The sequence below is a fragment of the Cervus canadensis genome, chromosome 18, assembly GCF_019320065.1.
Source record: "Cervus canadensis isolate Bull #8, Minnesota chromosome 18, ASM1932006v1, whole genome shotgun sequence".
Classification (NCBI taxonomy): Eukaryota; Metazoa; Chordata; class Mammalia; order Artiodactyla; family Cervidae; genus Cervus; species Cervus canadensis.
In genome coordinates, this window is record NC_057403.1 from 58,119,735 (window position 1) to 58,263,913 (window position 144,179).

Genomic DNA, 144,179 nt, shown 5'->3' on the forward strand with positions numbered 1-144,179 from the left:
CATGTGCCCTCCTACAAAGTGAAATACATTAAGAAGAATTAGAGATGTGTCCAGATTTGGCTTCTCATATCTCTTCCAAAACTGAGCCCAAACACCTCCTCTGTCTGCTTAGACTTTCTTGATTCATTTTGACAAACTTGAATCATTTCATCACTACACAACTCCCATGATCCTTTAACTTAGAAGGATAATTCAATCAACAAACCTTTATTGAGCATTCACAGTGCTCCAAGAACTGACATGTGCTTTAGGGATACAGAAATAGATCTAAAAGGATTCTCAATCTAGACTCTAGAGCAACAGAGAGAAAATGAAATAAATACAGTAATATAAAAATAAATGTCTGCCTCTTTTCCTTTTTACTTGATAGTCTCATGACAACAGAGAGTAGGTTCACTTATAATAAAAATACAGGACTTTTTTTTTTTGGTATTTTGGCCTAGAGGTTGCCTCCCTAATATCATACCCACATCATCCTTCTGAATTGACTTGACTCTTTCAAATCAATGATGTTAAACCACAAAGTCCACCAACATCTCAAGTGTGTTATGGAGAATAGCAGCTGCCAAGCAGCAAGTTGCAAGTCTGGGCTAATCCCTTTTACTTCGATGGATTGAGCTTTCTATAGTCTCTGTCCCTGCTGGGCTTTATGCGCCAAGGAAGGCCACAGGATTGATCTTTGTACCGTGGGCAAGATTCTCACTAAAATAATATTCAAGTGCTCTCTGAAGACTCTTTTATCACTGAGAAGCAAAATATTTTAACAACCAAAAGTCCATCCTGTTCTTTGGAATTCTCTACTTCTGTGTTCCTTGCCTAGGTTATTCTTACAGAAGCAATATCTCAATTTTCATGCTCCTGTTGCAGATTTCAGGTCTTTATTTTTACTCCCAGCTTCAGTCTGCTTTATGATCTAGGTATTGGGACATATGCTCCCAACAACTCCTCTTGGATTGTCTACAAGTGTTTGAAATGAACAAAGCTGAGGGAGCCGCTTGTCTGACATCTAGAAGTTGCAGACCTGTGTCCCAGCTCTAGGCTGGGTGTTTACAACTGGGTGTATGAAATTGGGAAGGACCTGTGTTGTTGATTTAATTAGCGTAGGGCGAGGCTGGCTATGTGTTCCTTTATATGTTTCCTAGGTGATTTTAATACAGTGGATCTCAACCTTGTCTGTTTCAAATATCCCAATGTGCAACCTGCGCCCCACTTTAATTAAATTGGCACCTCTGGGAGTGGAACCCAAGCACCAATATTTTTGAAAGCTCCCAAATGATTTCACTGAGCAGTCCAAATGGAAACCAGTGCCCCAGCCCTGCTGGTTATTAGCCATGTAATCTTAGTCAATAGCTTAACCTGACTAAGCCTCAGTCTACTAATCTGTTAATTGAGGATAATTATCATGCCTGTTTCAGAGGGTGTTATAAAGATTATGTGACATGATTTGTGGAAAGAACTTCACAGTGTTTAGCACATAATAAATACTCGATAAATAAAACTATCACCATCTTAGTCAGCTTGGGCTGTCATAACAAAATACCACGGACTGGATGGCTGAAACAACAGAATCCTATTTTCTCACAGTCCTGGAGGCTGGCAGTGCAAGATCCAGATTGGGTTCTGGAGAGGGCTCTCTTCTTGGCTTATAGACGGGGTCCTTCTTGCTGTGTCCTCACATGGCAGAGCTCTGTCTCCCTCCCACGTCCTCTGAGGCCACAGTCCCATCAAATTAAGACCTTACCCTTAGGACTTCATTTAACTTTATCTCCTAAAGACCTCAGCCTCAGATAAGTCACACTGGAGGTTGAGGCTTCAACATATGAGCTTTGAAGGGGGATACTGTTCAGTCCATAGCAATCCAATTATCCATTTCCAAAATTTTACCACTCAGGTGACTAAATGTCCAGATTCGCCCAGGGTGTTCCTGGTTTCAGTGTTTAAAATCCTTTATCCCAGGAAACCTCTGTTGCAGTGTACCCCATATCTAAGACAGAATCCATTGCTAACCTGGAATCTTCTCTTGCGTCTGCTTCCTATCTCTGATCATCAAATCTAAGCAATTCTAACTTTTAAAAACATAGGTTAGTTTTGCCTCCATATTCCCACTTTTATTGCTACCTTCATTATCTCCCACCCAGAGCATTTCAGGATTCCTCCCCGCCCTTCACTCTAAACCAAACCCAAGCATAAGTCGGAATCCCCTGAGGTCTTGTTAAAGCAGAGATCGCCGTCTCTCTTTTCTTCCCTGAGGTCTGACTGGGTAGGTCTGGAGCACTCAGAATTTGCACTTCTCCCAGGTGATGCTGATGCTTTTGCTCCCCAACTTTTGGGTCCTGAACTGAGAGCCTGGGTGGTTTCTGCTCTGCCCGTCCACAGCCGTTGGAGAGATGGAGCCCGCTGGAGATTCCAGAAGCGTGTGGGTCGTGCAGCAGCAGCGTTCCCATCCAGGGCCCCTTTGTGGGTTGCAGAATTCCATGTCAGCAGGAAAGCCCTGGCACCGAACAAGCCTATTATCAAGTGACCTGCTCAGCTGTGAACTCTCTTTATCCCATCCTCAATCCTGTTACCAACAGTTACTCCTCACTTAAAATGCTGAGTCAGCTGCTCTTCACAAACGATTTAGGTTGGGACACCCCTGACTTGTGAATTGGACCGTGTTGTCGTTCACCATGCTCAAGGCCTCAAGATGTTCCAGACTCCTCACCAGCTCAAGGTAGAGTCGATGTCTCTGAACAACTGGGAAATTGCTTCTCCTGAAAAATCTTCATCCGGTCTAAATATATTTATTAACATATTCATGCAGTCAGGATAAATTGTACATTCTCTGTGTCCATTCATTCATCCTTTCTTTCATTTATTCAGTAAGTATTTGTTGTGCCTGCTATGTACCAGGATCAGCCATGTAGCAGTAATGAGATCATTCAGAGATTCTTCCAAATCCCATGATGTTTGGAGTCTAGGGAAATAAGTTCCTTGATGTCTGAAACAAGCAGAAACTCAACTGCCCTGATTCTGGTATTCTCTTATATAAAAAGCAAAACTTTTCCCCCCTCTGCTCTTTGACCTCAGCATAAACAATCTGAGCAACCCCTAAAGTTTCTACCAGCTGCCATGTTCTTAAGATATGGATACACATACTCCCCACATGCATGTATCTTCCATGTCTTATTAATCACCACTTCTTTGGTGAACCTTCCATCAGCTTGTTGTATTGGATATTGTTACTTAATAAATTGTCCCTCACCTTCTCAGCTTAAAGCAGCACATATATCTCCAAGTTTCTCTGAAGTAAGAATCTCGGTGCAGCCTAGCTGGGCCTCTGCTTCCTGGTCTCACGTGGCTGCCGTCAGGGTGTCAGTTGAGGGTCTATAGTCTAATCTGAAGACGCAGCTGGAAGAGGATTCGTTCAAAACCTGCTGGCTGGGTGTTGGCAGTGTTCAGTGCCCCGTGGGCCGTTGGACTGAAGACCCCAGTTCTCCTCTGAGTGATGAGTGCCGGCCATGCCCTGTTCCTTGTCCTTGTCCTGTGGTTTCTCCCACATGGCAGCTTGCTTCACCAAGAAGGCAGTAGAGAGAGTCTGCTAGCAAGATGGAAGTCACAGCTTTTCTAATGAAGTCCCAGGGATGACATCCCATCACCTCCGATCTGTTTTCTTCGTTTGAAATAAATCGGTAAGTCCAGTCCACATTCAAGGGAGAGAAGTGTGAATGTAAGGAGGCAGGGCTCCTAGTAGGAAGTCCGCCTGCCACACCCACAGACGATCCTTCTCTTACATGCTCTTGCAGCGCCCCCGTCCTTGACAGCGGTAAGCTCTGTGTTATCATGTGCCACGTGCTCAGTTGTGGCCAACTCTTTGCAGCCCCTTGGACTGTAGCCCACCAGGCTCCTCTGTCCATCGAATTTTCCAGCCAAGACTACTGGAGTGGGTTGCCATTTCCTCCTCCAGGGGATCTTCCCCAGCCAGGGATTGAACCTTCATCTCCTGTGTCTCCTCCATTGCAGGCAGATTCTTCACCTGCTGAGCCATTGGAGAAGCCCTGTGCTTTATATGTCAGCAGGACTAAGTGTTAGACGTCAGCCGGGCTAAGTCATGATGCTTGGGCAAACACCAACCCAAATGTCACTGTGTAGGTTTATTTTCTATGAGATCGATATTTAAATCAGTGATAATTTAATAATAATAATTAACATAGGTGACCCTAATGCAATCAGTTAAAGACCTGAAGAAATCAAAGCCTGAGGTCCCTCAAGGAAAAGGTTTTTGCTTTCAGATGACTTTTGTATTAAAGCTGCAACAGCAACTCTTTCCTGGGTCTCCAGAGTATCAGCCTGCTCTGTAGATTTTGTGCTTGTCAGCCCCACAATCTCAAGAGCTGAGCTCTTAGAGTAAATCTCAATCTCCCTCCTTCTCCCCCAAGATAGGTAGATAGATAGATAGATTGATCTACACACACACACACACACACACCCCATACACACAACCTTACTGATTCTGTTCGTCTGGAGTAGTATGACTAATAAAGCCTCTAACCGTATTGAATCAGTTATTTATTTCTATATTTGTTTTCCCCACATGCCTCAATGTTCCTTGAGCCTCTTTCTGTGTCTGTCTTGTTTCCTACCACGTTCCCTGTGGCCAGAGTGGACTTGACACTAAAAATGTAGTCAATGAAGGTAGAAATCACATATACACATGTATAGTCTGCAGGGTTCACTAAACATTTGAAACCTTAAGTGGCATTCATTTTGTACCAGTTAATTCCACTGGAAGTCACACTGTATATTTTAGCCCTGTATATATAGGTGTCATTAGTCTTTTCAAATTCTAGGAGACAGGGAGTGAGCCTGCCTAGACCCAGGAAGCTGCCTGTCACCTCCGGGGAAAAGTGAGACAAGCGAGAAGACACATCTGTTACATTAGATAGTAATCCACTTCATCACTTCTTTGAAAACCCAAGGTTTGAGAGCGGATTCTTCTTACGGTAACGACTTCAAGCGTATTTCCAAGAGAGGAGTATGAAAGCCAGCTATAATTAACTTGGGGTGTAGCTTGGCAAGCGCTGGCTAATCGGCATGAGGGCCCCCTCGCTGTCCCGATGAGTCAGCAGATGGCAGACTGCCGGGCGGGCAGGCAGCCACCGCTCGGGACAGGCCTGGAGAGCGCTGCTGTCCGAGACTGCCCTGTCTCAGCTGCTACCCCCTCGGAACCCGCTCCCCGACAAGGGTCCTCGCAGCATGACGGGCCAGAGACGGGAGTCCGAGCACCAGACGCACCTGTTAATATCTCCGCTGACCTGTCACCGCGGCAGGCGTGTGACTCGCGATGCTCAGGCCCGCTGTGGGCTTTAAGGTGTGAGGCTGAGCGGCGGGGACGCAGTGACCCGTGAGGCTGGGTGATTAGTGGCTTACTTAATGGGATAACAGCAACCTGAGGGCGCTTCCTAGGATCTATTCCCACTGATAAGGGCGTATCCGTGCGTGTATTGATTGGAGAGTTATCTGTACCATCTGTGGCTCTGGAAACGAATGGCTGGGCCTGTGTTTCCTCCAGAGTGAAATGCTAAGCGGCATTGAGTGGCCGTGTGGGAAGCCTGCGCTGATAACTTTGTGTACCCCAGCCAGTACTGCAGTGTCTTCTTGGGTAGTCCTGGGACTGCCGGCCAAAAACGTGCAGGGACAGCTCATCCCAGAACCAGAAAATGTGGTCTCTTAGCCCAAAGCTCCACATGGTCCCCACGGTAGTGAGATTTCAAGGAAGAGTTCAAGGCCCATACCTTCAGCACAAAAAGGGCCTAAAATGCTGACTGTTAGCCACGTGTATCTGGCCAAAGATCTGTTTATGACCTGAGGGTGTTTCTGGGACAGTCGTGGAAGCAGGGGACCTCTGCCTGGAACCTTCTATAAGGACAGTGTCAGTGCCCCACGCAAACCATCCATGAGCTGAGTACACAGGGGCCTTAGAACAGCCGAGTGGGTGTACCCAAGGATGAGGCGAAGAGAATGGAGACTCACAAGTTTTATGATGCTTGACAAAGGTCCCGGCTGGTGAGACAGCTACAGGAGGGCTGCATGGGGCCACGTGAGCCCAGCGTGGACGGGACACGCTGTAGATGCCGTAAACCACAAATTGTGATTTCTGATACAGGGTCAAAGCAGTGAGAGGTGGGGCAAAGTAAATACAAATCTTACCACTAATATACTAAAAATGCATGTAAATCATCGGGAACTTACTTTAGGGTCAGGGTTTGTGCTAATGAACATCATTCATGCAGCGTGTGTCCACCCTGGCACCATGCCAATTAAGTATTGGTTCCTCTCCCTAGTTTAGTAAGCAAACCAAGTCTTGAGGTACTTGAGAAAAATGTTCAGGATTAAACATGTACTCCATGGGAAACTTGGGATTGAACTCAGATTATTTCATAATAGGGTTCAAGCTTTATCACGCCATCGAGCTATATAATGTTCTGGAGATGGGCAGCATTTTGTTCGTTGAGCTTCAACAGAAGTTTTTAGACATCATTTCTGTTAGAGCCTTACTCATTTTTTGTTTGAATATTCTAGGAATAGGAAGCTCAGTAATTCCTAGTAATTGAGCTCAGTAGCTGAGCGAAGGTAAGGCTCAATTTACTGGGGAATGGAAGAAAATATTTTAAGTTCTTCTCCATGTTTTTATATATAAGCTACATTTTCTTCTCACTTCTTTCCATCCCACAGTTTCCATCAGAAATCTATAATGCTTTTTTAAAAATGCAGATATGCATCCCTTTAGGAACTCAGATGTCTGTTTTGCGAAAAATTGCCCTGAAAGGATTCTGAAGCATAACCCTACTTAAGAACTTCTTTATACCAGCGGGTTGGCAAGCAAAATCTGGCTTCTTTTTCCTCTTTTTTTTTTTTTGTTGTTGAATCTGTTTTTGTAAATAAATCTTTATTGGCCCATAGCCATGCCTGCTCACTGATGTCTTGTCTATGGCTTTAAAGGTACGATGGGCAGAATTGAGCAGTCCTGACAAAGACTAACTGGCCCACAGAAACAAAAATATCTACTATTTGGTTCTTTCCAGAACAAGCTTGCTGCCCTTTGTTCTGAAACATGAGTACCCATTAAAAAAAAAAATCACCTGGAAAAATTGTTAAAAATGTTCAGTGAGCTGGGAGAAGAAATTTCAATGGCTTTGGCATAGCAGGTACGATGTGCGAAGGCAGGAAAGAGCCTGGTACATTCATGAGACCGAAAGGCGTTCTGCGTTTCTGGAGCGAAGAGACGAGGGGAGGACGGGGGACACGTCACACAGGATCTGGGAGGCTTTGGAAGATGTCTGGACTATTTCCCATGTATTAGAACAGATGAAGGGCTTAAAGTAAGGGAAGTAATATGAACCTAGTTATATTTTAAAAGGATTACACCAGCTGCATGAAGTAGGGAGACTAGATTGGGGAGGGGCAGGAAAGGACACAGGATGACCAGTGCAGACCTCTGTCACCCAGCTGAATAACAATGGTGACTCGGACTAGGCTGTCCCAAGCCATATATCCTGACGAGAAGTTCAACTGCATTTGATGGAAAGAATGGCACAACGTGACCTCTGGGCAGCAAGGAAATCTTCATAGAAGGCATTGAGAGAGAGCTTAAAAGATGGCAGGAGACCCAAGAAAAGTCAAGTGGTCTCTCTCTCTCTCACCACATTCTATTATAATTTAGGAAATGGTCTTTAAAAAGGAAACCATGGGGAATAGGCAATAATGCTTTGTAAAAATTCCAGAATTGATATTTCCTTTTCTTGGCAAAATAGCCACCATCGTATCAGAGTTGCACTTGTACAGAGTTCAGCACTTTTTTTTTCCTCCAGCAACTTTGAGTTTTACTTTAGGAGTCTGCCATGTTGACTGTTTCATATTAATCCATCTCCAATAACAATTACAGATGGAATGTTTACTTTGCTTGATAACATTTATAGTTCTGGTTGGCTAATATTTGTTATTCTTTTTTTTTTTAAAGCCCTATTATTAGGAAATGCTTGCAGCGTTGAACTTTTGAGCATTTCATCTGATTCTGAAGCACGTTACGCTTCGTACCGTGGACCACAGGTGCCTACATGTGACCAATGTGTGTACATACACACATTCAGGAAAAGAGAATCTTTTCTGACAAAAGAAATAGGAGGACTAGCCTCCATTCAACACCAGCAAATGCATTTTGTAGCTGTGGTTACTGAACCTCTTGGGGGTTAGCTCTTTGTCATGTGACACAGGGACATTCATGACCAAAGCGTTGAGTATGCCAGTGAGACTTACTTTGCTCTTCTCTCTTCTTCCCCACTGTCTGGGATCAGCTACCACCTCTGATGGTTTGATCCTGTATTCTAAACAGATGGCCAGGTAAGATACATGAAGGTCTTGTGTAAAGGAAATGTCATCCGTGACATAGTCTGAGCCCCATGAGTGATCAGTTTCAAGGGAGACGAGAGATACCATACCGGATGCTTTATTGATGTTCCACATCAATAAAATTGGGGTGGGGGGGGAGTAAAGTCTCTATGCATGGCAGAGCACCCGAAGAGTAATCCGTACATGGAGAAGGAGAAGTGACAGGGTGGGGACGATAGGTGAGGCTGTTCGCTGACCTGGCTGGGCTCTGGGGAGTGGGGGCTCCCTGTTGAGCAGACCCCTGCATTGAAATGGGTGGAGGCCACTCAGAACCCCTCTTGGCAGCCATGGTGAGAAAGGAAAAGAAGGTTGAGGAAGGCCACGCTGGAAGGTACTCATTCCCTGTGAGAAAATGGTGACTGGAAATAGCTCTTGTCCTGGCCAAAGGACGCACCAGAAGACAGCGGTGAGTGTCATAGCTATGGCCAGGAAACATCTGGTTCAGTCAGGAAGCGGATGGGGTTTGGACATAGGCGCATCTGTGGTGATAGTAGGGTGGGATCCAAGAATATGAAGAAACTTCAACTTTGGGGAGAAGAGATATAATTGAAAAAGTAAGAAGAGAAAAATACTTAATAACCCTTGTTCTTCTCCACCCACCCACTCACCCCCACCCCGCAATTCTTAACAAAGTCTTATTTTTTAATCATAGTTGGATAGGGTTTACACTGGGTATGTTAAGAACGCCGATTTAGAAGACTCAGGAGAACACATTTCCAGAGAGAAAAATTCAAGAAAGAAGCCAACCAAAGTCTTTTTGGAAGAGATATCTCAAACTCAGTTTTTCTGCAAAACTATTATCAGGGCCCACTTGGGAAATGGTAGATTAGATGCCTAATTAACACATGGCCCTGTGGTTATACGCAATGGCTACTCTCCAGTAGGAAAGAAAACATCTTCCAAATATTTTAAAGATTGCTGAGTCAGATAAGACTTTAAAAAAAGGATTAAACAACTCAAAGTCAGAGAAGCAAAATGGAAATTAACGATGAGGCGATTTGGACGCTTTCAAGTGCAGAGGAAGCAGCAAGATATCAAGGAGGCATCAGGGGCAATTTAATAAGTTAGGAGCCAGAAGCCCCCATCTGGGGAGGTTTGCAACTCCCACTAATTTGATTCACCCCTGACTGCACATCTCCCTATCTTACTCCTCCCACCCACCCCCCAAAACCCCCCACTTGTATTAGTGTTAGCCCTCAGGGCTAAGGAATGGACTAGGGAAGAAATAAAGTGATGAAGGGTCTGAGCAATCAGTAAAAGGAAGGCTTCACATGTAGTAACAGCAGCTTCTTGGAAACTTACATCTTTTGTAAGATTCAGGTGTGAATTTTGCTCAAGCTTGGGGGCAGAATGGTCCAAAACATCAACCATTACATGGAAACAACCCCAGGCCGCTAGTGGAGACATGGGAGAGAACTTCATGGGAATGAAATTGACCCAAACAGGACTTTGCCATTGGAGGAGAAAAGGAGAGAAAGTTGAGACAGGACCCTTTTCCACTCTGAACTCAGAGAGGATCCAGTGAGGACAGGTTCTAGCACTTCCCTAGAAGCTAGCATGTCTCTGGATCAGCATCTCCCAGAGTTGGAACTGGATGTTTTGTTTTGGAGGCGATGGACAGTGTCATAGGTGAAAGTAAAATCCAGCCAGGACTGAGAACTCTTTTTTAAGTCATGAGCTCCTTGGTGAGAGGGCCTCTCTGGTTTTAATCTGAATCCTGCTGACTCAATTTAGTGCTCAGTCACTACTGGTTGCCCTGAGTACCCCTTGTAGAGCCTTGCACACAGCCCAGCAGACACTTTACTGTGGCCATCTCTGGGAGGGACGCAGAAGGACATGCCCTGTCCTCACCTCCTGTGGGTCTTACGTCAACTGGAGGGGACATGCCCCCCTGGGAAGACGCTCCTGAGTCAGAAGACTTAGCTTGGGTCAGATGGCAACAGTTCTCTTAGCCCTTTTCTTTTTCAGTCTCCCTCAGTTCAGGGTCTGCTGGAAAAAAAAGTGTCTCCTGGTGCAGAATCAGCTTGATTTGTGTGGGAAAAGCCAAACGTAAGGGCCTCGGGTGAGGTCCAGATTGTCACATCAGATCCATCTGTCCCTCTTCACCAAGGCTGCATCCTGTGGGTACCACGGCCCGGGGCCTGGGAGGATGCTCGGGGGGCCGGGTGCCAAAGAGGCCAATAATTCTGTCAAGGGGTGGAGGAGATACAATGGGGCCCGAGGGCAAGGAGCCAGCGGCAGGCCTCGCTCAGCACAGGGGCGGCCCGGCCCCGCTGGTTCTCCTGCTTCTCCTCACCAAGCCCGGGGGTCTCCCATGTTGCTGGTTTTGGTCATTCTGTTCTTTGTTTTGTGAAGTGGACACAGGAAGACTGTGCGCTCCGGGAAGGGTTTGCACTGACTGGTCTGTCTGGGCATTAACGTCTGAGCCAGCCCAGCCAGTTGGCACCCATCCAATCAGGGCTCTTTGGGAGGCAGGGTGGCAAGTGGTGAAGCCCTCAGGCTTTGAAATCGGGCTGACCCGGGTCACCACTTCCGTCCCTCCCCTGCTGGGCGGAGGGTCTAGGCGTGACCAGTCCTGACCAGCTTCCGGGAGCCGGTGCCGAGACATATCTCCCTGCTCCAGAGTTGAGTCCTGTGTCCCTGGGCTCTCCTTCCTCTGAAGGAGGCATTGAGGTTTCACACCAGCTTTGACTCCTGCCTGCTGCCCTTGCTTACTGCGTGACCTTGGGGTAAAAAAAAAAAATCCCTTCATCTCTACAGTCTCAATTTTCTCAAAGGGAACTAATATTACCTGTTGGAGGATTAAACTAGATAAAGTTAGTAAAGCATCTAGCAGGGTTTCTTCCCCAAGGTGAGCTTTTAATACATGCTAGCTGTCATCCTTTTTCTCTTAGCCGGGGCCCTCTTACCGCCAGTATACACACGGTTTGATCACTTTGTTTAGGGCTTTGATCAGAAACTACTTTTTTTGAGTGAGGTCTTCCAGGACTGGTTATAAAACACTGAGTTTCACCCTTGCCCCTTGTATTACCCCCATTCTTTCTTCTGGCTTATTTTCCTCTACTTTTCACAATATTTCACTATTCTTTCGATTTATCTGTCTATGTATCTATTTATGTATTTTGGCCATCTGATGCAAGGAGCTGACTCACTGGAAAAGATCCTGATGCTGGGAAAGATTAAAGACAGGAGGAGAAGGCAGTGACAGAGGATGAGATGGTAGGATGGCATCACCGATTCAGTGTACATGAGCAAACTCCGGGAGACAGTGAAGGACAGGGAAGCCTGGCCTTGGGGTCGCCAATAGTCAGACACGACTGAGTGACTGAACAACAATCTATCTATGTATATATCCATCCACCTATCCATCCATCCATCAGTCCATCCATCCATCTTACTTTCTAGCCGTTCATCCATCCATCATCCATCTAGCTGGCTAGCTAGTTACATCTATCTTGTCTGTATCCTCTTTCTAAAATATAAGTGCAAACATGTCAGGCATTTTCATCTATTTCTTTAAACTGCTGTAGCCACAGAATCTAGCTAGGTACCTTGCACTTAGCAGAGACGCAATAAATATTGATGGCTTAATGAATATAACTACTGTTGTTGTTATTATTTTGTAGGCTGGCACTCTGTGATAGCAACAGAAGACTTAGTTCACAGTCACTGATCTGAAAGCTAGCTGTGATAACAATGGGGTGCCATCGGACCCACCTTCTGGGTGGAAGCACGCAGGCACTCATTCCTCCAGCTGCTGGGAGCATTGTTTCCTTGAGAGTTGCCCTGGGCCTTCTTCAAAGTCATGACTTTTTCCTAAAGGCAGCTAATATCAAATGACTTGTAGATGCACTTGTATAAAGGCCTGACCCGCTTGCCCCGATTCAGGACAAGTCTCAAGGGCAGTCCCAGATCGCCGAGAGGCTGGCTGAAGCCTCCCTTACGACTGCATGCCAGCCCAGCTTCTCCCTCTGCACAGCCCTGCTTCCTTCCCTCCCAGGCATGTGTTGATCCTGAGAGTTTTCCCCCGATTAAGTTTCTGCTTTTGTAAATCTTCATCTCAGAATCTGCTCCCCACTGACCTGGGATGGTAACCTGTTTTACGATTTATGGAAAGTTAGATTCTTTGCATGTGCAAATGCCCAAAATTCTCATTACACAGAGGATCATATGCTCATCATATGCTTTCTCAAAGGCAGTGCTTCTTTCTGACATAATACATGTGATGCCCCATAACTTGTTTTACCTGAGATGAGATTATTTTGTTCACCCAGTGAATAGATGTTGAACATTTGCTGTGTGCCCAGCACCACACTAGGCTTGCTAACTGGGGAAGTTAGATCTGTTTCTAGGTGTTCCACTATGGTCCACCTTTTTCTGTGACAGGAGGGTTATATTCCATTCTCTTCATAATACTGGAAGTGGCACTCGTTAGCTATGATCCCAGAATGGGGCATAATCATCTATTCCATTTGGCTCCCTGGACCACCTTCTTCAGATCAACTCACGAGTGTGACTGTGTCTAAATGTAGACACATATGCCATCAAATCTAAAAATAAGTTGGGTTATTCTAGGCATCTTTTTCTTTTTCTCTTTGTTTGTCTAATGTATCCTTGAGATTTGTCCAAGTTCATTCATTCAGGTCTCCTGCATTCTTCTGTGAGACTCAATAGTGAAGCTGCCTAGTTTTTATTATTATTTATAACCTACACATAGTAATAATAAATAATTTATTTTATGAATAATAAATAAATAATAATTTAATTATTTAACAAATATGTATCAAGTGCTTCTAAAGCCAGTATACCTTTTGAACTCCAAAGAAGACCAACGGCATCTATAGAACCCATTTAAATGTACTATAGTACCGCCCCAAATTAAGTATTTTTCTTCCCTACTTTCTTGATTCCTAGAAGAAAGGCTTCTCTAAAGACGTCAATAACCACTTGGTGTTCAGAAATTCTCATTCATCTCAGTAGGCTCCTCGGCTGTCGGTCCAGTGTATAGGGTCTTCTTTCTTTTTGTTACTGTTAACTCTTGGTTATAGTGGGCTTCCCCAGTGGCTCAGAGGTGAAGAATCTGCCTGCAGTGCAAAAGACACAGGAGATGCAGGTTCAATCCCTGGGTCGGGAGGATCCCCTGGAGGAGGGCATAGCAACCCACTCCAGTATCATTGCTTGGAGAATCCCATGGACTGAGGAGCCTGGAAGGCTACAGTCCATAGGATCGCGAAGAGTCAGACACGACTGAAGTGACTGAGCATGCACACACGCTTGATCATATTATAACCGTTGAAAAGGGCTTAGCAATCTAGGTCCTCATTCCCCCAGTTCCATTCCTAACATTGTCCTCTGGGCACATCCCTACTTGGAACAGCATCGTGTGGACTGATGCTCTCACCTGCCCAAGTAGTAATAGATAAGCTTATTTGGTGGAGACAATAAGATAGGAAGAATGGAGATTCAGAGTCAAGCTTTTGAAATCTGTGTTTGAAATCTCCTCTTGTGTTGTCTAGACGTGTTGCCTTGGGCAAAATATTCAATACAAACACATGAGCTTTGTTTGGCTTCTCCTGATTTGCATCATGAGTCTCAGGGCCAGAATTAGGGCCCTGAGGATTAGGGTAAGGCAAGTGAGGCATCTGTTGCAGGTGCAAAACTTAAGGGGGCACTAAAGAACCCTGTGATCAATGTAAATAATATGTAAATACAATATTTAATAAAACTTAAAGGTAATGCAAAAAATCCATAAGGAAAAACAATTAAATAAAGACAGGATCTGACAGGACCAGGATTAGGGTAAGGCAAGAGAGCCTGAGTTATGCCAATACAAGGTGCCTCCTTAAATTTTGACCCTGAAGCTAATACTTCTCTCAGTCACTCCAACACAGGTCCCTAACTGGCCTAATACCATTCCTTGATAGATCTATTATGAAAGGACATCTTGATAATCAAGGTTAAGAATCTTGCACAGCAACTCTTACCACTGAAGACATTCCTCTCCCCCATTCTCCCTGTCTTTGACCCCACCCCCCCTGCCCCCAATCTGCCTCCCCCAGATGATGCAAGGTGGGGTGAGCCCTCCACTCACTGAGGACTTAACAGTGCTGTGTTCAACTCATCAACCCACCTAAGCCCCAGAACATTCGTCCAGCCAACGGTTAGATGCCTCTAAGTGCTTTTCTTGCATATGGATCTCTCTCCTTCTCTCTTAATACAATGTTGGCAGTCCATTTATTTACTCTCTGCAACAAAACCGCTGCAGTCCTAGGCTGGGACTGTCTCTGGCTCCACGAGACTTACCCAGACTTTGTCTAGATCTATGACTTGAAACCCTTCCCATCAGCCCCCCTCCCTTGCACCAACGGAGGCCTCGTGCACACTCATCACCTCCAATCCCATGCCAGGTTCTTGCTTTATGCGCACAATTTCAGATCCATTGGCCATTTGGGCAAGAAGCCTAATATAAGCTCTTAAGTATCTTCTTGGCACCACTTCCCTACCTGGTGCTGTTTCCAACCTCCTCCTCCCCCACAGCATTCTCCAGACTCACTGACATAGAAGATGAAGGTTTTCTAAGCTTTCAACAGTCTCTTAGTCTTTTTGTGTTCCTTCATCATCACACAGCACTCCCAGACCCACCGATTCCTTCCTACAGCCTCTGACCTTCCAATGCGTAATGATCTCAATGTGGGGGCACAAGGCAGCCACACCATCTTCTTAATAAGCTTATGTAACCATGTCAATCCCACCTTATAATGCTCCAGAGTTTTCCTTTGTTGGACAAGAGAGAGTAGGTTAGAGTATACCAAAATCCTGGTGCCTTAACCCAGTGGAGGTTCACTTATTGCTCACGCAAAGTCCACTGTGGGTCTAGGCAACCACTGAGGACAACTTTCCTCCAGTGTTGGTGGCCATGCCTTCCAACTGAAAGCTCCTTGGATTTTGAGGAGGAGAGGGAGAAAGGGGATTCAAGTGCACCAGTTGTTAATTTTACCTTGGGAATGACAGCCCTCACGTCTGCCTGTAGACTACTGCCCAGAGCTGGTCACAGGGATGCCCTTTGAGGCGGACGCAGAATCGAGCGTGAGTGGATAGAATGAGAAGTGACTGCCATTTTCTCTGCCACACTCTCCATCATCAGAATCAAAACAAAATTCCTCTGGCTTTCATCTGGTTATCTCCCTACTGACTTATCTCTCACCAGTTTCTACCTTCTGTTGTGAAATGCTGGTAATTCCCTAGGTGCATCATGAACTAGCATGCATTTATGCCTTTGCCAGGATCTTCCTTCTCAATGGATGCCACCTCCCTCCTTGTCCACTTGACAACCTCCTATGATTCTTTAAAGACCAGTCTCTCAGAGGGCTCTCTTTTAGGGGTGATGAACTTTCACGACATGAAGGAGATCATGTTATTTTTATGCAGAGACTCCACCGCTATCCCTCATATCCCACAGGTGGTGTTGGAGCCCAAAGTCTTCCCCATCATTAGTTTTAAGCCATACTTCACAGTGACCTTAATAAAAATTTAAAGACCATATAACATACATTATCCTGTAGGTGTGTTAATTAGTCTTATATATGACATCATCTCTGCTCCTGGGATTTTTTATGGCAGTCATATATCTCAAAGGAAAGACTTAGCCATTCTCGACATAACTACATAAAATTCTGTTTTGTTTGCCAGGCACGACAAAGGAAATATATCTTCTGAAATATCACTATGTATTTTTAATAGCACAATAATTAGAGAACAATATTTGGAGAATATTATCTCTCTCAAATAAATATATAAACTTTCAATTATTAATTTTCATAATTAAAACTGATGTGTCATCATTTTCAATGATGCTTTAGTGTGTCATTTTAAAACATTTTTAATATTTTGAAGACTCTCTAAAATGTATGTATAAGTACAACTTTAAACATACATATAATGTTGTCAATTTTTGCCTTTAACTCACTATGCCAGTCCTCTGAAAAAGTCTGCCAGTCTTCCTGTTGTTCATTTGGTATATAGATTTAAGAAATACAGCTGAATCTTTCCAGCTTCTCTTAGCATCTAGCAGTTTATGACAGCAGCCCTTACTCTTCAAACCCGATTGAATTGTCTTGAAAGGAAGGCAATACAATAATCGAAAATTTAGAATATGTTTTGAAAAATCACTCAAGCATTATTTCAGATAGTCTGAGTAGTGTCTTTAGAAATGTGTGCATTTAACAACCACAGATTTAGTGTGTACTATGTCCAAAAAATAGGGTCATGTAAAATTAAAAATATATCATATTTTTCATCTGGTTCGTATCAGTTTGATTGGTTTTTCTGTTCCTTTGTAAATTCCTCAAGGCAAAGAAAGAACTGTCTCTACCCTGTTGGTGTGAACCTTCTTGTAGCACCTTGAGTGTATTAAACCTCATGATTTCCCAAAGGCATGCGGATAATTTAACCAATAGAATAAATGTACTTCTCCTACTTTCCATTGAGAATTTTAGCATGTGGTCTTCATTATCCCAAGAGGTGATACAAACAGAATGCATAATTATATTCAAAAGGGTTTGGAGGAATGTATGGAAGTCAGAGAATGTCATATATTACCCTTAGGGATCACAGAAGTGATAGGAAGGATGGGTCGGTGATGTCTTTGTTTGAATTCCTACTAGGCTGCAAGTTTCTCGATGGCAAAGAACCTGACAATTGGCATGAGTTTATTGATCTTGAAAATATTTATGGAGTGCCCACTATATGTTCAACACTGACCTAAGTAAATAAATTCTTAATTACCATTTCTACTTCCTATAATTTATTCAAAGGAGTTAGAGTTATTTTTCTAGTGACGCTGACTACCTTGGCATGCTTTCATCTTCTCCTACCGGTGAAGTCAGTGGCACAAGACAGCAAGGAGCTAGCAGCCTGGGATGGGGATCCTGATTCTGATCCTGCCCAGGAATCAGGAGTCAGGCCGACAGCCCCAACAGGGAATGACCCTCACAAGTAGCAGCCTGTTTCATCCCATCGGATCCCCCATCCATAAACATTATCTGAAGTACATCTCTAGCAAACAGACATTGTTGACTGACCCAACGAAAAAGCATGAGCAGGTGTCAGGGTGACCTCATGTCTCCATGACAACCCCATCCAGTATGTAAGACTTGTTCATAATATAATGCCTTTGTGGTAAGATAAAGAAGCATACAACGGGTTTTGTTTTGTTTTTTTTTTTTTTTTTTTTTAGAGTATGCGCAACCACAGGGCACAGAATACTAGAAAAGGGTCTTCTTAAAATTGGTTTTGAAGTTCCAAAGAAATACACTTATCTAGGCCATGCAACTATTGCTGGGGGTGAGATTTTAGTGTACTTCCTGTTGATTGGCAGTGGGGGGTGGGAGGGGTGGGAAAGCCAAGCAGTGGAAACAAAGTGTTAGAACTTGTTAATGAATTAAACCCTATCAGTTAATGGAAGAAAAGGTTTAGATTGGAGGACTAGTAGAGAAGCCCCAAAAGGTAAAAGCCCACAGTAATTAGTTTGAACAATTTTTGTTGTTTGCGTTTTAGGTATCAGATCGATAAAGCAACATTAATAATTAAAGATCAGGATAAATATACCAATTCCAGATTAGAGCTTTGAGCTTTAAATTGCTTGTGCCAAAGGCTTTTTTTTAATAGACTCTAATCTTTCCAGATGGACTGAAGGGCTATAATGTGACTTCTTAAGCTATGGATTTGGTGAGAAATATGAGGTTCTTCTAGATGAGGGCTATGGAAAGGTCCCAAAGCAGGCATCCGGGCCAGGGTGGGGGAGCAGGGGAGTCTGTGGCAGGAAGGGGCAAGTATGTCTCATTTAAAAGAGCTGTATCTCTCTTTTGTTCTCCTTCAGATTCAGCTTAGCGGCTTGTAAAACAATGGGGAGAAATAGAACTTTCTGTTTGTGGGCAGCTAGCTGGAATTCTGTCTTGAGAAGTCAAAGATTAGAAAAGGAAGAAGGAAAGATCTGATTAAGAATTGACTAGGAAAGTGCTTCTAAGGTTTAGATTCCTCAGGGTGAATGGACATTCACCCTGTGTCCATTGGATGGACACAGGCAATGCAATGAAAAGGCAAATCCGACCAAGGACAGGTTATGACCCGCCAGGAGGGAATTAGGAAGTGGTGCTGGACATTAGGGTAGAGTGATGACTTTCCCCGAGGCTGGGGAATGGAGAATCGGAGACCAAGCGTGCCTTGCCTTTCTCGTCTCCATCCAAGGAGATGCGTGCGGATGTCATTCAGCAAGCAGCAGTGCCCCAGGGGGAAAGACGGCCGTCACTCCAAGAGGTCGGTGCACTCAGGGACAGAATCCACATTTCCTGTGAAGCCTTCTGGATGGATTTCCTGAGGCGCTCTTCCCAGCGGGAAGGAAGTTGACTATGTCCACACTGGCCTGGCCTCAGGCCAGGAACATCTCATACTTAACAATAAAAGACACACCCACATTCACCACTACTTCCTGTCCTTCCCATTCTTTCTGGCTCTCATTCTGCTGTTTAGTTCTCCTATTGTCCGGCTCTGTGTTTTGTGGTTTTTTTTTAATAAACTAATTTTTACATTTAAATTTTATTTTTAAAAGATATTTATCTTTATTGATGTGTAGTTGATTTACAATGTTAGTTTCAGGTGTATAACACAGTGATTCGATACTTTTATAGATTACACTCCATTGAAGTCATTACAAAATGATGACTATATTTCCCTGTGCTGTACAATATGTCCTTGTTGTTTATTTATTTTATGCAGTATAGTTTGTATATCTTAGTCTCATACCCCAAGATTACCCTTCCCCCTTTCCCTCTCACCACCGGCAGCCATTAGTTTGTTTCTGTCTGGTTATATACATTCATTTATTCTTTATTTTTTAGATTCCACATGTAAGTGATAACATGGAGTATTTGTGTTTGTCTGACTTATTTCACTAAGCATGATGCTCTCTGGATTCATCCATGATGTTGTAATAGTAGGATTTCATTCTTTTTATGGCAGAGTAATATTCCATTACATGTATACATGTTCCATTACATGTATAACATTCCATTACATGTGTATAATTACATGTATGCATGTAATATTCCATTACATGTATAATATTCCATTACATATGTATACATATATGTATAGATAGATAGATATATGCCTCATCTTCTTTATCCATTCATCTGTTGATGGGCACTTAGGTTGGCTGTTGTAAATAAACCTGCTGTGAACATTGGGGTGCATGTTATCTTTTTGAATTAGGCACACGAAAAAAATGCTCAGCATCAGAGAAATGTAATCAAAACCACAATAGGTATCACCTCACACCTGTCATAATGGCTATCACCAAAAAGTTTACAAATAATGAGTGTTGGTGAGCATGTGGAATAATAGGAACCCTCCTACACTGAAGGTTAGAATGTAAACTGGTGCAGCCACTATAGAAAATCATATGGAGGTTCTTAAAAAACTACCATATGATCCAGAAATTCCTCTGCTGGGAGAATATATCTGAAGAGAACAAAGTCACTAATTCAAAATGTTACTCTGCCATAAAAAGAATGAAATCCTACCGTTACAACATCATGGATGAATCCAGAGAGTACCATGCTTAGTGAATATCACATGAACATGGGGGATATCATATGAGAATGGGGGGTGTTGACTTAACCTAACACCTTTATTCTTTCTACAGCATTCCTGGTGTATCATTGTCCACCGCCGTTTTGATGCCTCAAGTGATGCAGAGCTCGCTACCTCTCAAGACAGTAATTCCATTGCCAAAAATAGCCACTAGCATCTTTTCACCAATGTTGCCACCTTCGATTTTAATTGTGTTGCTTACTGTAGATACAGTTTCAGGATAGTGCTTATGTCTTCCTTCAACCTTTAGTTCCTTCAACTGTTCTCTTTCCTATCATGGACTATCTTCCCTTTTCTGAATGTGATTCCCTCTTTTTCCTGAAACCCATTTAGGAACGTTTTTCTACACATTCTCCAGCATGTTGAAACACTCCGGAAAATGTAAAAGGCAAGCTGAGTTCTTGATCAACGCCTATTTCTGGAGTTTCCTCAGTTCAAACACAAGGATTTGTTCATTTCAGTCACATTTTCAGATCTTGAGAAACTAATTTCGACTGTATTCATTGATCAGCAAAGGGAGCTTTTCTTCCTGTATATGTCACACCCTCTAATTTTTCTTGCAGAGAAATCCAAGCCCATCTTTTAAAAAAACACATGTTTCAGACTGCTAGTAAGTCTATTAAATTACACTATCATCCACCCTACATACCTGGTTCAAAATTGGTTTAATAATACATCATGTTTATTTTTCCCTCTAACCTTTATACAATTTGCTGTTAGGAAAATCATCTATTAACTATTCTTTTTTACTGCATAGGAGGAACCCACCTCCCCCTTACAAAAATCTCTCATGTAAGTGTTCATTCTAGGAGCTTCTATATTTATAAACAGATTCCCACTCCACAGGTATTTAATTCACCCATACAGTTCCCCCTCTTTGCTCAGTCTTATTTTTTGGAACTGAACCTACCCTGAGATTTTCAGTTCTGAAAGTATCATAGGTTACACCCTGCTTGTGATAATTATACTGACATATTGATTAAATGCTATCACAGGCAAGAAACACTTGGCTGAGTGTTTTACATATGCTGTTTTATTTTCTCATGATAACAACTCTAAAAGGAAAATATCATTTCCCTCATTTGAAAGATAAGAAAAATGAGGATTATCAGGCTATGTAAACTTGTACATAAAGTGAAAGTGAAGAAAGTGAAAGTGAAAGTCACTCAGTTGTGTCCGACTCTTTGCAACCCCATGGACTCTACAGTCCATGGAATTCTCCAGGCCAGAATATTGGAGGGGGTAGCCTTTCCCTTCTCCAGGGGATCTTCCCAACCCAGGGATCAAACCCAGGTTTCCTGCATTGCAGGCAGATTCTTTACCAGCTGAGCCACATGGGAAGCCCATGGTCCCCCTTATACATAAACCTAGAGTTGGACTGAACCAGCCCAATTCTAATTGTAGAATTGTAGTGACAAATCTAGCTTGCTCAACTGTACTTTCTTTAGGAGACTTCACTCCTGTCTGCAATGAACTCTTCCCACCCTCCCCCCTTCTCCCTCTCCTTCTTCCTTTCTTCCCCCTTCCCTCTCTTGATCCCTTCCTCCGGCCGCCCTCTCTTTCATTCATCCCTCCTCTCCTCGCCCTCTTCCTTTCTTTCTCACCGTTTCTCTTATAATGCTACTCATTTTATTCAAGTTTTCCCTCCCCTTTTCATTTCTCCTCTTTAAACTATACATGTGCCTTTTCCAACAATGCTGACAGGGACCCAGCATTTCCAACAAGGCTGAAAGGGACTCAGAAATAGCTGTGCTAATCTACTTTCACCCCAGGTTCTTAACTTGCTCACCGTCTTCCTAGAAGGAGTTTGACCGACCACAAATGTGTATTATTTTCCAGGCACAGGAGGTATAAAAAAACTAAAACACGGCTGCTATGTATTGAGCTATACTATTTGCCTAGTTCTGTGCCAACCACTTTCCAAGCCTTTCCTCATGTTATGCTTTATTTTCAGTAATAATCCACCTAGATAGAGTGTTTTTTTCCCATTTAACAAAGCAAGCAAGCTGTGGTCGTAGGCTCCATATCCACATTTAGTAAATGGTGGAGCTGGGACTCTGACCCAGGCTCCATGTTCCAAATCCCCATTCTGCAAACCACTGCACCACTGTGGACCCCACAAAACTGCGATATCAAGAGGTGTTATGCATAATTTGGGAACATTCTGAGTTAAATAAAATTTGGTTAGAATGCACTGGTAGTAAGTGGCGATTCACAGTTCAAGCCAGGAACCTTGTCTCCACTCTGGTTTTCATCCTATAATACCTCTTCTGTGGTTTCTGGGGAAAAACTTGAAAATATATTTGAGCTTAAAAGTACACCATATGTAAGACTGTGTAGAACCCAAAGGCATTAATAACAATGCATACTTATGCTAAATGACATTGCAAATGTAAATGTCATGTGTCCATATTTCTTCTAAGGATAATTCATAACCAAACAGCGGGTACATGCTTCAGTGGTGACGACAGCAGAACAATTCTTTACAACCAATTGCCGCCTTTTTTAGTAATTAACATGCTCCATATAGATTGAAAGGTCATTTCTTATCCTCTTTCTCTAACAGTCTTTAATATTTACCAAATAGTGTTGCATTGTTGGAAATGTCACGGGCTCTACAGCACAGGGGTGATTCCACACAGTGATTCATGATGACTTAGTTCATTAAGAAAATTACAACTCATTTATTTGGTCACTATATCTCTTCTGCTCTCAAAGAATTCTCTTTGATTAAAAAAGTGAATTATGTTGACTTGTTTCTGTATTGTAGGTGGCTTTAATTAAAATAAAAAGATAATGTGTCTTAGCCTTAAGTATTTCCTTTTCAATGGCCATTAGAAGTTTCAGTAGAGGAATTGTGATGGCAAATGCAAAGCAATTCAGAGATGAATTCACTTTCCTTTTTTCCAACTACTAGAATCTCATTACATGTCATATCCCTTAAACCTGTTTGTCTAACCTGGGAGCTGGGAGCCATCTGAGAAACCCACCTCTCTCTTCCCCACGGTTAACTCATCACAGTTTAAATCTGTCCCTTCTTTCCACTTTCATGACTACTACTGTAGCCCATGTCCCTGCCACCAACTTAAGTCTCCCAACTCTTCCCTTTCTTCCAAACCCCTCCTTCTTCCTGGTTTGCACAGTAATCAGAGAAGTGTTTTACACTATCTATGGTAAAGGCTAGATATTTTTTCCCCAATTCATCATGGACCAGCATTCTTGTAAAATAGTAAAAAAAAAAACACAAAAAAACCCAACAATTAAAATGTGCTTAGATGTTGCAGCAGTCAAAAACACTATGAAAGTTTCTAAATGTTTATGTTCTATTTCTGCACACATTTTATTGTGGTCTGGTAACAAATTTTTGCAGTCTGACACTGATCTGAGGTTCACATTTCGAGTGTCACTGAACTAAAGAGATTTAAAAAACATATAAATGAGACCACACACACTCCTCCCTATTTCTGATTTCTTTTAAAAATTCAAAGTAAAAGAGTTAACATCACCTACATGGCTCAGGCCACTAGGCCCTTGTGCTTCCTCCTGATATGTCCTCCAGGCTTGCCATCCTCAGCCACATACTCCTTTCTGCCTGAAATGCTTTCCCCTCACTGCTCAATCTGTCTGTCTCTTACATTCTTCAGGTCTCATCTTAAATATTTCTTATGCAGAAAGATGCTACCTCCTCCTACTACCCTTACCATTGCTAATTAAATTATCTGTTACTCCTTCCATTGAAAGGTGGGGTCTATATCTACTCCCTTGGATCTGGGCAGGCTCTGTGACCGCTTATCCAATAGAATATGGTAGAAGGGATACTATGCCAGTTTCCAAGCTCAACATCTAACATGAACCACTTGCACTAGATGTCTCTTGGATTGGATGGTAGAAGAACGCATTCACCTTGTAAAAAGTCTGACTGCCCAGAAACCTCCATGCTATGAGGAAGCCCAAGCTAGCCATATAAAGAAGCTTTGTTTAGAGACAGATGTCCATTAACACATTGGGGTGAAGAGTGAAGAAGCCTTCGGTCGACTCTAATCTCAGCTGACCTCTTCCTGTATCCATAGAAGGGATCCCAGGTGAGAACCTATCAACTGAATTTGTCCACCCTAGATCCAGAATAGATAATAATGTACTATTATTATTATTAGACACTAAGTTTTGCTCGTTATGTAATAATAGACAGATGGAGGAGTTTCCCTGCTGTGTTATTTGTTGGTATCTTGTTAGTTTTTCATTCATAGAATATACATGGTGAATACTGATATGAGTTTGTCTTCGTTTAGATTTCCCTTGGAAACAGAACCTGAAGCAATTATTTCATTGCAGGTGATTCCTAGGTCAAATAAAAAGCGACTATTTCCTGGATGAAGTATCTATTTCTTTTCTTCTGCCCAATAAAATTGTCAGTACAAAATTGTCATGGTACTCGAAGAGCAGAGCAGTTTGTAGTTGCATTTTCCTTGTTTTTGTCCTTATCGCCAGGGAGATGATCCCAGGAGGCCAGATGAACAGAACAATGATGGATCCTCTGGGGTCCACTGAGTTTCCATCCTGCTGGGGACCCTCTGGAGACTGTTGGAACTTGGCACACAACTGTCCCACTGCCAGTAGGAGGGTTGCAAGAAAGCTGGGAGATGGATCAGCCAACTCTCACCATCCTTGGTTAAGAGTTGCTTTTAGCATGTTAGTTCTCTGGCACATTAGCCTATAAGTAAGGGATTCAGCAAATTCCTGAAGCTGGAGAATGGCCTCAGGGTGAGAGATGCAGGATATGCATTCAGAAAGCTCTGCAGAAGTCTGTGCAGTGGAAGGGGGGATGGGCAGGAGGCCGGTCTATTTCATCCCCTGCTGTGCAGGTAGGGCCTGGTGCCTACAGGGCACGTGGCAGATATTTGGTGAATAAGTAAAGGAGTGGTAAAGGCCTTTCATTTTAGAAAGATTGTAGAATAATTTATACTCTAGACAGGTCAGATTTTGCTGTTGACCGTGGCAAGCCCACTCCTCTCTCTGGGCCTTCTTCCTCTGCATTTGTGATAAAGGGTTTGGGAGTCATCATTTCATGAGCCCTTCCAGCTACAGTGTCCTATGGCTCATGACTAGAATATATGTAGCCTCATTAGGCCAAGAGCTCATATTCCAAGTTGAAGAAATTAGTTGGGTTTTTTCCCCTAGAAGTGGAGTGAATATTTAAACAAGAAAGTGTAATTAATGGAATAATGAGAATTGCATTGTGATCTTCTGTCCCTCTAAAATGGAAGGTTAATTATTGCATAAATTGGGCTACATATACACAATAGAATTATTTAACAGCCATTAAAAAACCAAATTTATGAGGGCTGATTTATAATATAGAAATGTAAGCATATATGTATAAAACATGTGTGTGTGTGTGTGTGTGTGAATATATATCTGGACAAAAAAAAGATCTGAGTTATCATTTTAGGTTGGTGGGCTAATGTGTGATTTTTATTTTCAGATTTAAACTTATTTATACCTTCCAAATTGTGAGAGATAGGTATGCATTATTTTTATGATCAGAATTTATATAACAAATGTGCATGTAAATGTGTTTAAATGGTACAAAAAAAAGGGGAAGGAAATGTAGTCAGGGAAGTATTAGAGGCCCCTCTGACATCCCTCACTCAGGGGAAGACTGAAGCCTCGTGTAAACCTTGAAGTTACTTACACACGATGAATGAAGAGTCTGCATATAATATAATCCTAGTTACACATTTAGGCATTTTCATGAGACCTATATCTCTGTAAAACTCTTATATCCTCAGTATCTATCTATATAATGGGTCTACCTATATTGAATTTGCATGATTATTGTAAACATTAAAGAATTTTAATAATAAAAATATGGGTACATTTAAGGACAATTATGGTTTCATGAAAGGTAATGAGAAGAAGGAAATAGAAAACTATTATTAATGGCAGAATACTTTACAGCACTTTCCTGGTGGCTCAGGCAGTAAAGAATCTGCCTACAATGCAGGAATCCCAGGTTCGATCTCTAGGTGGGGAAGATCCCCTGGAGAAAGGAATGGCTACTTTAAATAGGGAATTAAGTTAAAAATGAGACTGTTAGGGTAGCCTGAGCTGACTAAGACAGATAACATTAACTGATTGATTAATTTGCATTGTCAACACTTATATAGGCCAACACTTATATAGATCTACAGGGACAAGACATAGTAGAGTGTATCTTTGTCAGCTTTGGATGCTGTTACAAAATACAATACATGTGGCTTAAACATGTATTGACTTAAACAGCAAACTTTTCTTCCTCATAGTTCTGAGGCTGTCAGACCAAGATCAAAGTTTTGGCACATTCAGTCATGGTTGAGGGCTCTCTTCCTGGCTTGCAGACAGCCTCCTTCTCACTTCTCACAGCCTCCTTTCTCGGTTCCTGTTTTTATAAGACTAATCCCATTGCTAAAGACCCATCCTCACGACCTCATCCAAACCTAATTAATTCCTGAGTCCCCACCCCCAAATGCCACCAGTTTGGGGTTTGGGGCTTCAATGTACGCATTTTGGGCAAACACATTCCATCTATAACAAGGCACTAGGAATGGATCATGAAAAAGCCAGAGGAGGTTAGATTTTGGTTCTCCCTGGAAAGCAGTATGGGCTCAGAACAAAACGGGAGTGCCTGCGCATGAATGCATTTACCTAGTACCCGCTTCACCCCAGACCCTGTCTGGATTGTTCCCTGCCCTGGATAGACCAAACAGAGGCAGGAAATCCACTTCTAACATCAGAGCAATGAGTTTATGTTAGAAAATATTTTCAGAGATGGTCACGTAAATCTCATGTGCTTTTCTTACCATGCACTGCTGACATGTTCTGTCTAGAAGTGGGGTCTATATTTCTTCCCCTGAGTCTCAGAGAGCCTACATGTGAAGCTTCATGATATCCGATAGTAGGGAAGTGAAATAGAAGATGGGGTTCACCTGGGACTCTCTCTTGGGACATGCCCCTTGGGCGCCCTGAGCCAACACACATACGGGCCAGCTCCCCTGAACTCACTGTGCCAGGCAGTCTGCAGAGACTGAACAGAGATTCACGGAGATGCCCAGGGAGCCCTCGCTGCCCCAGCCCAGCACCAGACAGGAGAGTGAAGCAGCCTTTGTGATGGTCCTAATCTAGATCAGCACCCACCACAGCTGCACGGGAGACCCCAGCTAGACTGCCTTGCCTCTCCTGAATCCCTGACCCCTAGAATCCATGAGAGGAGGAAATACATGAGTATTGTAGTTTTAAGCCAGTAAGTTTTGGCATGATGCATTCCACAGCGATAGGTTAATAATCAGCATTAGACAATGGGGAAGGTGTAACTTGACATATCACCAAGCCACCTCTAATTCCAAGTCTCTGCTTGCATCATCATCACTCGTTTATTACAACCAACATAGTACAACCGAAGGTCTCTCCGCAGGCAGGCAGGGTTCGGGGAGGAAGCCAGGGTCTCAGATAATACAGCTGCCCTCTCACCTCTGATGCTGTTTAAATGATGACTTATGTATGTGTATTGTGCCTTTCATTTCATTTTGCCCTGTGTATACACATTTCTCCAACCTCATTATTAACAATGACCAAGTAGAAATTAATCAATGGAATGAGAGCCAGCTCTTTCATTGATAACTGTGAATGTGGACTTGTGACGAGGCCCCAGTAAAGCACACAGCTGCATGACACCTTTACATGTTTCTTTTGATATCTTTTCCCACCACTAATTCACAAATACAGACATACAATCTATTTAAGACAGTGCAGAAACCTCCTTTAGAGGAGGTAAACACAAACAATTGTTTGTTACTTACAATTTACTGGAACTTGAAAAAAATGTTCCTCCTTAGGACATTGGCTTCTTTTTGGATTGACTTGCCAAATTCCCTGAGTAGTTTGGCACAATGTGGGAATTAATATATTGTCTCACTAATTCTCCATTTTCATCCATAATAGCAGTTTCAGTAATTAAGAATATAGACTATTGTACTGATTTTGCCTAAACAGAAAAATCTAAGACAAATATCATAATATGATAAAGTACCTAGAACATACGTATTTGTTTGTGCATTTGTTGAGGTAGGTGATGTGTGTGTGTCTCCTACCATGTGGCAAACATTGTACTAACCACTGGAGATGCTATGGTGGGGAAAAAAAAAAAAAACAAGGCAAGGCACATGTGGTTCTCATCCTCATGAAATTTAGTCTAGCTGAAAATATAAACATTAACTGGATGAAAAATATCATAGTTGTTTTCTTGAGGCTACAGAACAGCCAGAAGTTTCTTGTATGACTGGTTGAAGAGTACATTAGAACAACCATACTTAGAAAACCCATTCAGCATTATCTACTAAAACCAGACACTCTTGGGTATATACCCTGCTAAAATGTGTACCCATTTTCACCAAGAAGAGTATATGAGGATGTTCCTAGCAGCACTACTTGCCATAGCTCCAAAATTCAAGGGACATAAAGATGTCCACCAACTGTTTTTGTTGCTGTTCAGTTGCTAAGTCATGTCTGACTTTTTGCAGCCCCAAGGACTGCAGCACACCAGACTCCTCTGTCCTCCACTATTTCCCAGAGTTTGCTCAAAATCATGTCCATTGAGCTGGTGATGCTATCTAACAACCTCATCCTCTGCTGCCCCCTTCTCCTTTTGCCTTCATTTTTTCCCAGCCTCGGGATCTTTTCCAGTGAGTTGGCTCTTTGTATCAGGTGGCCAAAGTATTGGAGCTTCAGCTTCAGTCCTTCCAATGAACATTCATTGGTTGATATCTTTTAGGATTGACTCATTTGATCTCTTTGCTGTCCAAAGGACTCTCAAGAGTATTCTTCAGCACCACAATTTGAAAGCATCAATTCTTTGGTGCTCAGTCTTCTTTTGGAGCAGGAAATGGCAACCCACTTCAGTATTCTTGCCTGGGGAATCCCATGAAACGAGGAGCCTGTGGGCTACAGTCCATGGGGTCACAGAGAGTCGGACACGGCTGACACATCTAACAAGCAGCAGCAGCAGCAGCCTTCTCTACGGTCCAGCTCTCACACCCACACACGACCACGGGAAAAATCACAGCTTTGACTAGATGGGCCTTTGTCGGCAATGTGACGTCTCTGCTTTCTAATACGCTGTCTAGGTTGGTCATAGCTTTCCTTCCAAGGAGCAGTGTCTTTTCATTTCATGGCTGCAGTCACCATCTGCAGTGATTTTGGAGCCCAAGAAAATTAAGTCTGTCACTGTTTCCATTGTTTCCCCATCTATTTGCCATGAAGTGATGGGACTGGGTACCATGAATGTTGAGTTTTAAGCCAGCTTTTTCACGCTCCTCTTTCACCCTCATCAAGATGCTCTTTAGTTCCTCTTCACCTTCTGGCATTAGAATGGTATCATCTGCATAGCTGAGGTAGAATGCAACAGTAGAATGCTTTAAAATTATGGTACATGCATATAATTGAATGCCATATAGCAATGAAAAAAATGGCCTGCAAACTATGCAGAACCATATGATTAATCTAATTGAGTAAAAACTCCTTCTGTATCATTCTTATTTATATGAAGTAGAAAACTGAAAAGCTAATCTTTCCTGCTGGAAATAAGAATAGTGGTTCTGCTTGGTGAGGAAGTGACTGGAAATGGGTTTGGTGAGAGGCGGAGGGGGACAGGGACTTCTTGGTGCTATTCATGTTCTAATTTTTTGTCTAGGGGTTGTAACATGCATGGACTCATTTTTCTGTATGTATGTTATATAGTGTTGAAGAAAAGTAGAACGATCAATGATTCCCTATTGTTGGCAAGGATAATCCTAAGGCCTTGTGAAGGAAGTGTCAAACGCTTCATGGTCAAATTCTAGTTTACCCCTACAGCCCCTCTTCCTTCCCCTCCCTGCCAGCAGTTACCCAGCTGAACTAGCCCCCAGTTCTCAAGTGCAGCATGCCATCATCTACTTTCTCTCTTCTATAAATGGGTTTTTCTTGCCTGGAATTCTCCATTTCTCTTCCCCACCTGTAGCGTCCCTTCTCATTGAATGCCCAGGCTCAGCTGCAGCATTAAGTTGATCAGGAAATCAACCCAAATTGCTCTCTCCACTCTTATATTCCACCTCAGCTGTGGTTCAGTTCCTGTGTTATATTTCTTATTTTCTTGTATTTGGAATCATCTATTTACATGTGTGATCACTCACCTCTCAACCCCTGCAAACCCTAGACTGGAGTGACTTTGGAGCAGCTATCTTGTTTGACCCTTCATTAACTCCCAGAAGCCTGCTGGAGTAACTGGTGCACCATATGTGCTCATAGATGCTTGAATAACAGATGCATGAGTGGGTCCTGGAATGGAACTGATGTGAGTCATGTGTACAACTCTGTTTCCCAATAAAGACAGGAACCTGGTGACCTGTCACTGGTAGAAAGAGCAATCCTATCATTGGTTATAGAGTCAGCCCTACCAGGAGATGGGATTTCTGGAGCATTCCAGAGGAATGGTGTCACCAGGTGGAATAATGATTGGGGGAGGTTGGAGTTTTGAATAAAGAAATCTTTGAGCACACACCAAAAAAGGCTTTTAAGGAAATGAATGTTAAAGGCAGTTTCCACACAATGTAAAAATACAATTATCTCCCTCATAGCTGTTAAATTCATTTCAGTTCATTCATTCATTCACAGCTCTTTGTTGAGCAGGACTATATTCCAGGTTCTCTACTAGGTGCTAGAGCTCACAAGTTATCTCAGTCACTGCCTATAAAGGGAGGGAAAACCTTCAAACCTACTAAGAAGTTGATCCAACTTGATTATTGAGAATCAAGAAATGTCCGTACCATTTCACCTACTCTTGGTGTCTTTGGTATCAGGATTTTGTTTATGTGAAACGTTTCTAAATAGTCTGCAAATCTCTGCCAAATTTCTTCCTGTATGTATTCCATCAAATTTGTAAGCTGTTAATTAAAACAACCAAGAAAAAAGAAAAAGAGAGAGATTTTAATTAAAAGTTACTCTCCATCCAAGAAGACAAAATATTTTGATTCTCTCCAGAAAAGGCTTTTAGCTTGCTACTGGGAAATGTTAATGTTGAGACTCTTGGTTCACATTCTCTCTGCCTGGCTGATAAATAGGGAATCATGAGGGAAGTGTTGTGGTGAGAAAATGTGGTCTGTTTTATAACTTTAGTGTCTGTTACTGTCAAAAGTTCCTCTGCCACTTTGGGGACCTATTTTCTTTGAGTATTTAAATATCCTAGAAACCAGAATTCACCAAACAAGCTTCCGTTTACTTGCTTTTCCACTTTCCTAAGTGTTAACCACAACCATTCTGGTTGACTATGGTCCCGGGGAGAATTGGCATCTCCCTGCCGTGTGCGCTGGCCTTGCGTACGTCACTGTACACGAGCCTCTCTCTATATTTGACCGTGCGTGACGTTCATCTCCTTGCGTTGAGTCATCAAGTTGTGCATCCATCTGTCTTCCTTGACTATGAACTTTTGGAGTGCAGAAAGGACGCCCGTTCATCTTTGCATCCCTGACTCCTCATTCCCTGAATAGCACATTTTGAAGATTTTACGTTTATGAAATTAACAAATGAATGAGTGTCTTGTCTTTGGCTATTTTTCAAATTATTTTTCTAAATGTATGCATATGCTTTAACTAATCTGCATCATGCTTTCCCTTGATTTTGTTCCTACTGAATTCTTTGATTCTAAATGGGCTTAGAGGTGTTTGGAAGCACTGGGTTGATAAAACATCCACACAGATTCTGGATGTTGATGCTGTAATTGTGTGAGGAGAGACACCCTAACAAGAGCTGACACAGCCTCCCCCTGCCCACCCCCAAACAGAGAGCAGGAGGAAATGTGTGATGTCACCTCCTGGGAGCCCCACCACCCGATCAAGGAGGAAGTCTGTCTTTGAAAACTGGTGTGACTCTTGAATGATCAGCTGTCAGTTTTTCTCACATTTATTCTGAATGAGCACAATCCATCCATCAGTGCTTAAAGAGTTTTCCAACAGTACATTGACCTTGAATGCGGCACATTGATTTTCAGTAACGTGCTGCAAATAGGGTCGTTACCGAGTCACCCAACAGTGGATGTGATTGGGAACAGATTTCTGAAATTCCAATAGGGTGCCACCTGCCCTGGATGATGGATCAGCCTACTGTAAACCATCAATCCTTGCCAGGGTCTCGAAAAGGGTGACACCTGTGTGAAATTTATCATTATGTACACCACTGGGCCAAGCTTACGACCATAAGTGGGCTTTGCCACGACGATGGGGCCTCTCGGGGAAACGGCCTGTTTTGTTTGCAGCGGCGTTATTTACTGAAATGCCTTCCTAAGAAGGAACCACTGGTGATGGTGACAAAGATGTAAGCACTATGGGGAATTACATCTGCAGCAAAGATTGAGCGATAGATAAAAAGCCTGTGTCTTAAGCTGTTAGAGGTTAACGCCCGATCAATTAAGGTGATTGTTTCTTAGATTGCATTGGACAAATGTACACGCACAAAGGGGACATTAGCACAGCCAGAAGAGAAGAACAAAGAGAAATTAACTGGCGCCAAACTCCAAATCAAACTGGAAAATGATTTCATGTTCTTTTGAAATGCTAAATTATCTTAATGAAGAGTTTTCTTCCAAAATGAAACTCCTATATCCTTTTTTTTTTTTTAACTTCAGTGTAAGAAACCTTAACATAAAAATAAAAGGTTTTATCAAGAACTGGATAATTGTAGGGGCTATGCTAATTTTACAGAAATACAGATTTTGGAATCTATGCTTATTTTTTTGAGAAGTGACAGCGTGTTTTATTACTCTAAGTAAGGCTGGTTGTTATTTATTATCTGCTATGTGTAGCTACCACCCCAGGTACACCACAGGCATTACACTAACTTCCCAATAACCTCCCCATGTAGATTTGATCTTCTCCCCAGTTTACAGATGAGGAAACAGAGGCCTTGAGGAAATGTTCAGGGTTATCCAGTTAATGGCAGAACTAAGATTGGAGGTCTGGTTTTCCTCCTGACTTCAGCCTCCACATCCTCTCCACAGCGGCCTGCTGTCACTCACGCAGCATGAGAAACCAAGGCATGGGCATTCAAACGTATCCCCCTGTTGTAATACTGCCCGTCTTAAGAGCAGCAAGTGACAGCAGATTGCATCCTGACTCTTTGTACAAAAGGGTTAACAGACGTTGCTGGGTGTAGGTTGCAAAGCTGCTCCTTTGGGAGTTGCTAAGCTCCCCTAATTATCCCCTCCCTAATTATAAGCTGCTTGGGAGAGGGCAAGTGTTTGGAGGGTCTGAATATTATAATTGATGCTTGTTAACCCAGCAGTCCTGTCTCCCTGGTTCAGATGCACTGGGTGGACATGTCTCCCCCCAGGCCCAGGGGCTGAGGGCCAACTAGGCAAGCCGGCGGTGATGATGGGTGAGGGCTGCCACGGGCCGGGACTCAGCCCAGGCCTCACAGAAAGGTTTGGAAAGTGCTCACCTGGCTTCTTTGGATAATTAGGTCCTGTGCTGGTCGGGGATTCAGCGTCTGCAACCGGAGTGAGCTTGGGGAGACTCTACTTGTCCCTGAGTATCTTCTCTGCCTGGCTTACTTTCTGAAGCAGGCACAGAAGTCTGGTTCCAAAATGTAGCACCCTTCATTCATTCATTCATTCATTCACCTCAGTCCTCTCCTCCTTTCCACAATCGAGTTTGGGTCTCCAGAGCACCCTGCATGCCTCTGGGTTATGAGGTTTTGTGCACGTGACGTCTTCTTCGTCTTTTTCTCTTGAACATTTAGTATTGAGCTTTGTGTATATAAATGACCCTTGATGCATGTTCATCGGAAGACAGAGAAAGTGGCAGAGATAACCACCGTGGTCTAGAGCATTTCCTGCTCCCATGCTTTGACCTCGGCTTCCTAGGTGGCTCGGTGGTAAAAGAATCTGCCTGCCAAGGCAGGAGACGCAAGAGATGTGGGTTCAATTCCTGGGTCAGGAAGATCCCCTGGAGAAGGAAACGGCAACCCACTCCAGCATTCTTGCCTGGGAAATTCCATGGACCGAGGAGCCTGGCGAGCTACAGTCCATGGGGTCACAAAGAGTCGGACACGACTGAGTGACTGAGCGTGCATGCTCCTACCTGAGGGACATATGCGAGACCACGTGTCATCATCAAGGGAAGGCAAATCGCTTCTCCGTGATGGTGACGTGAAGACGAGGAGGACATTCCTGGGTTTCTAGGCTCGTGTGGAGCACAGCGCAGCTGCCAAGATGGTTCATCTCTGCGCATACAGTAGAAATTAAACAAGTATCCACTGAAAAGCACAATTGTTTGTCAAATAAATGGATGAATAAACATCTATTGAATGAATAAACTATCTGAGAGTGAAGGCGTACTGTAAATAACTAAATATTTGCTGAATGAACAGACAACAGCTCTTCGGTGAATGATACGACTTGGCTGGGCGAAGTTTCCCACAGCGCTAAGAATTCAAGCTGAAATCACACAGCAGACGACTTTGAATCTCAACTCGTCAAGGCACTGTGTTCAAAGTGGCCAGAGAGCTAAACTCCCCAGCCACACAGTTGATTGAACCGCCTGTATAGAAATCTGTCCTCAAAATTCCTAAAACTTCCTGACAATTCTAGTTTCTGGGTCTAAAGATAAACCTCCTACTCATTTTTGTGATTCATTTTCTCATTTTTGAATGATAGAGAAATGGTATCCTGAGTGGCGGGCATACTGCGTATGTGTCCAGGGAATGAATAGGACCTCATAAACTTCTATTCCGGGAGCTATCAGTATTCACCAAGGAAACCAAGCACATGACAAATGTGATTAGAAACGACTGTCGAATAATGACAAATAAGTTCTAATAAAAACAGACACAATCCTAACAATTACTTGAAATGCAGATATTTATCAAACAGAGTGAGATTAAAAATGACCATATTGCATTAAAGAAATCGAACTGATGGAATTTTAAATATGCAGCTTGGCCCTTTCCCTCTGCTCACGCCTTCCTCCTCACCAGGCTCCTTGCAGTGAAATGGGGTGGGAGTGAATTCAAACAAAGAGCGCTCTAATGTGCAGTGAAGTATTCGCATTTTTGACCAGTGTTATCTAAAGCATTCAACACTGCAGAAAAATGAGACCACAGTATGGAGGAGAGCGGGGCAGATGACAGCCTCTCACCCCCCGATTGTGAGACACAATGGAGAGACCCACAGACAGCTGGGCATGCTCTGTGTGGTGAGAGGTGCCAGCCGGGCCCTTGGAAACACGTCCAAGGGGCGTGCATGACTAAGGAAAATGTCCGGATAGATTGATCGATACAAACAGAACTAACCAGACACTGATGATTAGCAATGCTTTCTCTTTCTCCCCCTACCAATGTATTGATTATCTATCTTCATTTTAGGGATGTTAGAGAAATTCTGTGACTCTGGAGACAAGAATATTCAATAAAAAAATTCACCAATTATTTAGCTCCCTGTACAAGCAATGATCATCATATTTTAAAATATTGTCACTAATAATAATAAGAAGAAGCAGGATATGTATTCTTTTATTTTAATTGCCACTATGAGGTCTAACTTAATAATATGAAAAAAAAATCTTAAAGAGCTCTAAGATAATTAAACGGAATTGCTATCAAGTACCATGTAGTGAATTATGTCTACATACCAGGTCCTTAGCTGAATACTTTCTGGATCCTGAAGCTTAAATAAGTTAGGGACTTCCTTTTAAAAAAAAAATGTTAAAAATACAAATTAAGTATGAGTGTAAGTATTTAGAATGAAAAGATTATAAATCACAGATTTTAAGACATTTAAAAATACTACCATGAACTTCCAGATGTTCAAGCTGGTTTTAGAAAAGGCAGAGGAACCAGAGATCAAATTGCCAACATCGTTGGATTATCAAAAAAAGCAAGAGAGTTCCAAAAAAAACATCTATTTCTGCTTTATTGACTATGCCAAAGCCTTTGACTGTGTGGATCACCACAAACTGTGGAAAATTCTGAAAGAGATGGGAATACCAGACCACCTGACCTGCCTCTTGAGAAACCTGTATGCAGGTCATGAAGCAACAGGTAGAACTGGACATGGGACAACAGACTGGTTCCAAATAGGGAAAGGAGTACGTCAAGGCTGTATATTGTCACTCTGTTTATTTAACTTCTATGCATAGTACATCATAAGAAATGCTGGGCTGGATGAAGCACAAGCTGGAATCAAGATTACCGGGAGAAATATCAATAACCTCAGATATGTAGATAACACCACCCTTATGGCAGAAAGCAAAGAAGATCTAAAGAGCCTCTTGATGAAAGTGAAAGAGGAGAGTGAAAAAGTTGGCTACAGCTCAACATTCAGAAAACTAAGATCACGGCATCCGGTCCCATCAGTTGATGGCAAATAGATGAGGAAACAGTGGAAACAGTGACAGTTTATCTGGGGGGACTCCAAAATCACTGCACAGATGGTGACTGCAGCCATGAAATTAAAAGAGGCTTACTCCTTGGAAGAAAAGTTATGAGCAACCTAGACAGCATATTAAAAAGCAGAGATGGTAGTTTGCAACAAAGATCTGTCTAGTCAAGGCTATGGTTTTTCCAGTAGTCAGGTATGGATGTGAGAGTTGGACTATAAAGAAAGCTGAGCGCCATAGAATTGATGCTTTTGAGCTGTGCTGTTGGAGAAGACTCTTGAGAATCCCTTGGACTGCAAGGAGATCCAGCCAGTCCATCCTAAAAGAGATCAGTCCTGAGTGTTCATTTGAAGGACTGATGCTGAAGCTGAAACTCCCAATACTTTGGCCACCTGATGGGAAGAGCTGACTCATTTGAAAAGACCCTGATGCTGGGAAAGATTGAAGGCGGGAGGAGAAGGGGATGACAGAGGATGGTTTGGATGGCATCACTGACTCAATGGACATGAGTTTGAGTAAACTCCGGGAGTTGGTGATGGACAGGGGGGCCTGGCGTGCTGCAGTCCATGGCGTCACAAAGAGTCAGACACAACTGAGTGACTGAACTGAACTGAGCTGAATTGAAAATACTACAAACATTCATTACTCCCAGGGTCTTGGAAGGGGCCTGTGCGAAAGAAAAGCCTTGAGACTTAGGCATCATTAGCTTCAACAGGTACTTGTGACACTACTTGGGATCATGTTATTTAATCCATTTCACAGTCCTACATAAGAGATGTAACAGTTTTTGTCATGCTAGAGGTTAAGAGGCTATGACCCAAAAAGTTTAAGGCTCTGGACCAAGGACAGAGTCAGGATTTGAAATGGGCTCTGAGACCAGTGGTGATGCTCCTCATCGGTATGTAATCCTGCCTCTGCCCAAGTCTGTGTCTCTGTGACCCCTCTAGTTGAAAGACAAAAAATACATTCTAGGAATTTCAGGACTTGGGTACATGGTGGTCAGTATCACGACAGATCTCATACCCAGTTAAAAGTATGAGCACAAGGAAGAAAGGTACGGTCAGAAGGACAAAAGAAAGGAGGGGGAGTAAGGGAGGGAGGAAGACAGCCAGGCCAGCCCCCTGCTTTGATTATTAGGCTCTGTCAGGTAACAATGTACTAAAGTAGACTCGTGATTGCCTCTTCTTTTCTTCTCAGTCCATCTTGAACCCATTATAACTAAGTGTTCCTGACCCCACATTTCAGTCCAGCTGTGGTTGTGGCAACCCATGGACTCCATATTGCCCAATCCATGGACCATCTCCATTCCCCATCTCACTTGACCTACACCTATAATTTACAGTTGATTATTTCTTTCTTTGTCACTTGACCTCAGAAGTTCTCTCTTAGACCCTCCTCCTACTTCACTAGTTTCTCAGCCTCAGTATCCTTTGCTGGATTTTTCTGGTCTCGATCATCTCTAAGCATCAGAATTACCCAGGGCTCAGTTATCAGTTCAGCTCAGTCATCAGACCTCATTTATGCTCCATCTACCCCTCCTTCCCGGGTCATGGTTCTGTGGCTGGGAGGGTCTCTAGCCTGAGCATCTAGTCTGAGTCCCCAATCCTCAGTCTCAAATTCAAGTACATTTTCAGCATCCTGAGGTGTCTAATAAACATCACACACACAATACCTTTCAAAAAAAGCCAAGGTCACCCATCCAAACCTGCTCCTGCCTTATTCTCCTTCATTTCAAGAAATGATCATTTTATTTTCCAATTGTTTAGGTTAGGAAGTTAAGAGTCTTCTTTAGTTCCTTTCTTTTCCCACATCCATATTCAATCCATCAACAAACTTTGTTAGTTCTTCCTCCCCATCCCAATAGAATATAAGCTTTTTGTCAGCAGGGCTTTTACTTTGTTCTGTCTTCCCTCTAGTGCTTTGAATGGTGCGTACCGCAGAAGTTTTCAATCGTAGTGGCTGAATGGAAGTTGAAAGAAGGTGTGCTCCCCTAGACTGCAGCACCCCAACATCTGTGCTTGGCCTGATCATGTAGTTTCTTCTAGTACAACAGGATAGTGTCTGCTTTTACCCTCCTTAAAACAACAGATTATTATTTATTGTGCTTTTCCTGCTTAATGATGTCCTTTCCATGTGAGATAAGACTCATGAGAATAGTGTGTGTGCCTTTTTGCTCACAATTTTACCCCCAGAGCCTCGTGGAGAGCCTGACGCATATCCAGTATAGTCCTTCATTCACTCAAAGTGAGTTTGTTAAGCATCTATTTTGTTTGTGGCTCTCTGAAAAGCACGTAACTCAGAGATAAGAATTTATTTTCCTAAGAAGATATTTTATTCTATCAACAGAAGAATGATTGAAACAAAAAGTTGCATATGCATCAATGCAAGTGTGTAAAACACTGCATTTGTAGCCAAATAATTTAGGAGAGAGATACACACACGTCCCATAGGACCAGAGAAATCAGAAAGTTTCACTTAGGAAATGGCATAGGATGTAGGCCTTGAGACATGAGGATCTGGATCGCATGAGTTCCTCAAGAGGATGGTGAGAAGGGGAAAAGAGGCACAAGCCATTCAGGGAACTACGATGATACACAAAGGCTAGGAGTCACGCTGGCTGTGGCAGTTTGGTGTTGCAGGAGCCAGAGTGAGTGACGGGCATTGGCAGGAAGCTGGAGGTTAGTTTTCAAAGTGGCCCAGGTAGAAACTCATGAGAATTCCAGCATCTTCTCGACAGTCCCTCTCCAAAGCAAGTCATTCATTAGTTAACACGTTTTGCCTGGGCTGCCACCCTCCCAAGCTTCAGTCACAGCACAGGGGACCAGGGATCCTCATAACATCAGTGCCGAACACATTGCTGTACATTTTAAGGCCTTTGCGTCTTTTCCAACAATGATGAGAATAAAATTCTAACTTTTCCCTTGTACAGCAAGGTATGGTCTGGCCTGGCAAACTCTTTAATCTCATCTTATACCACTTTCCACTATTCCTGATGCTCAGATGCCTGGATTTTCTCAGCTCCTGAGACTTCTCCACCTCTTTCCAGCATGAAGGCTTTGCCCACGCCGGGAAAGTGCTTCAACTGGCTCCTCCACGGATGGCATAGCTCATCTCAAGTCTTGAATCCTGAGAGCTCTTTCCAGATCTCTGACTGGCTCCACCCCTTTCTTGTCTTTCTTTAATCCTCATTGTTTCCTTCTTAGCTTTTGCCAGTTTATGAGTACCTTGTTGTTTTTCTGGACTAGAAAGTAAACATCATGAGGTGAAGGATAGTTTCAGGGGTAAAACTCTCTCTTGTTCAACATGAGAGCCTTGTCATGAGTTGTCTTTACTACTTACTTATTGAAGAGATGATTGTTTAACTGAATGTATAAATGGGTAAATCCACCAGTAGTTTTGCCTCTCAGGTGCATAATAAAGTGTCACAGAATTAGGGATGGACAGTGATGGCCTTTTTTTTTTTTCATGGATGAACAGGATATGCCTGTTCAACTGCAGGAGACAGGAGTCAAGGGGCAAAGAAGACTCTGGCAACAAGGATTTTGAGTGAGTGAAAGATGTATTACTCCCCATCGTCTTTGATCCATGTGTCTGTGTGACCCCAGCCCATGGTTCTCTTGCTGGTCATCCAAGTGGCAGCGTAATCCTACCTGGAAATGTCATTGCATAGATTGTCTCAGGTGTGGAACTGCTCACTCAGGAGATGTGGGGAGGATGGCTGAGGCCAAGGTCAGCAGACAAGCTGCCTGGCTAGCTGGCTGCTTTGTGTGAGCTTCCTGTTTACCCTGAAGCTCTGTGTCCAGCCATTGTCCTTGCCCACTGGGTGGACTTCCATCTCCCTGCAGAAGAACACGGAAAAGGGGGAAAGTAAAAAACACATTGTCCAAGCTTTGATGGCTGGAAGCAGCGTGGAGACTTAGAAGGAGTACAGGCCTTGGGGAATCAGAGAGAAACGGCATGAGTTTTAGCCCTGCTGTTCATCAGGTGAGGTCTTGAGATTTTCCTTTGAGCTTCCATTTACTCATCCATCAGAGGAGAACAATAGAAATACTCCAGAACTTATATAATCTTAAATGAAAAATACATGTGAAGGGTTTAGGTACTTGGTACCTAGTAAGCATGATAGCTTCTAGAAGTAGTAGCAGGAGGAGGTTCAGTTCAGTCGCTCAGTTGTGCCCAACTTTTTGTGACCCCATGGACTGCACACACCAGGCTTCCCTGTCTAGAACCAACTCCCAGAGCTTGCTTAAACCCATGTCCATTGAGTTGGTAATGCCATCCAACCATCTCATCCTCTGTCATCTCCTTCTCCTCCCGCCTTCAATCTTTCCCAGCATCAGGGTCTTTTCCAATGAGTCAGTTCCTTGCATCAGGTGGCCAAAGTATTGGAGCTTCAGCTTCAGCACCAGTCCTTCCAATGAATATTCAGGACTGATTTCCTTTAGGATGGACTGATAGCATGTTAGTGGTGGTAGTTGTATTGACAGGAGGAGGAGAAGTTCTAACTGGATGGTGGTAGACATTGTAACATTAGGAGTAGTAAGAGGAGGAGGAACTATTATAGGATGGTGTAGATGGTAGTTATTATAGCAGGCGTGTGCATGCTTGCATGCCTGGTTGCTCAGTAATGTCTGACTCTTTGCGACCCCATGGACTATAGTCCATCAGGCTCCTCTGTCCATGGGATTTCCCAGGCAAAAGTACTGGAGCAGGTTGCTATTTCCTCCTCCAGGGGATCTTCACAACCCAGGGATCGAACCCAAGTTTCCTGCATTGCAGGCAGCTTCTTCACCATCTGAGCCACCAGACCTGCCCCATTTACCCAGGTTCAAAAGGGAGAGATCATTCTCATATGATCAATGAGGAAACAAAGGTTCTAGGATATGCGAAAACTCGATCAAGGTCACACAGCCAGGACCAGCAGAGCTGGAATTGCAATCCAGGCGCGTCTATCTCACCAGGGACTGTCAGATTCTCCAGCTGTCACATCTCCCTCTTCTGAGGGTTGTGCTGGGTTTCTGAGCACAGAAGTCTCTGTATTCACTGTTCTCTTACTAACTCATGGGCAGTCCTTTGTTCTCTGCTAGACTATAAACTCCTCAAGAGAAACCAGAGGATTTTCTTTGTGTCAAATATGGTGCCCATTAAAAAATAAATAAATAAAAAGTAAAATACTTTGCCGCTCAACTATCTTGCACATAGCAGACTTACCATGAAGTCATCTGTACAAATAACCACAGGGAAATGGAGCCAGTGTTTGGACACATTTTTTTGCTAGAATGAAAACATACAGAGGGAAAACAGAGGTGAGTTCAGATTAAGTTCCACCTCATCTCATCCGAGAAACGAGACTAGCAAATTACATTGCCTCCCAGAGCCTCAGTTTCCATGTCCCTAAAACAGCTAAACTTCTCTCCCCACATTTAGGTCATAGGAAATAACTTCAGTCTAAGGCAAACCTGGGTGCCTGGCAGTTGGTAAGTGTCAGCGATGTCTCTGATGGCTCAGACGGTAAAGAATCTGCCCGCAATGCAGGAGACCTGGGTTCGATCCCTGAGTCGGGAAGATGCCCTGGAGAAGGAAACGGTAACCCACTCCAGTATTCTGGCCTGGAGAATTCCGTGGACAGAAGGGTCTGGCAGGCTAGCCACAAGCGAGTCAGACACAACTAACCAACAAACACACACACAGGCAAGGGAGGATGCCGGAGCTCTGGTCCCGCTGCGTGCTACTGTGTGAGCTCTGGCAGGCTCTGGACCACATTGCCTCAGTTTCCTCAGCTGCCAGGATGACGAGACAGGACCTCAGAGGTGGAGGCCTTCCTGAATGGATTTCATACTTGTGGTGGGAGGGGGTGTCCGAGACACAACTAGTGCTTAATAACTTTTAGGAATTAGTGGCAATGATTGTCCATATTATGTAAGATGGTGTGACAAAGAATGAGACAGGGCAATATGATATACAAAAGAGAGGATATTTGAGGTGGAAAAGAAGACTGAGCGCTGAAGAATTGATGCTTTCAAATCATGGTGCTGGAGAAGACTCTTGAGAGTCCCTTGGACTGCAAGGAGATCAAGCAAGTCAATCCTAAAGGAGATCAGTCCTGAATATTCATTGGATGTTAAGGCCGAAGCACCAATCCTTTGGCCACCTGATGTGAAGAGCTGACTCTTTGGAAAAGACCCGGATGCTGGGAAAGATTGAAGACAAAAGGAGAAGGAGGCTGCAGAGGATGAGACGGTTAGAGCATCCCTGATTGAATGGACATAAATTTGAGCAAGCTCCAGAAGATAGGGAAGGACAGAGGAGCCTGGCCTGCTGCAATCCATGGGGTAAGCAAAGAACCAGACAGGACTTAGCAACTGAACAACAACAACTTGAAGCAGAGGCTGTTTTTCTGGAAGGCCTGGGGGTACCAAGATTCCAGGAGTAAGCATAAACTGAATAACCATAGCGGTGAAGAGAGGGGAGAGTGTGCTTTTGTAGCATGCTGGGGACAAATATATTGACAATGCTGTCTGTCCACCTCAGAAAGCTGGAAGGAGAGGGGTGGGGCAGAAGCTGAAGGCCACTTTTCTGATGCATCTGGGGTGACCAACCCCACATTCTGACATTGGCAGGTTCTCACATTTATATTCCACTTACTCTCCACATATTTTACTCTGCACACTGTGTACTGATTTGTCACTTTTTTAGGGTAAGATTATGTCTCTGAGTAAGCTGATTAGTGTTAGACTGATTGTTTTAAAATAACTCGAGCGGCATCTGAATTTATTTACATACATGATATTGCCTTCTATAAACACAGCTGTATGCAGAAAGAAAATTCAACGGTATTTTAGGAAGTTAAGCCAACAGTTTAGCTGTAATAAAGGCAGCCTTCTCGTTCTGGTTTCTCTTTATTTGTTTCTTTCTGGATTAAGTTTTTCCATGAGGGTTGGGCCTGAGCACTTCTGCCCAGAGGGGTCTTGGCTACTGAGGCAGTTTTGGCTCTGGTGGCCATGGGGGACATAACTCACCAGCAAGGAGTGAGCATGTTTGAAGACCTGACTCTGCAGAAGAAAATGAGTTGATGGGTAGGCCTGGCACAGAGGGCTCCAGTGCCAACGTGGAAAGCTTCATGAGACATCGTAAGTTTCCAACTTCTGTGTAGGGAAAGGCTTTTTGGATCTTGTTGATTCCATGTGAGTTAACTAAATACCATTCTGTGTGGCCAGGCTCTATGTTAGCTCTGGAGATATTGGAATAAACAAATAAGATACAGATCCAACCCTCAGGAACCTCAAGGTCCACTGACAGAGTCAGGCAATCAGTAAGAACAATGACTTTACAGTTGCAAATATACAGCTGTACATCGGCTGTATTTTGGCTGTAGATACAGCCGAGTGCGGGAACACTTAAGGGGAGAGATGCACTTTGCTTGGATATGGGTGTGGGAAGGGGAGTGAGTGGAAAGGGAAGACTTCTTTGATGATGTGGTGTTTAATCTGAGAATTAAAGGGTAAAAATGAATCGGCTAATTGAAGTGGCAAGGAAAGAGCATCACCAGAAAGAGGAAGGAGTCTGGCGTGTCCAAAGGAGCAGAGGGGGCCCAGGTGACTGTCCGGGGGAGAGTGAGCTGAGGCTACAGATGAGCATGTCAGAAGTCGTACCTGACAGACTCATGTGGGCCACGCTATGGATTTTCACTTTATCCTCCAAACAATGGGAATCCATCAATGGGTTTCAGCCATGGTGTGACAGGGGCAGATTGGTATTTCAAAAAGATCACTTGGGCTGCCAGGTGAGGATGGATTTGTCAGAGACCCAGCAATGCTTGTGGTCTATCAGTCAACTGGCTCCTACAGAGATATAGGTTAAGAGGGGAGGATCATTAAGACTAAAGCAGAGAGAAATAAATAGTCAGATTGAGATAGAGGTTGGGAGTGTAATCAATGGGGTTCATGTTGACTGGATGCAAGAAAAGAGAAATGTCAAGTCCAATTACTTCCTTTTTTCTTTTTTTGACCATAGTTAATGGTGCTATTAAGGAGACAGAACAGACAGGAGAGGACCAGCTTGGGGTGGAATAAGGCAACAAGAGCTCTCTTTGACCGTATAAAATTTAAGATGACTGTAGACTTCTAGCAGGAAATAGTGGGAAGACAAAAGAGAGATTAGTCTGACTGTCTGAGGAAGGACTTGGGGCTAGAATAAAGTATGCAAAACCATACTAGTAGCTGAGATTACATGGGGAAAAGCAAGGAGGGAAAAGAGAGGTTTATGAAGATTGAGCTGCTTGAAAACATCTCTGTCCATTTCAGGGCACTGCAGGCAGTTAGAAGTTCTGTCTGGGGGAGCAGATTTCTGAAATAACTTTTGGGTATTGTAGGGTATGACCCAGAAAGTAAGCTGTGCACACAACGCAGGGCACCAATTCAGAAAAGAGGGTTGACAACGTCTGTCCCCCGAAGTATCAGGACACAGGAAAATGCAGCATTAAGCCTGCAAAGCGCTCATGTCAGCGCTCCAACGTGGCCCAATTTTGAAATCCAGTACAGAAGGGGTGTATGAGGCACTGAAGCTTGATCACTTTTTCTTGGAATTTTGAGTGTAACACTTTATTCTCTTGATTATTTAAGCTCTTGTTATATTTTAACCCATGGCCACAAAGTCTTCTGGGTAGAGTGGAAACTTTCGTTAGTGTCCAAGGAAAGGGAAAGAAAAGCAAGAAGGAAAAAGCCGGTGGGAGGATCATTTTCCTCCACAAATGCCTCCATGTAGAAGTTATCCTGGTGGAATTGCTAACACATTTCAAGAGGCGGTTTGGTGGAAGCGGAATGCGCCTGAATTCCAGCTCTGTCGCTCAATAGCTGTGTTACCTGGAGTGAGTCACTTAACCTCCCCGTGTCTCCCTCGTCTCATCTGTGAAACAGAAAATGATAGTACTTACTTCAAAGGTTGATGTAAAGGTTACAGAGTTAATATAAAGATTTGACTAGAAATATTTCTGACTCATATAAATACCTCCTAAGTGTTAGTTAGTATCACTTTATACAGATGGTAAGAGCCTACGACCGAAAGGAAAAAACCTTGATTGTTTTCTATAATCCATCACTGATTAATTCTGTGGCTCAGGCACATACCTTAGACCATGTCATCCTAGGGAAAAAAAAATTTATTTTATCCAAAGCCTTAATGCTTTTTTTTTGTTGCTGTTAATGGTACCATAAAATTGAAGTTATGAAATTTGGGTAAAAAACTTTTTATGTGCAAAAAATGTTTATCACACCATTTGCGATGGAGAAATATGGTAAGCAACTTAAATTTCCAATAACTAGGAAACGATTAAATAAAATTTGGCCCATAAAGTTGATGAAATATTAAATGATTAAAGTTACCTTATGTATACGGAGTTACTGTGTGCACACATGTATGTTATGTATTCAAAAATATTTTTGCTAGAAAATTCACAACTGGGTATGGAAAAGAGACAGTAATTGCACATTTTCTGCAATGCATGTGTGCATGCTCATTTCAGTCGTGTCCAACTCTTTGTGACCCCATGGCCTGTAGCCCACCAGGCTTCTCTGTCCATGGAATTTTCCAGACAAGAATACTGGAGCGAGTTGCCATTTCCTGCTCCAGGAGATCTTCTCAACCCAGGAATCAAACCCACGTGTCTTATGTGTCCTGCATTGGGAAGTGGATTCTTTGGCACTGAGCCCCTTGGGAAGCCCTTTCTGTAATGATTAAATGTTATTAGATAGTGGATTTATTTTTCATCTTTATATGTTTCTGTGTTAAATATAGCTACTATTTTATAACCAGCTATATTGAAATAAAATTTACATAAAATAAAATTTACCACTTCGGGGAGTATAATTGATGAACTCTGATAAATGTACCCAGTCATATAAAACCATTTCTACAATCAAGATACAGGACATTTCCATCCCCCAAAGCTCCCTTAGACCCATTTGCAGTCACTTCCCTCCTCCTATCCCAGACCCTAAAAACCGCAGGTTTACTTTTCATGAGTTTAATTTTTCTGTATCTATGAAAGTGAAAGTCACTCAGTCGTGTCTGACTCTTTGCAACCCCATGGACTGTAGCCTGCCAGGCTCCTCTGTCCATGCATCTATAATTTTATATAAATGGAATCCTACCATAAGGCTTCCCTGGGGGCTCAGCAGTAAAGAATCCACTGCCAATACAAGACCCTGAGTCAGGAAGATCCCCTGGAAAAGGAAATGGCAACCCACTCCAGTGTTCTTGCCTGAGAAATCCCATGGACAGAGGAACCTGGCAGGGTTACAGTCCATGGGGTGGCAACTAAACCACAACAACAGTGCTGCCATATGTAGACTTTGAGCCTCACCGCCTTCACTTAGCAAGCTTTGGAGATCCAACCACACTATTGAATGTATCAGTAATTTGTTCCTTTTTTTTTAACTAATGAGTAATAGCCCATTGCATGGATATATCACAATCTAATCTATCTATTTACTGGTAGACAATCATTTAAGTTGTTTCCAATTAGGGGTTAAGTAAAGCTGGATCACTGTAGTACCATCTTTGTATAAACATGAATTTTCATTTAACTTTGGTAAACACCTAGGAGTGGGATTCTCAGATTGTGGGGTGTATATTTCACTTTATTAAAAACTGCCAAATGGTTTTCCAAAGTAGCTGTACCATTTCACATACCCAACAGCGAATGAAAGAGCGTTCCAGTTGCTCCACATTTTCACCAACAATTGGTAGTATCTGAGTTTTACATGTCAGCCATTCTAGAGGATGTATACTTGTATCTCTTCTGGTTTTAATTTGCATTTCCCTAGGAACAAATTATATGGAGCATATTTATAATTTGTGTCTCTCTTGTTTGGAGAAGTGTCTGTTAAAATATTTGCCAGTTTTTTAATAGAGCCGGTTGTCTTATTGTTCTTCAGCAAGACTTATTTTGATACTTTGATTACAACTGTTTAATCAGATATTCATTTTACAGATGTTTTCTCTCAGTCTTACAGTTCTTCTAAATAGCAAAAATTTGATAAAGTTTAATCTATCAATATCTTTCTTTTATACTTCATGATTTTGGTATTCTTACCTATAAATTCAACTTTTTAAAAGAGATATAAGGGCACACAAGTTATCTGTTTCTTGAAGAAATTTGGTTGTTTGTGTCTTTCAAGAGATTTGCCTACTTTGTCTGTTCTCAGATGTGTTGAAATGAAGCTGTTCATAATATTCCTTTATTGTCATTTTAAGGCCTGCAGGGTCTTTTGTGACCTCTTTTTTTGGTACTTGATATTTTTAATTTGTGTCTTTTCCCTTTCTATCTCCCTCCCTCTTTCCTCCTCTGTCTCTGGCTTCTCATGTGCTTGTGAACACATGTGTGCATATGTGTGCATGTTCAGTCTATCTAAAAGTTTACTATTTGTATAGATCTTTTCAAAGGACCTGCTTTTTGTTTTGTTGATTTTCCTGCTTATTGTTCTGTTTTCACTGATGACTGTTCTTTATTTTTTCCCCTGCTTCAGCTTCCTTTGTTTTAATTTGCTTTTCTTCTAATTTATCAAAGTAGGAACTAAGACCACTGACTTAATACCTTTTTCTAGTATAAATAATAATGATATAATTTCCCCTCTAAGTGCTGCTTAAGCTACATCTCACAGATTTTGATATCCTGCATTTTCATTTATTTCAAAATTTTATCTAATTTCTCTTACAATTTCTTCTTCAGTTACTAAATTAAATAGCTTTTAGTTTAATTTCAAATGTCTGGGAATTTTCACATAGTCCTCTTTTATTGGTTGCTAATTTAATTCCATTATGCTCAAAGAATACGTTTTATATGATTTTAATAGTGTTAAATTAACTGAATCCTGTTTTATGGCCAAGAATATAATTTATCTTGGTTAATATTCAATGTGCATTTAAAAAGAATGTGTATTATGCTGTTAATGGGTATTCTATAAACGTCAAGTAGGTCAAATTGGTTGATAGTGTTGTTTGAGTCTTCTACATTCTTACTGATTTTCTGTCAACATGTTCTGTCATTTACTGAGGGAAGAGCCTAGAAGTCTCCAAATGTAACTGTGGCTTATCAATAACTCATTTCAGGTCTATCATATTTTGCTTCAGATCATTTGAAGCTCTCTATTAGGATTCTTATGTTTTCTTGGTGATTTGACTCCTCAACTGTAAGAAATATCTTCTTTATCCTTGTTAATATTTCTTTTTCTCAAGTCTACTTTTTCTGATGTTAATATAATCTCTCCAGCATTTTTTTTGGCTGGTGTTTGCTTGGTATATATTTTACCATCTTTTTACTTTAAACTATCTCTGCTTTTATATTTAGAGTTGGTTTCTTAGAGAAGCACTTAACTGAGTGTGATGGCTAACTTTATGTGTCAACTTGACTAGACTATGGTACCAGTTGTTTGGTCAAACTCCAGTCTAGATGTTGCTATGGAGGTAATTTTCAGATGAGACTAACATTTAAATTAGTAGACTTCGGTTGAAGCTGATTAACCTACTTAATGTGGGTGAGACTCATCCAGTCAGTTGAAGGACTTAGGAGCCTAAGGCCCCCAAGGAAGAATTCTGCTTCCAGATTGCCTTCAGACTCAGGATTCCAAATCATTTCTTCCTTGTGTCTCCAGCTATTGGCCTGCCCTGAACATTTTGGACTTGCCAGCTCCACAATTCTGTGAACCAATTCCTTAAAGTAAATCTCTCATGCTGCTGGTTCTGTTTCACTAAAGAACCCTGACTAATGCATTGCGCTTTGCTTTTTTTATACGATGTGATGATTTCTGATTTTAATTGAAGAGTGTGGACCATTTACATTTAATGTAATTTTTGATATGGTTGAGTTTTCTATCATCTTGCTCTTAGTTTTATAGATAATCCTTCCATCCATTCTATAATTTTTCCTTCTTTTCCTGTCTTCTTTTGAACCAAATGAGTATTTAAAATTTTTATTTTATCTCCATTATGGCTTATGATTCTATCTCTTTGCCTCTCTTTAAATAGAAATCTGTACTTACTCTTTAGTAGAGTGTGAGATCGATCTTTCTATCTATCTATCTATTTATATAAATGTTTGCAGCCTACCTTCAAATATTATGCCACTTTAGTTATAGCAGAAGACCCTTAGAATAGTATACATTTACTTCTTTTTTCCTAACTTTTATGATATTTGTGTCATATATTTTATTTTTATATTGCTGTTTTCAGTCACTCAGTCATGTCCAACTCTTTGTGACCCCATGGACTGCAGCACGCCAGGCTTCCCTGTCCTTCACTATCTCTTGGAGCTTGCTCAAACTCATTTCCATTGAGTTGGTGATGCCATCCAACCATCTAATACTCTGTTGTTCTCTTCTCTTCCTGCGTTCAATCTTTCCCAGCATTAAGGTCTTTTCTAATGAGTCGGCTCTTTGCATCAAGTGGCCAAAATATTGGGGCTTCAGCTTCAATCCTTCCAATGAATATTCAGGACTGATTTCCTTTAGAATTGACTGGTTTGATCTCCTTGCAGTCCAAGGGACTCTCAAGAGTCTACTCCAACACCACAGTTCAAAAGCATCAATTCTTCTGCACTCAGTCTTCTTTATGGTCCAACTCTCATATCCATATATGACTACTAGAAAAACCATAGCTTTGAATATACAAATCTTTGTTGGCTAAGCATTGTCTCTGCTTTTTAATATACTGTCTAGATTGGTCATAGCTTTTCTTCCAAGGAGCAAGCATCTTTTAATTTCACGGCTGCAGTCACCATCTGCAGTGATTTTAGAGCCCCAAAATAGTCTGTCACTATTTCTATTGTTTCCCCATCTATTTGCCATGAAGGAGGTCGCCATTATCGCCATTTACTTTTATAGATCTGCTAAATCCCACAATAAATTGTTGTTATTTTGCTTTAAGTAGTAAATTACTTTTGAGAGAGTTTTTATAATGAGAGGGAAAACTTATGTTTACTATATCAGCACTCTTCATTAATTTATTTAATTCCAAATTATCTCCTACCATTTTATTTTGCATAATTTTCAACAAGGAGTCTTCTGTCATTTTAATCTTTGTTCTTCTGGACATAATTTGTAATATTTCTCTGGATGATTTTAAAATTTTCTTTTTATTTCTGTGTTTCAGCAGTTTGACTTTGATGAAACTCGGTGTGGTTTTCTTTGGGTTTATTCTGCTGTGGTTTTTTGAACTTCTTAGATATGTGGGCTTATAGTTTTCATCAAGTTTGTAAAATTTTTAAACATTATTTTATGAAACATTTTTCTGTCTCCTCTACCTCCTTCCTGAAATGCAGTTATTTATATGTTAGAATGCTTTACGTTTTACCAGGGGTTACTGATCCTGCTCATTTTGCAGTATTTCTTCTCTCCTGCTTTCATTTTTACTCTTTGTTGCTGATCTGCAAGGTGCTTAATTTTTGATTCTGCAGTGTCTAATCTGTTAATCTCATTTGATGTATTTTTCAAGTAGTGTATATTTCATGTCTACACATTCCACTTGAGTCTTCTAAAAGTATATTTCATTTCTTTATCATCATGCTCATATTTTCCTTTACCTGCTTGAACATACGGGATATGTTTATAATTGTCTTATAATGACTGTTATTTCTGGTTCTGATTCTACTGATTGATTTTTCTCCTGGTATTTGGTCATATTTTCCTGCTTTTTTGTATGTCTGAAAATGTTTGACTTAATGTGGGGCATTTTTAGTATATTGTTGATTGCAGATTTTGTTATATTTGTGACTCCCAGTTATTTAGAATTAGTTGGATCCTTTTGAGGCTTGCTTTTAAGCTTTGTTATGCTGATCAGAATTTGATTTAGATCAACTTAAGGAAATAGCCTTCTGAAGATTCTACATAATGCCCCGTGTTTAGTCAAGTTTTTCTCTATGGCTAGAGGGAAGACAACTATTTTCACTCTGTCCAAGCTCTAGGAATTTTTCTGTCTACTACTCTCACAGCTAATGACCTCTCACTCATGAGCCAATTAATACTCAGCCAAAAAATCAAGGGCATCCCCATGCAGATCCCCCAAGCTCTTTCTCTTGCACCTCTCTTGCCGTCTTACTTTGCCCCACAAATCTTTGTTGCCTTGGCTTTTCTGAATTCTGGTTTCTGTCTCATAAAATAGAAATATGGACTTATTTTTTATTCCAATGTCTTTCTGGCAACTAACAGTTTAATTATAAATTACAGACATCTTACAGTATAGGGATATATGTTTTAATAGTGAAAATCAGGATATATGTGCATATGTGCATTATTGCTATCATGCCAGCTATACTAAAACATAGTATGAAATGATATCATGAGTCTTAATTGTGGTTGGCTTTAGATGCTAGGACTACACAGCATATTTTTGGTCTTCTTTTTTTTTTTTTTTAACTTTTGAGTTTTCCTAACATTGATGGCTCAGTGGTATAGAATCTGTCTGCCGATGCAGGAGATACAGGTTCAGTCCCTGGGTTGCAAAGATGCCCTGGAGAATGAAATGGTAACCCACTCCAGTATTATTGCCTGGGAAATCCGATGGACAGAGGAGCCTTGTGGGCTACAGTCCAACTGGACCTGATTTAGCGACTAAACAACAATGACAACATTTTATAATGGAAATTTAGAAATTGATTTTTTGTTAGAAAAATGGACTTTATTTTAAAATTATTTTAAATATAACTATATGCTAAGAAGGCAATTCTAGAATAGAAAGCTCTCATCTACCTAAACATTTTATGTACATGAATTTATATGCCTATGCCGATTATCTTTTTATGTGCCCCGTCTTGGACTTGGCAGTTTCCCCTTACACTTTACTTATTTCCAAAATATAATTGGGACTTATAGTAAGCACAGATGCAATCAAATAATAAAATCATCAAGATGGAGATACAAGTTCAAAATAAAGGAAAGGAAATGAAATGAGTGGCAAGTACATGGGTTGAGTTGAGAATGGTAGGAGGGGCGTGGAAAGGAAGCAAAGAAAACCTTGACTCAGGGTAGCTTTGGAAATGGAACACGAAACTTATCTGTGAGCTTACTGGCCACCAAAATAAAGAGGGGGATTTGGAGCTCTCAGAGTTAAACTAAAAGTTAATTCTCCTACAGATGCCTTTTTCAATTTGTATTTTCTAGTTCTGACTTATAAAAGATTTTCATGTAAATGAGATCAAAGAAACACTCAACAGACAGAAGTGTTGTGCTCACCTCTTTGAGGACAAAAGCAAACGCCAGGCATAGACACTTTCCTTAATGGAACTGGGATTCAAGAGGGTAGGGAAGACATATGTATAAAACTGGGATAGTTTGAGACTACCAGACAGTGTGTCATTGATCTTAACTCAAAATCAAAAACCTGCAGATTCCAGTTAAAGGTTGACCTTTGATTCTTAATGGATGGTGACGAGGGCTAAGTGCACGGGAAGGAAAAGGCATTGTAGGGGAAATGCAGAACAGAAGAAAGCCAGGAGGGAGGGGTGTGTGTGTGTGTTCTCAGTTGTGTCTGACTCTTTTGCAACCCCCATGGGCTGTAGCCTGCTAGTGGCTCCTCTGTCCATGGGATTTCCCAGGCAAGAATACTGGAGTGGGTTGCCATTTCCTTCTCCAGGGGATCTTCCCGACCCAGGGATCAAACCCATGTCTCCTGCATTGGCAGGCGTATTCTTCACCGCTGAGCCACCTAGGAAGTCCAGGAGGGAGGAGAGGGCATTGGAAATGGCCTGGAAAGGTGCTGAGTGTGACCACTGGGCTCAGGAAGGATATAGAAATAAACATACTGCCTCTCCAATGAGAGATTACTCCATTCAAGTGACACCGGTAGTCACGTGTGTTATGGTGGAGGAAGCATTGGCCGTAGAACACAAGCGCTCGGTTCGAATCCTATCTTGGCTAAATCAAAGGGATTAAAGTAAAGAAATGCAATATCACACACCTTGAGCTTCTAATAAGGCTAAATGAAGTTCCATATTTTAATAGATATTATGCACCAAGTTCCGTTGTATGTATTGAGGTAGTCTGTTCCATTTTAAAAGAATGAAATAATGCTATCTGCAGCAACATGGATGGGCAGATGGACATAGAGGTTATTGTCCTGAGTGAAGCAAGCCAGACAACGAAAGATAATAGAATATGGTATCTTTTATATGTGGAATCTAAAAAAAAAAAAAAGATACAAATGAGCTTATTTACAAAACAGAACTATACCCACAAACATAGAAAACAAACTTAGGTTACCAAACAGGAAGGTGGGGAAGGAGTAAATTAGCAGTTTGAGATTAACATAAACACACTACTATATATAAAATAGACAACCAACAAGTTTTGTTGAAAGGGCTAGGAAGACAGCAGAACAGAGGAAATTTTTATCAACAGTCTGGCCTTAATTTGAACCTGAGTTTGAGAGTCTACAGGTAGAAGATTGAGGGCCTGGAACTTTCATCTTGCTGGGGTGTGTGTGTGTGTGTGGGTGTGTGTGTGAGTGTGTGTGTGTGTGTGTGTGAGTGTGTGTGGATGTGTGTGTGTGTGTGAGTGGGTGTGGGTGTGTGTGTGAGCGTGTGTGTGTGTGTCTGTGTGTTGTTATTTCTTTTATGTCGAGTCCTCTGGATAAAGAAGCAGGCTGCTCTGGGATTGAGTAAGAGAAACCATAAACGCCTTTCAACAGCCATGACCAGTATTGACCCTCGTATTAGCCAAGGTCCAGTCAGGAAAACACAAACCACGCTGTTTCAGCTGCAATATTCGATCAAACACCTTGGTTACACAGGCACTGGAAGACTTAAAAGGCAAAAATGGAAACACTGAGGTCACATAGCAATAATCCCTGTGGGAAGTGGCTGCCATACCCAGGGCCGGGGAACAAAGGGTAGGTATCAGGATCCAGGAGCTCAGATGACAAGGGGCCTGGTGGACCAGGGACCCAGACCTCCCAGGGGCAGCTGACTCTCAGCTCTGGCTCCGGGGAGGGACCTGGGGAGCTGGGGCTCGAATGTATGAGCAAGCGGTGCTGCCCGTTGGTGCTCACATCTCTAAGAACATGCAGTGAGCCCACTTCTGGGAGTTTGCAAGATGCTAGAGACCAGAGTCAACCAACGGGGTGGTAGGGAGGAAAGACCATTGCCAAGGTGAAGGGAGGCTGAGAGGCCAGCAAGTCAAGAAGGTAGCAGGTTCCTTCCCCTGCCATCACCCTGCGGGCTGCCTCCAGCGCCACCCTGTCGGCAGATCCTAAAGCCGCAGGCCAAAGCGGTGCAGAGCGCCAGCCCTGGCTGCACGGAGCGGGATGGAGAACCGGCTGGTGTGAAGGAGACAGAGCTTCGTAACCAGGTTCCTTCTGGGATCTCACACAGGCCCGCCCATGGAGGTGCTCTCCCACTGCATGAAAACAAGAGGCAACAGGCTTTTTCTCGAGGAACGGCTATACAGGCTGTGTGCCGAGATGAACACACACACAGTTTCTTTCTTTATCTCTCCTCCCATCAACCCAAGAGATGACTGTTACTAGTTCCATCTTACAAGTAGAAGATCTGAAGCCCAAAGAGTTTATGCAACTTTCGAAGGGTCACAAAGCTAGTTGGTGGAAGGGATAAAAAGCAAACTGAAAACTCAGTGACTCCAACACAATTCCCTTTCACTCACACGAACCTGACTTAAACACCTACCACGCAATTACATCTTCCCCACTAATGAGTGCGTTCCACAAGGTCTGGGCCGCCTAAGACTTGCCTGAAGGTGCATTCATTCCAGTAACTGGCACCGGATACACAGACTTTCTCTAAGTAATCGTTGAATAAACCAATGAATATGCTTAAGTCCCTTTAACCTTCTTTTGGTGTAACAGGAAAAGGTCCAAATATAAAATTTGGTGCCCAACATAGGTTACTGATAGGTAATCCACCTGTATGTCTAAAATCTATTTTAGCGCCCCTCCAAGGACAGCAAATGCTTCTGAAGCCCAGAGGCGAACACGTGACACTAAACGCCCCTCTTTCCTTCTTTTGAGGGATGGTGTGTAGTTTTAAAAATGAGGCAAATGTGAATACATGTGCGATCCTTGAATTAACTGTCCCATTAAGCTCAGGTCCCTTCCTGCCCCTCCCCCGGCCCCTCCCCACCCCGGGCACAGCCTATCATTAGCGGCTATCTGGAATCGACAGGAGAGTAATTTGAACTCCGGTTCCCAAGGGCCTATTCTTTTACTTCCTGCTGTAGGAATACGGGGCGTATTGATTAGATATCAGACTGTAATGGGCTTCCAATCTCTCTGCCTTAAGATATATGATGGAGATGACAGGAAACAGATATCGCTACTACTTGTAAATAGTCTGGTTGAACAAGACGGTTCGTAACCATTTCGGTGCCGGTGGCTCTCACCACCGGGAAGAAGCCCCTTTAGCTCTCTTTCCACGGTAACTTCTTGGAAAGGGAAGAACCTAGAACGTCCTTGTGGGGCTAGAGCCACTGTTGTTCCAAGGTTGTCCTCGGCTCTGGAAACTCTGCAGGAAGGAAGGCCTCCCTTCAGAGTGAACGCTTGGGAGTTGTCCTGATTGAGTGGGTAACCATTCCCTTCTCCAGGGGGATCTTCCCTGACCCAGGGATCGAACCCGGGTCTCTCCTGCATTGCAGGCAGATTCTTTCCCATCTGAGCCACCAGGGAAGCCCGCTCAGATGCAAACCTATCAGCATCTCCAGCCGGCCTGCCCCCACAGCTGTGAGGGAGGAGAGTTGGAGGCTGAGCTGAGGCCAGGGCTCAGGCTCCTCCCCTTATGAGCAGGACCTGAAGGCAGTCACTTCGTGAGGCCTCAGTCTCCTTATCTGTAAAGTGGGAAACATGCCCATCCCCAGCCCTGCTGCAAAGATCAAGTACAACGGAGCCTTCAGAGGCGCTAAGACAGAGCCTGGCGCCGACTTCATTCTTCCTTCCCGCACCCCTGCCTGCCCCTGGAAATAGAAGCTTCCCCATGCCGGAATCGTGACTGTCCCTCGGGTTGGGGCGGAGGCAGCCACGCCCAGCGCATCTCCTCGTGTGGCACGTCCCCGACCCCCAAAGAGCACACAGTGGGGCCATTTGTAGGCAAAGGGACCCCAAGTCCCAAACCGGGCTGAGCTTTGTCAAGGCTGGAATAAATCCGAGTTCGACAGTGCCAACGGCAGCCTGGGCGCTGATAACTGCCTGTTTGAAGTCGACCTCGGAGCACTTTGTGGGTTCTGCCCGCTTCCTGCACTAGGCCGGTGATGTTCGAGTTCTCAGGACCCTGACTCACCGTTTGCTAGCTGCAGAGGTAGGTTCCGAGCTGAGCGCTGATATCTTCCTCCTCCCGGTGATAGCACACACTGGGGAGAAGCATCGCGCCGCCCTCCCCGATCTGGGCTTGATTTTGCACAGAAGAGGGTATCTTCTACTGGATCATCCGTTCCCTCCCCTTTTCTTATCACAGCAAAGATGACCCGAACAAATTGAATTCTGGTTCCAGGATGATTCCAAAGGATGACTGTAAATTTTTAAGGGGGAATACAATGTGAGTTTATACATTTTTAATTATGCCAGGCCTGCCGCTCATACTCATTTATTACTAGTGGTATCAGCCACTTATCAGGCTGCTTCTCTAATCTTTGCCCTGCAAACAGACATGACCTCTGGTCAAGTAAGATTAATGAAGAATTAAAAATGGCTACATGCTGGGGTCTGATGGAAAAAGAGGGAACAAAACGCCAAGAACCCCAGTGAATCCTGGATTCTACACCAGCCTTTCTGGGCTTCTGCTTCTGTGGGTGAAGATGAACTCCAGTGGACCCAACCTCCTCTCTGCTAGCATTTCCCTGATTCTCCTTCCTCCCCTGCCCCCATCAGAGTCAGGAGATCAATAAAACCAGCCTTGAGAGAGGAAGGAACCGATCTTGAGGCTGGTATCAGATACCATATCTCCGCAGCCCGTGGAGGAGGGCCAGCGAGCGTGAGTGACCTGCCTGCATGTTCCAGAAACACCGAATTCATATTATTGGCTTCATCAGCATTGTCCCTCCTAGAGGTTGCTCTTAATCAGCCCGGAGATGATTAGAGAAAAGAACTGTGACTGTTACCTTCAATACAGAGACTCTGGCCAAGAAAGAAGCAGAGAACTACAAAATGATGGGCGCCATCGACCCAGCGCTCAGTTTAGACCAGGCCCCATGCTCAGTTCCCAAGGTGCAGTATCTCATGTCAGCCTTGTAACAACTCTTTGAAGACAGTCTGATTATTCCCATTCTGCAGATGAGGATAACTGAGACTTGAGGTTGGGAAGCTTGTCCTCACTTGCACCACTGGTCATTCACACACAGACGTCTGCTTGTCCCGTCACCAGCACCCCAAACCCCAAAGTGAAGGCTGACTCTGAGTCCCCATCATGTCACACTACCTGCTCTCTAGCAGCAGGATAAAGGAGGAGGTACAAAGAGGTCATTTCATCCAGACGCTCATTTTTCAGACAAGGAGACACAGTTCAGAGATGGAAAGTGACTTGCCCAAGGTCACACGGCAGAGCCATGACTCCTGATTCTGCACGTCAGCACCAGGCTCTTGGCAAAAACACACTTGTCTGCTATGCCCACATCAGTCCCTTAGACGTTAGCAGGAGATATACAATTCCTCCATGGCATGGAACTACAAGGGTCAGAAAAATGGGAAGACAGAAGTTTGACATAATACAAATGATGTTCACAGGTCATTTTATTTATTCAACAAATTTTTATTCAGCACCTATACATATAAAGGGCTTCCCTGGTGGCTCAGTGGTGAAGAATTCACCTGCCAATGCAGGAGATGTGGGTTCAATCCCTGGGTCTGGCAGATCCCCTGGAAGAGGGCATGGCTACCCACTCCAGTATTCTTGCCTGGAAAATTTCATGGACAGAGGAGCCTGGAGGCCTACAGTCCATAGGGTCACAGTCAGACCTGACTTAGTGACTAAACAGCAACAACAAATACATATAAAGCACAATTCAGGTGTTGAAGTTTTGGCAATGAAAAATAGGTTTATACTCAAAGTTTGCTTGTGTGTTTGCTTTGTGTGTTTTCTTTCTTTCAAGTACTTATACTAGGGATGAATTTGAGCTTATAAGTAAAATGGGATAAGCAGATTTTTTAATTAATAAAAATTGCAACTACCTATAGACATGCCTGGTAAATTAAGGTATCAAAACATACATTTGCTTGAGAATTTATCTTGCTCACCCAATATACTTTTTACAGTATTGAAGTAATCAAGTTTTATTTTGAATTCACTAGTTGTGAAAGTAAATAAAAAGCAGACTAAAGGAAAAGCACTTCTAAATTGGATGTTATTACCTAGGAGTAAAATGCTGAGTATTTTAGAAAGAAGGAATAATGACACGACCCTTTGCTGAGGACTTATCCCAGACGGGAGATTCCACAGACATTACCTCATCCAATCCTCTGGAAACTCTTGCAGGGTACTATTATCTCCACTTTACAGGTGGAAAAGAGTAACAGTCTCATGAAGACCAGACAGCAAAGAAATACTCAAATTCATTGCAGAGCTGATACTTTAGGTAAGGTACCAACCCCTGCTTACTTACAAGACGATTGTTAGGGTTATATGATAATGATAACATTTCAGTGATAAAATAATAATCGTATGTTAAGCATTTGCAATATCTCAAGTATCCTGCTAAGCACATTTCAGACATTCTCCTGTTTGATCCTCACAAGCCCAGGAGGGAAGTACTACTATTATTGGCTCCATTTTACAGAAAAGAAAACTAAAGCACAGAGATGGTAGGTAACCTGTCCAGGGTCACACAGCTAGGACATGATAGAGCCAGGAATGGAATCCAGGAAGCACAGCTCCAGCCCTACACTCTTAACCATTATGCTATTACTTGTCTTTGCAGTAAGGAAAAAATACAGGGCGGCATGGATAAGTGTAGGGTCCCTAAAATTCGGTTTTAGGGGATAGATCAAAAGATTCCAGAAGGGCGGAAGAGGGAAAAAAGCTAAACATCAGAGAACAGTGAAATCAAGAATTCTATAAATATTGTATCACAATTATCACTTACTTCAATCAATGCAAATATGGTTTAAATGGGAAGCAGTTGCTTTAGGTTGCATTTTCACTTAGGAATTGGATGAACTGTTATCCTTCCACACCTATTGTGTTATGTATTTCTTTCTTTAAGACAGAACACACAGAGAGGTCTGTGCTGAGAGCTCTAATGTTCATAGAGTTGTGGACTTTTGATTTTCCCTAATGAACTTGTTTCCCAGTAAGGCCATTCCTAGGGGCGAAGGACCCTTGCTCGTTACAGTAAACTTACCTAGCTTTTTGGTGTGCATGCAGTCAGTCAGCGGTGTCCGACTCTTTGCAACCCTTGGACTGTAGCCCACCAAGAAACCAGGTCTACCTATTCAGTGGGTGAAGAATCCACCTGCAATGCAGGAGACACAGGTGACGCGGATTCAATCCTCTGGTCAGGAAGATCTCCTGGAGGAGGAAACGGCAACCCACTCCAGTATTCTTGTCTGGGAAATCCCATGGACAGAGGGGCCTGATGGGCTACACGGGTTCCAAAGAGTCGGACACGACCGAGCAACTGAACACACAGGCGTGGGATCAGCAAAGTTCCTTCTGCTGACACTGGGCATGCTTCCTTTACACTTGGAACTGCTTAATGGCTTCCCCCATCAGTCTTCCTTCATGGATTCCCAGGGGCTTCTAGAAGGCTCTGAATGCCTTACTCCACTGTTTATACTTCAGGGCACGGGAATGTGTGGTTGTAGGGATATGGGGCTTTTTCCTTTGCTGCTCTGTTCATCTGACTCATAAATAATTCTCCAGGTCACCCTTAGCCAACATGACAATCTTGTCCTCGAAACAAGCAGTTCATACAAATATCATTCCTAGCCCACGGGTGAGGGTCATCCGATAAGTACAAGGTCAGAAAAGAGCTGACAGTTATTAAACTCCTATCTGCTGCCAGGTACTTTACATACATTATCTCATTTAACTGTCATAAAAACCCTGAGAAATTGGCGTTACTTCCTCCATTTTATAGATGAGGAAACTGAGTCCTCTAATTTACCAAAAGTTGTAAAATGGGCTTAATATTAATTATTTCAGCTAGCATGCATTACTTTCTTGCTATACACCAGAAAGCACCTCTACTACTCTCCAATTTTTAGTTCATTCGGTTCCACAATAACCCTGAGAGGAAAGCAAAATTGTTATCCCTGTTTCATAGCTGAAAATACCGAAGTGCAGAGATGTCAAGCAACTTTTCTAAAGTCTCATAGCTATGAAGCAGTTTGAAACCAGGAAGTATGATTTCTGAGCCTGTGCTCTTAAGACAAAATGAACAGCTACCAACTCTCCCAAGAAATCAAAGAATGAGGTTCTGAGACCGCCATTTTAGGTACAAACATAAGGGAATAGCTCTGGGCAATTGCTAGTCATGAGATTTTTAGAGTCAGACAGTAGTAACTGGAGGCCTGGATCTGCTGCTTCCAGCAATGTGGTCTTGAGCTTAATCACACCTGCCTTCCAGGCAAAGCTGCCAGGAACAGGAGAGAGAAGTTAGGAAACAGAAAAGTGCAACTGTAACTGAGGTCCAAGTATTGGTAGAACCACAGAAAACCTATGAAGGATCCTGCTTTTAAAGAGGAATCAGCTCCTCACTGTAGGACCACAGCTTCATGGACAGGGTCTCCACTTTTAATTTCTCACCAGAGCCCCTACTTTGAAAAACAAAGAAAAAAACAAAACAAAAACAAAAAAGCCTTACCAACAATCCAGGAAATTAGCTACGCATTCTTCTTTCACTGGATTTGCTTTTTTAAAATGAAGATAGCACAGAAATGGGTAAAAGAGAAAGTTTCCACCTGCTTAGCAGAGAGATTTTTAAGGCATACGTACTGTCGTTACTGCTCTGCACTTGGTTGTCTCAGGAGCGTATCATGGACATTCTTTCATGTCAGGACGTGTGGGGCTTTTTTTTTTTTTGTAGCTACAGCAATCCTATTATGTGGAGATTTCATCACTTATTTTTTTATTCCTCTATTTATAGACATATAGTATGTTTCCTGCTAGTTTTAGTTATTACAGCTGAAAAAAGCGCTTATATTTACCTATGTATTTTTGTACAGTTGCTTTTTATCAATTGCTTAAAATGAAATAAACCACATATCTTTCATCTGACTTATAGGGAAAACAATTAAGCAATTCTATTAGGTGTATAATTTTCACAGATGGGGAAAGATTCTCTGCTTTTCTCCCTCTGCCCCGATTGACCCCTCCCCGCCCCCCAGAACTCTGTCTTTATGCAGCAGGACCACCAAGGCAATAGCCAGATCATTATATTAGCTTTGTCTTTAGAACCAGCTCTTTTGACTTGGTCTACTGTCTTACTCACAGTAAAAACTGACTTATGACCAAATTTTTTTTTTTTTTTTACTTTCTGAGTCATGGACTCTCTTTTGCCATCAGGATCATGGTGAAAATTCTACAGCATCACCTGTGTGATTTGGGTCACACAACCACATTTTCCTAATGAGAGAAACTTACAGGACAGAGATATCCCCTCCGTCACCTCCTGAAAAACCAAAGGGATGCTCAGAAAATAGTCTTTATCTCCTCACTAAAACCCAGCGTGGACGCTAGTTGCCTCTAATATCCCACAGATTTATTTCTATTTCCCTCCCTTGTTTAAGAAGAATGACTGGAACGTTGATTTCAGCCCCCAAGCCTGGATCATCAGACTGCAAAGCTCTTCTCACAGTGAACTCAATGTGAGTGTGAATGTCTTAAATCAATTCTGCTATTTCTGGTTTCTAGCCCCAACTTGTCAGATTGCTTGTGACTCTTGGGGGTGGTTTGGCATCTGTATAAATCTGGCTCTGTGCTCTGGAAGCCACTTGGCATTAACATGAAGACTACATGGAAACGAATATAATATTTATGTCAAATGGACTTCAAGTAAAAAACAGAATTGCTTATTTCCTAGAAAACTCTATCTATGTGTATGTATGTGCACATGCCTACATAAATGTAAATACGTATTTGGATTCATACTATTGTTTATTTTTTTGGTTCCTTCCCCACCTTAGCAGCCAGCCTCACGCTAGATGGGAACTGACAATTCTTTTTGGAGAACTAAGCAAATCTTTCAAAACAGTTTTCAAGTCTTGTAACAGCACGTTTGTGCTGCTACAGCTAAGGACCTGTCAGGCCTCCAGCGTGTACCTTGATTTCAGCTCAGCAAAATGGAGCAAAATATCCATTTTTTGCATGAAATTGCCTGTGTTCTGCACGGGAGTCAATACTTCTTCAGCACCCTCTGCACTTAGCAGGCTGCAGTTGGTTTTTCCTTGAGTTAGGAAATTGGGTCCAGAGGAAGAGGTGCTTTCTTGCCTGGCGCTGGAAAAGCCATCCCCGGGGAAACAGAATTCAAACTGAGAACCATGAATTCTTACTTAGGATGATTTTTTCTCGAAAAATTTCCTTGAGAGAGCCTACAGTTGGTGGGGGTACAATCAAATGTTTATGCTCAGCCAATACTCTTGAAAGTCTAAATTGCTGAGAACCCTGATGGTATGAACTTATTTCGTGCAAACAAATAAGCCAGCAAAAAGCATGACTATCAAAGAGGCCCTTTCTGTGCGATGGAATAGTATCAAGCGCCTCCAAACCCTTAATTTCACTTATTGGGATCAATCCTGAGGAAATAAGCCTTTATCTACATTTCCAAGCACATATAAGGAAATTGTCATCAAAATATTGTTGAAAAGGGTGGGAACAATTGGAAGAAAAAATATCTAATCATAGGAAAATAGCTAGATAAATATGGCCCATCAAATAAGTGGAATATTTTGCAGCTATTAACCAGAGCTTACAAAAGGAGTTTACAAAAATGTCATGGCAAACTCAGTTTTATTGAAGTATTGCAGACATACAGACAATAGCATAAATCATAAGCATACAGTTCAATGAACACACAGATACAGCTGGTTTTGTTGTTGTTCAGTTGCTAAGTCATCTCCGACTCTTTGCAACTCCATGGACTGCCTCACGCCAGGTTTCTCTGTCCTTCACTATCTCCTGGAGTTCGCTCAAATTCATGCCCACCAGCGATATGATACGCCTGGTACCTGGATGCAAAAAACATTCCTGGCACCTCAAAGCCTGCCTTGTGCCCCGATTCTGGCCGTTGCTTCCTCCCAGGGTAACCCCTTCCAACACTTCAGGTCAGTTTTGACTGGCTTTGAACTTGGTACATGGAGGCATATCTAGTGTTCTCATTTGTCCCTGGCTTCTCCCACTGAATGTTTTGTAAGATTCATCCCAGATGTTATGCAGAGTTGTAGCTTCCTCATCTCCTTCCCATTGTGTTAATATACTGCAATTACCTATCTACTCCACTGAGGGTAAATATGTGGGAGGTTTCCAGTTTTATCCACTATGTGTAGTGTGGCCGTAATTCTTGTATGGGCTCCTATTAGTGATCATATGCACACAGGTCTGTTGGGCCTGTACCTAGAAGCAGAATTGCTGAGTCATTGGCTCTATATGTTGGGTCATTGGGTCATGGATTTCCCTGGTGGCTCAAAGGTTAAAACGTCTGCCTGCAATGTGGGAGATCCGGGTTCAATCCCCGGGTTGGGAAGATCCCCTGGAGAAGGAAATGGCAACCCACGCCAGTACTCTTACCTGCAAAATTCCATGGACGGAGGAGCCTGGTAAGCTAAGTTCATGGAATCTCAAAGAGTTGAACACGACTGAGCCACTTCACTTGGCTCTATATATATTCAATTTTAGCAGAGACCACCAAACAGTTTTGCATAAGATTGCGCTAATGTGCTAATTTTATTTTCTCCAAGCAGCGTATGAAAGCTCCAGTTGCTCCAAATAGTCACCAGTTTAGTGTTATGTGCCAAATTTTTTTTTTAATTTGGAAAACACGCAGCCAAATTAAAAATACAATATAATTACAGATTTTTAAAAATATATAAATATATAAGCAGAAAAAGACCTGGAAGGAGATAATCCAACCTGTTAAGAGTCAGTAACTTTGTGCAGATGATGGGATTTTGTTTCAAATATTTCTATCATTTTTCCCTAACATTTTCTCATTCTTTGTAATGAAGAAGTACTTCCTACAGGTAGACCTCAGAGATATAGCAGGTTCATTGTCAGACCACCACAATCAAGTTGACTCACACGGAAGTCTGAGTTTCCCATTGCATTGCATATAAAACTTGTGTTTAAATGTATAGAACAAGAAATATAGCCAATATTTTGAAATAACGCTGTATGGAGTACCATCTATTAAAATATCAGATCACTATTTTACTACTGAAACTAACATAATGTTTTAAGTCGACTATACTTTCACTTAAAAACTTTTAAAAAGTTATGATTACATTATATTGTAATCTATTAAGTGTGCAGCAGCTTTATGACTAAAAGAAACAACGGACATACTTAAAAATCCTTTATTGCTAAAAAAATGCTAGCCATCATCCAAGGCTTCTGTGAGTGAATCATAATCTTTCTCTACTAATAGCATCAAAAGATCACTGATCACAGATCATCATAACAAATATAATGATAGTGAAAAGGCTTGAGATGTTGTGAGAATTGCCGAAATGTGATGGAGAGACACGTAGTGGGCAAATGCTATTGGGAAAATGGTGCCAACACAGACCCAGGAATTCATTTTTGTGAATGCGAGGAGAAACTTAAGACATTTGTTCAATCCAAGTTTTTCTTGATGCCAAGCCATCCCATTTCCATTGCCTTTCAGAAGACGAGAAAATCAGAGAATATGTCCAGAAATCAGATGCTAAGAAAACCAGCCTCTCCTCGTCCCTGCCGATACTTTTATCATAACCACAATGAAAAGTTCACAACAGCCATCACAAAAGCTTAAATGCAAGGAATAATCAATTATGACTCCATTTAGCAAGAGAAATAATAAAAGGAATAGACCCACATGCTTTTGAAACATGAGTCAGAGAGGAAGTGAAAAGGCCAATGTGTTTTTAAGAAGCTTCGGAAAGAAGGGTACATAGGAAGCACGCTCTTGCCAGAAAGAAAAATCCCTTTGAAAGTCTCTGCCTCCTGCAGGTGTCTCCTTCAAAACCACATCTGACACGGGTCTGATTTCCCTGCTCGATAGCATCATCATTAAACAGCCACACATCACAAGTAGCATGTTTATCATTTTAACATTCCTTCCAAGATTGAGTCTGCATTATGGATTGTGAAAACATAGATCTTGTTGCTTGGGAGGGGGCATGGAGGTCTATCAGTGTTCCAGAAAATGAATTTTTAATACCATTTGAAAGACAGATTACAGATACTCAGAGGTTTTAACCCTCTATGACCATTTTCATACCCAAAACAACTAAGTTTCATTAGGCAGCTCTCAGCTCTCCTTAATGATGGAAACTGAGAGAAGCCCACAGAAGTCCTTCAGAAAAGGAGCAGGTGTTTAGCTCAGGGCACTGGTCCTATGGCCAGATGACAACAGTTTCCTCCCCAAGCCTCTGCTTGACATCAGGAATCACAGAATGTATGATATTTGTCAAAACGGATGTGGGATTAAATCTGGCTGTTGCCTCCACCTAGCCATTTAATTTTGGCCAAGCTACTTACTATTTTTCTGAGCCTCGGCCATCTGGGCGATGGTAATACCATTTCTGAGTTATAGGGAATATTAAATTGAAATAATGTAGATAAAGCACCAGATACATGGTCACAACTGTTTTAATTGAGGTAGTAATATTCATAATGGTGTCTGGCCTTCGTCCCAGGATGAAGAGTTTGCTAGTGGTAGGACAGGGAGGGAGAATTTTCAAGGACAGAGGATCCTTCACTAACCTGCTAGATGACCACTTTTCTGTCTCCAAAGACCTCTGTGAAAACGCATACCAAAATGATGATGTTCAGGGTAGCCATGAGGGTGCAAAGAACTGAGGAGGGTGGTGGATCTACCAGCAGGTTGAACATTATAGTCAAAATAACCGCTTACAGTCATTAATGTAACTAACACCAACTGTATCCCAATTGACATCAAGCTACATGGTAAATACTTTTCATGTGTTACCTCATTCAGTCCTCACGGCAGACTTGGGAGACTGGTACTACTAATGTTCTTTCTGTTTCAGTACAAGGTTTTCTAACTCCAACACTGTGGACATTTGGGGCCAGATAATTCTTTGCTGGAGAGCGGTCTTGTCCATTGTAGGGTGTTTAGCAGGATCCCTGGCCTTGACCCGCTAGATGACTGTAGGACCCACCCCACCCCCGCTAGCCAATTGAAACAACCAATAATGGCCCCAGGGTGATCAGGCATCCCCTAGGGGGGCAGTCACCCTGGGCTGAGAATCGCTGGGTGAGTCAATGAATCCAATGAAGTCATGAGGTTCAGAGACTTGCCCCAGATCACCTGGCAAGCAAGTGTCAGAGCCAGGATCAGAAATCAGGCGGTGAGTTTCCTAATCCTCGCCCTTGGAGACCAGAACTGCTCTGTCTCCTAGGCCCAGAGTATAGGTAAAGAAAGCCCTGTGTCAGGGGGGGATTTGAGTGGTCGGGGGAGCCTTTGTGGCAAAGCCCCTGCTGTGACGAGTGACCATCTGACCCTCTGGCCACATCTGAGGGGACGTTTCCCTGCTGAAGCTCTGCCTGCATCTAGCATCACCACCTGTGCACAGAAGCTGAAAACTGTTTCTGGGGAATGTCTCCCTTGGCCAGTTCCTGGCATTTAAGGAAAAAAAAATGACATTTGGCCCCAAACCATTATCTCCTTATTAATATGATTTGGCAGTGAATGTCTTTTGGCTTGAAAAAAAAAAAATGAAGCCTACATTCAGAAATAGAGAGTTGCCTTTACCAAGCAATCCAAATGACTAGCCGAGGTTCAAAACGGAAATTAAATGAGAACATTTTGATGATGCTCAAATATGTGTCTGGTATCCCAAGGGGATGAATTTCACTTAAATAAGTGATCTCTGGAGTGATTTGCTAAAAACAATTCCTCTTATTCCTACAGTCTCATCTCTGTAGCTTAGCTGGGTCTATCATAGGCAAGTGACGAAGCCCATCACTGTCCTGGTGTGGGCTGTGGTCATAATCCAACTTGCTCACAGGTGCCTTTCAGCCACCACATGCATTCATGTTCATCTCAACTCCTACCTGTAGTGGCTGTTTAGATGCATTACTCCTATCCTCATTCCCATGTATGTGGAAACGGAGGCTCGGGGAGGCTGAAGCCCAGCAGTCAACACCTGGCAGAGAGTCAAGTCCTTTAATCCCAAAAGGGTAGATAGGTGATGGGTGCCTGGTTGGGAGCAGGCTTTGGGAAAGGTGCAAGTCCGGCTTTGGAGGCCAGTTCCGTCTGGGCCTGTGACCGTGGGGCCATGTGACCGGCATCGTAGCTGAGCCTCCAGAAGGGCCAGGAGCGATGGCCCAGCTAACAACACTCAAGTGGCAGGTCAGGCAGCCCCAGCCTGGACGCACCCAGTGCTACATGTGGATGTGTGGGTCTGTCTGCAATGCCCCACGGCCCAGGGCAGTGCCAACACACACGTGTGCGTGTGGGCGCATACAAAGTGTGAGAACACAGAGCACGGGGACACAAACCTCTCACGGGCCAACACAAGTCAAAGCGGGGGCAGAGAGACGGGCCCCAGGCAGGTCCCCAGCAGGCTCTACTTGTGTCTCTAACCACCGCCCCAGCCTACCTTCTGCCCCGCCTCCTCGCCGCCTCCCCTCGGCCCACAGGAGGTCAGTGGGCTCTTCTTAGGATAACTTCTTCCTGCACGACCTCTAGCTCAGAGCTTCTCCCCATCCTTTACTGCCGCAAACTCTTCTGGTCCACAGTGAATGAGACCCTGCTCCAGACACCACGGAAGAGGAGAGCCAGGAGGTCAGAGGCTGAGAGCATTTCAGACCCCAGCTGGGCCATTGGCATGTGGAAAGGGAGGGGAGAGAAAAACCAGAGGCTAAGCCACATCACCAAGGCTGACACACGACGCCTGCCACTCACAGACCACGTGACTGTGCGTGAGTCAGTTACACTGCCGTGGAACAAGTGTTTCCCAAAGACAGCCACCTCCTAAACCCCAGAGCCTGTGAATATGTGACCTTAAGTGGCAAGAGGGGACTTGGATTGCAGACTGAGTTGAGAAAGGTTGCTAACCAGCTGACCTTAAAGCAATGAGTTTATTCTGGATTATCTAGGTGGGCCTTGTGTTATCACAAAAGTCCTTAAAATTGCAGGCGAGGTAGAAAAGGAGTCAGTACCAAAGTGATGCCATATGAGAAATACTGGACCTTCTGGGGCAGGATTTGAAGAGGGAAGGAGCCAATGTCAAGAAACGCAGGTGGCCTCTGGAAGCCAGAGCGATCAAGCACGTGGACTCTTGCCTAGAGCCTCCAGAGAGGGGTGTGTCCTGCTGACACCTTGATTTTAGGCCCTGTGAGGACCCATGCCAGACATAAGATAATACCCTTGTGTTGCTTTAAACCATTAAGTTCACAGTAATTTACTACAGCAGCATTAGATGCAAATACACAGTCTAAGCCTTGATTTCACCATCTTTAAAATGGGGGCAGAAACGAATGGCACAGACCCTGCAGTGATGAGTAAACGCGATAGTACATGTGAAGCTCATGGAGGACCACCCAGCTAAAAGGGTAACTTTCAGTGCTTGTCTGATGTACAGTGGTTATTGAGCAAAGGAACAGATGAACAAAATGAATGAATGGATAAATGTGATGGAGGCAAGAAGCAAGAAAGGGGGTGTCCAGGGTGTGTGCAAGGATCAAAGTATTTGCAAATTTAAGGTTGAGTGTATAAACACTTAGGTCCTTGCTCTTTGCCATTCTCTGCAGAAGCTTCAAGACTATGGTACCCAGGCCCTTCCTGGATTTTGACCCTGACATTCTCTATTAATCTGTTTCAGGTGTGGTTGGTCAGCATTCTCTCTGCTACCCCACGGGTCCCCTCCAAAAACTGATAGATGCAAACCCCCCTGGATCTCTCAGGCAAAGAAACAGTAATAATAATAGTAATAATAATAAGGGCTTCCTAGGCAGGGCAGTGGTAAAGAATCCACCCACCAATGCAGGAGACACAGGTTCGATCCCTGGATCAGGGAGATCCCTGGAGGAGGAAATGGCTACCCACTCCAGTTTTCTTGCCTGTGAAAGCCCATTGACAGAGGAGCCTGGTGGGCTACAGTCCTTGGTGTCACAAAGAGTCAGATATGACTGAGCACACACAAAATAATAAGAAGACTAGAAGACTACAAGAATTAAAATCAACGATGATTCTGTGAGAACAGCGGATGGTGGTATTTCACAATATCAGTTTGGTCACAGCATGAAGTGATAGAACAGCCTCCTTGCCATTCCCTCAAAGTCCTGTGCTTTCCACCTTCCGCTTTTGCCTGTGGAAAACAATCCATGCTGATGAAATCTTATTTCTACCGAAATTTTTTTTTCCCTTCCTTTTTTCCCCTTGTTTCACAGTTCCCCTGTCCCAGGCCGTTAGACATTTAACCTATAACAGAACAGCCTGCTCTGTCTTCACTCCCCAGCATTTTCTAAATATTCGCATTCCTCAAATGCCAGCCCCTTCCTTATTTTCTCAATTCTGTATTTGTTTACCCTCAAAAGCGCCTTTGTAGCTGCCCACATGGATCTGGGAAAATGTGGAGGCCAGCCGTCTTCCTTGGGCGGCCCGGGGCCCACCAAGAGACCTGTGTTTCCATTTCTCCACCTCAGGGGCACTTTCCTGACAGAACCGATGGCGAGGTCCCTGTGGACCCAGCAGCTGACCCAGCCCTTCAAACGCAAATGGTCCTCTGAGGATGAGTGCAGGTTCCCCATAATCTCGGGTGGATTTTTAAACCCCTGGTTCCACGTTTTGCAAGTAGGAGCTCCACGTTTCAGCCTGATCCGCATCACACAGACCTCAGAGCCCAGGGTATTTAAAAACCAGGGCACCCTGACTGTGAACTATGCCCTTGAAGGTGGCAGCCCTTGCCCACAGATTTTAAGGTCATGAGAAAACCAGTGACCTCCCCAGGACCCCCACCTTGCCCTCCACCTGGGCTGGGGACCCCTGCAGAAGAAGAGCAGGGAGAGCACTGGAAAAGAGTGAGTTGGGGGCCCAGTGCCCCTGCCGAGTCCACCCTGGAAAAGGATTAGGAGGAAAGATGTTTCTTTGGTCAACAAGAAGCAATCCTTGTCTCCAGCATGGGCTACAGCAGGACTTGCGGTCCTGGAGTTGCCGGTCTAGAGTCACTTCTTGTTTGGGGAGAGAGCCATTTCCTTGCTTCACACTCTTTACTGCCTCCCTGATGCTTATAAAAAGCTCCAACTGCCCTTGAGAACCTTCTGGAATCCTGCTTCTGTCTGCTCCTCTGCTGCACCCACTTTGTGACACACAGTCACCTTTCAGCCATCCTGCGCTGTTAGTGAGTCCCAGCAGCTCTCCCCGCTTTCCAGACTTCAGTGCCCCTGACCAGCTCCTGTCCCCGCCTGGGTCAAGCTTAATCACCCTTCAAACCTCAACACAGGGGTCATTTCCCCAACTCCATTTGAGGTCTGTCCTAATTGATTGATAGGTAGGGCATAGGAGATCCCAGCATTTTGCACCTGCCAACTCATTTACTCTTTACCACCCCATCAAGCAGTTAGGACTATAAACCCATTTTACAGTTTGGGAAACCAACTCCAGAGAGCTTAAGTAACCGTCCATAATCACAAAGCTGACAAGAGGCAGAGCTGGGACAAGCAGCCCAGGTCTGGTGTTAGCCTGTGCTCTGTACTCAGGGAGATCTGGATTTTCACGGCTGTGTAACCTTGAACTGCTTACTTAACTGACTATAAACTTCACTTATCTCATCTAAAAAAAAATGGGATTACAAAGAGAATCTATGAAAAGATACTAATGGTCAGGATAGCTAAAAACATAATGTGTCCTAGACACCTACCATGGAGTAAACACTCAGTCAAGACCTGGCAACTTTAATGCTTCCCTCGCAGCCCTGATGGCACCAGACTGAGTCATGGCCTGAACCCCCCAAGCAGGGCAGGAACCTCAGAGGTGCCTAATTCAGAGCTCAGCAGACCTTTGGAATTTAGTAAGAGAGGAGTGAATGATTGCATCTAGCCTCACACACTTATCACACCAGGCCCATTGCGAGCACTCAATTAATATTAATCATAATTATCACCATCATAAATTAATAATAATTGTTATCCCTGCTTTCTGAGGTCGTGTAACGTAACTGCAGGTCCAGTGGTGGGACTTCCACTTTATCATCTGTAGTGAGTGAAGGACAGTCACAGTCTCCTAGCTGATTCAGAAGAAATGCTGCAAACTTGGCAGCTATACCCTTTGAAGGTGGAGAGCAGGAGTCCGAATCTTATCATACGATGAACTGAGATCCCCGTGGTTGTTCAAAACAGGCGACCAGGGGACAGTGGAAAAGTCAAACGAGGTCGAATCCAAAACAGCCCAATCATTTACCCGCGATGGGAATCACTGACCACAGGGCCGGGGTCAATATTAGGGCAAGTTACATATCAATGTGGGGTCATTAGTTTCTGTTCTTCCCAGTTCCGGGAGAGCAGATTGGCCCTGGGCCAGCCCAGGGGAGGGGGCAGCCAGCCGGGTGGACTCTAACCATGAAAAACAAGATGCTCGGAGGTTTTATGTTCCTAGAGCTTAAAGGTCAAACCGAGCTGTGGTTACAATGTCCATATGCTTTCCGGATACGCCATCCATGGGGATGAAGGATGGCCAGCTTGCGGGAAGGAGTCGGGAAGCCGAGTCCTCTGATGACCGCCGGGACAGGAGTGCTGCTCTCCGTTGTCCGGGAGGGCTCTGGGAAAATGGCAAATGCCTTGTCGAGGGGCCGAGCCAGGGCCGGAGGAATTAAGGAGGAATAGCATCCTTCTTGTTGCTAATTGTCATAGTTTACTCCTTCATGGAGCCCATCCTGGGGACTGTGCTGGGGGACTTCACATGTGCTTCACTTAGCGCTCACAAATGCCTCAGGGGCAGGGTGAGGGGGATCATTCCCACAATTACACAGATAAGCTCTGTTGGTAATGCAGGAGACCCCGGTTTGATTCCTGGGTTGGGAAGATCCCCTGGAGAAGGGAAAGGCTACCCACTCCAGTATGCTGGCCTGGAGAATTCCATGGACTGTATAGTCCGTGGGGTCGCAAAGAGTCAGACATGACTGAGCGACTTTCACATCACACAAATAAGGAAACTGGGAAGTTTGGGATTGCCCAAGCTGATCATTGAGCAAGTGGCAGGGAAGGGATTTCCAGTCCAATGCCACATGCCTCCAAACTCAGCCATTCGATGGATGTGGGAGCTGCTCACTCCAAACCCATCCCCTCCTTTGTCTTCACTTAGAGGACCCTGATTCCATCCAGAGCAACCACATGCGCCCCATACCCAGGGAGATGCTGGCTCTCCCAGAATTCCCTGCAGCTGGGATAGCCAAGGACAGGGCCGCTGGGAACGCCCCCGGGAGGGGCTTGTCCTTCTAGGCACGAGCTCACTGTACCGGAAGGAGGGGGCAGGCTCATCTCCCCCTTCTCCTCCTGCCTCATGTGGGTTCTTGAGCCTGGAGGGAAGGAGGCCTTCTTTTTACAGTTTTATTGAGGTTTAATTGACAAAAAGTGTATATATATAAGGTGTACACTTTAGGGATTTGACAGGTGTATGCATTCTCGAATGATCCCCATGACCAAGCTAACTAACACAGACACAGCTACACATAGCTACCTGTGTGTGTGTGTAAAACATTTAAGATCTATTCTTAAATTTCAAGTATTTTCAAGTACACAGTGCCGTGTTATTAACTAGAGTCGCCAGACTATGTATTAGAGCCCCAGAACTTACCTTGTAACTGAAAATTTGTACAATGGATGCTAACACACACACAGTGGACTGTTATTCAACCTTAAAAAGGACACCTTGTCATACGCAACAACGTGAATGAACCTGGAGGACCTCGGTCTCTAGGCGCGCTAAGCTGCTCCAGTCGTGTCCGACTCTGTGACTTTATGGACCACAGCCCACCAGGCTCCTCTGTCCGCGGAGATTCTCCAGGCAACGATACTGGAGTGGTTCGCCATAGTGTGAAGTGAAAAAAGCCAGACAGAGCAGGGCAAACACCGCGAGATCTCACTTGTTTGTGGAATCTGAAAAGGAGGCGGGAGCTGCCTCAAGCACAGGAGGCTTCTAGTGCTCATGAGGGAAACACAGAGACCATCTCAGCGGCCTCGGAACTGGGGTCATTTTCCAGCTGAAGTTACACCTACGGCCAGGCCCCTGGGCCTTCTCGTCACTGTAACAAGCCAAGCGGGCAGCTTGGGGCTCCCGATTCCCTCAGCAGGAGCTGACGTGCCCCAGAGGCGCGTCTCCATCACTGCCTTCAGGGAAGGGACGGAAGAAGGCAGAGAATGAATGGAAAATGGACGAAGGGTGCCCCATCTGAACAGCCGGCGCCTGGCCGGGTGACACCCACGCCCCTCGAGCCTTGTTCTGCTCCACCCTCTCTCTCCCTGGGACTGGGGACCGGGCCCTGCCCCTGTGGCCCTCGGAGCCGCCGCGAGGCCCTGCACCTGGCCCTCTAATTGCCCTTATCGTGGACTAATTAGCATTTAATAAGCAGCAGCCCGACACCCAAACTGCAACAATGAAGCAAACTCATCCCCACTTCAAAGATGAAGAAACTCAGCTGAAGATGTTACCAGTGGTGATAATGAAGGACTGCGCATGCCTCCCTGGAGCGAATGCCACAGTGAACTGGGAGCCGCCCAGCCTGGAGTCCAGTTGCAGGCCAGCCCGAGGCTTTGTAATCAGCTACCTCCTAGGCCCTCGACGTTGTCAGAATTAACACAGGCATAGTTCCTTTCAACGGAGCCAGGTGGCAAGTATCTAGATGGATGCCGTAAGGCGGCCCCAATACTCCTCTCTGCCAGGTGTGAGTTCTTGGGGTTGGGAAACTGCAAAGCGCTGGGTGGGGGCCCCCTGTGGCCTTGCCACGGGGCGCTGGACTGGGGCAGGTGGTAAACGGGCCATCACTGTCGCACAGAGCTGCCCACGCTTGGGGACCTTCCCGTGGAGAACAGCTTTGTCACCTGCATGTTTTAGGGCTCCCCACCTTCGTCCTCACCACTAATTCTGCCCTTCCTCTTCTGAGAAGCCTTCCCAGACTGCTTTCTCTACTCCACCAGCTCCAAACAGCCCATAATCTCTTATGGAAATGACCTGTTATATGTACTGTGCAGTCCACAAGGACGGGTACACACTGGCTTGTACACATTGTACATACACAATATATTCTCCTAATGTAAACTCAGTAAATATTAGGGGGGGCATTAATTTGAAGAACTTACCCAAGTCACATTTTCTTATTTTTACTCTTTACTTTCATTCCCCTCCCCATTGATTATATACAGGGGCGGGGGGGTTCATTTTTCCTGTTTGCCAGTTTAAAAAAAGGCAAAATATAAGCATCTCTTCCTTTAAAGCCTGGTTCCCTTTCCCATGTGAGAAAGTCAATGATTAATAACTAGGTTGTTGGACTTTCAGACACCATGTTGTCTCATCATTATTTTTCCCCAGGTCAGCACCTGTTCACCACACTGTCTGCTCTGGGCTAATAGAAAAAAGCTAGAGAAAAATATAAAAACAAATTTCATATACCAGTTCAGCTCTTCTGATCCTTAGAACTTGGGCCGGAACACAGACTTCAAAAATCTGTAGCAGCCCTGCTGTAGTTAGAGGCGGTTCTGCAAAATGACCCAGAGACCGCTTCCCCGAGTCAGATCTCAGATCTCAAGTCAGGGAAGGGCAGAAGTGTGTGCACTGAGATGTCTGGGGATGCTTGCTGGAGGCAGATAGTCTCACGGACAGGATAAAGGATGCTTCTTGGGGTTGGACGCTAGAGACTTCTGCTTCATTTACCCATCACCGGGGACAATGCTGGCGAGAGTCCTGCCTATAGGGATCTTTTAGTTTGGTTCAGGAAACAGGTAATTTACACCCACAAGCTTTACACAACTTGGAATATGCAGAAGAGAAACAGAAAGGGCTTGGGGATATTGAACCCAGCCAGGGCAGTCCAGACATTGCTTCCTGGAGGAAAGGACTCCCAGGTAAAGATCTGACAGCCAAGTTATCCAGGGAACAGAAGGGAGTATAAAGGGATGTGGAGTCATGGCCCTCGACAAGGGCAGACGCGAGACCCTGAGGAAGGGGTTTCTGACAGCCGGTACTTGGAGTGTGAGATGCAAAGTGGCGATTGTCTAAAGGTGTGAGTCTAAAGTCTCAGATTTGAGCTATGGAAGGCCAGTCATGAGCTGTGGAAGAGGCAGTGGCCATGTATGAAGACACTTGTCTTGCCCTCATTTAATCAATGACATTTTGGAGGGATTTGAAGGGGAAGCCCGGGAGAGGGACAAGGCAGTGAGCTGCAGGTACCCCAACTCTGCCCCATCCCTCTGCCCTGGACAGGGTAGAATTTTCCCACAACCAGGCCAAAAAAGGGAACCCACAGTCTATACACACTGTCCATTTCAGATAGAGAAAACTGCTAAGACAAATGTTGGAAGGGTCAATAACACAGTAAAGGCTGATTATCAGCCATTTAATCTGTATTAAAGGTTTTACAAGCAATTGTAGTTTCTTTAAGGAAAAATATGAAGCCACCGCCTTGTTATATGCACTAACTGTGCATTTATACACACACACACACACACACACACACACACCCTTCTGTGCCAAGCCAAATGTGTATACCAGATGGCAGTTGATTTCTAAACGCCACATGAAGATAAGCTTCGACATGCATGCGTGTGTGTATAGAAAGTTCTATGATCCTGGTTGATCTTAGATATGCACACGTTGAGAAACACACCAGAGAGTTACTAAGAAGAGCCTGATTTTAGTTAATACTCACCCTAATCCCACAAGGGCGGTGTCATTACCTCATGTGTTGTGGGGATTAGATCAGATCATACATGAGAAGCTCACTGCCTGATACATACTATACTTTCTGTAAATAATAGCTGCTAATATAATTATTACTTGTGGGCATGCTACTCCCTTTTATCTCCCTACCTCTTGGTAGCCGTGTGAACTGGGGCGGTTCTTTCTGTTTTGCTAAGTTTCAGGCCCCTCATCTGTAAAATGGAAAGAATTGATGGCTAGATTAATTCAGAGGGTTCAAAGCATTTCTCATTTTGGCTGAAGAGTCTTGTGTCCAAACAAAACTATATGTGAGGCTGATTCAAAGTGGAGTTTTTCTGGCTGTTTTGCATAAACTCTTAGATCTTTTTTTTGTTTGTGTTTTGAAATCTCAGACTGTTCTATGTCATATCTCAGAGCCTTAGTTCCTTCTGAAAAATGAAGCTGTTGATACAGCTGACCTGATGGGGTGGTAGCCACAAGGAAGTGAAATGGTGCGTGTCAAGTGTTTGAGGTCTTACAAAGTGCCCACGTCCACCTTGATTTTATTCTCCCCTTCCCATCTCTCCTGTCTGGGGAGCCCCCCCTGCTGTGATCCCAGATTCTTCTCTGAGGGAGCAGGCCCTTGGAGCCAACCCAGAGCCACTTGAGGGATGCCCTCAGTCATTTGCTCTGCCTGGGGTGGAGCAAGGGTCCTGATTGATAGCCGGGCCCCCAGCAGGCAGAGGGAAAGCACGTGCTCAGAAGTATTCCGAGCTCCTGTTGGATGGAGCGTCAGGCTCTGAGAAGCCTACGGATCAATGAGCTTCACAGTATTCCCCATCTGTTCCTACCTGAGATTGCTCCACTGTGCGAGTATTAGCAATGGCAAGATGGGGGTGCTTTCAGGGGAGTCGCCAGGGTGGAGGAGACAGAAGCTCTCAAGGTTCTTCTTATCAGCATTTTTAGAACCCGGGGGTGGGGGGGGGCCTTTTCCTGCCCCAGAAACTCAATTTATTGAGCTGAGTCAAATTACTGTACATCCTGACAGGAGCCTCATTGCCATTGATCAGTCCTGAAGCCCTCCTCCACGTTACATCGCCGTTTCAAGAAAGAGCATGTTCTCAGAAATATGTGTGATCTGGGAACGACCCCTGGGCTGCATCCTGCCCAGTGGAGAGAGAGGCATTCTGGGAGGTTGGCAGTCGACGGGCTGGAGACACACCTGGGCGCCGAGGGTGGCTCCCACCCGCTGCTCTCGCCGCGGCGCACCAGGCTCAAGGAGCCAGGTGTGGGCTTCAGTATGCCAGATGACAAGGAAGGAAGGGGTGAGGCAGAGCTCGGTCATGCGCCTCTGATTTTAAAATGGAGAACATAAATTTCTTAGCACCAGTTTGGATTTTAATACTCTGCAGGCTTAAGCCATTGTTTGATGTATGTTGAATATTGTCACTTAATGACATTTAATGGTGGGTGTGTAGTGTGTGTGTGTAGGGGTGTGTGTGTATATATTTGTGTATATCCAAATTTATGTACACAAAACCTTGTACATAAGTGTTCATAGTGGAGCAGTATTCACAATAGTCAAAAGATAGAAAAACAATCCAAATGTCCATCAGGGAAAGAATAAGCAAAATCAAATCAAATAAATGCATGCACTCCTGCCCCTTCAGTCAGTCATAGTGGACTCTTTGCGACCCTGTGAACTACAGTCTGCCAGGCTCCTCTGTCCATTGGGTTTTCCAGGCAAGAGTACTAGAGTGAGTTGCCATTTCCCATTCCAGGGGATCTTCCTGTCCCAGGGATTGAACTGCATCTCCTGTGTCTCCTTTATTAGCAGATGGATTCTTTCCGGCTGCACCACGTGGGAAGCCGCCTACGTCTTCTTAGTGGGAACAAGTGAACATACCTCAGTGTAAGGGCAGTTAATTGCATACCAAAAAGTGAAAACAAGCAAAAGACAGAAAAAGAGTATCAAAACAATCTAGAACGTCTCTGTTCTAGAGAATCCAATAATTTGCAAGCAGATTACTTTTTTGGCCCGTTAGGTTGTTGGTTGACATAATTAGTTAATTCCTGGGAAGGGTTATGTGTGTCTTCTTTATTAATTGACATTTTCCTTTAACAAGGAACATAAGGGCCAGGAAAAATTGTCATTATCCGAGAGTAATGGGTTTTCTTTTGAGAAGCCCATGTGTTTAACGAGGATAGCATCTTTCATCCTGCAGCATTCCAAAGGTATTTAGAAACTTTATGGGGCTTGAAATGGAGCCACCTCTGGCACGAAACCCAGGAACACCTCTCGCCATTTGAGGACAGGATGTGCGGAATGCCAACCGAAACTACCCAGAGCACATAATTACCAGTTGGAATTATCAATTACTGACTGGAACTGGTCCAGGCCCCAGGCTCAACTCTTGTGACAAACATCAGGGGTTATTTAAAGACCACACATGATTTGACATCTTTGCTCTGGCCTCTACACCCTCTCAGACCCCAGAGGAGAGAGTATATTAAATAGATTAAGTCTCCCCCAGTGGCTGACTCATGAGAGAGGGGCCTCAGAATTAGGCACATTTCCGTGATTTCCTGGTCTTGGTTGCAAGCAGTGAGCTTTGAAGAGTCAAGGGCTCTAAGCGTTGTTGTTGTTGTCATGTTGCTAAGTGGCGTCTGACTCTTTGTGACCCCAAGGCCTGCAGCACGCTAGAGTTCCCCATCCTTTACTATCTCCTGGAGTTTGCTCAAATTCACGTCCATTGAGTTGGTGATGCCATCCAACCATCTTATCCTCTCTTGTCCCCTTCTCCTCCTGCCCTCAATCTTTCCCAGCAGCATCAGACTCTATTCCAATGAGTTGGCTCTTCACATCAGGTGCCAAAATACTGGAGCTAAGTGCTAAGTGCAGTGTCTTTTATCTGCTCTGGTCCAGGACGCCAGCACATAACAACAGGCAGGTGCCCAGAATTATCTAGAAGTATCTTCATGTGGACAGATGTAGGGAGGCTGAAGGGTGACTTTACCAACTTGAGCGTTACAAAGTGTAAGCACGGGTGTGGAACTCAAACTTGTGGTCCACGTGTGAACATGCTCCTGAGTGTAATCAGAAATCCCCATGGCTTGGGGATGCATTTGTGAATTCATATGTGGCCGTGCAAATGTGGCTTTGAGTTTGTCAGTTTTTCCGGTTTCATTCGTTTATTCCATGACAATAAGCTATTGACAGACAGCAGCACAGACCAGAGCAAGGTAAACAAGAGTCCGTCCTCTGCAGCGTCCAGTCAATGAACAGATAAAGCAAGGAGTCAGGCAGCTATGGATCCGTGAGATGAAAGTGCAAAGCAGGTGGTTGAAAGTGAGTTGACCCGTGTGAACGCCTCTGGTTGCCTGTGCTCACATAAGGATGCGTAACTCTGCATTATGGAGTGCTGGGAAAATAGCAGAAGTTTGCCAGATGGCTGCAAGCTGGGGACACTGGGACACTCTATGGTGAAGTGAGGGTCGTCAGTGGACCCTTGGGGATGTGCCCTTGGTGATGGGAGGGGCAGAGTGACAAGCCTTGAACTGCCAGACCTGCGGCCACAGTGACTGCTCTCTGTCCCTCTCCAGCTGCACCAGCGTGACTGTGGGTCTCCTGTCAGGACAGAGGAAGGGGCGTGTTTGTTCCTGCAAGTCAGGCTATGCTATGTAAAGGGCTGGGATATTGTGTACGTGTGTATGTGTGTGTATTTCCTTGTCTGGTTCTCAGATGACATTTTGGATCTCAAAGATCGTTATAAATCCACCAGAACTGTGGGAATATAAGGTGTTTGCAGCCCATCACTGCTAGGTTGCTGTGCCTCATTCTGGTTTTTATTAAGTGGCTCATGGGGGGGAAGAGGAAAGAAGGGAAGCGAAGCACACTTATTTTATGCCACCTGCTCTCAGACTCTAAACCAAGCAGCTTTTTGTCTGGTGTCTCCTTTTGACCTGAAAACTTCCCCAAGGAGGGCTCAGGGTGCCCAGTGTCAGCGGAAGAAGCCAGGCTGGCCCGGCCACTCACGGTGAGTGCATTTGTGCCAGCTTCCTTTCTCCTCGTCACCTGGATTTCTGGTCATCATGTCTGAAGTTCAGGGCCTTTCTCACCTGGAGCTCTGAAACTGGACACACAACACAGAAGATGATTGAAGTGACTTTCTTCTCCACTCTCCCAAAATGATACCTACCTAGAACATCTCTGGGGGCTTCCCAGGTGGTGCTGGTACTAGTGGTATAATGAACCCGCCTGCCAGTGCTGGAGACATTAGAGACATGGGTTCGGTCCCTGGGTCAGGAAGATCCCCTGGAGGATGAAGTGGCAACCCACTGCAGTATTCTGGCCTGGACAATCCCACGGACAGAGGAGCTTGGCGGGCTCCATAGGGTGCCTACAGGCCATGGGGTCACAAAGAGTCAGACCTGCCTTAGCAACTGAGCACGCACGCACAGAACATCTCCAGATGCAGAGAAGCCTGTTCAATACCCAGAACCATCCTAGAGGCAGAGATGTCCATTCATCACAGTGAGTGCATGGCTTAGAGTCTAATTCCCTTGCAAAACCCCAACTTTTCCAGAGGTTTCTAGAGTCAAGTTCTCAAGCAGTGCTTCAGACAAACCCGTCTCCTTCTGAAAAGCCTTCTGTGACTCATGGACTTCCCGTGGCTATATCCTTTGGGTGTCCTACTAATGCTACATTTTCAGAGGTCCCGTCTTAAAATAGAGGTCCTTATTCCCATCAGTCTCTGCATCCTAGTTCTTTCCTTCCCAGTAGCTGTTAAAAACATTTAAAATCTTCAACTGTTTACTTGTTTATCACCAGTCTCCTCGTCCTAGTAAACTCCATGATAAAAACTCCTAGGTAAACTCCATGAGAGGCAAGGTTAATCTTTCTTATTCACATCTGAATCATCACCAGCATTTAAATCACAGTGCATAGTCTGTTCTCAATAAATACTGGTGGGGTTGATGAATTATCGATTCATATCAAGATTTACCAAGTCCTAGTTAAATAATTGAATATACACAATTAAGTGGTTTTCAATTCCATGTGTGTGCAGGCACGCACACATACACATCCCAGAAACAGCTGTTTCTTGATTTTTTTCGCTCCTTTTCGTGGACTTCCTGAACTTAGCACACCCTTCCCAAAAGGTAGGGTCATAAATATTCAACCTGGTTTATCTCTGACTGCTAAGACCACGTTAGCCTGAAGCTGCCCATGCGGTCTTGAGGGAAGGGCAGCTGTCTCCTGGATGGACAGCAGGATGCCCACAGGTGGGCGGGAAGGGATGCAGGAGCAGGCGATGGAACAGGAGACAGACACCCCCCTCCCGCCCACTCATGGTACTGAAAGAATGATGGGAGAATCTCCCGATATCGATCGCATCTGCTCAGCTAATAAAATTGACGAGTTTGTCACAGTGGTTCTGTGGCTCGGCAGGAGAAGTGAATGGGAGGATTCGGGAGGGGCACGCAGGGGCAGCTCTGGAGGGAGCGGGCTGTGGGACAGCGGGGTTTTCCAAGGCGGCGGGGCCTGTCCGGACACGCGGCTCCACGCCCCAGGCCCAGGCATGCACCTGAGCAGCCCACCGGTGATGACATTGGGCCTTGCTGAGCCCTGAGGGGCCAGAGCTGCCCCACAGGCCTAGCATCACGGGGCAGTCTGATTTCACGGTCATTCGTCAGGCGGTGGTGTTCTGATTTCAGTCAATGCTAACGCGCGTGTGCCGACAACAGCCACTTGTGAACACCTAAAAAATTACAATGTTTGTAGGGCGCACGTCTCCATTCACACACAGCACATCTGTATCTATATATCTCCTCTAACAATAACTAATTTTAAAAATAGAACTATAATACAATGCTGTGTTAGTTTCAGGTGTAGAGCAAGGTGATTCAGTTACACATACATATATGTGTGTGTGTGTATATGTATATGTTTGTATATTCTTTTTCAGATTCTTTTCCATTACAGGTTATTACACGATATTGCACATAATTTCCTGTGCTATACAGTAGTAATATATATTTTATGTATAGTAGTGTGTGCATTGTAAGCCTAAGTCCCTAACTTGTCCCTCCTTTTCTCTCCTCACTTGTTCACGTTGGCGTATTCCATTGTATTTATATACTGCATGTATATCTGTGTACTCAGTCATGTCTGACTCTTTGCAACCCTCTGGACTGTAGCCTATCAGCTCCTTTGTCCTTGGAATTTTCCAGACAAGAATACCAAAGTGGGCTGCCATTTCCTACTCCAGGGCATCTTCCTGACCCAGGGATCATACCTGCATCTCTTGCTTCTCCTGCATTTCAGGCAGATTCTTTATCACTGCGCCCGCCACCTGGGAAGCCCTCTCCTTTTAATAAAATCAATCAATTATTTTAATGGAGAGAACGTAAATAGAATGGGTTTATTCCTATTTTGGCATTGCTGTATTTTTAGTCTCTAACAATGATATGAAAAGCAAATAAAACCATGAATAGAAGGGAAGTTGGAAAGGAACACACGTATAGAACATTATGAGTATTCAACTGAGAGTAGGATAAGGAATAAGAATATTTTAACCCTGAGCAATGGCTCCAAACATATATTAATTTGAATGCCTGAAAACAATATTTACCTGGAAAAATAATAAAGTAATAAGGCATGTGTGCATGCTCAGTTACTCAGTTGTGTCTGATTCTTTGTGGCCCCATGGGTTCCTCTGTCCATAAGATTATCCAGCAAGGATACAAGAATGGCTTGCCATTTCCTACTCCAAGGGCATGGTAGATATTAAAATGTTATTTTGAATATAAATGTGTAATTTTGAATATGTTAAAATATAATTGGATCAAGTGAAAACATAAGACATGACTGCATTACAAATTTTTTATTATAAAAATACTATAAGAACATTAAAAGTCATTTTAAGAAAAAAAATACCACCAACTGGCAGTGGGGTATTCAAGAAGCTTTTGATCCACATATAAGCAATATGTTAATATCAAATGATGAGGCCATTTGGAGCCACTTATGATTATAAAAATGTATACAGTTAAGCACAGTTAACTTAAAAATATTAAAAATTATAAAGAAGACACTTTGTAACATCCACAAGCACATTACACAAAGATGATCACAATGAAGCTTTCCTTCCAGACTGGGTTTTGTGTATTTACATTGAGAGAGGTCCCAGTGATGTAAATTCTGAACCATAGGATTTGTGTAGTAAGTATTCCAGTCCCCTGCATTTGTACTATACAGTGGTAATTTTCAGTTCTTCTGATTATTTAGTTTTCATGGTTATCTATAACTTGACTGTATAGTCAAGTTTGATAGTGCACTACTATCAGAATATTGTTTTCAGACTTTTCCTGTTTGTGTATATACCGAAGCAACGAGTAGGGTTTGTATACACAGTTGGCTGTGATTACTCTCCATAGTAATGTTCTGTGAGGTCAGAACAAACACTGAATTCGCTGACACTGAACCACTGCTCCTAGGGGAAGCACAACCAACCTAGGTTGGCTAGGTTCCTACCAACCTCTGGCCATAACATTTTCATCAACTGATCAACACATGACCTTGTTTGATGTGTTTCTGGTTAAAGACAAAGACACTTTATTTAACACCTATTGTTGATTTCATTAACAATGGACTCATGCCCAACAGTACTCTATCTCATGCCTGAATGAAGCTTATCTAACGCCTCTGTTTTCTCCATAAGACCCATCACAGCGTGCTTGCTCTTAGGTACACTGCACAGAGCTTCAGCAGTGTAACTGGGGGCCCGTTTAAACAGAAAAATCACTGAGAAAAAGCACAAAAATGTGGAAGACATGGCACTAAATAGACTATGAAAAGGACACTGTCTACAGTATGAGAGGTGAAATAAGAATGTCATCTTGTCTGACCTCAGTTGGAATCACATGTATCAGGCAGTCTGACCCTTTTGCTTCTCTGCTGTCTGCCCATGAATATGCAAAAACCCTGCAAGTATTGATCTTGGAGTTACACATACATTTCAGCAAAAAGGCAAATTCACAAATACAAAATCTGAATAGCAAGGATCAATTCTACATCTTTGGGGCTATCACTGCATACATCCTTGGGTTGAACACAAAATGAAGTCCAACACTTGCTTTCTTTGGGAAGGCTGGAAAGGAAGCATTTAATAGCCATCCAACCAGATAAAGATGGAGAAGGTCTGGCCTGGGGCATTTTATCTAGAAGAGTGGATGTTAGGTTAGACCTTCCACCATGACTGTCTTCCAAGACCTCCTTAGCCATCTCCTCTGGATTCCAGGCCCACGTGTGCTGCTGCTGATTCCAGCGACTGAGTCTGTTTCTCAGGCTGAGCCTTGCTTTTTCCACCTATAGATGGGATAACCTTAGAACATACCTCAAACAGTTGTTGTAAGAAATGATTGAGATAAAGCAGGTGACAGGGTCGCTACAGGGTCCTGGTTGAATTCAATAAAACTATGGCAACAAGGGAAGGGAAAACTTCAAGGTTAATTTTCTTTTGAGTAAAACGGAGAGGTTGGAAATTCAGTTCTTCTGAAGGCTGGATTCTTGCCTGTTAGGAAAGTCCCCACATTTTATCATTCAACACAGCCCAAGGGGATCTATAATTAAGATTTCTATTTCACAATTCAGGGAGCTTTTGACCACCTGAAAAAGGACAAGAATCCATAGTTACCACATAAGGATCAAAAGTTACCAAAAGGTCCCTATTCTGGCTCAAAGTCAGTCTCATTATCAGTTGGCTTCAACATAAATGTGAGGTCTTAGATTTTTTTTTCTCAGATCGCAAAGTCATATATTCTCTTTGTCCTCAGCAATGCGTTATCTAAAAAACCAACTGAAAACAGTATTGTGATCCAGTGAAAACATGGTTGGATTCTGAGTTGTACTGACCCACATTTGGCTTCCTAGTCCTGTCTCTTACAGTGTGACTTTTAGGCAATTAAATTATCCCTCTGAGTTTTTCACTTTCCCTTCTGAAAAATAGACATGATGATGCATCATTTGTATTTTTGTTGTAGCTGTTTGTCAAGCTATTTTTAAAAAACCTAGCCTGGGTGCCTCACACCCCCTAGGCACTAAATAACCATAGTCATCATGCAATATCAGAAGTCACTCTTACTCTGATTATTATGAACACCCCTGTAGCTTTCTGTGTATCAATTCACATTTCCGTTTTGCTTCCTCTTTTTCGATCTCCCCCCTCCCCAACCCAATAGAAAAGGAGACTAACTGTATAGCAAGACAGAATCTTTACTTGGAATCTGAACCTTCAGCAAGAAGCGAAATGTATCAGTGTGTGAGTTAAGGCTTTGCATTGACCTCCACTTCCTTGAAATCTATTTCAAAAATCCTGAGGGAAGCAAGACTCTGATAGGATGACGGTGGAGGAATGACCTGGAGTGGTTATAAAATAAAGACTGTTCCAGAGCCAAGCTGGAATCTAACAGAAAGGAAGATAGAATTCCTCCCTGCTTTCTTCCCAAAGCCAAGGAAGCTGCTCAACATAATTATTTTTATAAATTCCCATTGCAAATTCTTATAACTTAATATAGTATTTCAAATACTCTGCTTAAAGCAAGGTTGAGAGGATTTTTTTTTACCTTAAAGAGATAAGAGGTTTATCTTTTGCTAGTTAATAATTTAATAATTCCAAATGTGAGTTTGATAATTTAATGTTTTAAAAATGACATATTTAAAAAAAAACATATTTATATATGTGTGTCCATGCATTTATGCACTTACATGCATATATGTGTGTGTGCACATAGACACTTTTGCTCAGAGAAACATAAAGATTCATCTGAGGGAAGTTACCAAGTTGCCATTGGCTCTAGGGCTACTTGGAGGTGATGCCAAAGGATGTTCAAAGTACTGCACAATTACACTCATCTCACATGCTAGCAAAGTAATGCTCAAAATTCTCCAAGCTAGTCTTCAACAGTACATGGAATGAGAACTTCCAGATGTTCAAACTGGATTTAGAAAAGGCAGAGGAACCAGAGATCAAATTGCCAACATCTGTTGAATCATAGAAAAAGCAAGAGAATTCCAAAAAAACATCTACCTCTGTTTTATTGACTACGCCAAAGTCTTTGACTGTCTGGATCACAACAAACTGTAGAAAATTCTCCAAGAGATGGGAATACCAGACCACCTTACCTGCCTCCTGAGAAATCTGTATGCAGGTCAAGAAGAAACAGTTAGAACCATACATGGAAGAACAGAATGGTTCCAAACTGGGGGGGAAAAGAGTACATCAAGGCTATATACTGTCACCCTGCTTATTTAATTTACATGCAGAGAACACTATGAGAAAGGTTGGGCTGATGAAGCACAAGCTGGAATCAAGATTGCTGGGAAAAATATCAATAACCTCAGATAGGCAGATGACACTACCCTTATGGCAGAAAGCAAAGAGGAACTTTGAACATCTTGATGAAAGTGAAAGAAGAGAGTGAAAAAACTGGCTTAAAACTCAACATTCAAAAATGAAGATCATGGCATCGGGTTGCATCACTTCATGGCAAATAGATGGGGAAACAATGGAAACAGTGAGAGACTTTATTTTCTTTGGCTCCAAAATCACTGCAGATGGTGACTGCAGCCATGAAATTAAAAGACGCTTGCTCCTTGGAAGAAAAGCTATGACCAACCTAGACAGTATATTAAAAAGCAGAATCATTACTTTGTCGACAAAGGTCCGTCTAGTCAAAGCTATGGTTTTCCCAGTAGTCACGTATGGATGTGAGAGTTGGATCATAAAGAAAGCTGAACACTGAAGCATTGATGCCTTTGAACTGTGGTGTTGGAGAAGACTCTTGAGAGTCCCTTGGACTGCAAGGAGATCCAACCAGTCCATCCTAAAGGAGATCAGTCCTGAACATTCATTGAAAGGACTGATGCTGAAGCTGAAACTCCAATACTTTGGCCACCTGATGTGAAGAACTGACTCACTGGAAAAGACCCTGATGCTGGGAAAGATTGAGGGCAGGAGGAGAAGGGGATGACAGAGGATGAGATGGTTGGATGGCATCACCGATTCCATGGACATGAGTTTGAGCAAGCTGAGGGAGTTGGTGATGGACAGGGAGGCCTGGTGTGCTGCAGTCCATGGGGTCACAGAGTCAGACACGACTGAGCAACTGAACTGAACTGGGGCTACTTGATGATAAAGTGATTGGTATATTTCCTTATGTGTGCAGGGTTTTGTTGTTGTTAAGAAGAATGGAAGAATTGAATCGACTGCAATTGATTCAGTTCTTACAACTGCATCTGGATTTATTGTTTTCTCAAGATAAAAAGTCAGAAAAGGGGAGAAGGGGCGGGAAAGGCAGGAGCGGAGGCAGGGAAGAGAGGAGAGTTCCAGCATCTCTGTCCTGTGATCCGGGATCCACAGCGACCACCGTCACAGTGGATTCTAATGCTCCGTCCTCGCCGTTGTTCATTCGACCACCTCTCCATGTGGGCTTCTATCTATACAAGGGCCGAGATGATATTTTATGAATCTTTGTAACCCCAGAGCCTAGGATGGTGTCTGTCACCCAGGAGGCACTAGGTGCATGTACATCAAGGGAACCAAACTCCGTCTTATGTATTTCCTCCAGTAGGTATGGCGCTACGCTCTGTTGAGATGTGAGTGTTACTGGCTTTATTTCCCCGTCTCTGGTCTCAGGGATCCTGGTCCATGGCTTGAGTGACACAGGCCCCTCAGTTGTCACCATGCAGCACAGCCACCCAGGGGCCCGGACCAGAGACGGAGGGAACAGGCAACACGTAACCTGGACACCAGCGTGTTGCCAAGGCCCAGGTGTGGTTGGTTCTAAGGCACACTCGGGGTGGAGGACCCCGGTCCAGGAAGGAGCTGGAACTCCACTCTGAGTAAATAGGATGAGTGCAGGGCTCCTTCGAAGGGCTCTGCAGACAGTCAGGCAGCAGGTGTGAGCAAGTGCGTTTGGAATGGGGTCTTAGGGGATTACCCTGGCTCGGGGGTACTGGCAGGGGCCGGGGTAGAGTCGGCGGTCAAGCCCTGGGCGGGGCGGGGGCCTGCATCCGGGCTTAGGGGAACCAGATGGCTTAGTGCAGGAGGGTCCCGATCTTCACTCCTCACCTTGCACATTGGGGAATCCTATCTGCACTATTGAGGGAGGTTCTGTCTCAGGCCGCCTGTGGCCTGGCGGGAGGCTCCAGGAGGGAGCAGAGAAGGGCTGCCTTGCTGCTGGCTGGGGCACCCCTGGGTAGGGCAGGATAGAGAGGAAAGAAGGGGAATTTTTTTTTAAGGCAAAGAGAAAAACAGAATAAGAAGGGAAAGAGTTTTGCAAGCTTAGAAGGTGAAGGGTCTGGAGCAGCTGTGGATCTGGGAGCAAGGGATGAAGGAAAAGACATCTTCTGAGGACTGCTTATTAATTAGATTCTCTCCGGTCTTCAGAAGACAAAAGGAAAGATCCTGTTTTCTTCCTTTTCAGTTTTTCTTGACTGCTGGACTAGGCTTCTTTGAAATAAGATTTCCTAAAATACTGTGCTACATGGGACCCCAGCGTGCGTGTGTGTGTCTAAGCGTGTCTCTCTGTGTGTTTTTGTGCATATCTCTTACCTGTGTGTCTGTGTCTAAGTGTGTTCGTACATGAGTGTGTCTGCTTTTATATCTATCTGGGGGTGTGTGTGTGTGTGTATGTATTGATCTAGGCAGCAAATTCAGACTGGGCTCGGTCTGGACCCACACTGCTGAGATTCACACCACAACACTGGCCCTCCCACCCCTGTGTCTTCATAGGGGTGCTCACTCCTCCTGTGACTCAGTCTACTCATCAGTAAAATGGGTTCATCAGAGTCCCTGCCTCATGGGCTTGCTGCAAGGATTAACTAGGGGACACGTAGTATTACCCGGCGCACAGCAAGCACCCACCCGTGTACATGTCAGGATGTCAGGCATTAGCACGTGCCCACAGTCAGCACCTCTGCGGCACAGATGGGGGTCTTCCCCAGCACCCTCTCCCTTTAGGGACCCTCTTTTCTGGGAACTGAGGGGCTTTCTAGGACCCAAGGTGGTTCAGTTTAAAACTGAGACAGTCCCGGGCCTACAGAAGCAAGCTGGCCACCCTATGGATCGTTGTCCATCCCGAGTCCCAATCCTATCAAGGTCTGTGTACAGCAGACTCTTGAGTGCCATTGGTTCTCTGAGCCAAGAAATGGCCCGACTCTGGGGAGGATCACTTAACTCTTCCTGGGGCTCTTGTTGTCCCAGTGTATCTGGGCCAACCCATTGCCTCATGCCTTCCCAGAAACAGGCATGGTTAGGGCGGTGGGGTGGGTGGGCTGGGAAGGGAAGAGGGGCTGGGGACCTGCAGGGGGTGGTGACTCAGTTCTGAGTCTGGGGGCTTTGTCACGACAGGCTTGGCTTTCCCAGGAACACCCCGCCCCACGCCGTGAGTCAGGATCAGGTTGGGTGAGGTGCTCCCCGACTCAGAGCTGGGCCTCCCGACACTTCCTGGGACGGCCAGCCAAGCCCCCTCCCCGTCCGGTCACCCCGCCGGGGGCCTGGGCCCCGTCATGGGCAGAAGAGCCTTTGCCCTTTCCCATGAGTCGTGGGCAGAGGGGCCGCCCTCCACTGCTTCTGTGGGGACCGTCCCAAGTTCGGTTATTTCCCAGCCAAAACTCTTCTAAGCGAAAGTGTGATTGGAAAGCTTCCAGGCTCAGCTCCCCTGGGGTAAAGAAATGATATCTTTAGAATGACTTTTATCACTGCTACCATTTCCCGTTATTTACCCATCCTTCCCCAAGGACGGGTATGCCAAGCTCTTTATATTCTTTATATCAACCCTTGAAATAGTCATAGGAGATATCTAGTATTAACAGCACCTACTATTTATATTATTAGTACATGATGGAGCTAAGAATTTGGGGAGTTCCACAACACCGGCAAACTTGCAAGGCTGTGCCTGGCAAACCCCGGTCTCCCTGTCCGTTCTCACCCCCTCCCAAGCCCGGCCCCGTCAGCCTCACCCCACCTGCAACATACGCTTGACAGATGCTGTGTCCTGGGTTTTACCCAGAAAGAGATGTGGAGAGCTGCACAAGAAATGAGATTCAGAGGCAATAGGGAAAGAAAGGAATCCAAAGGTGTAAACAATGCTTTTCAAATTTTGTCCATGAACTTGTAGTCTTTTCCCCCTTGTTCCCTCTCAGGGTTTTTTTTTTCTCACGGTGACTTAGAGACCATCTTCAGTTTAAACACCCACTTACCTCTCGACGCCCTTAGGCTCATGAGTGCTGCGAAGGGTTCCTTGAAGGCTCCCTGGAGACGTCTGCCAAATGCCACTCAACCCTTCATCTCTTTGCAACTCTGTCCATTCAGTGTTGTGACTGTATTTAAAATAATCCACATGCTTCTTGATTAAAAAGAAATCTGAATAGCACTGTATTGCACATTTTAAAAGTTTCTAAGAGAGTAGATCTCAACATTTCTCATCCTAAGGGAAAAAAATAAAAATGTTTTGGTAACGATGTGTGGTGACAGACGTTAACTAGATTTATCGTGGTGATTCTTTCACAGTGTATGCGTGCTAAGTCACTTCAGTTGTGTCTGACTCTTTGCGACCCTATAGACTGTAGCCTGGAGAAGGCGATGGCACCCCACTCCAGTACTCTTACCTCGAAATCCCATGGACGGAGGAGCCTGGTAGGCTGCAGTCCATGGGGTCGCTAAGAGTCGGACATGACTGAGCAACTTCACTTTCACTTTTCACTTTCATGCATTGGAGGAGGAAATGGCAACCCACTCCAGTGTTCTTGCCTGGAGAATCCCAGGGATGGGGGAGCCTGGTGGGCTGCCGTCTATGGGGTCGCACAGAGTTGGACACAACTGAAGCGACTTAGCAGCAGCAGCAGCAGACTGTAGCCCACCAGGCTCCTCTGTCCATGAGAGTCTCCTGGCAAGAATACCAGAGTGGATTGCCATGCCCTCTTCCAGGGGATCTTCCTGACTCAGGAATTGAACCCACATCTCTTACATCTCCTGCCTTGACAGGCAGGTTCTTTATCACTAGTGCCACCTGAGCAGCCCTATTTGCAATGTATACAAATGTCGATTATCATATCCTGTACCTGAAACTGATAAAATAGTCTGTGTCAATTATTCCTCAATTAAAAAAAAAAAATCTGGTTGTGTTACTGGTTTGCAAAACGTCTGAATTCCTTCTGCTGCCTCCCTGGGCCCCTCCTCTTTCGGGTCTCTTTGCTCACTGTTTCTGGAACTTTCCAGCACTGTCTGGTGTTTTGCCTTTCCCTCTGGCAAACCCATCTTCACCCTCCATTTCTCCCTCATTCCCCATGACCCAACTGCCTGGTCACCTCCCTTAGATGCCTTCCCCGAACCCCCCTGACCTTGGCTGTAGCTGCCCCAGCACCTTGCAGGTGTTCGCACACAGCTCCCAGCCTGCACGTCTGCTGGGGCTGCCAAATAGGAGGGCGAATTAGAGTTCTCAGAGATCCTGGAAAAAAAAAAAAGAGATTCCTAGGGCCCCCCTCTGGCCATTTGGATTCCATAAATCCAGACTGGGGGCCAAGGGTCTGTATTTTCAAACACAGGCTCCGAGAGATTCTGATGAGAGGCTTCCTGGGCCATACTTTTAAGAAACTACACGTTATTGGAATTATTTCTTTCCGTCTCCATCGGCTGCCGACCTGCACCTACCCAGCCCTGTCAGATCAAGAGCTCTCAGGAAAAAGAAAAATCTGCTTTCACCCCCGTGGTGCTGGTGTTCAGCCCAAGTATTGGGCTTCGACAGACGCTTCATAGATGTGGTGACTGATCTGTGTGGTCATTCTGTTTGTAATTGCTTTTAGGCACCTACTGTGTACACAACTTTGTTCCAGGGAAACTGGGAAAAGCAACAAGAAATCAAAAGAGATAAAAACACCTACCCTCGTGGCTGAAGCAGTGGATGTGTGAATTAGGGAGACTGGATGCTGAATTCCAGCAGGCACATATGAGAGCTGCTGTTTGCCTCTCTTTTAGCATCTTCTGGACACTGTTATCAGACCTCAGGCTAAATAAGAGATACGGAGTGCAGGAAAATAATGGCTCCTGCTTCTTTTTCTACCAAGGAGGTAACTGAAGGTCAGAGAGGTTGGGACTGCTGTGAATGACAAGACCACTTGCTGGCAGAGTCTGGCCTCAGGCTGGCCTGTTCCATTTCTAGCACCAAGATCTTGGTTGTCTCCCCGGGATTCATCTCGGCCATGGTCTTGCTGCAATGATCATTCACCTGGCAGGTGACCTTACTCAGCAGAGGCAGCAGACCTGGCTCTCAGCCTCTTGGGAGCTGAGCCAATGGGTTACCTGGGAAACTCACCTGTAGACTACCTGGGCACTGTGATTCCACTGAGCCAGCGAGTTGAGGGTGTCCTGGCACAACCCTGCTTCATGAGAGGCGGCGTGTCATCATCCTTCATGCTTTCATTAAGAGGACTGAGAGCAGAAGAGGCTGAAATGGCTTCATGTTGGCACAAAAAATCAGAGATTAACAGTAAACCTTGAAAATAGAGAAGCATCTGATTTGGGCTTTTCCATCAACAAGCCCAATAACCTAGAGGAAACTATTAACATACAAATAGACAGTCTTCCCATTAAAACAGCAGCCTACGGTTCTGGAAAAGACCTCTTCATGCAGAAAGCAATTACGACGGGAAATCGAGTCCGATTCAGGCCCATTTGCAGCAAGCTTGGAAAATCAAAACGTAACCACTTATAATCGTGTAGACAACCCTGCTGTTGGGGGAGGGGTGGCCAGTGCTTTATCATTATTGCTATTATTATTTCACTTTGAAAGAATTCAACGTTACAAGCTCCAAATCTTACTGACTTTCAACCTTGGTTCAGAGAGTGCACAGGGCAGACACGTATATCCGTATGCAGAAAAAAAAAAAATCAGCCCATGTATAAATAAATGGGTTTTTGGTCACATTACCAGAGGTTAATAGGGTTGCTTAGCTGAGATGCCACCAAGCCGAGAATTTCTAAATAAGGACATATCTGCATGGCGTGTCTGGACCGTCAGAAAGTCCCATGCTTCAACCCTAGACACCCCATCATTTTAACACTGCCAGCCCCTCAGAGGCATAGTTGAGTCCAGAGATGAGAGTCAAGACCTAAAGCAGTTGAGAAGCTCCAGGTGAGGACAAAATCATTCTAGAAAGCATGAATGTTCTCTTCTAAGCGGTTGTAGAAAAGGTAGCAGACAGGGATGCTAAAATGAGATGACAGGCCTGCCACTCGGACACCCTCTTGGAAAAAGCACGAGGTTGGTGATGTCACCCAGGGTGACCAGTCCGGAGACTTGCTCTGCCCGCTTGTATCACAGGCCATTCTTCCATGACTGCACACTTTACTCTCGTCGGGGTTCATCTCTGTGCTGGGTGTCCAGGCCACCACCTCTAGCTACCTTTCAGAGGGAAAACCGGCTCTTAGCATGTGCCCGAGGCACCCTCCAGCTGTAGGCCCTGCCTTTGTCTCTAGCAGGGTTTGAGGCTCTTACACCACCTCCCTGTGCCCCAGATAAGCTGGCCGTGGGTAGACAGACCTCCCCTTGCTCCAGGCGATGGCACAGGCCCTCCTCTGCCTGGAAAGCTCTCTGCCCCTACCTGCCCATCGCCTGCCTCCCCTACAGCATAGTTAACGCCTGGCTGTGTACACTCACGTCATCTGGTTCCTTGCCTTCAGCGCTTGTATCTACATTTATCTGCTTACTCAAGGTAATTATTTGATACATGCCAGCGACCACCCAACCCTAACTAAGATTCATTTGATGGTAGAGCTCACATCACCAGAAACCTGAGAAAATGTCTGATCTAAGAATGAACTCAGCTTAGACCATCATGGAGCTGAGCTACTAAGACCATTTTCAACATTTGGGTGGATTAGTATGTGGCAGAATTGGAATATAAAACTCACGTCCTTTCTATGTCATCCTGTTTCCTCCCTGTAGCTACGTGACAACATACAGGCTTTTTCTTTCCTCCCCCCACTGATAATTCACTTTGAAATAGATGTTTAGGCACAAAAAATGAATTTTGACCAGTCGAGGAATCGGTAATATGCTTAGCTTCTTTTTTAACATTCTTTCGTTTTTGGCTGCCCCGGGTCTTTGTGACTGTGCTCAGACTTTCTCTAGTCGTGGAACGAGGAGGCCACTCTCTAGATGCGTGGGCTTCCTATTTCAGTGGCTTCTCTTGTCTCAGGATCCAAAATGTTCCACAGCTCAGTCAACATGCCCTCCCAAGAGGACATCTCTGGTTCACAAAGGTAAAGAGAAGTTTTAATCAGCTAGTAGTAGACACTGGAAAGAAGAGGAAGCAAGGTCATGTTTTTATTGAGCTATTGAGATTTTCTACATATGAGCTTGAGTCTTTAGTATTTGTAAGGGAGCATATTTTAGGTAAGATTGTGAGGAATCATCCTGCTCTTCAAGTTAGAAGAGATCTTGTTGTCCCCAGTCCCTGAACATCTAAGTTATCCCTTGTGTAAAACACTCAATAAAGATTGTCTCATATGATTTTTAACTGTGTGCTTGTATTAACCACCCTTCCTCTCATGAATGCCAAGTTCCTAATGGCAGAGGATGACTCTCTTGGTATTCTCCAAGAATCTGGAATTTAGAAAGAGTCCTACGTGTGTTTGGATGGATATCAATGGATAGGTGGATAAGTGAATAGATAGAAGTCACCACATTTAGAAAGAGCAGAGAACAACTGACTTGGCACAAGAGAAAAGAATAAGATCATAAATATATTTCAGTCTATCCCACCTTTGGTAGTTTTGAAAATGTGTTCACGAATGCTTTGATACTCTTCCTTTCAAGCAGCAGAGCCTAGTTTTCCCTTGTGTGTGTGCTGGAGTAAGTGATTCACTTTTAATTAATAGGATGAAGTAGAAGTGATGATGGGTTTCTGCTGGGTCATAAAAGGGCACTGCAGCTTTTGTCTTGATCCCTCTCTTGGGTGACTTGCTCTCGAGGAAGCCAGCTGCCATGTTGAGAGGGCACTCAAGCAGTCCTGTGTAGAGACACTGGCGGTGAGAAACTCAGGTCTCCTTCCAACGGGTATGGGAGTGAGCTGTCTTGGAAGCAGAATCTCCAGCCCTTGCCAAGCTTCAGATGATGGCAGCCTCGCCCCGCAGCTTACCTGCAACCTCTTGAGAGATCCTGAACTAGAAGAAGCCAGCTAAGTTGTTCTCAAATTGCTTATCCACATAAACTATGTGAGAGAAAACATCTGCCATTTCAAACTACTGCCTTGGGGGTAATATGTTATTCAGCAATAGGTAACTGAGACCCTACTCCACTCTGGAGATCTTCTTCCACCAAGCTAGGCCTCTAATGACAAATTGTCCATTATTGGAATAAACCAGGTTACAGAACGCACCTAAAGTCAACCTTTTTCTATATCTCCAGCCACATCGTGTTTTTGTCAGAATTAGAGATTCAATTTGTACAGAACTCTTTTCCCTTCTTCAATTATTTTTTAATATAGAATAATAAGGCTAACTGCTCATATTTGAAGGCAAATCTAGGTGCATTTCCTTTTTTGCTACTTATTATATAGTGAGCTGTTGGGGATGTATTTATCTCTTGGCGATCAGATGCTTCACAGTGGAACAGGGAGGGTAAAAGTACTTACTGCATAGAGTTGCACAATCCAGTGGCACCAGGGTTTCATCATGCTCCATTTAGATAATGTATGCAAAACATTTAGCATAGTAGCTACTACCTATTAAGGATAGAAGTAATAGTAACTATTACATGACTGCAGCCTTGAAATTAAAAGATACTTGCTCCTTGGAAGAAAAGCAATGATAAACTTAGGCAGTGTATTAAAAAGCAGAGACATCACTTTGCCGACAAAGGTCCTTATTAGTCAAAGCTATGATTTTTTCAGTAGTCATGTACAAATGTGAGAGTTGTACCATAAAGAAGGCTGAGAACCAAAGAACTGATGATTTCAAACTGTGGTGCTGGAGAAGACTTTTGAGAGTCCCTTGGACAGTGAGGAGATCCAACCAGTCCATCCTAAAGGAAATCAACCCTGAATATTCTTTGGAAGGACTGATGCTGAAAGTGAAGCTCCAATGCTTTGGCCACCAATATGAAGAGACCAACCATTAGAAAAGACCCTGATGCTCGGAAAGATTGAGGGTAAGAAAAGAAGGGGATGAAAGAGGATGAGATGGTTGGATGGTGTCACTGACTCAATGGACATGAGTTTGAGGGAACTCTGGGAGATGGTGAAGGACAGGGAAGCCTGGTGTGCTGCAGTCCAAGGCTGCAGAGTCAGACACAACTTAGTGACTGAGCAACAACAAATCTTTAATAATAATTATCCAAAATCCTCACATGAGCAAATGGAAAATTTCTTTAATTCCAAAGGATGGTCCTTTTTGAACTTAATGCTGGGAGACAACATGTTGTAACAGTTGAGTGTTTTGAAAATGTGGTTCATGGCCTTCCTGCATCAGAATGATCTGAAGTATTTGTTAGAAATGAAGATTTTTAAAGCTAATTTCAGGTCCATTAAGTTAGTATCTCAGGGGTAGGAGTACAGTAGAGAGGAAAGAATGGGAATCTGTGTCTTTAACAAGCTCCCCCAGCTTGATTCCAGTGTTCAGGAAAGCTCTAGAATCACTGAGGAATGAAGAGTCATCTCAGAACTCGAGGACCTGGGGTGCAGGTCTGACCTCTGACATTTACCAGCCACAGTGTGTTAACCTTTGCAGTGCCCCGTTTCTTGTCTATGAAAAGGAAGTACTTATCTGCTTTCTCTGCCTTCTAGAGCAATTGTAAAGATTGGCTGAGATAACAAAAACATCAACTGACTTCTATCTCGTGTGTATACAGTTTACAAAGTGATTGCATCACCTTATCTCATTGAAACTCAGGATGGTCCCCTGAAGTTACTTTTCTTCCCCGTTGATGGAGACTGAAGCTAAGTTGAGGCTACATGGCTTGTCCAGGTTGCAGAGTTACTGCACAAACCCAGGTATGGACCACAGATACTAAAATCAAGGCTCTAGGGGAAGGTACTATTTTCAAGCATCACTTTAGCTTAGACTGTCACCTTGGTTACTTATGGTACCGAAACTAGAGAAGAGGAACTTAGTAAGAAGGCATCTACGTTCTAATTGTCCAGATTGTAATTATACATGTAAAGAGCAATAATTAGTTGAAAACAAAAACTGTGAGGTCATTGAGATACATTTCCTTAGCCACAACATTAGAGGCTGCCAGTCTTGGTGTGTCAAATATTTCTAACTCACACCACTGAATTCACTCATCTTAAATTACAAACCCGGTTAACTTGATTCATTTGCTTTTTCTGAGTCATTATTTTGTTTCTTCTGCATAGATTTAGGCAAGAGAAAAATATCTGGAAAATCACCTGTGTTCCTTTCAGGCTCTATGAATAAAAGAAAAGGATTCCATTGGATGATTTATGTAGTTCTCTTAATAAAATTAAGTGCCTGTTCAGTATACTCTGTGAAATGACTGGATAGGTTTCACTGAGTTTGGAGGGTATGTCTGGGATGGTCTAACTTAGAATATAGGATGAGCTGTGTAAAGGATCTGCCTTCAGTGCAGGAGCTGGAAGGAGACACGGGTTTGATCCCTAGATCAGAAAGATCCCCTGGAAAAGGGCATGGCAACCCACTTCAGTATTCTAGTCTGAAGAATCCCATGGACAGAGGAGCCTGGTGGGCTACAGTCCATGGGGTTGCAAAGAGTTAGTCACGACTGCAGAGACTTAGCATGCATGCGTGTGTATAAATAAATAAATCTTTGGGTGTCAGAGATGGATACCCTTCCTAAAGACATCACACATCCCCCAGAGTAGTGGAAAAAGAAGCAGTCTCTCTGTGGCCAGGAAAGGCAAACCTTATGTATTAGATTTTTTGAGCAGGGGAAAATAAAGTGCTTTCAAATTGGAGCCTAAGTCTGAAGTCACATGGTTGGACACTGAACTGTCCAATGCTGACTTCGGATGTGGTCACTTTACTGAAGCCAAATCCTTGCCTGTTCCCTCTCACCTCTAGACAAGGCTGCCATGTGTTGTATAAGAGAATATGGATATCTTGTAGTCCTAGATAAACACAACATACATTTTATGTGCATATAAACCTCATAAAGTTCACACTGGACATGGGTGGAGGTCAAAGGGGCTCTGACACCCTATCTTTGACTCCTGGCAAGGAGAATGGGTTTCCCTCACTCCCTACCTCACTCCCTTCCTTCAAGTTAACAGGATGGGCTCAACGAAGCTTCATGCAAGATATACTTATTTTCCAGGCTGGTTCACAACAAACACTATCAAAGTTTAAAAAAAAAAAAAAATAGTGGGCTTCCAACCAAGTTTGGGCTGTGTAGATGTTGATGGGATAGAAAGTATGAGATAAGCTGTTTCCTACCACAGGAAGCTTCTGCTACTCACTGTGGGCTCACGGTTGACAGAAGGAAAACTTTTTTAAAAAAATATTAAATACATAGATAGATAGGGTTTGAAATGCTACGAAACTGTGTTTTCCTAATGCAATCACACTGGAACTTGCAGGTAACCTGGTCAGAGGCAAGAAGGATGCTCCAGAGGGATTCAGTTTTTAATCTCACTAAGAGTTTCAGCCACCAGCATGCAGGCTTCATCTACTTAAAAACATGAAAGATTAGAATTTGGAAGTTAAGATTTGCCATGCAGTAAACTATATAACAACTTCTTGGTTTATCGCCTCCCCCACTCCTACCCCCACACAAGCTCCAAGGGGGCAACCAAAGCCATTTTTTCAAATGGATCAATGTCTGGAATATTGGCTCCTCTTTCTGAAGAACTCATTTTTGAGCTTGTTTGCCCAACACTGTGGTTCAAATTCATTTCACCCTTCAGGGATTTGTGGGCATGTTGACAGATTCAATGACAGAAATGGAGTTCTATTGGAAAGGGTGTTAGTCGGGAAGCAAAGGCCCCGAGGGATAGTTTGGTAATGGGCTATGAAGACTTCTTTCCTAGGTCACTGGCTCAAGCCCAGAACCTGCTTGCCAGTGATTGAAAATCGTTACCACTTGACAGCTGCCTGACAGGTGGCCGGTAACTTGCTGGTACCCTAATCCTGCAACCCCTTTTAGGCAGAACATGACAGAAGGGAAACCAGGATTACTTGAAAACCCAGGAGCTCAAGTACCAGTTTTCTTCCTCAACATCTTGTCATTTACTGGGTTAAATATTTTTATCAGTTTAACAGATTATGGCCCACCAAAAGATCCTCATGCTTACCCCTTAACAGTGTTGAAACTTGATTAAAACTGGGTTGGGGGGAATGGAATATAAGGAGCAATGATTGGTGAGAAAGTTTCTGCATCTGACCTGTATATGTATGGTTGAGTCCCTTTGCTGTTTACCTGAATCTATCACAACACTGTTAAGCAGCTGTACCCCAATACAAAATAAAAAGTTTAAAATATGGGGGGGGGGGGAGTTATTGCATCCGTTGATCAGCTGCTAATGGCTGAGCTAGACCATGTAAACACATTTACTTAAAAAAGACCAAAACATCATAAAAGGCCAGAACTAGCATCAGGAAAACAGGCAGGGACAAACCCCAAATAGAGGTTGACTGCAGGAAGAAATTTGGCAGATTTCCACCTGAAGGGCCCTTAAGAGACACGCAAGGCAGAGAGCCATGTAAGACCCACGATGGGCAGGTTGGCGCCATATTAATTTCAGCATGGCCGTTCTCAGCTGGAGCCCAGTCACAAGAGCTCATCTCGGCAGGAGTCCATCCTTAATGCAGGCTGAGCCCAAGTAATGAGAACTTGATTCTTAGTCAGGGGATTTCTTTCTTCCAGTGGGCTTAAGCCAAAACCTTTAAAATTATTTTAATGTCATTTTTCTTTTTAATGGGTCATGTAAGTACTAGGAAAATTATAGCATTAAAAGCGTGGCTTCAGACTTTCTTTTTCTCTTTGTATAATTGCCTTTTAGAGGGTAGAACTTTTAACTCATCCTGAACATTTCCCTTTGATACCATCAGAGGCAAGCCTCATATTCGGAGGCAAGTTCCTCATAGTCTCCTCTAGAAAGACCCTCAAGACACTCACTAGTTTGAGCTCAACATGTGTTCATCCCCCATAGGCGATAAGCCATGGGATTTCCAGAGAGGTGGCAAGATTTATCCACCGCTGTTGACAAAAGGAGAGAGTGTAGTACAGCCACATAAGAGATAAATGACTAAATCCCATGGCTGATTATTTTACAAGCAACACTATGAGCTGCTTGTCTAAATGAGCATCGCACCCTTCAAAGTACACCTGTATGAGATGGATGATGTGACGTGTGGTCACTGCCTGGTGTCTGGCTGCAACAATATCACACACAACTCCCCAAATATGAGTGGTTACAACTACGAGCTTGCTGTTTTTCTTGTTGCCAGGTCTGCATGTTGGCTGTGGCTCAACTGGCCTTGACCATTTTAGGACCCAGGCTGTAGAGGCAACACCTGGAGAATGTTCTTCCCATCTTGGGGGGCAGCAGCTCAAGAAAGGTGAGTGGAAACACCCAGAACCTCTTATAGCATCAGCATGAGTTGGAACATGATCATGTCTGATCTCATTCTATTTATTGGGTGAAAAGTGATCAGGGGATGATGGATCAGAGAGAGGGGACATCTGTTGATCATGAATACAATCAACCATAGTCACATAACTTAAAAATCATGACATTTAAAACAGTATGGGTGATACTGTTTTTTTGACTTAGTGCATGTTTATGGAGCATCTACTCATTACAGGAACATGTTACTGTATTGAGATGAGCACGATACATCCATTAAATCATGTCATCCTTGTAACAAAACTCTGAGGCGGGTACTTACTCCTGTTTTACAGATGAGTTGATGGTAGCCTGATGCGGTAAAGTACCGTGCCTTGGTCCTAGTACTAGAAAGTCATAGAACCAGCCCTGGAGCTCGAGTGCGCCAGCCCTGAGCCGGTGCTCTTCAGCCTGGCTCTGTGCCCAGGACCGGGGCCAAGAGAGGAGGGCAGCGGCCCCCACGTGCAGAGCGACAGTTGTCTGGGAGTGTCACCTGGACAGACAGGGTTCTCTTGCAGAAATGAGTTGAGCATATTTGGCAGGTTCTGGTGGTTGATCACATTTAATAATCCCAGTTGCAGTCTGAAGTGAGCTGGGACTTTAAGCTAGTGAGGTTGACTGTATGTGCCTTATAGGCTGGTTCAGGAGGAGATACTGAAGTGTACTTCCACTTTATCATCATCTGCCTCCAGTCGAGGCTGGGAAGACCTCTACACAGTGGCTCAGGCATTATTATGTCTAGAGAGAAACACAGTACACTATACCAACATAAAGAGTATACTGCATAATATAGTATACTATACCAACATAATGAGTACAAAGGGATGTTCACTAATATTCAATATGTCTGATAACTTTTAAGCACCTAGTAGATACTGTACTGGGCTTCCCTGGTGGCTCACTCAGTAAAGAATCCACCTGCAATGCTGGAGACCTAGGCCGGGAAGATCCCCTGAAGGAGGGCATGGCAGCCCAGTGCAGTATTCTTGCCTGGAGAATCCCCATGGACAAGAGGAGCCTGGTGGGCTACAGTCCATGGGGTCGCAAAGAGTTGGACAAGACTGAGCGACTAAGTACAAGCACAAGATACTGTACTATGTACAGGAAGTTAAAGACAAAACCAGAGATGGTCTCTGCCCTCATGGAGATTATGGTCTAGAGGACAAGACAGGCTTTTGTTAGACAGTCACGTTCATGGATGTATAATTACAAAATGGGACACTTCTATTTTTTATTTTGAAAGAAAGGGGCAAAGTTTCACGAGAGGGTAGGACAAAGATGAGGAAGGCTTCCACAAGAAGTGATGGGAATTTAAAGGAGAGAGCCTAGAGGCTAAAAATGTGTGTGTGTGTGTTAGCGGAGTGTGAGGTGGGAAGCAGTCTAGATGGAAGAAGGAGTGTGTGCCCAGACCTTGGGTGGGATGAAAGAAGGGCAATGTCACAGTCCAGTGAGGCTTCTGTAAAGGGCTTACACCTTGAATTTCCTGTTGACTGGCATGCAGCTCCCTCTGAAAGGGTCAGTGGCGTGTTAATCCCCCTCATCTACAGCCAAGTTCAAAGAGAATAGATGTCATCTCTAGTGGGATCTTCCTCAGAGCCTGGGCAGTATCTATCTTGCAAAGGGGAGCATTGTTCGTCTATGAGAAATCAACTTCCCACTGGTCCAGAGAGCCCTGAGATATAGCTGAGGATCAGAGCTTGCATAGGGTAGAAGCTGCAGTACTAAACCAGAGTTTGCCATCAACTGGGGCATCAACACATGCTTACCGAGGATTCATGATGTCACAGAAGCATAGAAGAGAGATAAGATGGACGCAACCCTTCTATTAAAGAGTGCATGGTCTGCAAGAGAACATACCCACAAGCACAGAAGTGTGAGTGATAGATGGGGATGATGATCCAGAGTGGTGGCCAGCACAGGGGAGAGGCCCCTCAGATTCTGGATGTCAGAGAGAGCTTCTGGGAGGAGTTGAGGGTTGAGAACACTCTTGGACAGTTAACAGGGGTCCACCACCCAAAGAAGGGCCACTGGTAGCTCCCTGAGAGGGAACAGTAAGTGCCAAGTCATGGGCAGGTGCAAAATACAACAACAATTCCACAGTGTTTTTTAGGGTACAGGGCTTCCCTGATAGCTCAGACAGTAAAGACTCCACCTACAATGCTGGAGACCTGGGTTTGATCCCTGGGTTGGGAAGATCCCCTGGAGAAGGAAAAGGCTACCCGCTCCAGTATTCTGGCCTGGAGAACTCCATGGTCTGTATAGTCCATGGGGTTGCAAAGAGTCGGACACGACTGAACGAATTTCACTTTAGGGTACAAGGAGCATTTAGCCTTCAGAGTCAACATCCCACCTGGAAGAAGGTCTTTGATTCAGTCTCCTCCCTGGTCCATTATAGTGTGTTTGCTTCATGGGTTTTTCCCAGCGTTATTGAGATATAATTGACATGTAAGATTGCATAGGTATACTGTGTACAAGGTGATGATTTGATGTATGTATATATTTCAAAATGTTTACCTCAATCAGATCAGTTCACATCTCCTCTCCTCACATAATTACCATTTTTGTTGTCGTTTCTGTTATGATGAGACTGTATAGTTAACTCTGGTCACCTTGCTATAATTAGATCCCCAGAACTTATTCACCTTATAGCTGAAAGTTTGTGGCCTTTGACCGACATATTCCCATTTGCCTCTATTCCCAGCCCCTGCCAGGCAGCCACATTTCTACTCTGATTCTATGAGTTTGATATTTTCAGGTTTCACATGTAAGTGAGATCATACAGTATTTGTCCTTCTCTGTCTGACTTACTTCACTTAGCCTGCTGCACCTGTGCTTTCTGCTTCCAAACTCCTCCTGTATGGCCTCCCTAGAGAGCCATGAGGATCCCTGCCAAAACTCCCATCTGGATGCTGGGCGTCTCTGGGTTTGGGGCTGCAGGCCTGGTAGGAGTTGGGGTTTCTGCAATCACTGGATGGTTTGCGGGCTGCAATGCTCCTGAGCCCCGGAGCACATGTGCACGCCACACGGCACCAAGAGACGCGACGGGGCAGGTGCTCAGGTTCCTCTTCCCAGCTCTCAGCTCACAGCTGCCTGCTCCAGGGAGACTTCAGTCATCCGGGAGCCACCTCTGCCCCCTTTGATGTTCACGACAGGCTTTTCTTCACTTTGTCTCTGTTTTACATACGTGTTCTCCTGCCAGACTGGGAAATTGTTCAGGGCTCTGTCTAGCAGATCTGGGGAACAGGATAAGGTAGTGTTTACGGGCAGAGCTTTGAAGCCAGCACACTTCTGCCACCTCTCCACAGATAGGTCGTCATACACACTGTACCCTGAGTTCCTTCTCTCAAAACATCATTTAGTCTCTGTAGGAAATGCCCTTGGAATTTTGATAGGGCTTGAATTAACTCTGTAGATCACTCTGGGTGGTAAGGGCATTGTAACAATATTGTCTTTCAGTCCATAAACAAGGAACGTCTTTCCGTTTGTGTCTGTCTTCTTTAATTTCCTTCCTCAATACTTTGTTGTTTTCAGTATATGTCTTCACTTCCTTAGCTAAGTTTATTTCTAAGTATTTTATTCTTTCTGATGCTCTGGAAATTGAGATTGTTTTCATCATTTCCTTATCAGGTAGTTTGTAATTAGCGTATAGAATCACAACTGATTTTTCAGTGGTGACTTTGTATTTGGCTTTACTGAATTGATTAGGCCTAGTAGTTTTTCTGTAGAGGCTTTAGAGTTTTGAAAAGGAGGTCTAAACTTCACACGGAACCCTAGTAATTTCTCCAAATTATCCTATACATTTAGTAAAGTGTGAATTTAAAAATCTAGAGGGGATCACCAAAGTTGAGAAAATTATTCTAAAATTTATTGGGAAAACTAAAGTACTGAGGAAGCATTTTAAATCGAGTGGAAAGGATGGATGACTCAGTAAAAGGTACTGGAATATTGACATCCAAATGGGGAGGGAGACTAATTCCAATCTCTGCTTCACATATCATTCAATTCAGTTGGATTAAATATCTTAATTTGAAATGCAAAATTTAACATGCCCTATACAAAATAGGAGACTAACTTTATGACCTAAGAGTAGGAAAAGAATTTCTTTTTTAAAAAAATGCTAGAAGTTTATCTCTACAATTTTTTACCAAGAATATTGGAAAAGACTGAAAGTATTCCTAGTCCTAAAAGCAAAGTTTTCTCAAATCTGAGGATAGCCTTTTCCTAGCTGTTTGTTTTTCAGAAGTCAAAGTTGGACTATGAATTGCTCAGAGTCCTCTTTTTTTTTCCCCATAATGAAATATAGCTGTGACACTTACTGTTAGAAATATCTTACTGGAATCAGGGATCAGTAGTCAGTGTAAGCTAACTAGGAAACAGTGGTTAGGAAGGTTTTTTGTGACTCTGTTTTCATACATTCTGGTTGTTTTTCAGAGATGCTTCAGTGAGCTGCCTATGGAGAGGTGCCTTCTTGGCGGGGGAGGCTTGAGTTGGTCTGTCTTACTCTAATGTTTCAAGGCTTCTATGCCTTGCACATAAAAGCAGGAATAGAGTGATAAGTAAACAACCAGTAAGAACCATGACAGAACAATGTTTTAAAATAAAATGCACAGTTAAAACTATTGACCCACAGAAGGTTGCAACTGCATACAGAAAATTCACATATACAGGGAAAAGATTTTTTTTTCATTTTTAAAAATTGAAGTATAATTAATTTACAATATACTGTTAGTTTCAGATGTACAGCACAGTGGTTAGTTATATATATATATATATATATATATATATATATATATATGTATACACACATACACACACACCTGAATATTCTTTGGAAGGACTGATGCTGAAGCTGAAACTCCAATACTTTGGCCACCTGATGCAAAGAACTGACTCACTGGAAAAGACCCTGATGCTGGGAGAGATTGAAGGCAGGAGGAGAAGGGGGCGACAGAGGATGAGATGGTTGGGTGGCATCACTGACTCAATGGACATGAGTTTGAGTAAACTCCGGGAGTTACTGGAGGACAGGGAGGCCTGGACTGCTGCAGTTCATAGGGTCACAAAGAGTCAGACATGACAGCAACAGAAGTGAACTGAACTGATACACATTCATACATATATATTTTTTTCTCTTTCAGATCTAGGAAAAGATTTCTTAAACAAGATGTACAAAGCAACATCCTTAAATGAAATTCTTCAAAATTGAAGACTTTTCAACAAACTGATAATTTATATAATCCACAATACTAAGAGAAATATTATTTTATATTATATATAAATATACAAATAATCCTGGCATATTAATAAATAAAAGCTGTACAATCCATTGCAGGGTTGAGGAAATGGCCAAATGATAAATAAAATCAAAGAAGAGGAAATCTAAACATTTGACAAAACATGCCATCATTTCCCTCATTAACTTACAATAACTTCTTGGTCATTTACCAAACAGTGGTGTCTGTCTCTAGACTCTTTTGTTTCTTAGGCCTACTGGCCCACCAAACAGAGTGGTTTCTGCCACTTCATCCCTATGGCTTGGTCCAAATCTGTGCTGTCCAATAGAGTAGTCATTATCACCCATCACTATTTAAATTTAAGCAAAATTCAATTCCTTGGTCACGTTAGCCACATTACCAGTGCTCAGTAGCCATATGTGGCCAATGGCTGCCACGTTGAATAGAGTAGGTATAGAATATTTCCATGATTATGAAAGCTCTGCTAGACATTGTTGCTTAAACTTATGTAAGGTTCAGTATCATTACAATAGGGTGAGTCTCCTTTCATTCTTCCTTATCTTTAAAATTGCTTTGGCTCTTACTTTTCCAAATAAATTTGAAGTCAATTAATCAAAGAAATGTAAATTAAAACAACAATGATACACCACTCCATGGCAACTTCAATCAAAGCATTACCTCTATGAAAATGGAAACTCTGAACACAGTGGAAGTACAAGAGATGAGCAGGTTGAAAAAGGAGTGTGTGTGTATGTTTGTGTGTGTGTAGGTATAATGCAATGACACAATTTAGGCAAATGTTACAAGAACCCCTCTGAATAGAATAAGCTATTCTATTTATTGTTAATTGATCATAATTATAGCTAATCTTGATTAAGCATCTATCTTTTTTCCAGACTCTGTTCCAGGCACTTTAAATCTATTAACGTTTGACGATTGCACCCAAGATTAATTTACGATCATCTCCCTTATTTGACTGAAGCACAGAAAAGTTAAGCAATTTGCCCCAGGTTACCCAGCTAGTTGGTGCAGAGTTGGAGCTCATAGCCAGGGTGTCTGGCTTCCAAGTTTGCATTCAAAACCACGGTGCTGTTCTGGAATCAGACCAAATGACACTCAGCAGACGTGTGCGGGAATGCATCCAGAGAGGGAGAGAATGGAAATGGGAGGTAGGGCTTCCTCTCCTGTATAATGTGTTAGGGAGAGAGGGGGTGGTGGGGAGAGAGATAGGAGTATGGCAGATCTGAAGGAAAGAGAAGAGAAAGCGTTAACCTCAGTCAAATTAGGTCAGTGGGTGCTCGGGTGTCATCATTTGCTTTTTGAGTGTATGTTTTTTAATTAATAAAGTAAAAAAGAAAGGGTATATTATGAGATGAAGAAAGTCTCCGAGGACTTGTTTATGAGCTGAAGTCTGCTAACTAGACTTCTCTGTTGTTAAGAGTCATCCCTTGCTGGTTTGTAGGGCGAGATGTGACAGCTGAAAGGCTTTTGAGGGGCCCCTGAGAAGGACGCAGACCCAGGGGACAGGAGTGTCAGCTGGGGGAGATTCTTGGGGCAGAGGGAGGAGGGGGGAAGGGAAGCTGGACCAACATGGACTGACCATGGTGAAAGAGAATTTCCCAGAATCCTCTGGTGCTTGATGGAATCCCCAATGCCATTTCCCCCGTAAAGCCTCAGGAAAAAAAAAAAAAATCTACATGTTCCATGTCTTTAGCTGTCACATTACTATTTTCTTTTGGAACGTGGAGGGGGCGGAGGGCGGGAGGGGGGGAACACGAAAGACTGGCCTCAGCGAGACCACGATGTGCATGCGATGATGGGCTGCCCAGGCGGGTAAAGTGATACTCCAGTTACAGACACAAAGCATCTCTCCTTGGCACCCGGTAGGCCCTGACGGCAGCCAGCGCCGTCAGCCAGCATCCCTTCCCCTGGAGGCCTCTTCTCACAGGGCTCTTTCCGTCGCCCCGCGAGTCCAGGGCCGCAGCTCCACACCCGCGTCACCTGACGCAGAGCTCCTGCCCCGGCGTCCGAGGCCCAGAGCCTCCTTGGCCGTCTCGCTGATGCCAGCTCACATGTGGGGCTTTTTTGCACAACCGCTGTCCTGGGAGCAGGCGGGGAGGAGTGGCAATATGGGGCCTAGGCGGGCAGGTCTGGGGCAGCTGCCCCGCGTGACTGCCAGACACCCGCCGAGCCGGCAGAAGGGCACGGGGCAGGGGGGTGAAGGAGGTGCTGGGGGGCGGCCTCCCCTTCACCCTTGCCCTGCGGCCGGTCTGCCCCAGCGCACCGAGCCCCCTCCACCCCATGGCTTCTTTCCAGCGAGCGCATCAGTCCTGACGGACCAGCAGGTTCTTAGGAAGCAAGTGCCCAGCGAGGCCCAGGCCGGCTCTGACCCTGCTGCGGCCCCTCCTCGGGCACAGAACGAGTTTCCCAGATCCTGGGACCGTTGCCGGCCCGCCGGCTTCCACGCCAGCAGCAGCCCTCGGGCTGCCCCGCACCGTCCAGCCGTGGGGCGGCCGGCTGTTCCCACACAGGCCGGCACACTGGTTTCGAAGCCAAAAAGCTCCAGAGGAGAACGAGACAATGCTGGGGTTTAGGGCATCTTGCAACTCAAGGAAGCCCCGTGAGCCCCGCCGATGAACGCGCACGGGTGAACACTTCCCCACTACGTGCTGGCGGGGCTCCCGGGCCAGCTGAGAGGTGAGAGGACCTGTCCCAGCTCCTCCCCACGCCTCTGCACCCCGCCTGGAGGTGCGGACTCACGGAGGGGCCGGGGTAGACCGGCGGTGAAGAAGGGCCTCCGGGGGGAACCAGGCCTGTGAGCCGCCATCTTGCCGGCAGGTCCTCGGGGGTGGTTTCCTGAGCTCCCTTGCTTTTATCAGAGTGGAAACCTCTGAGGACTTCTGAAATTAGGACTAAAAACATACTTACCTGGGTAGTTTCCCTCATTGGGTCTACTGGGGACAACGACATGCTATTTTCCTATTTCTCAAAATACTCTGCCTATTATCAATTCAGTCATGGATTGTTGACATAAGTTTGTTTTAAATATATTTACTATTAATGAAATTGTCATAGATATGTACATATATGTTTTAAAATTTTTCTCCTCAAAACTAAATGCATAAACAAGTAAATGATATATAGCTCATTTGTTTTGTTTATTAGTGCTATAGAATATATATGTGTATATATATTTGTATGCACACACACATTTGTGTGTGCGTGTATATATATATATAGGAGAAGGCAATGGCACCCCACTCCAGTACTCTTGCCTGGAAAATCCCATGGATGGAGGGGCCTGGTAGGCTGCAGTCCATGGGGTCGCCAAGAGTCAGACTGAACGACTTCACTTTCACTTTTCACTTCTTGCATTGGAGAAGGAGATGACAACCCACTCCAGTGTTCTTGCCTGGAGAATCCAAGGGATGGCGGAGCCTGGAGGGCTGCCGTCTATGGGGTCGCACAGAGTTGGACATGACTGAAGTGACTTAGCAGCAGCAGCAGTGTATATATATATATATATAAGCTCTTGATATTCCCTAACTTCTTGTTAGAGCTTGTTTCATCCTCACAGCATCCCTATGAGGTGGGAACTGGTCCGATTCCCATTTGGCAGCTGGGAAAACTGAGGCACAAAGAGAAGAGTCACTCGTGGACCTGGGATTCAGACCCAATAATCTGGGTCCAGAGATGAAGCCCTTAGAACCATTATATATATATATATATATATTATATATATATATATGCATGCTGGTGGTGGTTTAGTCGCTCAGTTGTGTCCATTTCTAACCTAGACAGCATATTAAAAAGCAGAGACATTACTTTACCAACAAGTGTCCATCTAGTCAAGGCTATGGTTTTTCCAGTAGTCATGTATGGATGTGAGTTGGACTATAAAGAACGCTGAGTGCCTAAGAACTGATGCTTTTCAACTGTGGTGTTGGAGAAGACTCTTGAGAGTCCCTTGGACTGCAAGGAGATCCAACCAGTCCATCCTAAAGGAAATCAGTCCTGAATATTCAGGGGAAGGACTGATGTTGAAGCTGAAATTCCAATACTTTGGCCACCTGATGTGAAGAACTGACTTATTGGAAAAGACCCTCATGCTGGGAAAGGTTGAAGGCGGGAGGAGAAAGGGACGACAGAGGATGAGATGGTTGGATGGCATCACCAACTTGATGAACATCAGTTTGAGCAAGGTCTGGGAGTTGGTGATGAACAGGAAAGCCTGGTGTGCTGCAGTGAATGGAGTCGCAAAGAGTCAGACGTGACTGAGCAACTGAGCTGAACTGAACTTGCGACCCCATGGACTGTGGCTCTGAACAGACAGACCTGAGTCCCACAGTTTGCTCCAAAACGTCTTAGCTCTGCGACCTTAGGCAAGTCAAGAACCTTTCTGAATTCACTTTGGCTTCATGGCGGGGGGTGGAGGGGGAACCTTATGTAGAGTGGTTCTAAGGGCTTCATCTCTGGAACCAGATTATCTGGGTCTGAATCCCAGGCCCACGAGTGACTCTTCTCTTTGTGCCTCAGTTTTCCCAGCTGCCAAATGGGAATCGGACCAGTTCCCACCTCATAGGGATGCTGTGAGGATGAAACAAGCTCTAACAAGAAGTTAGGGAATATCAAGAGCTTAAAGGGCTGCTTGAAACAGAGTTATTAAAATGACTCTAAAGCAGGAATCATAGTAAGATCCACCGTAGAGGGCTGTGTGAGGTAGAGATGGGGTACTGCATGTGAAGCAGGGATATCCCACCCTGACACCCAAGCGCTGCATTGACATGGCAGCCACGGGAGCTGGCATTTTGCCTCCAGCTGCCTGCCCACTCCCAGGGCCCAAACCCCGCTCCCCGAGGCTCCTCAGCACGGGGACCTGGGGGTATGATCCCAGACAAATGAAGAGTGGAGGCTATGCCGCAGCCTGAAGTCGCCGGGGCCGCATGCCCCACACCCCGGGAGGCCCGGCTCTGGCTGCGCCCGGGCCAGGACCGTTTTGCTGCGCCACCTCCAGCTGCCAGATGTTGTTCTAACCAGAGCTCTCTGATCTGCTGCCAGGCCTTGGGCAACGGAGGCGAGGTGTGCTGGGATCCAGGCAAGGCCCCCCCACCCGGGGTGAGGGCCTGCTGTCCCCGCAGTGGTGCCAGCCCAGAGCCAGGGGGCATGTCCCGGGGGACGGGGCCGCCTGAGCCTCGCAGCCAGGAAGGCAGAAGACACTTCACAGACATAGGGGGCTCCCCACCCAGGGGGCACTCACCCCCAACCACGGGCCCACAAGCGCACTCGGCCGACTGAGAACACTCACGGCCTCACGGTGCAGAGAAGGGAGGGCAAAGGAGAAAAAAGGAAGTCGAGGAGAAAAAGAAGAGAGGCCAAGAGACATGGGAAGAGAGGCAGGGACACATGCTGGGCAAGTGTGGGCTCGGGAGCCGGTGTCATGGCCTTTTCAAACCGGGGACCTCCCTCCAACTGGGCCCACGGGGCAGATTGTGGGAAAAGACCCACTTAGGAGCGGCTCCTTCCAGAAAAACCCAGGGTGGCAGCACTTTCCATCACGTTAAGTCTTTCTCCAAGAAATACAGGGTTTTCATCATCTCTGCCAACCCTTGCAGCCTCCAATTCCCCAGTCTGTCCCTATGAAGGGAGGGGGGCCAAGACTGTCCACCACCCTCCCCATTCCCAAGCCACTTGTGTCTCCTTGGCCTGCTCCAAGGATCCAAGGGGATGTTGCCAGATACATCCAGGGCCCAGGCCTCTTGGGGACTTCCCCTCTGCCGAGAACAGCTAACCACGGGGATGCTTGCCCAGAGCACAGGGGAGGAAAGTCGTTGGGACACACTTAAGTCAAAAAAGTACATGTTGTTTATCTGAAATTCAAATTTAACTGGGCTTTTTGTATTTTTATTGGCTAAATCTGGCCACCCCAGACGGGCAGCTCCAACCTGAGTTCAGTGGCTGAAATGGGGAGTATGTGTGTTAAATCACTTCAGTCGTGTCTGACTCTTTGCAACCCACGGACTTTGGCCGGCCAGGCTCCTCCATCCATGGGAGTTTCCAAGCAAGAATACTGGAGTGGGTTGCCATTTCCTACTCCCGGGGATCTTCCCAACCCAGGGATTGAACACGAGTCTCTTGCGTCTCCTGCATTGGCAGGCGGGTTCTTTATCAGGAGAGAACAAGTATTTCAGACTCCCACCCCATCACACGGATCATAGGAAGGTCCGCCTGCTCGGCAGAGCTGGAGTTGGACCACCCAGCCCAACAGTCGGGTGATTTTTATTCTCTGGTGAGAAAGGGACAAAGAGAGGAAATTGAGCTCTTGGTTAAGCTGATGCTAGGTCAGGCATTCGCTGAAGACCGAGTGTATCCATCCCAGATCTGTGCTGGCCATGTGCCAACATCGTTTCACTGAAGGTTGATGACCATCTAAGGAGCAGTACCTGTATTTCTGTCTCTACATGGCAGACTCCCTTCGTATCAGCACAGAAGCTGAGGCTGCCAGAGCCCTGGCCGCAGGGTGTAGGGCTAAACTTGATGCTGGCTGACTCTGCTGGGGGCTGCAAGTCCTGCCCTTCTCTCTCTGTACCTTTATACTGTCCCTGTTCCCAAAATGAGCCCCCAGTGTGCCTGCTCCCCCAGATGAGTCTGAATCCAAAGGCAAACATGGGAGGTGATAAGGGAGAAAACCTTAGTCCAAGAGGCTCAGGTGGGAAAGTGTGGGTTGGTGACACCCGGCCCTGAGTCAGAATCCCAGCTCTGTCATTGCCTATGTGATACGGCGCAAGCGATGTGCGACTGTTTGTGCTTCCGTTTCATTTGCTAAATAATTGGGATAATAATACACACAGCATCGGTAGTTAGGATTTAATGAGAGAAGGCAGGAGAAGTAGGTACCCATCAATTGAGCTATTATCTCCCTCAAAGGATGGTTGGAGAGGAATAAAAGGGATGCGAAGTGAAGAGTTGTAGTAGATGCTTCATAAACGGTAATTATGACCATTGTTACCAACCCCCTTGGGGAATGGGTTGTGCGTTTCCCAAAAGCCTCTCAAAACTCCTGTTCTTATCGCAGAGCGTTGGATAAATGACTCCTTTGATAAACTAGCTTTTCACCTGGGGAAACTGGTTTGCTTATCCTACCCAGGTTCAGATGACTGAAAATCAATGTGATTTGACAGCTGTGGAAAAAAGCGAACTGCAGGTACAGACCGATGAGCCGCAGAGCGCCTTGGTGCTGCTACAGAGCGAGCCCGCCTGAAGCAGCTGCTGTCCGTGACCCCGCCACCATCTGCCTGTTCGGGCCGCCAGCCTGGCCCCCCATCAACCGCTGGTAGGAGCGGAGGTCTCACTGCCTCCCTGATGCCGCCGCCTCCTCTGTGGCCTGCAGGAGCACCCGGGAGTCCAGGTGCTGGGGCCCTGGCCTTGCAAACTCGCGCCCACACCTGCAAGGTGAGGAGCGTTCTCTGCGGCCTCACAACAAGGTTAGCGGCTACTGGCAAGGCAGGGCCGCCGGGATCTGAGAGCTGCGGCTGCTCCTGAGATCAGGGAAGGCAAAAGGTCAGTGCATCCCCTACCTCTTCCCAGAGAACTGAGGGCTTCATTCCCGGCCCCTCCTGCCTCACTCACCACCCCAAGCCCCTACTTCCAGGTCCCCACACTATTCCTGTATTCCCGTCAGTCCGTCTGTGCAGCCCTTGGGATGACACGCCCTCGGAGGCCACAAGGCCCAGGGCAGCCACCTAGTGTGACCCAGGAGGCCCTCAGCCTCCTGGAGCCTCAGCCAAAGTCATTGTCAAGTGGGGGGAATAAACCAGCGTTAGCGCTTCCTGCTGAGAACCAAGGGGCTTTCTTTGGGGCTGGGCTTGCCTTCAGATGAAGGTTTCGGGGAATCCGCTGTGCTCTGGGACTCTGGGAATGTAAGAGTGGGGATGTTATTCACTGGTCTTCTCCTCCTTCTGGCTGTTTTTCTGTGCCTCCTGACTTTCTTCCGCTTGCTACAGGGGAGGGTAGAATTGTCACTGGGTCAGCACCACTGGAGACCATTCTCTCTGAGTTCTTAACATAAGTAACCCAGGAACCAAACTGAGGAATCCGGCTACTTAGTGTCCTCCCTACGATCTTGTTTTAAATTAGCTGCTGAGTCATCGTTAATCATTACAAAATAAATAAATCCTATGGCTGCTTTCCCCACCACACCAAGTTGCCCTAGGAAGATATAGCGTCTTCTTTAGACCATACCTGCCCCTGAAGACATCCATCTTTACTTTAATATTCTCTGTCCCACTACCCCCCTTCCCCCTGGTCTTCATATGTCTTGAACTACTTTCCTGATCAGCAAGTCACATGGCCTGTAGGTTATTATCTGTTTCAGCTGCTCTGCAAGACACTTGCCTGTTTCTCTAGCTACAGCCCACGTGGAATCCTGTCTACCACTTGGCCTTTATTTTAAGCCAGATCTAAAGACACCATTCCGGAGAAGGCAATGGCACCCCACTCCAGTATTCTTGCCTGGAAAATCCCATGGACGGAGGAGCCTGGTAGGCTGCAGTCCATGGGGTCGCAAAAAGTCGGACATGGCTGAGCGACATCACTTTCACTTTTCACTTTTCTGCATTGGAGAAGGAAATGGCAGCCCACTCCAGTGTTCTTGCCTGGAGAATCCCAGGGATGGGGTCGCACAGAGTCAGACACGACTGAAGTGACTTAGCAGTAGCAGTAGCAAAGACACCATTCAAGTTTGGTGAACATCCATCTACCCAGTTTCACCTGCACAAAAAAAAGAGGCTTGTGTTATTTCAGAGATAAATGTGACCGTCTCCTGCCTGGAGGAAAGGCTGCATCAGACAACCATGACAAGTTCCGTAACTGTGTTCCAGGAAGGTGCCAGTTACTTGCGATATATTGACAATAGGTTTCAAGCAGTGAAAACGGACTGCGTGTTAAATGTCTTACATGTTTAATCACCAATACCGCCAACAAAGGTTAGGTACGATTATCATCTCACCTTACAGATGAGGCGAGTGAGGCTAGAAGAGACAAAGTCATTGCTCAGAACCAAGGGCTAATGAGAGCCAGGATTCAAAACAAGTTCTTTAAAACACTTTCTACCAGCCCTGCTAATTAACTCACAGTGCGTTTGTGAGGACTAAAGGCCCGTGAGCTGTGTACTGGAGCTGCCCTCATTTTGCAAGGGAAGGGCAAGCTCTGGGAGCCTTAGGTATGATGAGTTGACTGAGGAGCAATGAAAGGTGTTCTCCAGCCTCATCATCCAGGAGGGGCCTGGGAGCCGCCACACCCCAGCCTCGTGGCGGTTGAAGAACACTCCACCTGTGATTGTGCCCGAGATTGTTTAATTAATTGCAAGGCTCACCTGTCACCTCATCTGCCTTCGTGAAGTGTGTCTTTCATCTTGGATCTCCAAAGTGGGTGTAAAAGCTGTAATTAGTCATAATGATTGTTGTTGTTGTTTAATAGTTACCTGCTATAATGTCCCTTTGAGAGTCTCTTGGACTGCAAGGAGATCCAACCAGTCCATCCTAAAGGAGATCAGTCCTGGGCGTTCATTGGAAGGACTGATGCTGAGGCTGAAACTCCAATACTTTGGCCACCTCATGCGACTCATTGGAAAACACCCTGATGGTGGGAGGGATTGGGGGCAGGAGGAGAAGGGGATGACAGAGGATGAGATGGCTGTATGGCATCACCGACTTGATGGACATGAGTTTGAGTAAACGCCGGGAGTTGGTGATGGACAGGGAGGCCTGGCGTGCTGCGGTTCATGGGGTCGCAAAGAGTCGGACACGACTGAGCGACTGAACTAATTAACTAATAATGTCCCTTGACAGGTGAAGGTGCTGGGGCTTTGGGTCAGAGGGAGATGCTAAACGCGGAGACCCAAGACGCGAACAAGCCAAGGTCCTCCATTCCTGGGAAGCTTTTTGGAAGGCTTAGCCATGCCTTGAAACAAAGAACTGCCCCGGCTTTACAAGCCCATCTTTTCTTGCCTTGGGGGCAGTTCACATTCCTTTCTGGATGGAGGAGAGTGGTCGCTTTCCCTGGCATTTTAAAACAGGTGTAAATAGTCCAACAAAGGTCCGTCTAGTCAAGGCTATGGTTTTTCCAGTGGTCAAGTATGGATGTGAGAGTTGGACTATAAAGAAAGCTGAGCAATGAAGAATTGATGCTTTTGAACTGTGGTGTTGGAGAAGACTCTTGAGAGTCCCTTGGACAGCAAGGAGATCCAACCAGCCCATCCTAAAGGAAATCAGTCCTGAATATTCATTGGAAGGACTGATGCTAAGCTGAAACTCCAATACTTTTGGCCACCTGATGAGAAGAGCTGACTCATTTGAAAAGACCCTGATGGTGGGAAAGATTGAGGGCAGGAGGAGAAGGGGACAACAGAGGATGAGATGGTTGGATGGCATCACCAATGCAATAGACATGGGTTTGGGTGGACTCCGGGAGTTGGTGATGGACAGGGAGGCCTGGCATGCTGCAATTCATGGGGTCACAAAGAGTTGGATACGACTGAGCGACTGAACTGAAATAGTCCATTCCATTATGAAGGCAAAGAGGGGTTAAGGTCCAGGATACTCCTGCAGCACACCCCAACCCCCGTTTGCTCACTGGTAACACAGACAGGAGTCATGATAATTCTAGGTCACTGCGGTCTTGTATCCTTGTCTGAGGTGGTCCGTCAGGTGTGAGCACTTGAGGAGACAGAGAAGCTCAGGAAAACAACAGTCATTATACCCACCGGCGCTGGAGACAGGAGGCATGGTACACGGGGCCACGTGGGAAAGACACCAGGGTGGTCAGGAGGCAGAAGCGGGGTGAACTCTGAAGCCCTGGCCTTTATTGGGGTGTCGAGGGCAGGCAGGAAAGGGCCGAGGGAACAGCCTGGGGCTGGCTCTGGGCCGATAAAGGCAGAGGAACGTTGCCTCCAGGGATGTCTGGACCAGATGGGGGGGAGGAGGTCTGGAGTTTTTAGTTTTCGTGTTAAAGGCGAACTGTGTCCTTTGCTACCTCTAAGAGTTCGCAGGTCCAGGGAGGGACAATCTCTTCCCAGCCAGAAGGGTTTTTATTAAGATTTCAAAGCATCATAATATAGGAAATTATATAATAGGACAATTTGTGTGTGTGTGTGCATGCACGCATGCCAGAAGAGGTAGATTGAGATTTGGGACGAGGGTGGCAAGAAACTTTCTCATATTTCTAAAAAAGAGGCAAAGATGAAGAGAAGATAAACTCATTTACCTCCTCTTGGAGGAGTTCATAAGATCCTCTCAGTGAGAGTTTCTTCTCTTCCTCCCTTTCCATGGCCTCCCCTGACTGTGTGTGTGAGTCTAGGACAATCTGAGATGGAGAAGCACCATGGGTCATTAGAAGATGCTTTGTTCACACGTTGAGATTCCTTGCTGTTCACCTATGTTCCTGCCCTTTCATCTCATACTGATGAGTCCAGAATGTGCCTCTAGTTCTATTTCTTTGAATGCCCTAATCCTGAAAATCTCTCTTGTAATGACCCTTTTTAGATTTTCAAGCCTAAAGTCGTCATTAGTAAATGGATGGGCCAGGTTTCAAACCAAGGGCTTCCCTCTTCTCAAACTTCCCCACTACGTCAGAATGAGAGAGACGATCCTTGGCTGAATAGCCGTTTTTCAGGAACTTCTGAAGTGCAAACTCCCCTTTGGAAAATAAATTCTGCCTAGGAAACAAGGGGGCCTCTTTGGAGCAGAATAATGAGAAGCATTTAATAATTACAAGGCTCATCATGGGATCAAATCTACAGACTCTTAGCCCCCCTCCAATTAAAAAACTCTCATTTATATGCATCAGGAAACATGTATGAGAATGTCGTTTAGTCATATTTCTTAAAAGCAAAACACCTACACCAAAACCAGCTAACTGAAAATTACCCCCTTAACCTTCAACAGGGGAATAAATAAAGGGACCAGAACACTAGACAATAGGGAAAATAAGTGCACTACATACAGGTACAGGCAACAACCTGGAAGAATCACAGAAACATAAGTTGAGAGGAAAAGCCGAGTAAGATAATACAGAACAGAGTGGCATTTTTCACAAAGCTTACAAGCACCGCACCACCCCCCGACCAACCACACACACAGTTGAGAAATATCTACACAAGTATAACTTTAAAGAAAAGTCAGAGAATGATAAACAAAATTTAGGATATGGATACTTGATAAGGGAAAGAGAGGGGCCTTGGGAAGGAAGATTCATCAGTATTGTTTTACGGTTCTTAAGACATTGCTTTACAGGCATTTTACACTCAACATCATGACTGACATATAGACGACATACATAGGTAATTCTGTATGTCCTCAAATGCGTATTTCAGGAGACAGCTTCCTAATGCAAACAGCTCAGAGGCAAACCATTTCATTCAGCGACAGTAGATAAACATGAACTTCAAGAAAAATACAAGGAATGTGGTGTGTGGGTTGTGGGAAGGGGGCCCCAGAAGGAACTCTGGAAAAGAGGAAGGTAGAGGAAAAGGCTGGAAGCAAAAGCTGGGAGAATAACGGTCTGTGCGTCCTGGTTTTATTTCTCCTCTCTCAAGATCCTCTCGGTTTCTGATTATGCCCTGGTTCTCATACCCTCTAAGATATGTTTTAAGGCCCCACAGACAAGAGATGCCCTTCCCGGAATGTACGGCTCTCCCAGTTTCACTCTGGCAAATACACAGGCTAGAGAGGGAAGAGAACTGAGATTCAAACTTCACCCCTCGCAGGGCTCACATTCACTCTAGAAGTGTGGCCAATGGAAGTCTCCAGGCCTCCCCGTGATGGGGGAGACGTGAATAAAATATAGATGAGATCACACTGCAAGCTGCAAGACGCTGGGCTTTTATCAAGGTCTCTGAGGCGGGCTGCACCCGGGGTCGGGACCAGCTTGCTCTGCCCATCAAGCGCCTGGCCTCAGTTTGCTCCCCTGTTTCACACAGACGGTCCTTGCCGTATTTAGGAATGCCTTCTCAGCCTGGGAAGTCAGAGTCTGAAAGAGTTTAAAAGAGGGAGAAGTAGTTTTATTTCCACCCCACCCCCCAAACATTACAACTGAAACTGTAACACAAAATATCCTAATGAAAAGCGAGAAGTAAATGATCTGGGTATCACAAAGACCGTCAAAGCGTTTGGATTATAGATTTAACAGATTATAGTTGATTCATAATGTCGTGTTAGTTTCAGGTAAACGGCAGTGTGATTCAGTTAAATGCGTGTGTGCTCAGTTGTTCAGTAGAGTCTGATTCTTCGCAGCCCCATAGACTATAGCCCACCAGGCTCTTCTGTTCATGGGATTTTCCAATTAAGAATACTGAAGTGGGTTGCCATTTCCTTCTCCAGAGGATCTTCCCAACTCAGGGATCGAACCTGGGTCTCCTGCATCCCCTGCATTGGCAGGTGGATTCTTTATCACTGCACCACCTCTTCATTCTTTTTTAGATTCTTTTCTCATATAGGTTATCACAGAATATTGAGTAGAGTTCCCGGCATTATACAGTGTATCATTTTTGGTTATCTATTTTATATATATTAGTGTGTGTATGTTCACCCCAAGCTCCTAATTGATCCCTCCTCTCCAGGGATTTAGTGTTATTTTGAATGTGTATAAGAATTAGACACCCAGGGAAGAACCTTAATGATAATAAGCCATTCCCTTCTCCAGGGGATCTTCCCGACTCAGGGATCGAACTTGTGTCTCCTGCTTTGCAGGCAGATTCTTTACCATCTGAGCCACAAAGGAAGCCCCAGTGATACTAATACTAAAACAATAATAGTAATACTGGCAGCCGTTTCTTGGTTACCTCGAGGATATACCGCACACACACTGGTAGCCTCCTGTCCGTCACTCTGTTTATTTCGGAGCACGAATTTGAGGTCAGCACCATCATCCACTGACAGGCACTGAAAAGGAAAGCAACTGTGCCCAAGAATATGGGACAATTAGAAAGAGTCTGTGCTGGAATTTAAACCTCAGTCAGCCTGGCTATGAAACCACTCATGGTATATCCAGATTCTGATACATTATTTTCCAAAGATTTAACAGCCAGGAGACTGTAACAGCCAAACTGGGAATAACCCTATTTTGTGAAGGGCTTCAATTTATTTAACACACTCACCTACTCAGAGCAATCCATTACCAAGCGTTTGAGAGCCGCCTGCCTCCCGCTCCAGCCTTGAAGAGGGAGGCCAATGTCTGCATCTCGGTGAAGCCAGGGGTGGGGGAGGGGGTGGAAGGAAAAAGCCAGTCCGCTCTGGTCCTGTTTGCCAAGTCGTAGGCTCCCTCCAAAACTCAGAAGTTGTCATTCTTGGCGAAGAGCATCCAAAACCCAGCGGTGCTCGATTGGAGTGGATTTCTCATCTGCTGCCTGGGCCCCCAGTTTCTCTGGGCAACCTGCTGGGCAAGCGGGCATCACACAGCCCTCCATCCAGGCCTGGGATGACCACAGCACACAGCAGCAGGTCCACGGCACAGCTCTGAAACTCGGGGCCTGTCGTGGGGGCCTTGCTAATGAGAAAACCAGGCCCAGAGAGCGGGACCATAGTTGATTAAAAAAAAAGAGTTTGACAGTGACTGCCTGGTCCAGAGTCCCTGCCACTGACCACCTAGCACGGGGTATCTCAAGCAGGGCTTCCCCACCAGGGGAGATAGCCTCTGCCCCAGGACACCCGGTACCACCTGGGGACCTTTTCGCTCGTCACTGCTGGGGAAGGAGGCTGCTCCTGGCATCCAGGGTGGGGAGAGCCCCAGGGTGCTGCTAAACAGCCCACAGCGCCCACGCCGGCCCCTCCCCCAGCAAAGCATCTTTCCATCCCAATGTCAGCAGTGCCAAGGTTAAGAAAACTCATGCCAAGTTTGGCATTAAGGAAACAGAGGTGGGAGAGAGCCAAGCCCACCGTAGGACAGGGACCCTCTCCCTGACCACCTGCCAGCCTTCTACCAGCCCAGGCTCCGGCCACCCTGCCCTGAGTAGCTCATGTATCTCCTCCTCCAGCCCGAGGTCCCGAACACCCGGAGCCAGCAGAGAACATCATGTTCCTGCTCAAGTCTCTCTCAGAGGAACTGGTAAGGGTTTGAGGAACTGGCAAGGGGCAGAGAGCCGAGGCGCGGGGGCAGCGATGGGAGCCGAGGGCAGGGGTGCTTTCCCTGCAGATGCCTCAGTGATCACAGAGGGGCTGGCATCCTTGGGGGAGACCTCACTTCCTGAGAATCACTTCTCCGTGTGCAAAGGGTGCACGGACTCGTCTGGCAAGGGTTAAGCGCGTATCTTCTCTCGCTGGCCGGTCTCCCAGGCGAGGCGAAGGCCGCCCCATCTCACATGGACATGAAAGACAGACTGTGCAGATGGAAAACAGCTGTATGCCGAGTGAATGGGCCACATGGCCGCGGTGCCACGCCGAGGTTTCGCTCCATCGGTGCCCTTTTGTTTGACTTTGGAGGAGCAGCACAAATAAATACAGTAGGTTCTGTTTAAACAAAGGACTCTAATCAATAGAGGTTTGTATAGCTTACGACCTTCCACCATAAACAGAAATTTGAGGTAAAAAATCCACAAATCCCAGATCAATTACCAGATTATTTACCCTTTTGCACTGCTAATGTTCCAATCTGCCTTGCATACTAAATAGCCAGGAAAGAAAAGGAGTTTTGTTGCCGGGGAGGAGGGCGGACCCTGTGGATTTATTCGTTGTGGCAATCACAGCGTATGCCATACGTTTTCTATATAAACCCGGCTGCGGCGATTGTGCAAATTGGCTAAGACAAATTTTAAATTCCAGGACTTTTCAGTCAATGTTACCAGTAGCTTTTTCTTTTTCTTTCTTTTCCTTTTTTTTTCTGAAGGGGCCTTAACCATCTGCCACAGAAACTGTTATTGCACTGTGGTTTGCTGTAAATGAAAGTACATATGTTAGGGGCTTCGGTCCTTATGCTGGTTCTTGGCAGCTCTGAAGCCTTGAGGAAAGCCCCTGCCCTGGGTTTCCTGGACTCAGTTTCCCCAGATGTAGACATGGGCTTGCGTGGAAGAATCACTCACCAGCTCTGTGCTGTGGGCAGACAGTTTAATCTCTTGAAGCCTCTGTTTTCTTATCTGTAAAATGGCGGGGGGTGGGAGTGGGGATTACTGTTTCCCTCCTGGAGTTGCGGTGAGAATGAAATAGCATGCAGCACATTAAAGCATAGCCCGGCACATAGAAAGTGGCATTCTATGGGCGGGAGCCATTGTAACTGTCATCATCACAATTATTCTGTGTTCCTTCTCTGATGTCCCAAGTTTCAACAGAGCTGCAATATTTTGGCATGAATTCTCTGAGTCAAGAGCTCGGGGAAAGGCTGGAAATGAAGAACTAGGGACTCAGGGAGAGGAGTGCATGGGACCACTAGGAGGAGGGGAGAAGCATCGTCCTAATAAGTCACGCTGGCCACCCCAGCACCCAAAGGTGTTGGATGCCCGACCCTCCACCCATAGAAATCTTCTGGCTTTGATGTTTGTTCATCAGAACCTGTAGAAGTGTTCCCTGCAAAGAAATGGCCTGAGTGTCCCGCCCCCACCATGGTAATCCTCTAGGAGATGCTGGCTTCGGCAAACAGGATTCCCACCCCGTCTGCTAAAGTAGAAGTCCCTCCCAGGAGAACTGGGGACCTGTGTCCATCATGCTCACCTCATCACCCCCCAACCCTGTGAGGCACCCAGCGTTAGGTCAGTACACGCTGGCTGGGTCCTCAGAACTGCCCGGGAACCTCTCCCTTTCCCGCTCCCCTGGATCATGGGTCCTCACCTTTCCCTGTTAGGCCCAGCCCCTCTTTTCGCTCCTTGACTCTGGCCTCCCGAGCCACCAGTCACAGAGAAGATGTTAGGACTTACCCTGTTCTCCATGTTTTTCTTTTTTCCACCCATAATGTAGGAATGACAGAGAAAGCAATCTGTACCCAGAGCTGTGTTGAGAACTTGACATATACAGACTCACAAACTCACATAGCAACACCAGTGGGTCTGCAGTTTATAAACAGAGAGAGTGAGTTGGGGAGGTAATTCACAGGCTGCCACATGGCCTGTGAGACTCTAAACAAGGTCTGCCTGACTCCTGTCTACCAGACCCGTGGTTCTCAAATCTAAGCAGCGTCAGAATTACTACATCATGGCTCCGTTTTCTAAATTTCTGCATAGTCAATGGAAGACCTAAGTTCTAGGATCATTTTTGTTCTTGCGTTTTGCTGAGAGAACCAACTTGCTTTGGAATCATCTGTGTCCTACCCTTCATCCTCAAGCATTCTACAGCAGCTGAACCGAAAGGGAAATTCTCATTCACCAAGTTTTGTGAAATTAAATTCCTGATTAAGGAATGGGAGATGGAAGAGCAGGCTGAGAGTGAAGAAAATTCTTCCAAATTAACCAAGAGGTCTAATGAGAGCAGAGATTGGCTCTCTTTTTTAAAAGGAAAAGCAGTTTCTCGAGTTGTAATTATTCTACGTATTATAAGACGTGGAAAGTAACGGGGTGGGGAAGGAGGTCTAGAAACTTGCATTCCTTAGTAATGAACTACATAAGCAGTAAAAGCCTGAGTTAGAGTATTTTTTCCAAACTTTTACTCAATAAATATTCTGTCTCCAAAGTATCACAAATTCCAAATTAGCAGCATGTGGATTCATGAAATCCATTCATTTCTCCATTCATGCATCCCACAAACATTTATTGAAGCCTCTGCTCTGCGCCAGGCGTCTGCTGGGTGCCGGAGGGACATGGTGGGCGTGTGCAATTCTGAGACATTGGTTTGAGAGAAATAATATACAGGCTATTTCCTTGAGGGACAGGAGGAGATAAAGAGTCGTAGAGGAGACATGTTTGCCTTTGTGGGTGGGTGCAGAAGTTGGGGGAAAGACCTTCCAGACCAAGAGCCTAGCCCACACAGATAAAAGCCATTAGTAGATTTTTTTTAATTTATTTTTTTATTGAAGTATTGTTGATCTACAATGTTTGTTAATTACTGCCATACAGCAAAGTGACTTGATTATACATATAAATACATTTTCCTTCATATTCTTTTCCGTTATGGTTTATCACAGGATATTGAATCTGGTTCCCTGTAGATTTGGATGGCGATCCTTCTAGATGCTCTCACAGGCCGTTGCATCTGTCCCCCAGTTGTCGTGCTGACGTCTAAGGGCTGAAGAGTTGTCCCCATTCTCGGCCACCTGGAGGCCCTCTTACCAACGTTACGCCATCCTCCCTACATCCCTCCCCACCCCCCCACCCCGGGAACTGCCCACTGACCTACTGATTGACACAGGGCTACTGTGGGGTAAAGGTCCACCACCAGCTGAATCAAGTCTCTGCTGAAATTCTGATTCTGGAGCTTCTGCTGGGGTTGAGCTAGAACCAGACTCCTGCTGCCTCCTTGCTTAGCTCTTTCTCTTGCCCTATCTTATTCCCTCATACCCTCCCTCCTTCAACAAGTCATGTGCTTCAACCCTGTCTCAGGCTCTGCGTTTGGGGAGCTTGATCTCAGAAGAAATTATAGTGACTAATTGGGATCTTGAAATACGTATACCTGCCTGTGTAAATGGCTCTGACATCTACTAGTTGTAGGATTCTTGCTAAGTGACTCAACCTTCACTCGTACTGCTAATAGAAGCCCAGTGAATCCAAGAGGGAAATTCCCCAACTCCCATCTTTGCCCCCTTGCCTTTTAAGGAGTACGATCAGGTGTATGCATGTGTGCATATCTAAACATGCACACACACTCACACATTCATAGACGCATGCCAGGCTAAGCAAAAGGAGCAATCCTGGGCTTGAGACCTGCCACATAGATAATTTCTCCCTAAAGACCTAAGAGTTAGTCTCTGATAGGGCATCCTCAACCTGATCTGGTATTCTGTAACTCCCAAAAGTTTTCCTCTGGGCCTTCAGTCAAGGCCCACTCTCACAGATTTCTAAAACTCACCTATATCATTTTGAATGCTTTTAGGATTAAGCAATGGGAAAATGCATTGTTTTATATATCACATATTGTCCAGAAGTAGGGCAGATTCCAGGACCAGTTGACTCAGGGGTCAGTGGTGTCAACAAGGACTTGGATAATTCTTCCTTTCTTCTGCTCTGCTCCCACCAGCATGGGCAACAGGAGCACCATACTTCCTTGTTCCCAGTTGCAGGCTACAGTCTTTCCTTCCATCTGATTGGTCTGTCTGGGGTCAAATGTTTGCCCTGACCAATAACAGCAACAACATGAAAATGCCATGCTCTGATTGGCTTGAGCTAATCAAGACCCACCCCTAGAGCTGGGAATAGGATGAAAGCTGTATAGCATGCTTGGACTCCAGAGCTAGGATGTTAATTCCAATTGTGCCTGTGCCACTTAGTAGCTGTGTGACTTTGGGCATGTTATTGATTTCTCTGTCCCTCAGTTTCCTGATCTGTCTGACAGATAATAATATGCCCACTCCATTGGGTGGTTATGAGGGTTGAATAAATCAATAAATGCCAGGCTCTTTGGCGGTCTTGGTGCATGATGAGTGCAAGTTTTTATCCTATTGTGTTGTACCTGAGCAAATTCAGGGTACAGTTAGGAAAGACAAATGGGGGTGGCAGACATTAGGTGCATAACCTTCCATGTATCTCTCAGCCCAAGTCCATGTTCTGACTCCTTGACTGTGTTCAGCTCAGCATCCTGAGTTGAAGCATCCTGGCTAGGTGGGTAAGGTCTCAAAACCACTGTGTTTCTGAAATAGTTCTTGGCTTTCAAAGTACCTCCCAAGCATTTGGAAATTGTAGCTCCGAGCGCTCCTCTTAGTAATACCATCTCTTACCTAAGCCCCACCCGAAGCCCATCATTAAACAACTTCTGAGTTTGGGCAGAGTTGTCAGCTACAGGAGACGCTACCTCACAAGGGAAGGTGGGACCCACCTGTCTGCCCGTCTCACGGGCTGCACCACCATGGAGAGGTTGCCCTGGATAGGCCTGGTTTGCTTCCAGAAGCAGTGAGAAAGCAGACAGAGCTAATCATATCATGCCCTTTCCAGGCCGACAAGACCGAGGCCCTCACACCGTGAAGCCACAAGGACAGGAATGAGAGTCAGGCCAGAGGAGGTGAGACAGGGGAAAGTCTAGGGGTGCATGTAGCGATAACAGCATCAAGAGAAAGTAGAAATACCTCCCATCAGGGCTGTTTATCAATGTTTACTTTAGTTAACAGTCTGCACTAACCCTAAAGTTGGAGTTAGTACATAGGAACAACTGAATGGGTTTTAGAAAATCACTGAATCCCCTTATTTATACACAGGTGTGTGTGTGGGCCTGGCTGGCTGAACTTTTCCAGTGGGAAAGGCTTCAGCTTCTAATGAAGTCTCAGAAAGGTTGCAATCCACTGAACTGGAACAAACTCCCCAAATCATGAAATTAACCACTTGTTCATTTTCCAATGGCTTCTGACCTCCAAAGGGATTTATTAGCAAGTTATCTCTCTCAGATCCAGTAATGGATGAAACTGAGGCGGAGGTCCTGGGGGTGCTTAGAACCCTAGTGTATCCTGCCAGGGCCCTGGGCTCAACCTTACCCTGCCTGAGCAGCTAACAAGGAGTCAGAGAAGCTCATTGCCGGGCTTAAATAAGATTCAATGGGCTTCCCTGGTGGCTCAGACACGAATCTGCCTGAAATGCAGCAGACCCGGGTTTGATCCCTGGGTTGGGAAGATCCCCTGGAGAAGGGGATGTACCAATCCAGTATTCTTGCCTGGAGAATCCCATGGACAGAGGAGCCTAGAGAACAGTCCACGGGGTCGCAAACTGAGCAAGTAACACACAGAAACACACATGATTTGATACTTTGCACAAGAATGAAATTAATTAGCAGAATGTTGAATTCCATGGCCATATAGAGCCCCACTGCTTACTCAGCGAGGCTCAAAATCCTAGCCTTGAGTCTCTTGGGGAAGCTGTTCAACTATGACCTGGGCTGCAAACAGTTCCTCACCAGTTCACGACCAGATACATGTAGAGTTGGAAGGTCTGTATTTAGGAACAACAATTTGACAGTAATTTTATCTGCTTGACTTACTAGCTTAAAAAATGGGGCTTGCATTTTGTATGTCTTGCTCCTTCATTTCTTTTTTCGATCATTCTTGTGGTAGTTTATATAACTCTAATTCTGAAATAAATATAAAAACTTTTGAAAATTTGCTCTTCATGTAGAGTTTGAGAAGCACTGACCCAGACAGTCTTTGCCAGGTTCCTCTCCTTGCGTCTCAGCTCCCCACTCCCAAGACGTCTGTTGGGCTGAGGTGTGGGGTCCATGGGTGGATGAAGTCGAAGCAGAAATCCAAATGTGACATTTCTTCAAGGGCTCCTGTGACCTGAAAATTCATGGCATTTTTCACTTCATTCCACAAAAGATCCACATTAGTGGATCTATTTTATATTAAATTATTTTATATTAATATATAAAAGTTGGTTGCTGTCTGTCATTCGTTTTCCAGTTGTCAAGGAAAATTTTAGCTGCAAGACGCACAGTAAGATTTTGCTTGTTCGTGCCTTGGAAGAAAGACTCATGTTTTGCACGTGGCTTTGCGTGTCCTGTGAAACACGCTCATGCTCCCCTGGGAAGTAGCAACTTTTGTCATTTTGAGAAGCAGCTTTGCAGCAGATATTCAACAGCATTAAGGTCTCAATTTTAGATTTAAAAGCAATTGAGTTGCTCCCAGCTGAGTGGGAGAGGGTTTTGGGGTTTGTTTTCAAAAAGCAAATTTATGTTCAATAGTTTTATACAAAGGTGGTTTTCCGTGTAGTGTGAGTCTAAGCCCACTCCTACGTAGTGTTTACTCTGTGTTAGGGAATATTCTATGTACTTAGTCCACATCAGCTCATATAATGCTTTGAGATAGGTGCTTTTAATAATATCATCTCCATCTCATAGATGCAATAGTGATGCACAGAAGGCTAAGTCACTGCCCAAGGTCACATGCCTGGGAGATAACAGAGCTCAGATTTCTACTCAGGCAGCCAGGGGCCAGAGACTCGCTCTCAATGTATGCACTGGACTGTGCCTCCCAAAGCCCTCCAAATGGGACTACTTAGGGGCTGTATTGATGCAATAAAGCTACAACCGCATGGAGAAAATTACTCCTGCATTTGACTCAGGACCAAAGAATTAGAGGGAAGCCAAAGTCCTACACAAATCTACATGAGAAGGCCATGAGAGTCAATTGATGGACTGTGAAACTGGTAAACAGGCTGGCTAAACAGAGTAACACTCTGCTGTGCGTTCTGCCACCTACGTGATAGTCTGAAGTTGGGCCAGTGTGGAGAAGAATTGTGTTTGGGGTTGTCCAGTTGAATGCACCCTGGCTAGAGCAATTTGCTGGAAAACCAGGGACAGTTTTACAGCCCCAAGGACACCCCATCAATTCCACTAACGCTTTGGCCACGCCTGACTGTGTCATGGCTCTGAAGATGCAGCCTTTGTGAATTATCCACACGCCAGCCCACATCAGCATTCGATTTGGTGTTTCAAGTATCCCATTTGGTTTTGAAATTAGTTGAAGAGGGTGCTATTTAGGGGCCATGTGAAAAAAAAAAACAACTATATAATCCGTCTTATGCTTATGGAAAAAAAAAATCGCTGTGTTCTGATTAACTGCACGTGACGCTGAAATATATCCCTGTGAAAATGACCTCCATTTGCAGTCTGATTTTGATTTGCAGGCTGTGGAATTAAATTCCACCTCACTGGTTTTATGTTTCTGCCATCGTTTGTCCATTCACTCACCAAACATTTATTGAGCACCAACTGTAGCCAGGCCCAGTGCTAGGTTCTCAGGGAGAGCCACAAAAGGAGACTGTTACAGGATGGATAAGCCCTGATCTCTATGTTTGAGGAGTTCAGCTTTTTCAGGAAGACAGACATGTGGATGATAGCAGTGCAGGAAACAGTCATGCCCAAGCCTATTAAAGATCCCAAATTAATTCATTTTCTAATTGTTTTCTAATTGTTTGGTTACTTTGGTTATTGTAAGTACCCAGTTGTATATAGAATTCATAATTGAGTTATTGTGTATACGTGTGTGTGTTAGTCACTCAGTCCTGTCTGGCTCTTGGCGACCTCATGGACTGTAGCTCTCCAGGCCCCTATGTTCGTGGGATTCTCCAGGCAAGAATACTAGAGTGGGTTGCCATTCCCTTCTCCAGGGGATCTTCCCGATCTGTGGATCGAACCCAGGCCTCCTCTTTGGCAGGCAGATTCTTGACAATTAGAGGCACCAAGGAAACCCCAAGTGAGTTTTTATTTACTATTTATTTACAGCTAAGTTTGAAAAAATCAACTGGATGCCTACAAGGCTAAATTCAGGATGAATAGATGTGGGAGCATCTGTCTACTTGATTCATTCATGTCCAAGTAAACCCAACAGAGGACAAGAAGTGTTTCCCTAACACACTTGCATCGATTCTAGCAATAGCTATGCCTCCATCTTCCCCAGGCTTCACAAAGCACCTCCACATCCATCCCTCAACTACTTCATGGTAACAAAGTCTGAAAATAGGTGATATCATCTAGAGACAGGTAGGAGGCTTCCCCAGGGCCACCTGGCTAGCTGATGGTAGAACAGGGTCTCTAACCCAGGTCTTCTCATTCCAAACACTGTCCTGCCGCTCTGTTTATTTATTGAACATCCATCATACATTTGGCTTTGGATTCACTGTGTGATCGGCCAGCATAATTTCATTATCCAGATACTGAGTTATCTGGGTCACCTGGCCTGTCATTTTATGACTGTAGGTAGCTGGCCATTCGACACCTCCTGCTGCAGTAGCATTCATGAGGAACCCAGGTGGGACAGCAGAGGATGAGGTGGTTAGATAATATCACCCACCCAGTAGACGTGAATCTGAGCAAACTCTGGGAGATCATGGACAGAGAAGCCAGGCATGCTGCAGTCCATGGGGTCACAGAGTCAGACACGGCTTAGTGACTAATCAACAAGCAGATGGGACACACAGAATCTTTCAGAGACAGGTCTTGACAGTTCACTCCATTCACCTTCCTGGCCTCTAAACCCTCAATTTTTCCTTCACAGTTTGAAGGAATTGCTCTCTGTAAAAATCTTCAGGATGGTCATTAAAAAACACAGACTTTTTTTTGGTGGGGGGAGTTGACTCAAATGGGAAACACAACTCAGCTTTTTGAAAGTCAAAGTGGCCTTTGTGTTTAGAAATTAACTTTTTACAGCACCCCGGGGGGTAGTTATTACTCATTGGATACTTTTAAGAATTTAAATGCGATCGATTAATTGATGGTAAAAAATTATATTATGTAAATGCAAATTCAGAATTGAGTTTAGTGTTCGCAGTGGCCTGAAAACATTTTAAAAGGCCAGGTGAGGCCTGAGGAAATTGGAAATTTTAGTACTTGCTATTAAAAAAGAAAAAAATAAAAGAATGAAAGAAAGAAAAAGTAAGTTTGCAACAAACTTGGTAATGAAGGCCCGAATGTTGTTTCTTTCTTTTTTGATAATGTTATCACAATCTGTTATCACAATCTAACTGCACCATAGAAAATCTAATGTAAGGATTCAGATGAGCTTTTGTTCTACCCTTTTTGTTAGAAATTCTGCCCTACATGTCTTATCAAGCTTATAAAGCTCATAAACACTGGTACCCCAAACAATTTAGGAAGATAGAAAGGCAAAAACTGAAAGAGAGGAAGAAAAAAAAAATAGGAATGGTGATAAAATGAAATTGAAGAGAGTAACACAATAGAAACGGGAGCCATTAATTTTTATAGCTGATTCAGCTACTAATATTTTATGAGGTTTAGAAATATGAGTATAAAGAAAGCATCCTCATATCTCCCTTGTTCTCTTTCTGGTTTGTTTTAATTCACAGATAAGCCTATCGTATTTGTACCTCGAATATGGCCTTATTACAGTTAAACACCCGTTTGGTAGAAAACATTCTGTTCATTGGAACTTTTCCAAATCATTGTCCTTTTGTTTTTGTTTAGCCTGGTTTTCCACTTTTCCTGACAGAAATTCAAGGACCGCTTCACATGCCATTTCTTTTCCTTTCTCCTTTTTTTCTATCCTTCTTTCTTTTTTCCTTTTAACTTATCAGAGCTCATTTCCAGTTAAATCACAGCAGGGTTTGTGTTTACTAGCTTTCCTGGACCGGACTGCCTGCAATGTCTCCATTTAAATGTAGATTTTGACTTTACACTGGGGAGGAGGTGCGAGCCTTTCTGCAGTAGAATTAACATCAAGGTGAAAATATGAGCTTGAGAAAGAGGCCTTGTTTCCTTAAGCAGGGCTGTGTGGGACCAGTTCGGATATTCTGAGCCATTTATTTACAAGTTGCCTTGTACTCCACAGGGGAAAACATTGCCCAAGTCAGATCAATATATTTATTGAGGCCACAACACCAAAGTTTAGGTCAAGAAAATCAAATGTTGGGGTAGCACAGAACCTGGTATAGATACCGACGTGAAAGGCAGGGAGGGGGTGCTCTACTCATGACCTTTCGGAATCAGTGATAAAATATGATTGAAAGGGCATGTTTAAGAACCGTTCACATCTCTCTTCAGAGTTCAGAACCCATGCGCAGTATGAAGACATGGAATAATGTATGCACTGTAAATAAAGCTTTCTCACATGTGAAACAGGCTGCAGTTTTGGATCGTACTCCTACTCTACACATCCCATATACAGTTTTTAAATTTTAGCTGAACTATGATGATATCTAAGAAGTTCATTTAAAAGTTTTTTAAAAAATCATGATTTTGCCCTCTCCTGCCCCATTTTAATGGTAGGCCATTTAAGAAGAAGCAAAATTAAATACCCATGCTCACATCTAGATAACTTATACAGGGTTTTTTCGTTTGTTTTTCTTAGCTGTTTATGAGACAATCTTGCTCCTAACCAACACTGACCTGAGAGCCTTTTGTATCATCCAAATGACTCCATGGGAAAAGTAAGCAACTTAGTCAAGAGCTCTTCAGATATCTTGTCCCAGTGAGCCCATAAGGGTACCTGTACTTGTAAAATTATATATCTTGATTTAGTTTACCAAAAACATGGCACTCTACCTCTCCTAATGCCTTAAATGGAACCCTGATCATACCACAGGGAAAGGGTTCCTAGTTTAATTACATATGATACTTAACCCACCACAGTATATGAGCTGTGTGATTTTGATTGAGTTACCCAAGCTCTCTGTGCCCTGTTTTGCTCATCTATAAACTGAGAGTAGCAGGAGTATTTGTACCATGAGTTGTTTGGGGGATATATCCACTTAATGCTTATAAAGGTCTTAGAATAGTACCTGGCATGAATACAGCTCAACAAATGTTGGGAAGTCACATGCACGCGCGCACACACACACACACACACACACACACACACACGTGTGCATGCCTGTGTGTGTATGTTCTCTCCTGGAGGCTTCTGGAGGGACAAAGGAGTAGTTGTAGACTAAAGTCAAGTATTGTTTATTTCCTGGAGACCTTGATATAAGGAAAACTAGGGGGAAAAAGGCCTTCCACGAGCTATAGGCTAGAGATAAGAAAACTGTTAGGGAGTAATGTGAAAACCAGCAGACTCCAGCAGAAATGAGAGAGGGGGAGACAAAAGTAGGTATTTTAGTGAAGATCCCCGGATGCCTGACTTGGCTTGGAGGCTCAGGATCTCCAGAGAAACTCAGGGCTGAAAAGTTCAGCTTCCCTTCCCACTTTGACCGTCAGACCAAGGCAACCATTGTTTGCACCTCATCTGGTCTAAATAGTCAGTTTACAAATGGGTGTTGTTCGGCATCATGTGTTATAGATGCTTTATATTTATTTAAGAACTCAGTTTCAAGGAATGTTTTCCAGACGTGCGGTTCACCGCAGCGGACAGCTGTTGATATTCTGATCCCATGAGCATTATAATATGTTTAAAAATTGCGACACTTTAAAAACCAGATGTTCTACATAAGCTGCGCACAGGGGAGGGGGAGGGAGGGAAGAAAGAGGAAGAAGCAGGGCGGTGGATCTGTCACTTGGCGTGACACCCGGTCCCTCTCGCTCACCGAAAATTCACATCACACCGAAGCAAACCCCAAAAGTTTCTTCTGGATTTTCTTCTGCAGAAAAGCTTAAAGGCAAATTGCTTTAACAGGAAGGGAAGTTCTTTCCCCAGAGAAGACAAGCAAGAAAGCTGCAGCTGAAGCCTGAAGGTCAAGCCCTGGCATGGCTGTGGCCTGAGATTCTTTGTCAGGCTGTTTTCTGGGACACACAGCGCGTGCGTGCGCGCCCTGGTTCCCGGCCCTTCTGAGGTTCCATGTGGACTGATTGGCTTTAAAGCAGCCTCCACCTTCCTTCGAAGCGTTCCTTTGGGTAGAAGCAGGCCTCGTATGATGTGTGGGTGGGGCTATGTGTAAGAGTGGTGCGGTCTTGTGGTTAAACGTGGAGCTTCTGGGGTCACTTTACTGGGGTTACTTTACTGGGGTTCACCTCCCAGCCCATCACTTGCTGAGCACACGGGTCGAGATCCTTTATCTAAGGCTCCGTCTATCCCTCCATAAAACAGAGACCACAGTGGAACCTATCTAACAAGGAAGTCTAACGAGGAAGACGAAGCATTTAGCACACTGCTTTGTCTGTAATAAACACTCAATACATGTTAGATACTTTACATGGAAGCCTTTTTTTTTTTTCAATTCAAAGTATTTAAGATGAACTTGCTCTGAGAGAAAATTTGGCCGTTCTCCAACCTCCCCTGAGATAATTAGATAATTTAGGGTGTCTTAAGTGAGTCTTGGAAATGACTAGTCCACACAGTTGGAAATGATCCGTTTGGGGAGAAGTGGAGGGGCAGTGTCCGTGATGGAAAGACCGCACAGCCAGACGGCCCAGGTCTCGGGGGGCCCTGCACCTCCCGAACTATGTGGCCTCATCGAGAGCCTCCAGCTCCTGGGCCCCAGTTTTCCAGCTGGATCCTTGACAACGCCTTCTCTCTTCAGAGGGGGACATGAGGCTAAAAGGAGCCAATTTAGGGTAAGTGCCTTGCACACAGGAGGCACTCAATCCATGTTTGTTTATTTTATTCCATCATCCATATGGATGCTAAAGACATGTTTTTATGTATTTATCAAATGGCCTCCATCCAAGTGCAGAATTTATCTGTATCCCTCACACAGACTTCCCTGATGGCTCAGTGGTAAAGAACCTGCCTGCCAATGCAGGTTCAATCCCTGGGTCTGGAAGATCCCCTGGAGTATGAAATAGCAACCCACTCCAGTATTCTTGCTGGCATAATCCCATGGATAGAGGAGCCTGGTGGGCTACAGTCCACGGGGTCACAAAGAGTCAGACATGGCAGCGAGTAAACACCAGTTCCTCAGACATCCTCTCTGCTAAAACGCAACCCATCAACTAAGCATCCATCCATCCAACCAACAACACAAATACAAGCAAAAGTAATAAACAAACATGTCAGAGCAAATGAAAGCAAATCTTTAATGCTATTCATTGACCTCTGTAGACAGACCATGGCCTGATCCCTGCTTCCCTCTAGTCCAACTCTTGTCATTTCACCCCGTCCCCTCCTTTCACCAGCCACCCTGAAATGAATCACTTCTTCTCAAGCATCTCCATCTCTGTCACCTTTGCCTTACCTGTCACATTTTTGTCCCACACCCTCTTCAGTCCCCCAATTTCAGCCTGGACCATTTCTAGAAAGCCTTCTCCATGGTGTACCCCACACCTTGTGCTCTTTTAACACTTAAGACTTCCATCCCAGCTTCAAGTTCCTCGAGTTATCCTTTCCTAAGCAGTTGTATTTCTTATTTGACTGTAAGCTTTTTGCAGGACAGGAGTGGGGTCCTATCCACCATGTTGTCTCAGCCCAATGCTGTTCCCGGAGAACTGAATACATACTTGGTGGATGAATGAATAAGTGAATGCATGGACGAATGCCGGGATGGATGGGTGGGTGCATGTGATGGATGGATGGGTGGATGGATGGGTGAATCACCTGGGACTGGAATGGTAGGTCTCTGGCCTCAGCTCCTAGCACATCTTTGGTAGGTTGGTTCAGAGATTCAGCAGCTGAATGTGGCCCATAATATCAACAGTCACAAAGAGTTGATTGTGAGCTCAGACCTTCCCTAGACACTAGCTGGACTTTATCTCCAGTGAGTTCTACGCACCCCTCAATGTAGCCTGCGTGGATCTGGCAGATCAGCTCTACCGACTTCTCCAGATCACCTCCTCACCCTCGCTGTCTCTTTCTCTGGGCCGCACACTCGCTGTTGTTGTCTTAGCTTCTCTGCATCCTTGAGGTCCCTTTGCCTGCAGTCACTTAGAGGTATTTTGCTCCCATGTTCGCCTGCCTGACTCCCCCTCATCCTCTTGGGATGGGCATCAGTGTGGCTCCTTTAAGTGAGTTTTCATAATGTGCTCCTCCCCTCCCCCCAGCCTCTAAACTGGGTAAGACCCCTCTGTGATTTGTGCTGCGGCTCCTTCTCCTGCTCCACATAGCACTTACCACAATTCTAATTATGCAGGAACTGATGTGATTATTGGTTTAACGTCTGTCTGCCTAACCACAGTGTAAGCTTGCGGAGAGCATTCACTGGTGTAACCTCAGGGCATTGCTGGGGCCTGACGGAGTGACTATTCTTTAGAAATAACCACGTCCTTGACATCGACATTGAGGGAGCAGGGGTCCACGAATCCCAAAAAATTGTTTGCAAAGTGCAGGACTGGTATTTGGTTGGCATGAAGTAGGATCTTCATACCAGTTGTTTACAGCATGTGCCCGTTCTGATTAGTTAGATCTGATTGGCTAATTGTGAAGACGGTCACTATTTCAGGTGTTATATCAGGTTTTCACAAAGGTTCATAGTGGACCCCCGTCCTTCCAAAGGAAGTTAGGAGCTACTGCTCTGGGGTCTGAAAGTAGACCATGTCGTGGAAGGTTCTCGTAAACCCTCAGGACCTCTGCCTTGATCCCAGGCAACGCCTTGGTCTGTGTCTTCCATCTGTGCCTGCTTTGTGTGTTTTCCCCGACACAAGGTCCCTAAGAGCTGTATGTCACACACGAGGGATATTCCAGGTTTCTTGAAGTCATCGGCAACTCATCTGTGTGGAATGAGTGGCTCACCAAGAAAGACACACACGGAACAGAACAACATGCATAACAGTTTGTCTCCTCTGAGGAAGACACCCTCCAACAGTGTCTGGGGAGACGCAGACTTCAGCAACCCACAAGGCAGATGGGCGAGCACCTCCTCCAGGCCTCCCCAGGGCGTCAGGAGGAGGAGAAAGAGCACGGGCTGAGTGGCCATCCCTTCCTAAAGGGAGGATGTGCCACCCCAGCCCTGCCCGATGCTCCCTCACACATGCCGGAGAAAAGGGTTAATGGTTATAAGACGCTGCGTGCCATTAGCCGTGAGACAGGTCACACGCCAAGGGCTAGCTGGGCACTCTGGACTTAGCATTTACTTAAATCCTCACAGTCACCCCAGGAGCCCTGTACTCATCCCCATGAGAGTATGATCAGAGCCTTGCAGAAGTTAAGTAGCTTGCCCAAGGTTATTTATGTCACAAGTGACTAAAGTGCGATTCATCCTGGAGTCTGGGTCAAGGCTGATCCCTAAACTACCAAACACTGTGTCAAGGGTGCCGGGGCTCTCCTCTTGGACAAAGAGGTCGTCTACGCTGGCAGAGTTACATAATCACTGGACAAGTATGTGCCGTGTATCTACTGTATGCTTCGTGCCGATCAAGATGGTGGGCATAGAGTTGTGAGTGAGTCCCCCTCGTCCCCTGACCTCTGGACTGTGGTCTGGAGGAAATGAACTTGAAGCACGTACTTACACTGGAAGAGTTGTAGGATGGGGGAGTATAAGAGGTGGGAAGCCAAAGGCCAGCCCGGGATACCAGACACTCAGTCAGTAAGCAGACACACCCCGGAGGGTGCTATGTATTGATCTTTTCAACAGAAGAAAAGGAAGCCCCTGAAATCAGTGAAGGTGGTGGAAGGGCCTTCCACTACACTGTAAGCTGCATAGGGCAAAGCTGGGTCTGGATTCATTTATTTCTACAACATCTTTGGTGCAAAGCATAAGACCTGGCATGTATTTTAAAAACTCATTCAGTACTTGTGAATGAATGGACGGAGGTATGGACGGAGGTCACAGATGTTTGAAGGACATGCAGTATGAGCCTGGAAAGTTCTTATCTTGATGAACAATGAATAAGTTGTGAAAAGAGAGAGGGAAATAAGAGTTTCCCACGGCACCGGGACAATATGACACTGAATTGAAGGTCTTCTGAGATGTTGGTGCCACCAGTCTTCCAATCAAGGACCCGAGTGAGAGGGAGGAGGTGAGTGAGAGGCCATCAGTTACTACACAGATGGAAGAGGACAATCTGTAGACCCATCGTGGCTTAGCAACTTCCTCAAAATCAAGACACACTTAGGAGATTAGGTGGGAAGGCCTGGCTTGAAATGCTTGCCTTACTGATAATTAAGGAAAAAGCCTCCAGGGTCCACTGAGTGGTTGAGCCTACCTACCATTTGGTGTTTAACTTCAGCTTGTAGGTTAAAATGTTGTTACAACGCTCACAACACCCAGCTAAAAACAAGAGTTGCTGACATTCTTATACAGGAAATGAAACTAGCAACATATGATAATATGTAACAATATATAACAGTATGCAATAAATGAGTAGTTTAAACAATAACACCTTTAGATGGAATTTCTTGTGAAACAATGACCCCAGAAGATTTAACAGAGACAGCAGGACTTAAAAAATACCAGGAGTAGCAGTTGTAGTAAGTAAATGAAGTAGTAATAGCTGCAACACCACCAGCAGTAATAGTGAAACAAAGAGACACTACTATTATTTAAACCTCTGGTAAGTAGCAGACCTGAGATATTTGATATATGCCATATGTGTGTATGTGTGTGTGTGAGTCTAGACAAACAGAAAAGGAAAGAGAGAGATCTTATTTAATTCTCACAAAATCTATGATATAGAAGCAACCTAAATGTTCATTGACAGAGAAATGGATATACATGTGGTACATATACATTGATACAATGGAATGTTCAGTTCGGTCACTCAGTCCTGTCAGACTCTTTGTGACCCCACGGACTGCAGCACACCAGGCCTCCCTGTCCATCACCAACTCCCGGCATTTACTCAAACTCATGTCCATTGAGTCAGTGATGCCATCCATCTCATCCTCTGTCATCCCCTTCTCCTCCTGCCCTCAATCTTTCCCATCATAAGGGTCTTTTCCAGTGAGTCAGTTCTTCACATCAGGTGGCCAAAGTATTGGAGTTTCAGCTTCAGCATCAGTCCTTCCAATGAATAGTCAGGACTGATTTCCTTTAGGATGGACTGGCTAGATCTCCTTGCAGTTCAAGGGTCTCTCAAGAGTCTTCTCAAACACTACAGTTCAAAGGCACCAATTCTTCGGTGCTCAGCTTTCTTTATAGTCCAACTCTCACATCTGTACATGACCAATGGAAAAACCATAGCTTTGACTAGATGGAACTCTGTTGGCAAAGTAACGTCTCTGCTTACTATGCTGTCTAGGTTGGTCATAGCTTTTCTTCCAAGAAGTAAGCATCTTTTAATTTCATGGCTTCAGTCACTATCTGCAGTGATTTTGGAGCCCCCCAAAATAAAATCTAACACTTCTTCCACTGTTTCCCCATCTATTTGTCATGAAATGATGGGACCAGATGCCATGATCTTAGTTTTCTGAATGTTGGGTTTAAAGCCAATTTTTTCACTCTCCTCTTTCACTTTCATCAAAAGGGACTGTAGTTCTTCTTCACTTTCTGCCATAAGGTTGGTGTCATCTGCATATCTGAGGTTATTGATAGTTCTCCCGGCAATCTTAATTCCAGCTTGTGCTTCTTCCAGCCCAGTGTTCCTCATGACGTACTCTGCATAGAAGTTAAATAAGCAGGGTGACAACATACAGCCTTGACGTACACCTTTCCCTATTTGGAACCAGCCTGTTGTTCCATGTCCAGTTCTAACTGTTGCTTCCTGACCTGCATACAGGTTTCTCAAGAGGCAGGTATGGTGGTCTGGTATTTTCTCAGATGGCCTGGTATGCCCATCTCTTTCAGAATTTTCCAGTTTGTTGTGATCCACACAGTCAAAGGCTTTGGCATGGTCAAGAAAGCAGTTGATGTTTTTCTGGAACTCTCTTGCTTTTTTGATGATCCAACGGATGTTGGCAATTTGATCTCTGGTTCCTCTGCCTTTTCTAAATCCAGCTTGAACATCTGGAAGTTCATGGTTCATGTACTGTTGAAGCCTGACTTGGAGAATTTTGAACATTAGTTTATTAGCGTGTTAGATGAGTGCAGTTGTACGGTAGTTTGAAAAATATTACTTAGCCATTAAAAAAGAATGAAATAATGTCATTTGCAGCCACATGGATGGACCTAGAGATTATCATATTAAGTGAAGTAAGTCAGACAGAGAAAGACAAATGATGCACTTATATGTGGAATCTAAAAACAATGAACTTATTTACAGAAATAGACTCACAGATATAGAAAGCAAATTACAGTTACCAAAGGGGAAAGAGGTGCAGGGACAAATTGGGAATTATCTGTAATATAGTAGTATATTGGTACACACTGTTTCCAAATCGGGAAAGGAGTATATTAAGGCTATATGTTGTCACCCTGCTTATTTGACTTACATGCAGAGTACATCATGTGAAATGCTGGGCTAGATGAAGCACAAGCTGAAATTAAGATTGCCAGGAGAAATATCAATAACCTCAGATATGCAGATGACATCACCCTTATGGCAGAAAGCGAAGAAGAACTAAAGAGCCTCTTGATGAAAGTGAAAGAGGAGCATGAAAAAGCTGACTTGAAACTCAGCTTTCAAAAAACTAAGATCATGGCTTCTGGTCCCATCACTTCATGGCAAATAGATGGGGAAATAATGGAAACAGTGACAGACTTTATTTCTTGGCTCCAAAACCACTGCAGATGGTGACTGTAGCCATGAAATTAAAAGACATTTGCTCCTTGGAAGAAAAGTTATGACCAACCTAGACAGCATATTAAAAAGCAGAGACGTTACTTTGCCAACAAAGGTCTGTCTAGTCAAAGCTATGGTTTTTCCAGTAGTCATGTATGGATGTGAGAGTTGGACTACACAGAAAGCTGAGCACTGAAGAATTGATGTCTTTGAACTGTGGTGCTGGAGAAGACTCTTGAGAGTCCCTTGGACTGCAAGGAGATCCAACCAGTCCATCCTAAAGGAGATCAGTCCTGACTATTCATTGGAAGGACTGATGCTGAAGCTGAAACTCCAATACTTTGGCCACCTGATGATAGCAACACAATGTGAAGAACTGACTCTTTAAAAAAATACCCTGATGCTGGGGAAGATTGAAGGCAGGAGGAGAAGGGGATGACAGAGGATGTGATGGTTGGATGGCATCACCGACTCGATGGACATGAGTCTGAGCAAGCTCTGGGAGTTGGTGATGGACAGGGAGGCCTGGCTTGCTTTGAGACCGTGGGGTCTCAAAGAGTCGGACACAACTGAGTGACTGAACTGAATATAGTAGTATGGGTATATATTAAACAGATAACAAAGACCTACTTAATAGCACGGGAAACTATGTTCAATATCTTATAATATTGGATACAATATTATTCCATTGCTATAATTATTCCATTATCATATTCAGTTATTTCACGAATATAATGGAAAATAATCTGAAATATATATCACTCCACTCAAACCTTGTAAATCAACCATACTTCTTATATACAAGTAGACCTGTTGTATACAGTTACAACAGTTACGATTATTTTCCCCCTTTTACTAATGTGGAAATGGAAGCATGATGAGACTAAGGGTCTTGCCAAAGGTTACCCAGCTAGTGAGCAGCGAGACGCAGCTTGAACCACTTTCTGTGCAGTACCAAAGCCTGTGACCTTTCTACTGGGTGCTATTGCTTTGACATATGCCAGTGTTTTTGAAACTCAGAGGAAAAGGAAAGCTTCTGGCAGCTCAGCAGAGGCAGAGGAAGATTGGAGCCTGGAAAGGTTGATGGGGTCATGGGACATCTCAGTTCCAAAAGATGGGGTCTAGGCTCTATCTTCTTGACGACATGGAGCCCCTGACCCCTTCAGAGCAGCAGCATAATTTGTGAAGAATTATTTCTTGGACTGGAATATTGGGAGAGGATGGAGCAGGCAGGCCAGCCAGAGGCTGTTGCAATAACTTTCCTGAGGAGTCCCAGACTTGGCTTGCTATCCCGACGTGAAGAAATGCGTGTCTTTGCCCAAGTCACTGGTGCCGGCTCCCCATCAAGACATCAAAGGTCAGCATCCGCTCAAGTCTGCGGCCCACCCTTGCTCACGACACTTTAGACCACTGATCTTTCAGTCATTCATGTGGGCTCCACTCTTGCCCAACTCAAGAGCGTCACACATGCTACCTTTGTTTCTGCGAAACAATCTCTGTGTTCTTCAGAGGACTGACTCCAATCCATCTTACACAACCTTTCAGCCTCCACGTCACTCCCGCTTCCTCCTGGGAAATCTCCCTGGTCCTTCAGAGAGCCTGGTTGGCTCCCCGCCGTGTGTCCCCATAACACCATGGCTTTCACGTTCACCTCAGTTATCGTGATGTTATTAATTAATTCAATAAGGGCGCAGTGACTTGATTCACCTCTTTCACTCCCCCCTGAGCTGAAGCTTTATGATGTCAGGGACAGCCCCTTATCCGTGCTGAGCACAGTACCTGGCCCACAGTCAGCACAAATAAATATTTTGTGAAGACGGGTGGGGGAGGATTCAGGATGTTCAGCCTGAAAGTGCAGGGTAGGATGAAGTGGGTTTTGATGAAGTGAAGTAAAAAGGAGGAGGAGGTCGAGGGCTGGAGCCTGGCCTTGTACTCCACAGCTAACTATGGCCAGAGGCCATTCTCAACAGCAGGAAGCAGAGATTAGCAATTAATTGACCCACTAAATTAAACCAGCTCCAGGAAGGGGAGGCAGCAACACCCACAGCATGTGGCCCCACAGGACACCTCTGACCACGGCTGCAGTTCTATTCATGTGCTTGGGTCCCTTGCCCATCATGACTGAGGTGGCCATTCCTGTCAAAAGTTCCATCTTTGTGGGGTAGGAAGTGTCCTCATGTGTAGATTAAAGTTCATGTGGAACAGCCAGATTCTCTCTCCCTCAATGTCCAAATTAAAAAAACACTCGAATCCAATGGAGAAGAGCTTTATTTCTCGAATTCTTGCATGATGGGAATTATCTGTCCATTGCCTTTAATTCTGGATGATAGTTTGACTGGATATAAATTTTAGGGTAGCATTTTCTTTCCCTGAGGGTGTCTTATACATTGCCCCCACTGTCTTCTGATATGGAATTATCACAAATAAGTTCTGGAATCAGTCTAATTTTTTTCCCCTTCATACGTAATTTAACTGGATTATCATACAATTTCCACTTTCTTTTTGCAGCTTGAGAATTATGCAAGAATATATCTCAGTATAAATTAATTTCTATCAGTTTTTCCTAGGGAGTTTTATGCTCTCTTAAATTATATCCTCAATTTTTTTTCTGTTTTGTTTACATTATTGCATCTTTGTTTGAAGCATAACAGTTGTGGTTAGGTTTAATCTCCTTTGTTTTCCAGTGCTACTTATTTTTTATCCTTAATGCCTTCTAACTCTTTAAACCTATAAAATCACATACTATTTTACTTCAGGGAAACATTCTTGAATTATATCATTGAATATGTCTTCTTCTCATTGTCTAGTGTAGACGTATCATTTATACCTAACACACACCACTTATGTCAAATCTCCTTTATCTGTATCCCATTGCTACTATTTTCTGTCGAATCCCTTTTAACTCTTGCCATTGGTAAAATTTAATTTTAATCATAGTCTTAAGCCTGTCTTGCTGTCCCTAATGACTTGTCAATAGTTCTGCCTTGAGTGACTTTCAAAGGTCCTGGTTTCCGTGATGGTTTTGCGTTCCTGGTTCACAGCTTTCCTGAGTCTGGCCATATCATTTCTCCTCTGCTTCTGTTGTCTTAGCGTTTATTCCTGGAGCCTGCTGTGGTCTCACTTCATAGAGGTCATGGTGTGGTTAATCTCTTGGAACCATCAGCCGTGTACGCAATTGTCACTGCCAGGTTCCCCTGAGATAACCTTCTCCCTGGACCACAGTTCTTGAGGACAGTCTAGTGCAGGGTGCAGGCGTCCTGATCTGCCACTCAGGGAATGGAGAGTTTGCAGGATTTAGGAGGACGTAATAAGCACACTGGCAGAGTCAGGCCTGTATTAGGTCTATTTACCACATCAGAGGTTCTAGAATCTTCCTCAAAAAATTCACCATGGCCCAGCAGCATCAGCATCTGCAGAGGGTTGCTAGAAATGCAGAGTCTCAGGCTCCACCCCAGACCGGTCGAGTCCCAATCTGCACTTTAACAGCATCCCCACGTGACTTATGTGCACGTCACATTCATGAAGGGCTGTGAAGACCTCCCGAGAAAGGCCCACTTCCTGGGACACCATCCACTCCTGTGCTGGTCTCTTAAAATGTTGGACTTCACCTACACTCCATGAAGAATGCCTTAGGAAGACAGCTCACAGCTTGAGAAAAAACGCCCACGACTGTCTTGGAAACTCCAGAGTTGGTTAATATTTTTTTAAAATGTGAGTCTTTGTCAGTTAAGATGTACTGCTCGTTGGAGGGGGAGAATGGCTGC